Source organism: Prionailurus bengalensis, chromosome E3, assembly GCF_016509475.1.
Source record: "Prionailurus bengalensis isolate Pbe53 chromosome E3, Fcat_Pben_1.1_paternal_pri, whole genome shotgun sequence".
In the NCBI taxonomy this organism is placed as follows: domain Eukaryota; kingdom Metazoa; phylum Chordata; class Mammalia; order Carnivora; family Felidae; genus Prionailurus; species Prionailurus bengalensis.
Window position 1 is genome coordinate 19,280,657 of NC_057357.1, and position 133,155 is coordinate 19,413,811.

General features: G+C 54.6%; 9 protein-coding genes across 55 annotated transcripts; 7 read left to right on the forward strand and 2 right to left on the reverse strand.

Annotated features, from left to right (window-relative positions):
* Nucleotides 1-6,507: 6,507 nt before the first annotated feature.
* Nucleotides 6,508-19,150, forward strand: ATXN2L (ataxin 2 like). 23 transcript variants are annotated; one of them, XM_043560175.1, is made up of 24 exons: nt 6,551-7,359; nt 8,878-8,914; nt 9,087-9,143; nt 9,229-9,300; nt 9,650-9,800; nt 10,196-10,320; nt 11,389-11,480; nt 11,901-12,101; nt 12,729-12,904; nt 13,077-13,190; nt 14,284-14,496; nt 14,586-14,657; nt 14,920-14,990; nt 15,178-15,473; nt 15,552-15,621; nt 16,061-16,207; nt 16,330-16,402; nt 16,506-16,693; nt 16,934-17,063; nt 17,149-17,270; nt 17,446-17,658; nt 17,830-18,073; nt 18,223-18,382; nt 18,651-19,150. In XM_043560175.1, the coding sequence occupies exons 1-23, from the start codon at nt 7,061-7,063 to the stop codon at nt 18,375-18,377; spliced, it is 3,318 nt and encodes a 1,105-aa protein (XP_043416110.1). In that variant the 5' UTR covers nt 6,551-7,060; the 3' UTR covers nt 18,378-18,382; nt 18,651-19,150. The 23 variants fall into 23 exon arrangements, with proteins under 23 accessions (XP_043416115.1, XP_043416133.1, XP_043416110.1 ...); XM_043560174.1 differs by having other exon boundaries at nt 6,552-7,359; nt 18,628-19,150; XM_043560185.1 differs by having other exon boundaries at nt 6,552-7,359; nt 18,346-18,382; nt 18,628-19,150.
* A 1,966-nt stretch (nt 19,151-21,116) lies between these two features.
* TUFM (Tu translation elongation factor, mitochondrial) lies at nt 21,117-26,076 on the reverse strand. The gene is made up of 10 exons (XM_043560200.1): nt 24,473-26,076; nt 24,175-24,369; nt 23,560-23,726; nt 23,208-23,312; nt 22,955-23,119; nt 22,679-22,811; nt 22,491-22,595; nt 22,226-22,377; nt 22,000-22,119; nt 21,117-21,479 (listed from the first exon to the last, which is right to left on the reverse strand). Exons 1-10 carry the CDS (start codon nt 25,245-25,247, stop codon nt 21,306-21,308), a joined length of 2,091 nt encoding a protein of 696 aa, XP_043416135.1. The 5' UTR covers nt 25,248-26,076; the 3' UTR covers nt 21,117-21,305.
* Nucleotides 26,077-36,327: 10,251 nt separating this feature from the next.
* SH2B1 (SH2B adaptor protein 1) lies at nt 36,328-44,554 on the forward strand. 10 transcript variants are annotated; one of them, XM_043560209.1, is made up of 10 exons: nt 36,328-36,448; nt 38,458-39,485; nt 39,769-39,870; nt 40,118-40,209; nt 40,322-40,497; nt 42,132-42,344; nt 42,529-42,740; nt 42,852-43,079; nt 43,492-43,591; nt 43,770-44,554. In XM_043560209.1, coding segments are annotated over exons 2-10 (2,064 nt in total). In that variant the 5' UTR covers nt 36,328-36,448; nt 38,458-38,546; the 3' UTR covers nt 43,772-44,554. The 10 variants fall into 10 exon arrangements, with proteins under 10 accessions (XP_043416144.1, XP_043416146.1, XP_043416147.1 ...); XM_043560211.1 differs by having other exon boundaries at nt 42,852-43,023; XM_043560212.1 differs by having other exon boundaries at nt 42,132-42,335; nt 42,852-43,023.
* Nucleotides 44,555-48,483: 3,929 nt separating this feature from the next.
* ATP2A1 (ATPase sarcoplasmic/endoplasmic reticulum Ca2+ transporting 1) lies at nt 48,484-64,053 on the forward strand. Of its 2 annotated transcripts, XM_043560202.1 has the most exons (23): nt 48,484-48,801; nt 49,149-49,166; nt 49,567-49,649; nt 51,066-51,170; nt 51,863-52,001; nt 53,936-54,016; nt 54,872-54,957; nt 55,113-55,410; nt 55,603-55,769; nt 57,458-57,546; nt 57,814-57,916; nt 58,117-58,248; nt 59,813-59,935; nt 60,064-60,282; nt 60,986-61,321; nt 61,526-61,746; nt 61,854-62,056; nt 62,203-62,288; nt 62,381-62,514; nt 62,636-62,753; nt 62,933-63,050; nt 63,284-63,328; nt 63,746-64,053. In XM_043560202.1, exons 1-22 carry the CDS (start codon nt 48,684-48,686, stop codon nt 63,286-63,288), a joined length of 2,982 nt encoding a protein of 993 aa, XP_043416137.1. In that variant the 5' UTR covers nt 48,484-48,683; the 3' UTR covers nt 63,289-63,328; nt 63,746-64,053. The 2 variants fall into 2 exon arrangements, with proteins under 2 accessions (XP_043416137.1, XP_043416136.1); XM_043560201.1 differs by lacking the exon at nt 63,284-63,328.
* Nucleotides 64,008-77,359, reverse strand: RABEP2 (rabaptin, RAB GTPase binding effector protein 2). Its single transcript, XM_043560214.1, has 13 exons — nt 76,751-77,359; nt 76,081-76,290; nt 71,591-71,739; nt 69,426-69,536; nt 68,991-69,338; nt 68,635-68,730; nt 68,442-68,540; nt 67,005-67,160; nt 65,768-65,945; nt 65,612-65,623; nt 65,467-65,522; nt 65,088-65,204; nt 64,008-64,656 (listed from the first exon to the last, which is right to left on the reverse strand). Exons 1-13 carry the CDS (start codon nt 76,809-76,811, stop codon nt 64,555-64,557), a joined length of 1,695 nt encoding a protein of 564 aa, XP_043416149.1. The 5' UTR covers nt 76,812-77,359; the 3' UTR covers nt 64,008-64,554.
* Nucleotides 77,360-82,743: 5,384 nt separating this feature from the next.
* CD19 (CD19 molecule) lies at nt 82,744-88,523 on the forward strand. 8 transcript variants are annotated; one of them, XM_043560217.1, is made up of 15 exons: nt 82,745-82,877; nt 83,127-83,381; nt 83,695-83,898; nt 84,028-84,321; nt 85,337-85,444; nt 85,717-85,765; nt 86,049-86,137; nt 86,530-86,643; nt 86,778-86,882; nt 86,966-87,034; nt 87,141-87,200; nt 87,293-87,349; nt 87,856-87,948; nt 88,048-88,149; nt 88,306-88,523. In XM_043560217.1, exons 1-14 carry the CDS (start codon nt 82,790-82,792, stop codon nt 88,137-88,139), a joined length of 1,677 nt encoding a protein of 558 aa, XP_043416152.1. In that variant the 5' UTR covers nt 82,745-82,789; the 3' UTR covers nt 88,140-88,149; nt 88,306-88,523. The 8 variants fall into 8 exon arrangements, 7 of the variants coding, with proteins under 7 accessions (XP_043416150.1, XP_043416151.1, XP_043416152.1 ...); XM_043560218.1 differs by having other exon boundaries at nt 88,321-88,523; XM_043560219.1 differs by having other exon boundaries at nt 87,144-87,200.
* A 5,669-nt stretch (nt 88,524-94,192) lies between these two features.
* Nucleotides 94,193-104,421, forward strand: LOC122471515 (nuclear factor of activated T cells 2 interacting protein). 2 transcript variants are annotated; one of them, XM_043560222.1, is made up of 9 exons: nt 94,193-94,638; nt 95,302-95,374; nt 97,824-97,941; nt 98,554-98,634; nt 98,725-98,911; nt 100,127-100,271; nt 100,408-100,517; nt 102,331-102,427; nt 103,624-104,421. In XM_043560222.1, exons 1-9 carry the CDS (start codon nt 94,252-94,254, stop codon nt 103,779-103,781), a joined length of 1,356 nt encoding a protein of 451 aa, XP_043416157.1. In that variant the 5' UTR covers nt 94,193-94,251; the 3' UTR covers nt 103,782-104,421. The 2 variants fall into 2 exon arrangements, with proteins under 2 accessions (XP_043416157.1, XP_043416158.1); XM_043560223.1 differs by having other exon boundaries at nt 94,197-94,638; nt 102,331-104,421.
* Nucleotides 104,422-114,209: 9,788 nt separating this feature from the next.
* SPNS1 (sphingolipid transporter 1 (putative)) lies at nt 114,210-122,413 on the forward strand. 5 transcript variants are annotated; one of them, XM_043560225.1, is made up of 13 exons: nt 114,224-114,395; nt 114,654-114,961; nt 115,057-115,122; nt 116,967-117,103; nt 118,216-118,367; nt 118,473-118,539; nt 119,389-119,534; nt 119,834-119,989; nt 120,280-120,469; nt 120,843-120,908; nt 121,173-121,271; nt 121,599-121,770; nt 122,060-122,413. In XM_043560225.1, the coding sequence occupies exons 2-13, from the start codon at nt 114,721-114,723 to the stop codon at nt 122,152-122,154; spliced, it is 1,587 nt and encodes a 528-aa protein (XP_043416160.1). In that variant the 5' UTR covers nt 114,224-114,395; nt 114,654-114,720; the 3' UTR covers nt 122,155-122,413. The 5 variants fall into 5 exon arrangements, with proteins under 5 accessions (XP_043416163.1, XP_043416160.1, XP_043416159.1 ...); XM_043560224.1 differs by having other exon boundaries at nt 114,225-114,395; nt 114,670-114,961; XM_043560226.1 differs by having other exon boundaries at nt 114,240-114,395; nt 114,753-114,961.
* Nucleotides 122,414-122,556: 143 nt separating this feature from the next.
* LAT (linker for activation of T cells) lies at nt 122,557-128,130 on the forward strand. Of its 3 annotated transcripts, none has more exons than XM_043560230.1 (12): nt 122,557-123,004; nt 123,335-123,428; nt 123,571-123,598; nt 123,724-123,758; nt 124,024-124,111; nt 124,245-124,309; nt 124,403-124,577; nt 124,652-124,746; nt 126,352-126,414; nt 126,542-126,604; nt 126,715-126,795; nt 126,922-128,130. In XM_043560230.1, the coding sequence occupies exons 1-11, from the start codon at nt 122,915-122,917 to the stop codon at nt 126,786-126,788; spliced, it is 870 nt and encodes a 289-aa protein (XP_043416165.1). In that variant the 5' UTR covers nt 122,557-122,914; the 3' UTR covers nt 126,789-126,795; nt 126,922-128,130. The 3 variants fall into 3 exon arrangements, with proteins under 3 accessions (XP_043416165.1, XP_043416166.1, XP_043416164.1); XM_043560231.1 differs by having other exon boundaries at nt 124,403-124,432; nt 124,517-124,577; nt 126,715-128,130; XM_043560229.1 differs by having other exon boundaries at nt 126,715-128,130.
* The last annotated feature ends 5,025 nt before the right edge of the window (nt 128,131-133,155 follow it).

Sequence of the window (133,155 nt, forward strand, 5' to 3'; positions counted from 1 at the left end):
TGAAGTCGGACGCCTAACCGACTGCGCCACCCAGGCGCCCCGGGATTGTTTTCTTAATGTCTCCTTCTGCTGCTTCATTATTAGCGTATAGAAATGCAACAGATTTCTGTACATGTATTTTGTTCCCTGTGACTTTACTGAATGAATTGATCAGTTCTAGTGGTTTTTTGGTGGAGTCTTTTCTATATATAGTATCATGTCATCTGCAAATAATGAAAGTTTTACTTCAATTTGGATGTCCTTTATTTCTTTTTGCTGTCTGATTGCCATGGCTGAGACTACTAAAGTACTACACTGAATAAAAGGGATGAGAGTGGACATCCTTGTCTTGTTCCTGACCTTAGGAGAAAAACTCTGTTCACTGTGGGTTTTTCATATATGGCCTTTATTATATTGGGTACATTCCCTCTAGACCTACCTTGTTAAGGGTTTTTATCATGAATGGATGTTGTACTTTGCCCAGTGCTTTTTCTGCACTTATTGAAATGATCATATTGTTTGTACCCTTTCTCTTATTGATGTGATGTATCATGTTGATTGATCTGTGAGTACTGAACCACCTTGCATCCTGGGAATAAATGTACTTGATCATGGCATATAGTTTTTTTAATGTGCTGTTGGATTTGGTTTGCTAGTATTTTCTTGAGGAGTTTTGCATCCATGTTCATCAGAGACATTGACATTGCAGTTCTCTTTTTTCGTGGTGTCTTTATTTGGGTTTGGTATCAGGCTAATACTGGCCTCGTAGAATGAATTTGGAAGTTTTTCTTCCTCTTCTGTTTTTTGGACTAGTTTGTGAAGCATAGGCATTAACTCTTCTTTAAATGGTTGGTGGGATTAACCTGTGAAGCCATCTGGTCCTGGGGTTTTGTTTGTTGGGAGTTTTTTTGATTACTGATTCAACTTCATTGCTGGTAGTCAGTCTGTTCAAATTTTCCATTTATTCCTGCTCCAGTTTTGGTAATTTATGTTTCCAGGAATTCATCTATTTCTTCTAGGTTGGTCAATGTGTTGGCATATAAGTTTTCATAATATTCTCTTATAATTGTATTTCTGAGAAATTGTGGTGTTGGTTATTTTTCTTCTTTCATTTGTGATTTTGTTTGTTTGAGTCCTCTCTCTCTCTTTCTCTTTTTCTCTGTCTGATAAGTCTGGCTAGGGGGTTATCAATTTTGTTGATCTTGTCAAAGAACAGCTCCTGGGTGTTCTATTGATCTGTTCTATTGTGGGTGTTTTTGTTTGTTTTTATATCATTTATTTCTGCTCTAATCTTTATTATTTTCTTCCTTCTGCTGGTTTTGGGTTTTGTTGTTATTGTCATTGTCATCGTTCTTCTTCTTCTTCTTCTTCTTCTTCTTCTTCTTCTTCTTCCTCCTCCTCCTCCTCCTCCTCCTCCTCCTCATCCTCCTCTTCCTCCTCCTCCTCCTCCTTCTCCTTTAGGTGTAAGGTTAGGTTGTTTATTTGAGATTTTTCTTGCTTCTTGAAGTAAGACGGTATTGCCATAAACTTCCCTCTTAGAATCACTTTTGCTACATCCAAAAGATTTTTGGACCATTATGCTTTCATTTTCATTTGTTTCCATGTAATTTTTTTATTTATTCTTTGATTTCTTGGTTGACCCATTCATTGCTTAGTAACGTGTTATTTAAACTCCACGGATTTGTGCTCTTTCCAGACCTTTTGTCTTGTGGTTGACTTCTAGTTTCATAGTGTTGTGGTCAGAAAATATGCATGGTATGACTTTGATCTTTTTGATTCGTTAAGACTTGTTTTGTGGCCTAGCATGTGATCTATTCTGGAGAACGTTCCATGTCAAGATCTCTGGCAATCCTAGAACACAACCCTACCGGCAGAAGTTGATTGGAACTGAGAAGCAGGTATCTCATTCATTCATTCATTCATTCATTCATTCATTCATTATTTCTTTATTTAACATGTTTATTTTTGAGAGAGAGAGAGAGCTCACATGCACATGCATAACCTGGGGAGGGGCACAGAAAGAGGAGGACAGAAGATCTAAAGCAGGCTCTGTGCTATCAGCAGGGAGCCCAGTGAAGGGCTCAAACTCATGAACCGTGAGATCATGACCGAGCCAAAGTCAAAGGCTTAACTGACTGAGCCACTCAGGGACCCCTTTTAGAGACAGCACATGCTGTCCAGTTTGTCACGGTGCCTCCTTGCTTCACTCTTTTTTATTACCAGCTTTCTCATGTAGGCATTTGAATTTGGTACCCTTCGTCTATTCTGACCTCTCCTTTTAGACAGAGACTGCGGCCTCAGAGGTCCAATCACTTGCTGTAGTCGGTAGACTTAGTAAAAGACAAAGGCAGAGCTAGAATTCTTCTCTTCTGGGCCATATCCTGTTAGGCCTGTATTGTTTCTGCTACCAGATGCTGCCTCTTCTTGAAAAACATTTTGGCATTTATGGGGGAAGAGTGTCCTTGTAGGATGTGTGTTGGGGAGATAGAGTCGAATTTTCATCATAAGGAACATCTCATCTCGTTGCCCGAGCCACTCTCTGACATGTCTTAAGTGGGGAATATGCCCTCACTGTTTTGTATGAATGGAGTCCTAGTATCATTTGAGCCTCAAACTGGGACTACTTCTCAGATACACGCGGATAAAATGCCGTGAACACTGGTATAGTGCCTAAGGGTATTCCTGAGAACGGAAAACTCCTCGCTTAATTCATCAATGAGTTTGTGGATGTTTAGTAGATATAATTACGTGGTTTACTCACTCCTTTCCCTAACTTTAGGGGTGTTACAATGACATTTACTTATTTATATGTAAATTCTTTATTTTGAACATAATTTCAAACTTACAAGGAAGTTGAAAGGCTACTACAACGAACTTCAGTATGAAGTTTACCCGGAATGGGGCCCCTGGCTGGCTCAGAACATGCAACTCTTGATCTTGGGGTTGTGAGTTTGAGCCTCACATTGGGTGTAGAGATTACTTAAACATAAAATCTTAAAATAAACAAAAAAGAAAAATAAAGCTTATCCAGATCCACTAGTTAACATTGTGCCATATTTGCTTCATCATTTTTTTCTGTGTGAACATAAAGAAAATACATACACATAATTTGAACCAGTTGAAAGCAGGTTGGATATATCATATTCCTTTACCCCATAGAATACTTAAGTGCATATTTACTAAGAATATACTTTTACACATCTACAATAGTTATCACATTCAGGAAATTATCCTGGATGTATTATGCAGTCTCTATTACAAATGTGTCCATTTTCTCCATGTCTTTTATAGCAGTTTTTTTTTTTCTTCCTGGATCTAGGCCAGGATCTAGTTCATTTTTTTTTTAATGTTTATTTATTTTTGACAGAGAGCGCGCGTGCGCATGAGTGGGGGAGGGGCAGAGAGAGAGGGAGACAGAGAATCCGAAGCAGGTTCCAGGCTCTGAGCTGTCAGCACAGAGCCCGACATGGGGCTTGAATTCACAGACCACGAGATCATGACCTGAGCCGAAGTCGTACGCTCAACCGACTGAGTCACCCAGGCGCCCCTCTAGTTCATTTATTGTTAGTCATTTTAGCCTTCTTTAACCTGGAACAGTTCCTCAACCTTTCTTTGTCTTTCATGCCATGGAACAGTTTGGAAGAATACAGTCTTGCTATTTCTCCTGTATGTTTCTTTTTGTGTGTGTATGCATGTATATTTATACCTATTAACAGTATGGATGTATGGATTCCTCTTTTATTCAATGGGTTATAACCTATTACTATACTTCTATATTGTGGATCCTCAAACTGTGTCAGGTTTGGCCTCTTCACGATGGTTCCTATGTCCCTTTAATGCCCTAATACTTTTTTTAGTACTTACTTCCTGGCACAACAAAATATTCCAAACTCCCTTGGTATCTTCCTTGCTCCTCCCCAAGCTGGAATCAGGAAGGAAGCTTCAAAGGGCCCTGGGCCCTGGGATCTTTCTGTGGAATATTTAGAGGCCAAGATCTGGGAACTAGGTATGTGTAAATCAGTCAATCTATCATCTATTTTTCCCCCATAAATCTTATACTGATATTTCTTGTTCTGATCCAGCCCCACTAAAGTTTTGCTCACTTCTTTCCTTCCATATTTGCTTTTCCCTACTTCCGCATGATAATCCTCCTTCTCAGCAATGTCTGTTTACTTGCATATTCAATCCCCATACCCCAGGTAATTTCAGAATTGCTATGCCACTATCACTATAGCAAACCTACTAAGAAGAACTTAAGGTTTGCAGTTCTTTTTTCTGTAGGCAGAAAGTGCCTGAAAGTTACTTGAATTAGTTCTATTTCTCCTCTTTCAGTGGGTCACGTTCACTCATCTAAAATAGAGTTGGGATCGTTTATTTATGTCTATATTCTGATTTTAGCTACCGTCCATCTCTGTTGATTTCACTTTTTGAAGAGGTCGACCATTAGGGGCGCCTGGCTGGCTCAGTTGATGAAGTATGAGACTTTTGATCTCAGGGTTGTGAGTTCAAGCCCCACGTTGGGTGTAGAGCTTACATTAAAAAAAAAAAATTGGGGCACCTGGGTGGCTCAGCCGGTTAAGCATCCAACTCTTGATTTTGGCCCAGGTCATGAACTCATGATGGAGCCCCTCGTCAGGCTCCATACTGAGCGTGGAGCCTGCTTAGGATTCTCTTTCTCTGCCTGTCCTCTGCTCATGCTTTCTTCTGCCTCTCTCTCTCAACGTAAACTTAAGAAAGAAAAGTTTTTAAAAAAGAAAGTGTTGACCATTAAACATGATTTGAAAAGTCCAAGTTATATAAAAAGGTATACTCAAAGAAGTGTCTTCCTCTCTCCAGAGCTCTGTTGTCTTCCTTTAAAAAAAAAATTTTTTTTTTAATGCTTATTTATTTTTGAGGGAGAGAGACAGAGTGTGAGCGGTGGAGGGGCAGAGAGAGAGGGAGACACAGAATCTGAAGCAGGCTCTGGGCTCTGAGCTATCAGCATGGAGCCCAACATGGGTCTTGAACTCACAAACCGCCAGATAGCGACTTAAGCCAACGTCGGAAGCTTAACGACTCAGCCACCCACACGCCCTCTGTTGTTTCCTTCCACAAGAACATAAACAACAACCCAGGAACCCTCATTAGGTAACCGATTTTATTAGTTTGGGGGTTATACTTTTTGTGCTTTCCTTTGCAAAAATTTGCAGATACATTTGTTTCTTTATTTTCCCTTCTGTGAAGAGGTAGCACAGACTATAAACTTTGCTTTCTTCCTGGAAATCATTCCATATCAAATCACAGTGATGTAATTTCTAAATTTCATATAGTAAGACAACGTTCCATTCATTTACCAAATAATTTGAGTGACTGTGTGCCAGCCACTGAGCTAGACATAAAAGATAGGGCAATGAATAAATATAGTCCCTGCCCTTTATAACCTCGGGGTCCGTATAAGCAAAACCATGCCAGTACTCTGGGAGCCTGAAGGAGTGAGTCGGTAACAGGCTGTTCAAAAGAATGGACACCTGAGCTTGACGAACGAGAAGGTAGGTGAAGAAACAGCACAAGTAAAGGAAGAGTTGGAAAAGAGCAAAGTGTATCGTGAAAATGGGAGTTTCATGAGGCTAAAACTTAGAACTTGCTAGGGGCACCTGGGTGGCGCAGTCGGTTAAGCGTCCGATTTCAGCCAGGGTTAGAGCCCCATGTCGGGCTCTGGGCTGATGGCTCAGAGCCTGGAGCCTGTTTCTGATTCTGTGTCTCCCTCTCTCTCTGCCCCTCCCCCGTTCATGCTCTGTCTCTCTCTCTGTCCCAAAAATAAATAAAAAATAAACGTTGGAAAAAAAATTAAAAAAATGAAAACTTCTTTAATTTTGTATTCCTGCCACGTTGACGTTTTATCTCATCACATCCTATTCCCCTTGCCTAGCAATTCATCACCCAACGCTGGATTCAGTGTAACTCCTATCTGTGCTCATACGCTTCACCTGATAGATCTCATCTAATTGTCTGGGTCTACAACTAGCTTAAACTCCTTGAAGACACGAAGCGGTCAAATTACAGTTGTATCCAGTGCATCCAGCCCAATGTCCTAATGCCCAACTGATTTTGAATGGATGAAGCCTGGCTTCATCGCAGAGGTGAGTATCAAGAATTTTGAATTAGAATTTGACCTTCAAACATTCTCTCCGTCACTACAGTTTAAGGGTTCATTCTAGGGCACGGAGAACCCATTTAGGTTTTAAATCACTTACGTTTAAAATACTTCAGGATTTAGCATACATTTATCTACAGCATGCTGAGTGTCTATCAGTCTTTTATTTAAAGCAGACAAGGTCAAGAATAGCTCCTCAAGAAGCCCACCACCAAACCCCCGAAGAGGGGCAGTCGCTAGTCTATACCCGGGATTTCTTTGCACTTAGACTCCGCCCACGAGCACCCAAATGGCGGAAGAACTGCACGCTACGTCGTGACATCTCACACAAATGCGGAGGCATCCTGACGCTACGCCACCGGCGTGGGCGGGGCGGCCGGCTCTTCCTTCCTCTCGGCTACTTCGGCTCCTCCCCTAGCGCTTCACACGCTCATTGTGAAGCGACAGCGGGCATCAACCCCTAGGGCTGTTTGAGACCTAGGGATTCTAAATCTTTGGCGCGCGTGAGCGCCCGCGCTGCTCCTTCCCCACTCCAAAGGCTAGGGGTGCGAGATTCGCCTTTTTCTCTCCTCTCCCGCCCGGAGCCAACCGCCCCGGTGCGCGCGGACCTCTCGCGCCGCCGTTCCCTCCTGCCCGCCCCTCCCCCTTCGGGAGCTCCCGCCCGCGCGCTCCTCCTCTTTCCCCGGCGACGCGCACGCGCGCCAGGCCGGCTCGCGCCCTCTCGCTTTCCTCCGGCCCGCGGGACCCCCCTCCCCTTCCGCCTCGCGGCGCTTCCTCGAGCCGCGGTCGTCTCTGTCCACCCCCGACACCGCGGGGCTCCCCCCGCCCGCCAACGGCGGGTCCCCAGCTTCCCAATCCCCTTCGCTTCCCGCGCTCTCCGGCGGGGGCCTAGCCCCAGCCTCCTCTCTCCCTCCCTTCCCCCTAATTCCCCTTCCGGACGCTGCCATCATGTTGAAGCCTCAGCCGCCACAACAGACCTCCCAGCCCCAGCAGCCGCCCCCCACGCAACAGGCCGTGGCCCGCCGGCCTCCCGGGGGCACCAGCCCTCCCAACGGCGGCCTCCCGGGGCCCCTGGCCTCCACCTCGGCTCCCCCAGGGCCTCCCGCGGCCGCTACTCCCTGCTTGGGGCCTGCAGCAGCCGCCGGGAGCGGGCTCCGCCGGGGAGCCGAGGGCATTTTGGCGCCGCAGCCGCCGCCGCCGCAGCAACATCAGGAAAGGCCAGGGGCAGCGGCTATCGGCAGCGCCAGGTGAGGAGGGGTGGGTTCCGGGCGCTGGAGGCTAAGCTGCGGGGCGGCGGCGGCCGCTCGGCTCCGGCCCAGCGGCCGGCACCCGAGGACACCGCGCGTGGCGGGTACCTAGCCTGGCCACCTTTGAGAGGCGCCCGGGGAAAGTGAGGAATTCCCGTGAGGCTGGGGGTGGGCCTCCTCAGGTCCTAACAGGTCAGAGGGAAGGGGTCCCCGGGCGGCCACCGGGACATTTAAGGGCCGTGCTCAGCTCTCAGAGCCTAGTCGGGGCTCGGGGCTCGGGCCTTAAGGGCAGGCGGGGCGCATCCCGCCAGCGCCGTCAGAACGAGGAGTTGGGGGGGGTGAAGAGGTGATCGGGGTCCCCGGCTCCATTACCACGAAGGGTCTCGCGGTCCCCGGCTTCAGCCAATGGGGAGTCAGCTGCGGGAAGGGGTCCCCGGCCGTAGCCAATGGAGGGGGGCGCGCGGCCCACAGTTTGGCCAATGGGGAGGGAGGGACTTGGGAGCGGGTTGCTACCACCTCCTTCCCGGTCTGGCCAGTAGGAGGGGAGCGGGGTGGGCGGGGGAACGGAAGGAGGGACAACTGGGAGGACTGCGGGCAGGGAACCTCCAGCGCGCGCGCGCTCTTCCCGTACGTGCGCGCGGATGCTCTGTCTTATGACCCGGGCATTCGTGAGCCGCGGGTAACCTACAGGGCAGGGTTTGGGAGTGTGCGTGGCGGGGTTCGCCTGGTGTTCATGGATGAGTGGTGGGCACCCCACTCGGCTTCTTCTGCGTGTGGGTTAATGGACTTGAGAGTGGCGGTACACGCAGGCGCAGTGGGTTCTGGCCGCGGAGGGGGGATTTTGGAAGCCCGTGGGCTTTAATGCGCAGGCGCAGGCCGGGCGAGGCCTCCCGGTGGATGGCTTTTGCGGCTGCGCTGTCCCCCAGCCCCGCCAACGGCCCCCTCATCGCCCTCCTCAACCGCCGGTTACATCAGCCAGCGAAGAGCAGGGTTACCGGGCGATCAGTGACCCCTCCCAGAGTGGGTAATATTGAATGAGTAAAAGAGGTCGAGAGGAGGGTGGGTCCTAAAAGGAGTACCCTCCTCCCAGAGTTTGGGGCGTAAGGCTGGTGAAAATGATTGTCTTTTCTGTTTTGAGAGGTAACGTGCGTAAACTGGGTAGTTCTGAATCTGCTTTCACTTTTATGTTTGGGGTGGATTCTTGGTTAACGATTACTGTAGCGTTTTGGGGGGAAGCCTGTAGTCCTGGCCCCTTGGAGGTGAGGAGGTTGTGTTGAATTGACAACCATTGCTGATTGAGGTCTGTTTTAGTGGCATTTGGAGGAAATGTGTTTATTGGCTTTTACTGTCTATGCCTTTCTTCCTCTGTAAGGTGAGAGTTTGAAAATCTTGTTAATTGGTTTGTAGTCTAAATAGGCATGTTCACAGGGTATGTGATTGTCGGATACCACGTTCTTTGAAATAAATCGTATAAGAGGGATTAAACACTTTTAACTAGTTTTTTGTTTCCTCTCATAGGGGACAAAGCACAGGAAAGGGCCCCCCACAGTCACCGGTGAGTGCCTCCTCAACACACACACCCCAAAGTACAGAGGTACATGTGGGCATATGGGACAGATTAGGTGCACAAATAGTTGGGCTCAGAATAAGAAATGATGTGAGGGGAGTGTGGATATTCAGAAGGAAGGGGGGGTGTCAAGTGTCTGTTTCTTCTGTGTTACTGACAGGTGTTCGAGGGTGTTTACAGCAATTCCAGAATGCTGCATTTTCTTACAGCTGTTGTGGTAAGTGGGTTCCTAGCCCGTAGGTTGTTTGAGGGATGTAGTACGCCAGTTTGCTGGAGACACTCTTCTTATTCCTCTGTTCCAGGGCTCCACTTGTGATGTGAAGGTGAAGAATGGTACCACGTATGAAGGTATCTTCAAGACTCTGAGCTCAAAGGTTAGTGGACTCAAATTAGCTTATTTTTGCAGTGGCATGTAAGGAGGATGAAATAGACTCACTGAAGATGTGAGTTGAGTGGTGTTGGACAGGCTTGTGGTGTGTGCTACTCATTTCTCTAGGCCTGTACCAGAGTAGTGCTGGAAGCACTAAAAAAATGTGGATTGGAAAATTGAGGGCTGGGTACTTTAGTGTTAAAATACTAGTCCTGTGGCTAATGTTCAGAAGACTATTTGTGTGACTGTGGTGTTGGAAAAAGGTTAGAAAGGGTAGGAGAAAAATAGTCCTATTTTGACCATCACATTTCTTGATACTGACCCTTTACTGTTGGGAAATGGGATTTTTATAGTTTGAACTAGCCGTGGATGCTGTACACCGGAAAGCATCTGAGCCAGCAGGTGGCCCTTGTCGGGAAGACATTGTGGATACCATGGTGTTTAAACCAAGTGATGTCATGCTTGTCCACTTCCGAAATGTTGACTTCAATTATGCTACTAAAGGTACCGTGTCGAGTTTTTATGCCAGACCCACTCTTTGAGTAGAGGGCATAGAGCAGTTACGTAAGGACTTGTTCTTCTTCTTCCCCCTTTACAAACATCTTTTTTTTGAGGAGGATGGCCAGATTTTTCTTTTTGAAACTGTATCTCGATACCTAAGATGCAGTGGGATGAATTCCGGCCTGTGGTGTAGGTCTTCACGTTTCCCTTGCTTTGCTTTTAACTCCTTGCTTCTTTTGGACAGTTAAGATGTGGCTTGTTATGCTGCATCCACCCTCACCCGCCTCTGACACACGCAAACTTTTCTTTGCTCCTGAACTACTCATTGGGGGCAGGGGGTGTTGGAAGAAGGCCATGAAGTATCTCTTGACTCCTGATCTTCAACTCTGCCCCCACAGACAAGTTTACGGATTCAGCCATTGCCATGAACTCAAAAGTGAATGGGGAGCACAAAGAGAAGGTGCTTCAGCGCTGGGAAGGGGGTGACAGCAACAGTGATGACTATGACCTCGAGTCTGACATGGTACGGTCCCCTTCCCTGAGAACCCGAGAGCCGGGTCACTCTACTGTCTGAGTGTGGGTTGTTGACTGTGATGTCGTAGAACCAAGAGTTGCTTCTGGGGAAGGGGAGAAAAATCTCTTACTGTTGCCTGTTGTTGGCAGTCCGATTCCAAATGGAAAGGTACAGAAAATAAAACAAAAATACCTGTTCTCCCAACATCTGCGATTGACAACTATTAACGTTTGCTTGAAGGTGTTTTTTTTTTTCCTAATTAACAAAGTACAGACAAGATCGAGGACCGTGTGGACCCATGTCCCTTCCAAAAACAAGCACTACTATGAATCATTTAAAATTCCTCATGAGTTAAGGCATTATGATGCTATAGTTAATCCATACAAGAATTTTCTTTCCCTTTCTGTTGTTCCTGAATTATTTCATGTTTGAGTTATTTCATGATCTACTCAATGCTGTTAGTGATTTTGTCTTACTCTGTTTATATACGTATACATGGATATATATACAACAGAATGTATTTTTTTTTCTTTACTGGTTGGTGTTTTGACTCGTTATTTTGTTGTTAGAAATAGTGCCTTACAGGGGCACTTGGGTGGCTCAGTCAGTTAAGCGTCTGACTTCGGTTCAGGTCATAATCTCACAGTTCATGCATTCGAGCCCCGCATGGGGCTCTGTGCTGATAGAGCCTGGAACCTGCTTCAGATTTTGTGTCTCCCCTTTTCTCTTTGTCCCTCCCCTGTTCGGGCTTTGTCTCTCTCTGTCTTTCAAAAAAAAAAAAAAAATAGTGCCTTGCTGAACTTTAGAACATGTGTCCCCATGCACGTACGCTAAATTTTTCTGGGACATTAACCTGGTAAGGGATTTGTTAGGTCCTGTAAGACCTTGGTTTTACTAGTTGTTAGCAGTTTGTCCTACAATTGCTAGTACTAGTTGATATTCCTGCCAGCCTTGTTTCTATTTTCCATGCCTGGTTTGGTCAGATCTTTGTTTTTTTCAGCCTGGTGGAGGAGAATGACAGGTCATTGTTGCTTTCCTTGTTGGGTTTTAAAACATTCTCCTTCCTTCCCACCTTAGTCCAACGGATGGGACCCCAATGAAATGTTCAAGTTCAACGAGGAGAACTATGGTGTGAAGACCACCTATGATAGCAGTCTTTCTTCTTATACGTGAGTGTCTTGGTACTTCCTAGATGATGCAGTTTGAGGCCTAGGGTCGTGGCATTTGTTCATTCTTTTCTGGGTATCTAGGATGTCCTCTCCCCACTCCTAATCTGTCTTGTATATTGTCCCCTCAAAATACCAGGCCATCTCGTTAGTAGAATTAACTGCTTTTTTGTCCGTTTATCCATGCTTTTCTTCTAGAACTTAAAACATACTGATATGTGCGTGTAAATACTCCTCAGGTTCAGAGATAGGCCTTGTCGCTCTGCCTGGGACCTAGTAGATGCCCATTAAATATGTTGAGTTGTTGAAGGGATTAAACATCCACACGCCTGAACTGGTGATAGGACCGATAGAAACGTTTTTCCTTTTTCTTCTCTTGTCCCCTGGCACTGGGGTGGTGGTGATCTGTGGTGGTCCTCTTAGGGTGCCCTTGGAGAAGGACAACTCGGAAGAGTTTCGTCAGCGGGAGCTGCGTGCGGCCCAATTGGCTCGAGAGATTGAATCAAGCCCCCAGTACCGCCTGCGGATCGCCATGGAGAACGATGATGGGCGCACTGAGGAAGAGAAGCACAGTGCAGTCCAACGGCAGGGTTCAGGGCGGGAGAGCCCCAGCCTGGCATCCAGGTGATTGCTGGGGGCGGCCTGGTCTCTTTGGGGCTCTGTACGGGCTAGGGCTGGGGCCAAGAGCTTTGTACACTCCTTTCTAAGTTTCACAGCCATGTAAGATACAGGTTAGTACGTAGTTTTCCCCAATTTTCAGGTGTAAGAGTGAGGCCTAGAGCAGATAAGTAATTTGTTCAAGGTAACAAAGATTAAAGCTTGTGGGTTTAGGGAGGAAAAAATGAGTTTGATTCCCCTTTTTTGCTCTGCAGGTTAATCCATTTGTAGGTCTTATTCTTCCCTTCATGCAAATGAAATCAGAGTGTACATGACGTCCAGTAACAGTAACCTGTGAAAGCTGTACCTTGAACTATAACGTGATACTATTTTTCTCATAGGTCAGGATGGTAGAATGTGGAGCTTTGGCCAGGTTGGTCAGGTCAGGGATTGGCACATCATAAGATCACAAGCCTTATAGCCACAGAACATTTAACTAGAACAGATTTTCAGGTGGGGCAGTGCAAAAAGCCGGAGCCAGGCAGGGTATGTGTGTGTATACATGTACACGTGTGTTTTGGGAGGGAAAACTTCATTTTTCCAAAATGTGTGGGCTTTATGACTAATCGACCTTGCTTGAACTCTCTCCCCTAGGGAGGGAAAGTATATCCCTCTACCCCAACGAGTTCGGGAAGGTCCCCGGGGAGGAGTTCGATGCAGTAGTTCCCGGGGTGGCCGCCCTGGCCTTAGCTCTTTGCCACCTCGTGGCCCTCACCATCTTGACAATAGCAGCCCCAGCCCAGGTTCTGAGACACGTGGTATCAATGGAGGTGAGTTAAGCGGGCTTGGGGGGCAGGGGGCGGTGGTAGGGAAGCCGATAGGAAGGAAGTGGGAAGGAGAATTGAAAGGATAGGTGGGTTGGAAGGGTGATGCGTTGGTGATAATGTAATAGCAGATACTCTGCCTCTTTTTTCCCCATCTTAAAAAAAAAAAAAAAAATAGGCCCTTCCCGCATGTCCCCTAAGGCACAGCGGCCTCTGAGAGGTGGTGCCAAGACTGTGTCTTCACCCAGCAGTAGGCCCTCTGGAGAAGCTTCTGTTCCACCTCCTCCTGCAGGTAAAATTTCAGCAGTGTTATATGAAGAAATAAAAATTTGTGGGGGATGTAAATGTCAGTTGGAAAGCTGGGTTGGGAGACCGTTCCCAGATGAAAGAGATGTTTTGGGGGTTTTGAGTTTATGCTTTTTAGAAAAGAAATTTGTTTCCCTCCCGTAGAAATACCAATGTAGCAATCCATGGTTTGTGTTTGGTTGTCAGATGTCTTTTGTTTAAATTAGTTGTCAGGGTGACTGGTTGGCTCAGAGGAGCATGTGACTCTTGATCTCAGGGTTGTGAGTTCAAGCCCCACATTGGGCATAGAGCTTACTTTAAAAAACAACAGTAACAAACTTTTAAGTTAACATTTTACTTATTTTTAAAAATGTTTAATATGAGAGAGAGCATGCTCAGGGGAGGGGAGAAAAGAGAGAGAGAAATATCCCAAGCAGACTCTGAGCTGTCAGCATGGAGCCAAATTCAGGGGCCCAGTCTCACAAACCATGAGATCATGACCTGAGCCAAAATCAAGAGTCTGGCCACTTAACTGACTGAGCCACCCAGGTGTCCCAGTTGTCAGCATTTTAAGACAGGAGAAATAGAAAATTTTCAACTTCTTTGGAAATACAGAAAGTTCTGCACAGTGAGTCTGCTCCTGTAAAACATTCTAATCTTTTATGGTGCCCAGGAATCTGTTTTACCTGATTAGGTTACCTGCCTTGCTCTTCTAGGAATTTAGGTTTGACCTTGCATATTAAAGGAAAAGGGGTGGGGGCGCCTGGGTGGCTCAGTTGGTTGAGCATCTGACATCACCTCAGGTCATGATCTCCTAGCTCTTGAGTTCAAGCCCCTCATCCAGCTCTGGGCTGACAGCTCAGAGTCCGGATCCAGTTCTGCCTTTCTCTCTCTCTCTCTCTCTCTCTCTCTCTCTCTCTCTCACTCTCACTCTCACTCTCACTCTCACTCTCACTGCCCCTCCCCTGCTCATGCTCTGTCTCTCTCTCCAAAAATAAACAAACATTACAAATAATTTTTAAAAAAACAGATAAACTTGATTTGGTGTTTCTAGTAGGTTCCCTATGCCCATTGTGCACTGACCAGTAACCATCGTACAGCTTTCCCTTTTCTTCCAGTGGGCCGGATGTATCCCCCACGCTCTCCCAAGTCGGCTGCCCCTGCCCCAATCTCGGCTTCCTGTCCTGAGCCCCCCATTGGCTCAGCAGTACCAACCTCTTCAGCTTCCATCCCTGTGACATCATCAGTTGTGGATCCTGGAGTAGGCTCCATTTCCCCAGCTTCTCCAAAGATCTCATTGGCCCCCACAGATGGTAAGAGCCACATGGTTGAGGGCTTGTGGACAATGTGAAGTGTGGTTCTGGACAGAAGGACCTTCAGGCATGTGTCTCTTCTTTCTCAGTAAAAGAACTTCCAGCCAAGGAACCTGGGAGAACTCTGGAATCCCAGGAGCTGTCCCGGATAGCTGGGAAAGGTGAGGATTCCCACCCCCCACCCCCCACCCCCTGCTGAGGTCTAAGTGTCCTTTTAATTAGGAGAGCACCTCAGTTAGTACCAAGAGTTTTGTTGGGGTTTGGGAAACAGTAGCTTGTCAGTCATGTGATCCTAATTTGTTCTATAGAACTCTCAAGCCTTTTTTTTTTTTTTCTTGTTTTCTTTGTCCTTTGGGCTACTGGCATTGTAGCCACCTTGAAAAAAGAAATGCGTATTTTTTCCTTTTTCACTGTTTTTCATAGTCCCTGGCCTTCAGAATGAACAGAAACGCTTTCAACTGGAAGAATTGAGAAAGTTTGGGGCCCAGTTTAAGGTGAGAGGAGTATGGGAGTGAGCCAGGGTGTAAGGATGGAGGGAGGGTGAGGGGGCTTATGGAAGAGGCACAGGACTAGGTGGAATAGAAGAGATGAGACCAAGCAAGGAGGAAGGAAGGAAGGAAGCCACGCCTGGGGTCTGGACCAGCTGTCTGGGCACTGTATGTGTGCTTTTTCTCCTTCCAGCTGCAGTCCAGTAGCTCCCCTGAGACCAGCCTGGATCCTTTTCCTCCCCGGATCTTAAAGGAGGAGGCCAAAGGGAAAGAGAAGGAGGTTGATGGTCTATTGACTTCAGAGCCAATGGGGTCCCCAGTCTCCTCCAAGACAGAGTCCGTATCGGATAAGGAGGACAAAGCACCCCTGCCGCCGGCAGGAGCCACCGAGGGGCCAGAGCAGCCCCCGCCACCTTGCCCAAGCCAGACTGGCAGCCCCCCGGTGGGCCTCATCAAGGGAGACGACAAGGATGAGGGCCCTGTTGCCGAGTGAGTAGGATGGGGAGCTGGGCAGGTGTCGGGGGAGATGAGCAAACTGTGAAGATTGACTTTGTTTTTCTCTCACAGACAAGTGAAGAAGTCCACGCTGAACCCCAATGCCAAGGAATTTAATCCCACAAAGCCTCTGCTGTCTGTGGTGAGATGGAATGGGCGAAGGTGGACTGGTTTCTCTGAGGGAGGCTTGGGAGTGGGGAGAGAGAGCATGGGGAGAGAGGTCGTGAAAGTAGGGCTGCTCTAGGGCAGACGTGTCAGGGTTGGGGGCGAGGGGTCACGATATGTGTGGCAGGTTTTTATGTGTTTAGGGTTTAGCTCAGGGAGTATGTGTGTTGGGCTAGTTCTGAACATAGGTTTCATTCAGATCCCTGATTTTGGCTTGAATGACAAGCCATTTAACTTTTTGGCTTTTGTTTCCTCACCTGTATTTTGAGAATACTCGTCTCAGGGGGTTCAGCGTGAGGCTTAAGCAAGATGAAGGGTAGAGTGTATCTGGCGTGCAGCGCTCCGTTACTGTTATAAGCCCAGGAGGGGCATACAGAGATCAAAATGCACGCATCCTCTGTTGTCTCTTACTACAGAATAAATCCACCAGTACCCCGACTTCTCCGGGGCCCCGGACTCACTCAACTCCTTCCATCCCGGTGCTCACAGCAGGCCAGAGTGGGCTCTATAGCCCCCAGTACATTTCCTACATACCTCAGATCCACATGGGACCAGCTGTTCAGGTAAGAGGAGAGACCGAGTGAGTCTAGGCTAAGAGGCTTGGCTGGGCTGGTGAGAACCGGGTCAGGCCGTTCTGGGCATTTGTTAGCAAGCTGTTCAGCCTCATTTGTATCCTTGTTCGTAGGCACCTCAGATGTATCCATATCCTGTATCCAATTCCGTGCCTGGACAGCAGGGCAAGTACCGGGGAGCAAAAGGTGAGCAGAGTTGGCAGGGCTGCTCCGGCGGCAGGGGGGTGGTGCTGCCTCGTTGCCTCCTGGCAGATGGAACTTAAGCTTGGCGTTCTCTCCCTTTCCCCAGGCTCCCTGCCCCCGCAGCGCTCGGACCAACACCAGCCAGCCTCAGCCCCTCCGATGATGCAGGCCGCCGCCGCCGCTGGCCCCCCTCTTGTGGCTGCCACACCGTACTCTTCCTACATCCCCTACACCCCGCAGCAGTTCCCGGGCCAGCCTGCCATGATGCAGCCAATGGCCCACTACCCCTCACAGGTAACTGAGGCACGGGAGGGAGACGGGAGTACAGAGCTGAGGGTCACTCGGGTTTCGGTCCTGGCTCCGGCAGGACCCGTAGCAAAGCACTGGTACTCTCTAAAGCGCAGGTAAAACGGCGTCTCCTTGCTTGCTCCCTTGTGAACGTTAAACAAGGTGGTTGCGGCAAAGCCGGAGTTGTGCCGTGTACAGGTTATCGGGCAGCGCGACATGCCCACCGCTCCTCTCTTGTCCTTCCAGCCGGTGTTCGCCCCCATGCTTCAGAGCAACCCACGCATGCTGACGTCGGGGAGCCATCCCCAGGCCATTGTGTCCTCCTCCACCCCTCAGTACCCTTCTGCAGAGCAGCCCACCCCCCAAGCCCTGTATGGTGAGTTCTGTGCCCTTCCCGAAGACTGCTCCTTAGCCCTCTCCGGTGTGCTTGGCGCTGATCCCTTCCCTCTTTCCTGCTGTAGCCACCGTTCACCAGTCCTATCCACACCATGCTACGCAGCTCCATGCCCACCAGCCGCAGCCGGCCACCACGCCTACTGGGAGCCAGCCGCAGTCCCAGCATGCGGCCCCCAGTCCCGTCCAGGTGCCTGCCATGGGGGATCCGAGTGGTTGGGGCAGGAGTGGGCGGCTGGAGGAGGGGGATGGAGCCGGGGGCTCATTCCCTTCGGGCATGGTCGGGAGTCGGTGGGGGGGGGTTGGCCTGGTACCCGAGGAGTGGGGTGGCACTCACCCTTCCCCTCCCCCTAACACCCTAACAGCACCAGGCGGGGCAGGCCCCACACCTGGGCAGTGGACAGCCACAGCAGAATCTGTACCACCCAGGGGCCCTGACAGGCACGCCGCCTTCTCTGCCACCGGGACCTTCTGCCCAGTCCCCTCAGAGCAGCTTCCCCCAGCCAGCCGCTGTGTATGCCATCCATGCCCACCAGCAGCTGCCCCACGGCTTCACCAACATGGCCCATGTTACCCAGGTAAGAGCCCAAGGGACTTGCTTTCTATGGGTCTGTTTTGCCATCAGGACCCGGGTCCTGGGGCTGTCCTGCTGCCCCTTTCCTCAGTGGTCTGAACACCAGGCTTCTCGGAGCCTGTGTGTAGCTTCTGGGGTGCTCCCAGCTGGGATTTTTTGTTGTTGTTTTCTGCAGGCCCATGTCCAAACTGGAATCACAGCAGCCCCGCCCCCTCACCCTGGGGCTCCCCACCCGCCCCAGGTGATGCTGCTGCACCCACCCCAGAGCCATGGGGGCCCCCCCCAAGGCGCGGTGCCCCAGAGTGGGGTGCCTGCACTCTCAGCTTCCACACCCTCACCCTACCCCTACATCGGACACCCCCAAGGTGAGCAGCCTGGCCAGGCGCCTGGATTTCCAGGAGGAGCCGATGACAGGATTCGTGAGTTCTCGTTAGCTGGGGGAATTTGGCATGGAAGAGCTGATGGGCTGCAGGTGGGGCAGGATGCACGGGTTCTGGGAGGGGAGTGAGGGGTCTTGGAGGCAGGGCTGTCCCACAGGGCGCCCGCCGACCTGCACCTGTCTGTGAAGTATGTAGGGTGGGCAGAAGCCACAGTCGCCGCCGCCAGGGGCTTGCTCCTGGCTCTGTCCTTTGCTTCCCTCCGTCCTCGCTCAGTTGTGATCCAGCAGCCCCCCTCCCCACTGCCTCCCCAGCTCTCAGTGACCCCGACTGTCTCCTGACTTAGCCGAGGTAAGGTCAGCGCAGCAGACAGGGCCAGGCTGGGGTGTGGGGGGCTGAGCTGGGCACACGAGTAAGGGCTCTGGCTCACTGGGAAACAGCGATTGATCTGTGCTTCTGACAGCCCCATGAGACACCTTGAGGAGGCCGCTCCTACCCACACACTCCCCCCACACCCCACACTGGACGGCATTGGATGAAGGGACAGCTGCTTGGGTTCTAATGCTCCTGCTCTCTTCTCTTTCCCCTCCAACCAGTTCAATCTCATCCCTCCCAGCAGCTCCCCTTCCACCCCCCGGGGAACTGAAGATTGTCCTGGCCGCGACCTGAGACCTCCATGAGTGGAGGGAAGAGTGATCTATGTCTCTTCCCCCAGCAGCTCGGACCAGTCCCAGCCCCCCAAACCCCCCTTTACCCCCGGGGGAGCTGGGGAATTCCTGCCAAGCACCTTGAAGGGGGGGCGGGGCTCGAAGTGGGCAGGGCCAGGGTCCAGCGGGGGTGGGGGGTTCCTGCTCTGCCCCTGCCCATCCCCACCCCATCTTGCCCTCCCATCCTCTCATCTATCCCCCGCTGGAGACGGAAGATCTTTTATTTTCTATTATTTATAACCTCAGACTTGGGCCCCCGTTTCTTTCTTCCCCATTAACTTGAGTGACCGGCGTGAGAGACAGACAGACAGACAGATGCCCTACAAGGATGGTTGGACAAGGACTTTTACTTTTTATTACATAAAAATATTAAAAAAAAAATTAAAAAAAATAAAATTTTAAACTAACTTAACCTGCCTGTGGTTTCCTCTGGAAAAAAGAGTAAGATAGCAGCTGTCAAGTCTTAGGTGTCATGAGGTGGCTCCCAGCAGTGGGTGGGGACAGCATAGCAGTACAGTCTGTGGGTGCTGGTCCTTCTGCCTCTCACTGCCACACATCACCCAGCCTCCCGGGGACTGTTCTCTCATGTTGATGTTGGCCTTGTCTTGAGATTTCAGGTTTGTATGTAGTTTTTTTTTTTTTTTAATTTTTTTTTTTTCAACGTTTATTTATTTTTGGGACAGAGAGAGACAGAGCATGAACGGGGGAGGGGCAGAGAGAGAGGGAGACACAGAATCGGAAACAGGCTCCAGGCTCTGAGCCATCAGCCCAGAGCCCGACGCGGGGCTCGAACTCCCGGACCGCGAGATCGTGACCTGGCTGAGGTCGGACGCTTAACCGACTGCGCCACCCAGGCGCCCCTGTGTGTAGTTTTTAAGTTCACGTTTCTAAAAGGTTAGAATGTGTGTGGCGGGGGGGAATCTCAGGCTCCACACCATCAGCACAGGGTTCAGTCTCCTGAACCATGAGATCGTGGTCTGAGCTGAAATCCCGAGTCCCAGTGCTCAACTGACTGAGCCACCCAGGCACCCATTTTAATTGAAAATCATTTCCTCCTTAGAGCATCAGGGAGGTGGCACTAGTACTCGTGGGTAGGCAGGGGTGTTTCAGATGGGACCAAAGCCAGAGAAGGTGAGCTGAGGAGCAGGGCAGGAAAAGGATTACATACCAGGCTACAGATCCAGGGTGTGAGGGTAGGAAACCTGGTAGTTGGGGGGCATGATGTGGGTATATAGAGGTAAACAGAAAACAGATGTGCAGGGGTGGGGGTCCCCAGTGGAAGAGCTCTCTTAAGGGATGGCAATTGTGGTTGGGGGTGGGGCACTGATGGAAGAGGCAGCAGCAGAAAGCCAGATGAGCTCAGAATGTCTCCGGTGCAGATGGAGACCAGTCTCCGAAGTACCGAGATGGAATTGCTGTGGGTGCTGGGTGGTCCTCCCCAGGGAAGAGAACTTTGCTTCGTCCCACCAGGAATCCCAGGAAACCTTTCAGCCTTGCTCACTGACTAAAGCAAACCTGCCCTATCTTTGGACAGGACTTCTCGTGAAGTGCTTTTTGTTGCTGTCCTTTTCTTGAGCCCACTTCCGTGCTGTGAAGTCACAGGTTGGATGGTGACTCTCAAAACAGCTCTTAGGTTGGGCCTAAGAACCTCCCCACTCTGGAAGGCTGGTCAGTGCGGAACAGGCTCATTTGTCAGGAAGCAAGGCTAAAAGGGGTGCCCGTTAGTCCCTGTTGGAAGCTAACCTTTTTTGTTTGGGGTCAGCATCCTGGTCAGTCATTTCAAGTTTTCAAGCATTTTACTCCCCATTTATCTGGTAAAAAGGCCTCTCCTTAATTTTAAATCTCGGCACATGCTTTAAACCTTCATCTTTGAAGGTTTTAAAGTTATACAATGAAACCTCCAATTGAAGATTGTCCTGTGTTTGGAATTGGTAATATGTAGCGGGGATAACCTATCAAGCACACAGACCAGTTCAGGGACCTCCTTAGGTGCTGGGTGTTGGTCCTGGAGGTGAGCTGCAGCGTCCAGTATCTTAGCGCTTAGACGAGGGCAGGTAGACATTAACAGCCTAGTAACTACTCCCCGGGCACGGGAGGTGTGTCTGGCACCTCAGCCGAATCCATGCTGCGTCTCCCCCAGGACAGCCAGCAGTATCCTGCCATGGCACTTTGCTAGACGATCCGACCCAATTCGCTAGACCAGCTTTCCTCCTCTCCTTATGTCCCAGTGGTTCGGACCACTTGAAAACGCAAAGCTTTTCCAAAACGGTACCACAGACGTGAACTGAAGGGCAGCACACGAGCTCATGTGTCCCAGGCTCCCTGTTTATACTCCTCCATCCTCTCCAACTTAGACCAAGGACACGAGAGACACAACCTCCCTATTCACAGAACAGTTTATTGACCTACCTCACCTGGCAGGCCGTGGGCCCCTCCTGACCAGGAGAAGTGTCCGTCTAGCTGCACTGCTAGGCAGCAGCCCATGCCCTGGGAAGGGGGCATCGAAGCAGGAGAGAACGCTGGCCAGTGCAGCCTCAAACTCAAGAGAGCCTAAGCAGAGTCCAGACTCAACTCCATTTGATGTTCTTGTCTTCCTCAGTCAGGGCCGACGTCTCCGTGACGAGGCCAGTGCCGATGGTCCGGTTGCCGTCTCGCAGGGTGAAACGCTGGCCTTTTTCTAAGATCATGGGCTGCCGCAAGATTAGGCTGAGCTTCAGGTCCTCCCCGGGCATGGCAAGCTCCTGGACAGGGCAGAGACAGGGTTCAGGCACGGCCCTCGGGGCACCTTTCCCCCAACTGCTGCCTACCAAGGTTAAAAGTTCCAGGAAATGGCAGCAGGGAGATCCTTTCTGGAGACAGCTTCACTCCAGCCACCAGCAGAGGTAAACATATTTGAAGACCAAAGGACTTGTGACCAGTGTTCCTAAGGTCCAATGTTGAAAGGAAACTAGGCCATGCAGGTTTCTTAGTCACAAGGCTTCTCTGAGCTGTCATGCACAGTACATAATTCTTCAAGGGAGAATGCTTTTCTGGGAGATCTTTCTGTGGGTAAATGCTAGCATGGCTAAGTTCACCCAGGCAATACTAGATGAAGACAGACTTCTCCTAAACCCATTGGGTCAGACCCATCTATCACTAGCTTCATCTACAGCAGTCAAGGAAAAGTCACCCGTGTTGTCACATCTTTGGCACCACGAGTGAGGTAGAGCTGGTATGAAGAGTGTCTCTGCCACTCTTTCACGTTCCCTATGTGCACTATACCTTCCCTGGTGGCAAGATGACACGACAGGCCATGTCCCAAGTCAGAGAGAACATGACAGGCATAAAGTGAGACACAAAAGGCTTGTGGCGGCCACCCTCCTCCTTGCTGAGGATGTAAACCTGGAAGAGAGAGCAGCAAGGGTGAAGCTGTGCTTGGCTGGAAACACTGCCTCTTTGCAGAGGACAGTCTGGCTCAGTGATGCCCACCATCCCCTGGAGCCCTCACCTGTGCCTCCACCTTCTGGTGGGGTTGGATGGTCCCTGGCTTGGCCATGACCAAGCCACGCCTCAGGTCCTCCCGCTTCAAGCCTCGGACCAGGGCCCCAAGGTTGTCGCCTGCCTCTGCTCTCTCCAGGCTCTTGTGGAACATCTCAATGCCTAGGAAGGAGAAGAGACCAGGGAGGAGGATCAAGGACGAGGGAAGGCACCAAGGGGCTACAAGGGGAAATCGTGGAGCCAGCCCCCGGGGTCCCAAGGCATCTTTCCTGTACCTGTCACCACGGTCCGAATGTTCTTGCTATGTCCCAGGAACTCACACTCGTCTCCCTTCTTCAGAATGCCACGCTCTAGTGTACCTGTCACCACCGTGCCCCGGCCTAGGAAGAAACAGAACACGACCTCAGGGACCAGGGGCCAGGCTACCACCAGAGAGGAGTGCAAGTGAACCCACGGTCCTCACCAGGAATAGAGTAAACGGACTCTACAGGCAGCAGGAAAGGCTTCTCTAGGTCCCGGGTGGGCACTGGGATGTAAGTGTCCACAGCATCCAGCAGCTTCTGCACAGACTTCAGGCCTAGCTCAGGGTCACGTTGCTATGTGGGGGAGGTGACAGGACTCAAATTTTCATTCTGCTTCTCCTTACTAAGAGACACTCCCCCGACTCCCAGCAGAGCTCCGGATGCCCCTCCAGCCCCATCCTTTGCCACCAGCAGCCCCTGCCTGAGCCCGCCTTCACCTCAAGGGCACAGAGGGCAGAGCCTACGATGACCGGGGTCTCCTCCCCTTTGTAGCCAAACTCAGTGAGCAGCTCCCGGATCTCCAGCTCAACCAGCTCCACCATCTCAGAGTCCTGGACGGCATCTGCTTTGTTTATATACACCACAACGTGCTCTACTCCAATCTGTGGACGGGAAACAGAGAGACGTGGTGTCCTGAATGGACCAACTCCCCACTCTTCCTCTTTCCACCCCTCCCCAGGCTCTGAGTACCTGTCTGGCCAGCAATAAATGCTCTCGGGTCTGGGGCATAGGGCCGTCATTGGCCGCCACCACCAGGATGCAGCCGTCGAGGGGGGCGGTGCCTGTGATCATATTCTGGGTAGGAGAGGAAACAGCCTAGTTCAAGGACCTCCTCAGCTCCACGTCCATCTAGCCCAGCACAGCGGTTAGGAACTGAGGCCCACCTTTCTCTGCCATCTCCTTACCACCCACCTTGGAGTGGCCGTGCCCAGATATCTGTGACCTCAACCCACACACCTTGAATATCCTAACCTCCCCCACCAGTCCAACATTTTTCCTGGCAGGAGACAGCCCCTGGCCCCACACCCAGCAACTCTCTCACCTTCACATAATCTGCGTGACCCGGGCAGTCGGTGTGGGCATAGTGGCGGGCGGCAGTGCTATACTCCACGTGAGCTGCATTGATTGTGATTCCACGGGCTCGCTCTTCAGGGGCATTATCAATCTCTTCATATTTCTTAAACTTGGCTCCACCTCCCTCGGCTAAAACTAAGGGGAAGGAAGAGAATAAACCTCTCACGTAAAGTTCCAGGAGTAGAGGCAAGGCTCAAGCCACACCCCTGAATCTCCACCTACACAAAGGACGGTCTGGGGGAATAACACTTCCTTGACCCCCTCCCTCAGCTCCCGAGCAGAGGTAACTGGGGTCAGAAAGAAACGTTAAAAGGCCTCAAGGTCCAGCCCTGCGAATTCTCTAGGGTAAAAGCCTCTGCTTACAGAGCACCGGCCACGGCTAGAAAGAAGCCACTCGGGCTCCCCAACTTCTGCATCACAAACACTTTTGTGTGCAGGGGAAATGTGTTTCCTGCATCTTCCCGCCCACGGCTCGCCCAAGTTCTGGCCCCTGGGGCCACGCCACCTCCAACAGCACCTCCCCGGCTCCAGGTCCCGCCAGCAGAGAGGGCGCTGCCGGACGTCCCCAACCAACCCCGCTTACTTTTCGTGATGGCCGCGGTCAGTGTGGTCTTGCCGTGGTCCACATGGCCGATGGTGCCCACGTTCACATGGGGCTTGTCGCGCACGTAGGTCTTCTTGGCCTCCACGGCCAGGCCGCGGCACAAGCGGGGCAGTGCCGGGGCCTTCAGCGGCCGCAACAGACCCTGCAACAGCGGGGTCGGGCCGGTGCCGAGACCTGCCGGGGAAGAAGCTTGGAATCAGAGCGCGGGTCCGAGCCCGGCCACTCCGGACGACGCCCCAAGCGTCCCGGGCCGCCATCGCCTTCCCCGCCCCCTCACCGCTCAAGAGGGGCGTCGCGCGCAGCAGGGTGGTGGCCGCCATTGTGGTCGTACTCGCGCCCGGAGTACCCGGTCCAGGGCGCCCGCGCGTGCAGAAAGGAAAGGGCACGGGAGACCGGAGGTCACTTCCGGCGGAAGTGAAGACAGGGAGGGCATGCCGCGGTCCCTCTAGCCTCCAGTTTTGATGGCCATCTTTACGACTTCCGGGCGTGGGACCAAAGGCGACGCCCGGAAGGTGCTGGTGTTTCGCGGGCGGGGAGGGAGGGAGACGGTTTCCACAAGGTTCGCGGACCTCGAACCTCGCGGGCTGACGGGGCAACGCAGGTGTCTTTAGCGGCGCCGGGGACCGACGTGGAGCGTCCGGTCGCGCGCCAGAGCCCCGCAGGCTCACGGGAGTTGTAGTTCCGGGTGGGGCGTGCTGTGTTTGCGCTGGTGGTGGGAGTCCCGTAGGGCTAGGCCGGGTCTGGAGCGAGGGTGCCTGCCTCCGGGAGGCGGAGGCGGCGGCGGCGGCCCCGGCGCGGCCTGCTCGGGAACTGCCTGGCTCAAAGCCCCCTGGAGTCCGACCCACTGCGGGGGTCTGGCGAGAGATCTGGCGGCCCTTGAGCCGCCGCCGCCGCCGGAGGTAGGACCAGGCCCTGCGGCCAGGCGAAGAGAGGCGGGCCTGGGAGCCTTTCGCGGGTGGGGCGCAAGTGTGACACATCTCTCCGCCGAGTCTTTGTTTTCTTATCTGTAAAATGGGAACAGTAGGATCTACTTCATGGGGAGATTCTGACATCTGGCTCTGAGAAAATGAGCTGGACAGGAAGCAGGAAATACGGTCCAGGGGCCTCCAGGTCCCACAGTCCTTGACCCTCAAATCCCTGCCCGCCTGGGTCACACAGCTGGCGGGGACAGCTCTGCCGTCCACCCCTGAAGCCCCTCAGCAGGCCGGGAGCTAATTCCCTTGATTTTCGCCCCACCCACTCATCCAGTTTTACTAATGATACCAAGATTGAGGAACCGGCCTCAGGTGCCTGTAAGGGTAGCCTGTCATGTTCCTGCGGTATCCCTGGCACCTGACACAGGGCGGGGCACCCAGTGAGTGCCCAGTGAATTTCTGTTGACTGAGTGCGTGCAAGGCTAGCAAATGACCTTTAGCTTTCACATCTACCATCTCGTCACCTTGCAATGATAACAGCAGCTGCCTAACCCTGATTGATGTTTCCGAAACTCCTCAGATCCTGAGGCTCAGTTGACGGGTTTTGTTTCAAATAGATTTCCTAATTCCTCCCTGAAAGATTATGATTCAGGAGGGTCTCTGAGCACAGACGGGGAAACTCTTTATTTATAACACACAGCTTCCCCAGCTCAAAAGAGTTTGGGAAACTCAGAACGAGAGCTTTGTGTGGATCAGGCGTTGTGCAAATGCTTTGTATTGGTTCACATTCAGCATTCCCAGTGTTACCGCTTGTGGTGGAAGCCATTCTTTTCCCCGCTTTACAGGTGAGAAAACTTGAGCCTCAGGGTGATTTAGGAACCCAATACCACTCAACTCCAAGAAAAGTATGCACTTAACCACCGTACTGTCCTTTCACTGCCAATATACTTTTCAAATAAAATGAAGAACTTGCTAAGACATCTGTCCTGGCCCTCCAACCCATCACCTCCACTTAGGAAGGCCCAGGGCCGTCATTGAAAGAGCTTCTTTGTCTTTATCCTGTCTTTCATTCACTCCTCTCCTAGGAATGTCTCTTAAGACACTATTGGCCACTATCAGAATATGAGACTGGGGCGGGGGGGGGGGTGGCATTTGAACGAATCCCTTCTATATTAGTTTATTTGAACATGTATTCGTTTGAAAAAAAAGGGAGCAAATACCGCGCTTAAAAAATGAGTCAACTTAAAAGCCAGTGTTGGTAAGTAATATGGGTGGCATAAATATATGGCAGAGTTGGGCGAATGCGGTGCACGAATGACTGAAATTTGAAAAACGCCACGCTCGGAAGAGGCCAGAGGGAGAAAACCTTTTGTCCCTCTGTTGACTATAGCATCCTCTGCAGTAGTTAGGAGTCTTGATCTACAGATAGCAGAGTCTACGTTGGCTGGTTTGCACAGAAGGAGGACGTGTTTAAGGGTTTGGGGCAGCTTACAGAATCGTGGGACAGGCCGGAGCAACAGCTCCCTTACGGAACTTACGGAACCTGGTAAGACAGCTATTACTGCCACTGCCACCAAACTCTATAAACGCCAGGACTGAGACTCGTCTGCGACACCTCCTGCTCATGGCACCAAAGCCACCTCTGCCTCAAGAAAGTGACCCGTCCGACTTCCCAACCCTCCTGCCCCCAAAGTCCGGCAGATTCAAAGCCCCACTTGAAGGTGTCTGGCCAGGGAAGCCTAGATCGTCATAGGTCAGTGTTCTTGTATCAGAGGAGTCTGAGAGATGTCGCCCGACTCTGATGGAGAGCAGGAGCGCGAGCACGGAATTTTCCCCAGATGTCCAGCCGTGCTCGTGAACAAGCTGAAGAGCAGAGTGAACACAGCTGTCCAGTACGGGCACATGGGAGCATGAGTCTGGTATAGCCACCGGATGAAGTAGGAATAGAGTGGGCTCAGACTTGCAGAGATGAGGAGAGCCAGCCACCTGGGAGTGTGCTCGTGAATGGTGCCGAATGAAGGTGGAAGGCTGGCTGCCATAGAAAAACAGCATTGGGAGGAGGGGGCGGCGGGGACAGCGACAAAGGAAGTGGAAAACAATCAGGACTTCAGGAGGCTGTGAATTTGCGTAGAGAAAGTTTTTTTCTCTTTCTGACGTGTCTTTTGTATGATGATAAAGAGAGAAACTGCATTCTTTGTGCAGAATGTTGAACTCTAAAAAGGCACGCTTGAAATCAAGTGGCCTTCTGGGCCCCCCCCCCCTAGCAATCTATGCGTTGGAGCTCCTGCTTAACAGCATTTTTCCGTCTTCCTCCAGGCAGGGCCCTGATTTTGTTGAAGGTGGCCCTTCCCCGAGTTCCAGGAATAAATCCTGACAGGTCTGCTTCTGGTGGTCCTATTCTCCTTGCCAGGGGGGTTGTTTAGGGGGTGACTTCTTTGGGGCCAGTGTTTGGTAAGAGGAATCTCCTTTGGGGGGCTTCCAGGGAAGGGTTCCTCTTTTTTTTTTAATGCTTATTTTTATTTGTGAGAGACACTATGAGTGGGGCAGGGGCAGAAAGAGAGGGGGACCGAGAATCCGAAGCCGGCTCCAGGCTCTGAGCTATCACACAGAGCCCGACGCAGGGCTCGAAACCGTGAACCATAAGATCGTGACCTGAGCCGAAGTTGGACGCTCAACCGACTGAGCCACCCAGGCGCCCCAAGGGCCCCTCACTCTTAAGGAGACACCGAAGAGAGAGACCGCCATCTGACTCTGGGTGTTGCTGGGTCTGGGTGTGAAGCCTGGCACTACTCTGCCCTTCTTATTTCCGGTCAGTGATGAAGCCAAAATCCAGAAGAGGGCAAAAGGCAGAGGGTTTTAGATGACTCCTTGAGGTGTGGTGACTAATGTCCTTATTATTTAAGCCAGACTGTGTCAGAGTCGTCTGTTGTCTACATTCAAATACATCCTAACAGATAAGCTGTCTCACAGCATTTAATACCCTGAGGCCTAATTCTTGGTTTCCCCTCTCTGAGACTGAGTGGCCTGAGTAGGGCCAGGACTGGGCTTCCTTTATCTCTGTATCCTCTGCCTGGCCACTGTAGGCCTCTGAATGACTGCACTTGAACCATGGATGAGGCTTCTTCCAAGGGTGCCACCACGTGGTGCTACAAACATAACGTGTCCAAAACACGACCCTCCGCTCTCCCCAGGCTGTGTGCTTACACATCTGAATACACACAGCACCACTTGTCTTCCTTCCCCTCAGCCCCAACATCTAACCCGTTAACCCAGTCCTGCTGGTCATCTTTCCAAAACATACCTTGAAGGTGACCACTTTCTGTCTGTCTCCACCGTTGACACTGTGGTTCGGTCCAGAATCATCTGTCACCTAGGTTAGCTCACTGGCCTCTACAATGGGTCTCCCAGCTCCCGTGCCCCTCAATATCTGGCCAATCCACCCTCCACACAGCAGTCAGACCAGGCTTTAAAATGTGGATCAGGGGTGCCCGGGGGGCTCAGTTGGTTAAGCGTCCCGACTCTTGGTTTCAGCTCCACGATCTCCCAGTTCGTGAGCTCGAGCCCTGGGTCAGGCTCTGTGCTGACAGCACAGAGCCTGCTTCGGATTCTCTCTCTCCCTCCGCACTTTCCCTGCTCGCACCCTTTCTGTCCCTCTCAAAAGAAATAAACATTTAAAAAAGATAATAAAATGTGGATCGGAAGGAGCACGTGGCTGGCTCAGTCAGTAGAGCACGTGACTTGATTTCATCTCACGGTCATGAGATCGAGGCCCACACGGTATAGAGTTTATTTTAAAAAATAGGGGCGCCTGGGTGGCTCAGTCGGTTAAGCGTCCGACTTCAGCTCAGGTCACGATCTCGCGGTCCGCGAGTTCGAGCCCCGCGTCAGGCTTTGGGCTGACGGCTCAGAGCCTGGAGCCTGCTTCCGATTCTGCATCTCCCTCTCTCTCTGCGCCTCCCCCGTTCATGCTGTGTCTCTCTCTGTCTCAAAAATAAATAAACGTTAAAAAAAATTTTTTTTTAAATAAATAAATAAATAAATAAATAAAGGGGCGCCTGGGTGGCTCAGTCGGTTAAGCAGCCGACTTCGGCTCAGGTCATGATCTCTCGGTCCGTGAGTTCGAGCCCCGCGTCGGGCTCTGTGCTGACAGCTCAGAGCCTGGAGCCTGTTTCAGATTCTGTGTCTCCCTCTCTCTGACCCTCCCTCATTCATGCTTTGTCTTTCTCTGTCTCAAAAATAAACGTTAAAAAAAATTTTAAAAATTTTTAAATAAATTAAAAAAAATAAAAAATAAATAAAAATAAAGATTCCCTTTGAAATGTATAAAAATTTAAATAAATAAAATGTGGATCAGAAATTAACCCCCCCCCCCCATGACTCCTTACAACACGTAGAACAAAATCCCAACCCGTAGTTTAAATGGCCAAATTGTATGGTGGGTGGATTATATATCAATAAAGCTGTTATAAAATTAATAATCCAAACTCCTCCCTGTGGCCCATCTCTTGGAGTCTGTCTCCTGTGATTTCCCTCACCCTCTCTCCTGGCCTCACTGGCCATTCTTCTGTTCCACAGACCTCCCACGATTGTTTCTACCTCAGGCTCTTTGCAGTGGTTGTTTCCTCTTCCGGCAGCGTCCTTCCCTGTAGCTTTCCCCCAGGCTATTTCTTCCGTCATTAAGGTCCCCCTCAACTGTCACCTTTTCTTTATTTTTTTTTAATTTTTTTTAACGTTTATTTATTATTTTTTCTTCAACGTTTATTTATTTTTGGGACAGAGAGAGACAGAGCATGAATGGGGGGAGGGGCAGAGAGAGAGGGAGACACAGAATCGGAAACAGGCTCCAGGCTCTGAGCCATCAGCCCAGAGCCTGACGCGGGGCTCGAACTCACGCACCGCGAGATCGTGACCTGGCTGAAATCGGACGCTTAACCGACTGCGCCACCCAGGCGCCCCAACGTTTATTTATTTTTGAGACAGAGAGAGACAAAGCATGAATGGGGGAGGGGCAGAGAGAGAGGGAGACACAGAATCGGAAGCAGCCTCCAGGCCCAGAGCCGTCAGCCCAGAGCCCGACGTGGGGCTCGAACTCACGGACCGCGAGATCGTGACCTGAGCTGAAGTCGGACGCTTAACCGACTGAGCCGCCCAGGCGCCCCAACTGTCACCTTTTCTATCTAAAGTAGCCCCCAGCTCCCCTCTACATCAGTGGTCCTGTTTGGTTTTCTTCATAGCCCCTAAATATCTGAAATTATTTTCTCAGTTTGCCCGTTGGTTGGTTTGTGGGGTTGATGTTGTTTTCCGTCTCACCAGGTCATGACAGTAAGAGCTGCTTTTTTTACCCCAAGAAGAGTGCCTGACACGCAGGTGAAGAACCATTGGTTGAAGGAATTATGTGTTGAATTATTTCAGTTGAGCATTTGCGTTGGGCTTATTAAGGGTCCTGACGTTTTCAGTGGCAAGCAAGTTACGAATTCAAGTTCACGCTAAAAGATAAAGGTGAGCCACTGCAACTTTTGAAGCTCTTGCTTTATTATCTATAAAATGGGGATGGAGTGATGAAGTTAAATTTTACGATCTCTAAGATTTCTTACAGCTGCAACCTCTAAGGGGAGCGTGGGGTCTGATGTCACTGAAATAAGTACTAGGCTAGCCAGCAACTCAGTGACAGATGGGGCACCAGGACCTAGAACTTTGTCCTAGTGCCATTCAACAGACCTATTGGAAGCTCAAGGGCATTCTTCAGTCTTCCCCACCGGCCAGCCTGGAAGTGCCTCCTCAGCGATCTCTTTGGACGTTCTCCTTGGTTCTGACCCCACTGTACTGCCCTGGCCAGGTCAGCACCAGCCTCCTCTCTGCTTCCAGTCACTACCCACCCCGCTCCTGGCCCTGGATTTCCTTCCAGACACCGAATTCTGATCACACCCCTGTCACTCAGATGCGACTGGAGACATTCCGGTCGCAGATGCTTTGTGCATGTCACACAAAAGCTACTGAGTAGAGGGCACTTCAGAGGCAGCCTAGCTGGGTTGGCTGTGCATGGCTTCCTCCAGGAGGCCGCCCCTTGAAGCGAGAAACTAGAAGGAGAAAGACTGGCGGAAGCGAGGGGAATGGTGCCTGTGGGTTCAGAGGCAGAGCCTAAGCGAAGCAAGAGTACTTGGTGTTGTCAAAATACCCTGGTTGAGCACAGTATGATGTGGAGGGGCAGGAGGTCCTGACCACAGCACCAAAACTGAAGTTGACATCCCAGGAAAGAGGACAAAATAGGAGAAATCCCCACCTCTTGGCGCCAGGGGGGGCGCTAGGGTCAAGATGACCTCCAGAAGAATCCCTCAAGCAACCACTTCCCCTTCTGACAGAGACCCTAGCTTTCCTTTGAAGAGCCACACTCCGCAGTGCTCAGCCCATCCCAGTTTCAGACGACGGGTCCGTGATCCAGCGCTTTACCAATCAGCATCATCTACCCTTGTGATCACAAATGTTGGTTCAGGGTTAGTATTTTTGTTCCAACCCGAACTGGTGTGCTGAAGTTCAGTTCTGGCACTAACTCTGAACTAACTGACCCAAAGTTAATTCAAACCCCACAAGTAAGAGCTCCCTCCTCCACAAGAATGTCCCCGTTTGAGACACCAGCTGCAAGGGGAGTCCCATCCGTCTTCACTTCTGACCAACCTGCTCCAGATGCGGGAGTTTCCCATGACCCCCCTCAGGTGTCATAATTTGCTAGAACAACTCACAGAGTGCAGGAAAACACTTACGATCACAGTTTTATAGTAAAGAATACAAATTAGCAACAGCCAGATGAAAAGATCACGTAGCGTGAGGTGAGGTCTGGGAGGGTCCACAGGCAGAGCTTGCGTGCCCTCCATGGAACCAGGGCATGCCACCCTCCCGGCACATCAATGTGGTCACCAACCAGGAAGCCCCATTGAGTTTCAGTGCCCAGAGTTTTTCATTTCATTTCTTAGACGTGATTGATGAAGTCCTCGCCATGTGACTGAACTCAATCTCCAGGGAAGGCAGGGGTCCAGCTGCCTCAAAATCCCAAACCTCTTGGGAGCCTGGCTGGCTCAGTCGGAAAAGCATGTGACTCTTGGTCTGGGGGAGGGGGAGTGAATTTGAGCCCCACGTTGGGTGTAGAGATTATTTACATAAATAAACGAACTTTTAAAAATCCCAAGCCTCTAATCCCAAAGTTAGTCTTTCTGGTGACCAGCTTAGTGCCTGAAGCTATCTAGGGGCTTGCCATCAGTTACCTCATTAGCAAAAACTCTGTGCCAGGGGGTGCCCGGGTGGCTCAGTCGGTTGAGCTCTTGATGTGGGCTCAGGTTATGATCTTGTGGTTCAGGAGTCCAAGCCCCGCGTCGGGCTCTGTGGAGCCTGCTTGGGATTCTGTCTCCTTCTCTCCCTGCCTCTCTCTCTCTCTCTCCTTCTCTCCGTCTCTCTCATAAATAAACAAACAAATGTTTTTTAGAAATTAAAAAAAAAAAAGCTCCGTGCCGGGAAGCTGGGACAAAAACCAAATTCTTCACTATACAGCAGGCAGTCGTTGGGTGGCCCAAGCTGAGCCGATGGGACTCAACCCTGTTGCGTTTACTGGAACCACTGGGAAAGCTATGATCTTTCCCCAGGACGATTGTTAAGCTAGTAGAAAGTACGCTTGGAGCTGCTGGTAGCCATCTGGCCACCCATGAGGGGACCGTCTGCCTAAGGATTAAGACAGTCCAGAGGAAAACAGAGCTAGGAGACTGAGACCAAGTTCAAATGGACGTTTATAAGAGCCTCTGGCTTCAGCCATGCCCGAAGTCATCCCACCTCTGATTTTTCAATTCTGTGAACCAGTAAGCTCCTCCTCTTTTCGTGCTGAGACCTTGACTTGGGGGGGGGGGTGCTCTGTTACTGGTAGCTAAAAGCATCCTGAGGATCACATCCTCTGTTCCTGCGGAAGAAGTGCTTCTCCCTTTTATATGAATACTTTGGCTTAATGTGGGTCCTGGGTCCTACTGTTCTATCGTCCCCCAAACCTCACTCCAATTACTATCCTTTCTACTGGCTCCTCTCCCTTTAGACTTTCCATGTAATCAGGTCTCCCTCAGGACTCGGCTCTCCATATTCCTCCTCCTGTTTCTTCACCTTCACCTTCATTCCTCAATCCACCACCACCTGGCTTCTGCTTCTCCCACTTCCCTAAAATCCCTCTCACCGAAGTTGCTGAGCAGTCGCTAAGTTGCCGAGGAATAGAAGCAGAAAAACATTCACCTTCAGCCTAGAAGACTAACCTAAAGGCTGCAGGGTTCTGACAAGGATCAAATACGTGCTGGCTGCTACAGTCTTAAAGGGTCTCGTGACTGTCAGCACATCTCACCGATAGTTAATATTGAACCGAATGATAAGCACCAGAGAAATCTTGCGAAAGTGGTTTTACGAGTAGAAATTCGAAGAAAACATTTGTGATCTAATACTCCCTGCACACCCCCTTGAACACTAAGCATGTAAACACCACCGTCATACAGCAAAAGTGCAGATCTTTCTGCCCATGGGTCTTGTCCCCGTGCTAGAATAAAAGCACCTCTTTGCGTCAAAAACATCTCAAGAATTCTTTCGTGACCGTTTGTTCACGGCCACACGTCATTAGTCGTCAACGTTTTCTGTAGGAGACCATGTCAGGACCATGGATTCCTTTTTAATCGTTTGCCTGTGATGTGTCTGCCCAACTGCCCCCCCCCCCAACTTTGTTGTGTGGTTTCTCTCCCGAGAGTAAGAATGCCTTCTTTTTTTTTTTAATTTTTTTTTTCAACGTTTATTTATTTTTGGGACAGAGAGAGACAGAGCATGAACGGGGGAGGGGCAGAGAGAGAGGGAGACACAGAATCGGAAACAGGCTCCGTGCTCTGAGCCATCAGCCCAGAGCCTGACGCGGGGCTCGAACTCACGGACCGCAAGATCGTGACCTGGCTGAAGTCGGACGCTTAACCGACTGCGCCACCCAGGCGCCCCAAGAATGCCTTCTTTTTTGGAGGAATGCCCTCAGGCCACTGGGGCTTCGCCTTGATAAATTGATGTCTCCAGGAGTATCCCTTTGTCAAAAGCTGAGGAACGTGGGTATAGGTCCCTTGTTTCTGGACAAATCTGAGGCATAACCTTCATCCAGAGCTCCCCTGCAGGATCAAGTTGAACTACTCTCTGCCTGAGGTCATACGTTTGCTCGGTTTCCTTTCCTTCCCTCTCCCGCTTCTCCCACTCTTAACTGGTTTCTTCTGGTAGCACTTTTTGACTAAATCACTTGCACACAAATCCTCCTCTCAAGGTGTGCTTCTGGGAAACGTGACCTAAGACATCATCTCTCGGCGCTTTCTACTCCCGTGTCGCTGCCTACCTGTTAAGTGCGGCTTGTTTTCCAGAATTAGGTCCGGGGCCCTATTCTCTCTACCGATATTGCCTGCACACGCTCACTGATGTCCGTGGCTTCAACCACGACTCACTTCTGATCGCCACCAAACTGCTTTATGCAGCTCACTGTAGCTCTATCTCTGCTGGACAGCTCCGCCTAGTTGTCCTTGACGGCTCCTGCACTAATACAGTCGTCATTACCTACATGTGGCTACCGTAATTAATCAAAACTTAAATTCCATTCCCTAGTCACACCGGCCACATTTCAAGTGCTCAATAGCTCCACACGGCTAGTGGCTTCCACACTGGATAGTGTCGATACAGAACATCTGTCGTTGCAGAAAGTTTTATCGGACAACTGAGACATATTTCCAAACCTAACTCATCATCACTAGACCCTTGCCTTTCTGCATTCCTCAACTGTGCCTCTCTCCTAGAAACAGCGGGGAGAAACCTCAGAGACTACAGACACTGGAAACTACAGAGGAAGTGTGTGTAAGGGTTTCAGGGAGGAGGGAGGAATTGACATCTTCCTCCGAACTGGGAAGATGCATGGACAAAGACAGCAATGAAGACCTTAGCCAAGGCCACCTGCGGGCTGATGTCAGCTTGGTTAGAGCAGAGGCAGAGCTCGGGGAGTACAGCTGGCTAGGCAGGAACTTGCCTTCTACAACGAATTTTTCCAACTCTATCTGGCAGCCTCAGCCTTGAATAAACATTCTTGTGTGAGTCAGGGGATTTATCCATCTCCAGTCTCTTGTGTTCCGGGATGAGTATTTGATCCAAGCCAATCAGCTAAGGTCAGTTCTGGAGATTTGATTGCAAATCTCAGAAAAAGAAGCAACTCTACTTGAGTTGCTAAGCTATCAGGACTTAAGTTTGGAGCCAAAGAAAGCCATTTTACCACTGAGATGGGCCGGCCTGCGAGTGAGGCCAAGTGCACGGGGAAAGAAGAGCCTAGAGAAGAACCACAGGTTTCTCCTATCTTTTGGCTCTTTTATTCAACTGTCCCTGAAGAAGCTAGAGCCGCTCTTTTCAATCGCTTCAGCCAAGATTCCCCTATTGCTTAGGTAGGCCAGTTGGAGCTGGGTCAGTGAGAGACCTGAGATGACTGATCTCATTGTGCTCATGATTTCAACGGCTCTCTATACCTTAATGATTCCCCATTTCTGTGTCTGGTCTTTATGTCTCTCCTGAGCTCCAGACTGTATGTCCGCTGTATGTCCACCTGCCCCCCGCGACGTCCCACAAGCAGGTCCAAAGTGATGTCTTTATTTCTGCCCTTCATCTTTACTTCTCGTCTCAGATGGAGCCTCCTAGACCTCCAGTCTCTTTCCTCCGGGAAGCCAAGGTCGTAAGTTCAGGCTCCGCCTCTTCTCGGGGCCTCAACCAAGGTCACCCGCGTCTTCCCTCGCCGGGCTCCGCGGGGGCGGTGTCTGCGAACCCCGCAGCCGCAGGGCCAGACGCTCTAGGCTGCGGCGGGCCTTGGAAAGGGCCTCCTCATCTCGCTGGTTTCCGGTACCCGGTGGCTACTCTAGCCTGCACCAGGGCCTCGAGACTCTATCCCCTAAGGTGCCTTCTCGTGGTTGACGCCTCTTCCTTTGTCCCGACTTTCCTTCGGGAGGCCGCCTGGTGGCATCCACCCCCTGCCCATGACTGCTTTTGGGGTCCCTTTTAGGAGCAAGCGGAGAAGCCCCTCAGCCGTCCGAGGGTCACCCCCCTCTGAGCACTCGATGGGTTTGCACGGACTAGGAAGGTGGCGGAACTGAGCGTATAGGTGCCCTTCCCTCTCGCAGCTCTTCTCTATGGTCGCTTCCTTCGGTGACGGGAAAAGGGGTCCCGGCGCCTGCGCAGAAGCGGCCTGGGAGCTAGTCGCGGAGTGCGGGGGGAGGGGCAGGGAGCGGGAGCTGCCGCCGCCGCCGGAGCTAACCGCGGGGACCGAGATGCAGGTGGGACCGGAACCGGAACCCCCCCTCTTCAAGTACCTCTTCCCTCGCCGCGACCCGGCCCCGGCGCCTGAGAGGAGCCCTGGGTGGGGGCGGGCGTGGGGGGTGGGGGCAGAGGCAGGAGGGGCGCTCGGCCCCGGAGAGTGCAGCAGACGGGGCTGGTCCCGAGGCGGCTGCGGCCCCGGGGAATGGGCGGGTCGAGGGTGTCCAGGGAGTAGGGTCGGGTCGGAGTGCATTGACCACCGGGCCCAGAGGGTCCGAGCCGGGAGCGGAGCCTGCACCCTCCACCACCCGCCCTTCGGGAAATTTCAGAACTGAGCCCAGAGGCAGGTGCACCGGGGGAATGTGTCTGAGGCTTGCTTGGCAGAAGAGAAACTGAGTCACCAGCTCAGGCGCCGCAGGGTCAGCGGGCCTGAAGGGGGCCGGGTCTGCCAGTGGTGCAGAGGGTTGGGCGGGCCTGTGTGAGCCGAGGTGGCCACTGCCTGGAGATCGCTCTCCCTGCTGCGTCTGCACCTCTTGGCTCGGTTCCCCTGTGCTCCATGACTCTTGCGTCTCCTGGCTTCTCGTTGGTTTGGAATTGTCCCTGTGGTTGGAGCCATCTGAATGTGTAGGATCTAGGCCAAGGAGGAAGGGGAGGGGTCGCTGGTTGTGGGTCTGAGCAGGAGTCTGAGGTTTGGGGAGACTTTCCTGAGCTGTCCTCCCCGCAGCCCTGGTGCCAGTCATCATCCAACGTAATATGGGGGAGGAACACTAACAAAGAGCCATGGGTTATAAATGCCAGGCCCAGCTCTGCCACTTGCTAGTTGTAAGAGCTTGGGAAGCCTCTTCCTTTCTCTGATTTCTCTCTTGGAAAAATTGGAACCCATAAAGATAGTAATAACGGGGCAGGCATTTATGGTGTGCTTGCTTTCTGCCAAGCCCTGACAGGTTCCGTTTGATTCTCCCCGCGAGTCTAGGAGTTAGGGATCATGAGCTCTGTTTTATAGATACACGCCCGCAGTTCCGAGAGGACATAGGATCTGTTCAAGATCACGCAGCTAATAGGTGGCCGAGCTGGGATTTCATCCCAGGTCCAACTCCACGTCCCACAGCCTTAACCACCAGGCTCACCAGCCTTTAGGGCACCCTCCCCAGTGAAAGAAGAGGAAGTGAGAAACCCTAGGGCCCCAGCTCCCTGTTATGTTTTATTTACTTCGTGGCCAAGAAAGACTTGCCCTGACCCAACCCACAGTCTTCCCCCGCCTGGTGCTGCCTGGTGCTGCTGCTTCTGGGCCCCAGGCTGAAGGCACAAAGAACTGGGCTGTGGCCATTCCAAGCCCCTGTCACACCGTGCTGGGGTGCTGGGCCCTGGGGTCCGCTTTCAGGACAGTTCTGGTTTCAGTCCATCATCCATTCCGCCTCTTGACTGAGCAGACTCCCTCCCCAGAGCTGGACCTCAGGACGCGCGAGGCAGGGTCTCTAAGCGCTGCAGACCTAGCTCCCTGAGAGCTGGGGCAGGGAGGGGCTGTGACAGGCTGGTCCAGCCAGTCCCTGGGGGCGAGGACTATGCAGTGGGCAAAACCGTAGACTTGGAGTTCTGAGACTTCTCTGAGCTTCGGTTTCCTCACCTATTATCAAGGTTATTAAAGCCTGTTGCAGGGAAAGGTAAGAACACATGGGAAGCATGTGATAAACCTCGAAGGACCTGTTTTGGAGAAGGGAGGTGGTGTGAGTGGTAACGACTCCTTTTTAGAGGCAGGTGCTTTGCGGCCGCGTGTCGCTCCTGGAACCAGAACCAGGGGGAGTGGGTTGGGAAGGCAGTGGGGCAGGTGCACCTCCCTCCCCCCGGGGAGCCAGCTGAATGGGGTGTGTGGGGTGTGAGGCTCTGGGAAAGGGAAGGGAGGCGGTGTGGTGTGTTCCCCACTGCTTTCCGAGGAGTCCAGACCAGAGTGGGGAGTCCGCTCGGGGTGGGGCTCTGCCCCCAGTCCCACCTCAGCAGTGACTCGGTGTATGTGCCTCTCTTCCTTCTGCAGCTGCTGTCGCTCACCCCGTGTCTTCTGGCCGCTTCCCTCTTTGCTGCCCCTCCCCACAGGCTCCCCCTCTCCACCTCCTGGGGACCATCATGAATGGTGCCCCTTCCCCGGAGGACGGGGCCTCCCCCTCCCCTCCCCCTTTGCCACCACCCCCTCCCCCGAGTTGGCGGGAGTTCTGTGAGTCCCACGCCCGGGCTGCCGCCCTGGATTTTGCCCGCCGTTTTCGCCTCTACCTGGCCTCCCACCCCCAGTATGCAGGGCCCGGGGCTGAGGCTGCCTTCTCCCGCCGTTTTGCTGAGCTCTTCCTGCAGCATTTTGAAGCTGAGGTGGCCCGGGCCTCCGGCTCCCTCTCACCACCCATCCTGGCTCCCCTGAGTCCCGGTGTGGAGATCCCGCCACACGACCTGTCCCTTGAGAGCTGCAGGGTGGGCGGGCCCCTGGCTGTGCTGGGCCCTTCTCGATCATCTGAGGACCTGGCCGGCCCCCTCCCTTCCTCAGTCTCTTCCTCTTCTACGACCTCCTCGAAGCCGAAGCTAAAGAAACGCTTCTCTCTCCGCTCCGTGGGTCGCTCGGTCCGCGGTTCAGTCCGCGGCATCCTGCAGTGGCGGGGGACCGTTGACCCACCCTCCCCAGCTGGGCCCCTCGAGACCTCATCGGGCCCCCCAGTCCTGGGTGGAAACAGCAACTCCAACTCCTCTGGCGGGGCTGGGACCATTGGCAGGGGACTGGTTAGTGATGGAACATCCCCCGGGGACAGATGGACTCACCGATTTGAGAGGCTGAGACTCAGTCGGGGCGGGGGGGCCTTGAAGGATGGAGCAGGGATGGTGCAGAGGGAAGAGCTGCTGAGTTTCATGGGGGCTGAAGAGGCAGCCCCGGACCCAGCCGGAGTGGGCCGGGGAGGAGGGGCAGCTGGGCCTACCTCAGGGGGAGGAGGGCAGCCTCAGTGGCAGAAGTGTCGCTTACTGCTTCGAAGTGAAGGAGAAGGAGGAGGAGGAAGCCGTCTGGAGTTCTTTGTACCGCCCAAGGTGAGGCCCCGAGGAGGGTGGGGAACCGAGGAGGGTGGGGAACCACCGGGAGCGGGGCGATCGAGCCACCGGAGTGGGACAGCCCACACGCGTAGCCCTGCTCGCTTTGGTTTCTAAAGCTCCTGACTCTGGGGTAGCAGCTGTGGGCAGGACCGCAAAAGTAGTGCTGTGGTCCTTTGTCTGACTCCCTTAGGGCTTGGGAGGAAAGATGGGTCTCTGGAGGGAAGTGAAAGGGGGTCCCTGCACACCGAAAGTTTGGCTCTTGCTTTCTTTCCCAACTTAGGCGTCTCGGCCTCGACTCAGCATTCCCTGCTCTACCATCACGGACGTGCGGACAACCACAGCCCTGGAGATGCCTGACCGGGAGAACACGTTTGTGGTTAAGGTAGGGGCTCTGGGCTCCTGCCCCCTCGGGGAGCGCTTGTTCTGGGGAGAAAGCTAGGACAGCACACTGAAACAAAGAACTTGGTGACAGGAGGTGCCTGTATGTTGCCCAGGGCCTCGAGAGTGTGTCTGGGGCAGTAGCCCCTCCGGGAGGAGGAAAGGGGGGGAGGGTGTTCTTGTTGTCAGCAGGGGTGGCTAAGGGCCTCCGGACCTGGAAGTGGCCCGTGGGCCTCCTCTTGTCCCCATAGGTGGAAGGCCCCTCCGAGTACATCCTGGAGACAGTTGATGCTCTACATGTGAAGGCCTGGGTGTCTGACATCCAAGAATGCCTGAGCCCGGGGTGAGTGAGGAGCCTGACTGCTGTCACTGAGGGGACCCGGTGGGGGTGGGGAGCAGCCTTGGGGCTGTCACTGGTGAGTTGCCTCACAACACCATTTTCCCTGTCTCTGCAGACCCTGCCCCGCTACCAGTCCCCGCCCCATGACCCTCCCCCTGGCCCCTGGGACCTCATTCCTTACGAGGGAGAACACAGACAGCCTGGAGCTGCCCTGCCTCAATCACTCAGAGAGCCTGCCCAGCCAGGATCTGCTGCTGGGACCCAGCGAGAGCAATGACCGCCTGTCGCAGGGTAAGGGCGGAGCCTTAGAGCGCTGTGAACTTCAGAACCCCACCGTGCCAGGCCCAGGCCCTCCCTCCCGACTCTACCGCGCACCCCAGTCCCACCCCTTAGCCGCCTCTTGTCACCCACCGACTGCCCGTCCCTTGTCCCCGTACGTGCCACACCGCAGTTTGCCACTTAGAACCGTCGCCGTCGCCGCCTCGCACGAACCCCAGGCGAGCTCCCGTCCAGCCTTCCGTGTCCGGCCTTGTCTCCTTTTCCGTAAGCCTTGTGCAGATGTCCACTCTGGCTGGACATAGTGGTTCCCTTCTCCGAGCTCCCGGAACACTTCGTACACATCTTTGTTTTGTTCTTACCGTGCATCTCTGTACACGTGTCAACGGCACGAGATCTTCTCTCGACTCTGTGCTTCTTGGCCTGACTAAAGATGCACAGGCCCTACCCACACACAGGCACGCCCAAAGACATGCATCTGCCTGGCCCAGTTCACCTTTGTAGACTCCATTATACTCTCTCTCCTGCTCCTCTGTTCTGGGTGTGGGGTTCATGGTGCCTGGCTGTGATCACTGAGGAAACAAATGGATTAAAGAATGTTGGAGCTAGGATGGACCTTACGAGTCATTAGGTCCAGTCTCCTCGTTTCCAGACCCCTCAGGCAGCTAAGACCAGGGAGGGGAAATGGCTTTTCTGAGGTCACCTGAGAGTCACAAAGACGGGGGCCACGCCGGTCCGCTTCCTGCACCACTACACCTGTCTTCTGAGCGCTGACAACGTACGCCGTTGCCGTAGGCTCAGGCCTGCCACCAGCAGACATTCAGCAATGCCCTGCTACCTCCCTGACCTTGTGCGAGGCTCTGGGGCAGGATAGGGGAGCCCGGAGATGCCTGAGACGAGCTTCTTGCCTTCCGTGGGCTCCCGGTCTAGTTGAGTTGACGGGCTCTCGCTCCCTCTGGAAAGCAGGACGCTAACACGGAGAGTCTGTACTTAGAGTTCTCTGAGCAGCACAGGCAGAGAGCTTCCCGGGAGCTCAGAGGAAGCGGAGAGTCGGGGAAGGTGGGATAGACAGGATACTACACAGAGGAGGTGAGAGGAAAGGACAGGGCTTGGAGGAGGAGGCAGAGGGCGAGAGCACAGCCCTGCGATGGGGGCGGGGGAGCCCTGGGCACATCGGACAGGATGCTCAGGCTAGCATGGAGAGGGCACAGGGACACGAGTTAACGTGAAGGCCAGGTCGCCTAGGTTGGGCAGATCGGTAGGAGGATCTCTGACGTCTCTGAGGGTTGGAGAGTTGGTCCTGAAGGCCGGAAAAGGACCCTATGTGATGCGAAAATCTCCGAGGGATTCTTCGCGACGCCCACCTCCGCGACAGTCGCTGTCATTTCAGCTGTCGATTCAGAGAAACTAGAGGTGCGTTGGACTCCAGGCCCTCCGGACGGTCCGTCTGTGGTGCCTCAGCAGGGCCTGAGGCAGAAGTCGGGAGCCGGAGGGGGAGAAGAGCAGCGGCCGCCGCCGACAGAAGGACCCGGCATTCCGGCCGGCCGACCGTGCCGGTGCGCGCAGGACAGACTGGCTGGTGGCCGGCCAGTCCTGGCAAAGAGGAGTTTCTCGGCTTCTCAACCTGGCCCTCCTCCCTTGTTTTCCAGGGGCTTACGGGGGCCTCTCAGACCGCCCCTCGGCGTCCATCTCCCCCAGCTCCGCCTCCATCGCCGCCTCCCATTTTGACTCCATGGAACTGCTTCCCCCAGAGTTGCCCCCCCGTATCCCCATCGAAGAGGGACCCCCAGCAGGCACAGCCCATCCCCTCTCAGCTCCCTACCCACCCCTGGACACTCCGGAGACGGCCACAGGTACCAGAGGTGAGAGTGTGTGTCTGCGTCCAGGCCCGGTTGCCCGCCCTCGGGAGACTCTCCTCTCGGGATCCTGAAGGATCTGACCCGGGGGAGGGAGGTGACGTGTGAGGGGAAAGCAAGGCTTTTCTTCTCCCAGGATGGGGGAGGCTTCCCTGACACCCCGGTTTCCCTCCCTCTCTCCTTCCTGAAGGATCATTCCTGTTCCAGGGGGAGTCAGAGGGAGGTGAAGGGGACCAGCCCCTCTCAGGGTATCCTTGGTTCCACGGGATGCTCTCTCGACTCAAGGCCGCCCAGCTAGTGCTGGCCGGAGGCACCGGCTCCCATGGCGTCTTCCTGGTACGTCAGAGTGAGACGAGACGGGGTGAATACGTCCTCACTTTCAACTTCCAGGGCAAGGCCAAGGTGAGTGAGGAAGAGGCCGTGCGGCACGCAGTGAGCCCGCGGGTGGAGCGGGGGAACGTGGCCGTGCAGGGGAGAGGGGCTCCCGCTTCACTCTGCTCATCCTGCCCTCAGCACCTGCGCCTGTCGCTGAACGAGGAGGGTCAGTGCCGGGTCCAGCACTTGTGGTTCCAGTCCATTTTCGATATGCTCGAGCATTTCCGAGTGCACCCCATCCCTCTGGAGTCTGGAGGCTCCAGTGACGTTGTTCTTGTCAGCTATGTCGTGTCCTCCCAGCGACAGCAGGGTGAGCAGAGCAGGTCTGCAGGGGAGGAGGTGCCCGTGCACCCAAGAAGCGAGGAGGTGTGTGTGCCAGCAAGACGGGGCGGGGGGCTGTGAGGAGGAGAGGCTTCGTTAGGGAGAGTAGGGCAGAGCAGGCTCCTGGGTGTTGGGCTTTCGGAGGGGAAGCAGGACACTGAGGACGTAGGGAGGCAGAGGTTCCTCACTGGAGCCGGGAGGAAGCAGAAGCTGGGCCGGTGCATCCCCATTCCATCAGACCCCTCTGTTCCATCATCTGTGTGTCTCTTGGATCGGTCCTCTCCAGTCTTGTCTTTGCCCTTTGTCACAATCTCACCTTGGGCCTGCCCTCCTGGGGGATGCTCGGTCTGATCCCCCCCCCCCCTCCTCCCTCGATGTCTGACGTCCCTGTCTGATCTCTCCTTTTCCCCACCCCAACGTCCCATCTGTCCCCACGTTGCCCCTCCCCCTCCCCCAGGCCGGGAGCAGGCCGGGAGCCATGCAGGGGTGTGCGAGGGAGATCGATGCTACCCCGATGCCTCCTCCACCCTCATGCCCTTCGGAGCGAGTGACTGTGTGTAAGTGTGGTCCTCCTCTCACCGCCGCCCATGATCCATCTTCCATGGACGGGGGGGTTGCTCAGGAGACGGGATGTGGGGGAGATAGCACGTGGCTTCTGGGGGGATGAGTGCAGGGGAGGCCGCCGCAAGAGCTGGCCTCCCCTCCACAGTCTGTCTTCTTACCGTTCCTATCCAGAACCGAACACCTCCCATGACCCACCCCAGCCCCCTGAACCCCCTTCATGGACAGATCCCCCACATCCTGGGGCAGAAGAGGCGTCGGGGGCGCCAGAAGTGGCGGCAGCAGCAGCCGCAGCAGCCAAAGAGAGGCAAGAGAAAGAGAAAGCGGGCAGTGGAGGGGTCCAGGAAGAGCTGGTCCCCGTGGTTGAGCTGGTCCCCGTGGTTGAATTGGAAGAGGCCGTAGCACCAGGCACGGAGGCCCCGGGAGGCGCTGGATCTGGTGGGGACCCCGGGGCCACCCCAATGGTGCAGCTGCAGCAGTTACCACTAGGGGGCGATGGAGAAGAAGGGGGCCATCCCAGAGCCATTAATAACCAGTACTCCTTCGTGTGAGACACCCTACCCCGCTCTTTCTCCACTCTTCTTGCTCCCCAGCCCTTAGTTCATGAGATTGGGGCTGGGCAGGGATGTAGAGGAGCGGCAGGAATCCCCTCCCCACGTGCTTCCTGACCCTTGACGGCCAAGGGCATATATGTTGGTACAAGAAGAGGTTCAAGAGCCCTGTTAACTCCCCGGTTCGTACACTACAGGTGCCCCGTCCCCTGGGCAGGGGATTTGGGCTCCATTACCTCCCTGAGGGGCTCTTATGGTCAGCCCCACCCCTGGGGGCCTTTTCCCCATTAACCACCCCCCCAGCCCGAGGAAGGGTGAGGGGGAAGGGCTGTCCGTTATATTAAGGTGGTTGTTGTTGTTGTTTTAAACAAAATGGAGAAGCATAAATAAATAAAAGGGTTTATCTCAGTTCCGTCGTGATGGCTGTGGCCACTGTTTGCAGCGGGGGCTGGGGCAGGTGGGGCAGGAAAGCAGCCCACTCGGCGTTGCCAGCTCCAGAGCTGAGAGGCCAGAAGGCTGCGTCAGGTCAAGTCCCTGTTGCCCTCCAGCCCTGTGCCTTCGGCCCATTGCTCCTCCGTGGGCGGTCCTGTTTGTTGAGCGGTAAGTGCAGAGCCCAATAGTGCTTCTCGGGGGTTTGCGGCCAAGTTCTCTTAACGGGACCGGACAGTGAACAGCAGGATCGGCAACCTCCAAGGACCCTTCTTGCTCTAAGTTCTTCAGTTAAGGCTTCCCACCCGAGGGAGAAAGCAGGCAGAGGGAGATCGTGGGGGCGGGGTTGGGGCACAGTGGCCGTGTTGGGAGAGGTTGAATGTGGCAGCCACAGAGTCTGGCTGCAGAGGGGCCCAGGGCAGGCTGGCTGCTCCCCTTCTCGGGGCCAGGCTGGGAAGCTGGGGGGTAGATGACAGAGAGCACTGGCTTTCACTCCTAGCTTTTCCTCTCCTTTGCTGTTTGGCCTAGGCCAGGTGTTAGCCTCTCCAGGCCTCAGTATCCTCACCTGTAAAATGGGAAGTTTCGTTTGGGTTGGAGCTGCTGATACGATTTGCTTGGCCTGGATAGTGTTTCCACTTGTAGGGATTTCACCTACAAGTTCAGATGACTGGCTTCTCCAGAAAATCAGAAGATCCACCCTCACGTGCTCCTCCGCTCTCTTTCCACATCTGCTCCATCCCTACTGGCCCACTTCACTCACGTGGCCTTCCCAGCCCCGTGGGCAGGAGTTTGCAACCCCTTTCACTCCTTGCAGCGCCCCCATTAAACCCAGGCTCTGCTCTCTGAGCTGAATTGCAGCCGTGGCTTTGCAGCCCTGTGGGTGGTGGGTGTCCACAAGGAGGGGCCGGGTTCCGAAGAATCCCGCCCTCTCCCCTCCTCACCTCCACCCAGCGCTGCCTCTCACCTTCCTTCCCCGGGGAAGCAGGGAGCCTACGTTCTCACGCCCCTCAGCCACCGTTCCCCCACCTCCAGGAGGCCCTACCCATGCTTATGACCTTGCTATTCTGGGCCTTGCGTCCTGTTGGGAGATGGACAGGAGACAGCTGGGCTCACAGGCCACCCAGGCTGGGGGCTAGCTGGGGGAAGCCTGCTGGCTCTCCCAGTTTTGTCTAATCCCTGGGGCTCCCCCAAACCTTGGCCTCAGGAGACTGGGGATAGACTTGACCTTGCAAAGGAGGGGATGGTATGGACGTCTGGGTGCTGTATTCTGGAAAGTGAGGTGGTGAGTGAAGGCTGTGGCGCCCCAGGGTAAGCAGGACATGATCCCCTCCTAATCTAGCAGCAACTGGTGCTATGAGGCTCCCCCTCCCCCTAAACCCCGCCAGCGTCAGGAACCTGCCTTCTGAAGTGGGTGGGGGAGGGGGACAAGGAGCACCCCGCACTCCAGGACCTGCATGTCTTGGCTGGAAGAGCCTCAGAGGCTGTTTCCCTCTAGCCTTGCTATAAGGATGGTTGAGCTGAAGTTTGGGACCGGTCAGGGAGTGGCCAGGCTCTGTGTCCCTGTCCTTCAGAACCAGGCCTCTCCCATTAGCTTCAGCCCTCATAGGAGGGGAGGCACACCCACAACCGTGGGCTTGGAGACCCCAGCGGGAGGGATCCAAGAGAACCAGTGCCTTCCCGGTCTGCACCCCCAGGCTCCCTGACGGCCAGCCTTTTGCAGCTCTTGTCGTGTGGCTCTCCCTCTCTGGCTTCAGCTTTCCCTCTGGGAAGCTGGGGGAGGTAGGAGTCACCTTAAAGGGCCCGGCTGGCAGCAGTGTCCTGTAAAGCCTTCCTCCCTTCGGCCTCCTGCTCTCAACTCCCTCGAAGCTGCGATCCCTCCAGTCTTCCCCTCCCCCCCCCCCTTCTCCATGTTTGGGCATTCCTGCTCCTTTAAGACTGTGCCCCTGTCACTTCTCCAGGTGGTGGCGGGGAGAAGCCAGAGAGCACCAAAAGGCTTGGCAGATGCTGAGCCTGATTCTGGCCTAAGAAGGTGGGTGCTGGGCCAGATGGAGGTGCCTGTGGATGTGACCCCACTGTCTGAGCCCCCATCCCCAGGTCACAGCTTAAGGGAGGGGTTTGTTAGAACGATGAAAAGGGGGACAGAAGGAGCACCGTGTCCTCAACTCACCCAGAAGTCCAGGCAGAGAGAAGGAGAAGTATGGGGGGCTAAATCCTTAAGTGCCCCCCACCCCTGCTGGCCAGCCCGCTCCCCCAAAGTGAGGCTTCCCTTTCCTTTGCTCGCCGTCTCCTCTGTCATTGTCTGCTTAGGAACTTGAGTGCCAGGGAGGGAAGCAGCCTGGAGAACCCTTTCAGTGGCCTGGACTGCTGACTGTCCATCTTAGGAAGCCGGAGGCCTAGACGCAGGAAGGACTTGAGGCTCCTTCTTCCCTTCCCTGACCTTCCGCTGCTACTCTCACTGAACCTCTCTCCTCTCTCCGCCCTCCTTTCCTCCCCTGCCCACAGCCCAGGCTACCCTCTGCTCCTCCAGCAGCTGCCCTGGTAGCAACCAAAAGACGCCCCCGTCCCGGAGCAGGGGTGGGGGTGGGGGGCTCAGAGCAGCTGCTTCTACGAGGAAGCTGACACCAAGGCCAGCCGCTCAGCAACAACTTGTGGCTTTGCACCCAGCCCTGGGCCCCCACCCACCTGGCTGCCGCATGCCAGCTCCCTGCTGTCCCTTTTCCCCATTGCTCCTCAGACTTCCCTCTGACCCGGGCAGCCCTGTCTGTTTCCCCAGCTCTGTTCTGTCCTTATTTCCCCTAGACCTGTCCCCATCGAGCTACCCCCTCCCCATTCCTTCCGTCTGGGACCTCTACCCTATCCAGCTTCCCAGCCCCCTTCCCTTGACACCCCTTCCTCCCTCATGCCTCTTCCCGTGGGATGTGCCCGGCACCTGAGCAGCTCTGATCCTCTCTCCCCTGGAGGAGATACTTCAGGGTCGGGGGGAGTGCAGACCACACATCATCTGGGGTCTGCCATGTGAGCCCCTTGAATTAAAGAATACAGTGGGGGATGAGGTGACCCTCATTCCATGACTGGGGGTGACTCCCGCCCCCAACCTGAAACATTTATCCCTCTCCCTCTGCCATCAGCACATTCTGTAGCCTCTTGGATTACCTGGCTGTCTGGGTATCCCATTTTCTTGGGGGGGGGGGATTCCCTATCAGGGATGGGGGGGCCCCCGAAGGCTACATTCCCAGAGGCTGAGTTAGAGCAATGGGGAGGGGGGGTAGTTTGGGGGAGAGACAGGCAGTCCTGGCTTTGCTCACCAGGGCTTGGACACTAAATCCCTTGTTGATGGCTGCAGCAACCCCTCCCGAGGGTAGGGTTACCATCTTCTGCCCTGTCCCCTTGACCCTCTCCCCTCCCTACTTCCCCTTGTCCCTCTAGAACCATTTCCTCTGGCCCCCAAAAGGATGTTGTCCCCCTCTCCAGTGCCCTGAAGGTTGGAGTATCTGCAGACTGGGTGAGGAAGAAGGAGACTGTCACAATAGAAACAGGTTGAGAGTGGGTGGAACGGGATGGGGGTCGGGGAAAGAGAAGGGTGGAGGCCTGAGGGGAGAAGTGGGGAAGAACTGGGGGCATGAGTTTGGAACAGGAAGTTCGCTACAACCAAGGAAGTCCAGGCAATTGGGGGAGGGGTCAGCAGAAGACAGAAAGTGAAGTCTTTCCCTGCCCCCCCCCCCTTCCCTGGGGCTGGGGCCACCTTAGCTTCCCTCATGAGTGACATCTCAGGCTGCAGCCCCACTGTTCCCCCTCTGTCAGCAGAAATATCTCTCTTCTGACCCCTCCTGCCGGAGTCTTAGCCAGCCAATCCCTGATCTGGGCGGGGGGAGCCTGCCCCCCCCCTACTCCCTCATAAGGACCAGCTGGGGGCTGGGGGGGTGGCCGGCTGCTGCAAGTGGGACGGGGGTCAGAGCTTCGTGGAGGGAAGAAAATCCTGGGGGGGGCAGGAGAGAAAAAACAAGAAACCCAGACAAACAGGCAGTTGGACGCACTGAGGAAGACCCCCAACGCGTGAGAACTCCCCAGAAGGAGCACACGGCCCCCTGGCCCCCAGGAAGGGAGCACAATGGAGGCTGCACACTCCAAGACCACAGAAGAATGTCTGGCCTATTTTGGGGTGAGCGAGACTACAGGCCTGACGCCGGACCAAGTGAAGCGGCACCTAGAGAAATACGGCCCCAATGGTAAGTGTCTCTTAGATGAAAGGCTGGTAACGCCCTCTTGCTCCCCCACAACACAGACATAGACACACACTCACACACTTAGACACACTGGAGTCTCTCCCTCCCGAGTACCTCAGGGAGGAGGTTGGCCATGGTCCGGTGACTGCAGGGGTTAAGAGGATACTGACAAAACAGGGTCCCTGAGGCTCAGACTTTTGGGAGGTTTTCTGGGATGACCTTGGTGAACCTCAGATGCCCTTTTGGTGACCTGATTCTCTTACCTTAGCCACAGAATCCTGGGTGGGGGTGGGGGGGCATTAGACTGAACCCCAAATGAATGTGTCTTTTTCTTTTTTTTCCCTGGGTAGAGCTCCCTGCTGAGGAAGGTAAGTTACTGGAATCTCTGGACTCTCTTAATGACACTCCTCCCCACACCCCCCACTCCCTTCTCTCCACCTTCTCCCGACTGACTCCTGGGGCAAATACCCTCCCCAAAGGTTAAATAAAGGCTGGCTGGGGGCAGGAGTCTCCAGGTACTTTCTCTGTGAGGCCTCCAGCCCTTGAACAACCAACCACAACTTTGGGGAGCCTGTTTCTGGACTCCTGGCGAGCTCCCTCAGTCCTCTCAGTACCAAGCGGCTTGCCCATCACCCCCAGAACCTTCCTGCTTAGGCTGTGGAAATCAGGCCACTCTCAGCCCCTGGATCCCAGCCTGCACCTGGAGTCCCAGCCATTCATCCACCAGACCTTAACCGTGGGGGCCCCCTCCCCTGCCTCTTCTCCCAGGGAAGTCCCTGTGGGAGTTGGTGATAGAGCAGTTTGAAGACCTCCTGGTGCGGATCCTTCTCCTGGCCGCCTGCATTTCCTTCGTAAGTGTGGGAGGGCATCTGGGGCCGGCCGGGGTGTGGGTCGGGGATCTGGAGCATCCACGGGGCTGCGGGGGGTGGGGGGCGGAGGGGGGGGGGCTCCGGCCCCTCTGGTCCAAGCCCTCGGCATCCTGTTCCCCAAACCAGAGCCGAGGAAGGTATGGGGGGGGGGGGGGGCGTGCTGATGCGCATACGCCTCGGTCCTCCCCACACCCCACAGGCAGGTTTTATTTTAAGCTTTAAGGGTGTTCTCGGCCAAAACACTGAAGCTAAGCCACCCCCGCAGCTTCAAGGGCTTCGAGGGCTCGGGTTACCCCTCCCAAACGCTGGGCTCCCCGGCTCAGGGCTCACACACGGCTACGCTCAGGCCACCGCCGCTCCCGGCATGCCCCGGGGCGCACAGCCGCTCCACCAATCCCCGAGCCTCCTGGCCCCCTGCCCCGCCCTCTCGGCGCCGATTGGTCAGGGCAAAGACTCCCTCCCAGAGGCGGGAAAGAGCTGCTGGTGTGAGGGTGCCCCCAGATGTGCCAGAAGGCCCATCCGGACCCCTTACCTGTCTCCGGGCTTCGCTGCCGGCCGCTGTCCAGACTGGGACTCCTGGGGCCCCCCTCCCCCCTTCACCCCGCTGGCCTGACCTTACTCGCCCTCGCCGGGCCCCTCCTAGCGGCAGGACCAACACCTGTCTGGCCCAGGAGCCCCCCTCGACACCGAGCACTCCAGCAGCCCATCTTTTAGAGTTTCTTCCTTAACATCTTAGTCCTGCTGGAAGACAAGACTGGGGGCCAAGATGTCTCCCTGTCCCCTGCTCTCCGTTATGGAGGCCCTGGAGGCCCCTGAGTACTAGCTGGCAGGGCCTCCCTTCTCCCTTCTCAGATTTGCTCCTTGACATTTGCCTGTAGCTGTTGCCCGGCAGTGGCAACAGCTGGGGTGGGGTGTGTACAGGAGGCCCCGTAACACTATCCCCCCTCCTGCTCCCTCATGAAATTGGAGCTTCCCTGCCTTGGGCTGTTGGGGAGGGCTGGCGGGGGGGGGGGGGGCAGCGTCCGCGAGGACCACAGGGTTTTCCCTGTGGAGTTTTGTCTCCCATGGGATGGATGTGGTTGTGGGGGGTCGCTGGCCTGGGTGTCCTGCGAGCTTTGTTTCCAGGCCAACAGCTCGGCCAGGGAAATCCGAAAGCATTCCCAGTTAAACCCCGAGCTGTACACGTCTACACCTGCACATTCCCGCTGCATAACAGCAGTGGCTGTGCCCCTGTGAGTCTGCACTTTGGAGCGCGTAGGACCTCAGACATGCAGGGCTGCGGTCCCCGCGTGATGCCCAGCCCTGTTGCCTCCTGCACACTTTCGCAGCCTCACTGCCTTTCTTTATGTGTTCGGGGGGGGGTATATCACCTGTTATTCTCCCTTCCCCTGCTCCCAGGTGCTGGCCTGGTTCGAAGAAGGTGAAGAAACCATCACTGCCTTTGTTGAACCCTTTGTCATCCTCTTGATCCTCATTGCCAATGCCATCGTGGGGGTTTGGCAGGTTAGCAGTGACCCCGCCTCAGTCCTTACATCCTGACACTAAACATGAAGCCATCCTCCCTCCCAGTCTCCTCCTCCTCCGTCACTTCCTCTGGGCTTGCCTTGTTCTCTGTTCCTAATGCCAGGTTTGGAAAGGGGATGGAGTGTGGGAAAGGGGGGGGGGTGGGGAGACTGGTGTTTCCACTGTCACTTGCTGGCTGGATAACCCAGGCAAGTTCCTTCACCTCTCAGCCTCAGTTTCCTCATCCATAAAGTGGGGTTAACAATCCTGTCCCTCAGAGTTGTGGTGAAATGTACCAGGATGAGTGTGAAGTAGCCAGCCCCATGCCTGGCATATAGTAGCAGCTCAATAAATGTAGTTTGATTTTCCTTCTTACCTTACCACCCTCTACTTTTCCTGCCCCTTGCTTTCAGATTTTCTTTGATTCTCTTTTCTTCTCTCCTCTGAACATCCTTACCTGTTTTCAGCCATAAGTGACAGTTTCCTCGACACACACACCTACCTTCACGTGGTAGGTGTGTCTTACTCCCCTATGCCAGAAGTCAGGGCTGCATAACCTGCTCTTCCTCTGTCCTGTCCCTGTTTCTCCGAGGACTCTGGCCCCTGCCCCTAATCCTGCCCGGCCAGTCCCCTCCCCTTCTATAACCTTCCTCCCTCTGATGACCCTCCTCTCCTCCACCCTGTCCCTCCAGGAGCGTAATGCAGAGAATGCCATTGAGGCTCTGAAGGAATATGAACCCGAGATGGGGAAAGTCTACCGGGCTGACCGCAAGACAGTACAGAGGATCAAGGCTCGGGACATTGTCCCCGGGGACATTGTGGAGGTGGCTGGTGAGTGATGGGAGTGAGTGGTCCAGGAAGGGAGGCCTTGAGCTCAAGACAGGGAGGATGTGTATGTTGAGGGTGGGGGCCGCTGATTCTGGTGTCCGGGAGGTAGCCAGGATGGTGGAACCTTTGCCTCTCCTTCCCAGACTCCTCAGGAGGTCACCCCAGGGCACTGTGGCCACAGCACCCCTCCCCGTCAGAGTCTCAGCAGGAACAGCCAGTCCTGTCCCTGACGCTCCAGGCGGACCCCTTGCTCCCCCTCCTCTCACCCAGCACTTGCAAGCAACAGGTGGAACCTAGTCCCTGCCAATGGCCCCGTCTCCACCCCCCTCCCGAAGCCTGGCTTCCCGCTCCTTCCACCCACCCCCAAGCTTGGTCAGCTTTAAATCTTGACCTCTCAGTGCCCTTGAGGCCTCTTGAAGGGGAAGGAGTGAGGGTAGAAGGGAGGAGGGGGGCCGAAGGCTCAAGCCCCCAACCATGTAAGGGAAACTCAGGGCCCAGCAGGGAGCACGGGACCTGGGAGGAGGGAGCTCAAGGAGGGGCCCCGCCTCTCCGGTGAGGGACACTTAATGCCTGACCAGGGAGGGGTGGGGGCCGGGTGGCTAAGATTACTGGGATTCTGCCCCCTTCAGCGGTTTTTATATTGGCCCCGCACGGGCCTTCCCACATCTCTAGGGCCCTGGCATAGGGGGATGGATCTAGGCCTCCTTCCTTCCACAAGACTCCCAAGTTGCCACCGTGGGCAACCTGGGGAGAGGGAGGGAGGGCGGGCTGAAGACCCCGCTGCGCCATTACAGGGCCGCCCTGCCACGGTGACAGTTTGGAGTCAGCGCCATGAACGTCTATAAATATCGCCGGGGCTTGGGTGACAGGGTGTCCCGCCCAACTCCGTGGCCACCGCCTCCCTCCTCCGTCAGCTTCCTCCGGCATAGGAGGAGGGACCCTAGAAACAGGGAAAGGGAAACGGCCCCGCGAACCCTGTCCCCAGTACCATCTGCGGGACCAGGCGGGATTGGCAGAGCCTCTGGGGGGTGATTAGCCTCCCCAGAGGCCCTGAAGTCCAGGGGGGCGTTACCCGCCTTGTCAGCCCACCCACGAGGTGGTTTCCCGTACTGACCCACCCCCGTGGATCTCCCGTGGCCTGTCCCCACGCTTGCTCGGCTTTCCCCAGCCCACCCCCTATTCCTTGTTTCCTGCAGACCTCCCCTGCTCTCCCATCATCTCCCCAGCTCACTCACCGAGGCTTCCTGCCTTCCCTCAGGTGCTCAGACCAGGGCCTGGCGGGTTTCTAACGTGCACGCAGTCGTGCGGCCTCCGCCAGGCCCTGCTGGACCTGCGCCCTCTGCCCCTGCGGCTCCTCCCTCTCCTCCTGCTTCTTCCCTTCTCCCCCTTCCCCCTTGCTCCAGCTTTTGTCCTGCTTGACACTGATTTTCTCAATTTCCATGTTTTCTCCCGTTTCTTGTTGTTCCCCTGCCCCGTGATTCCATGGCATTCTCTCCCCCGGATGCGCGTCCCTCAAGTTTACCGTTTTCTTCAGTTCTTTTCTTGCCCTTCTCTCCTCACTTTTCTCCCTCTTGTTTCCCTCTCTGTTTTGCTGTCCCGTTACACAACTGGACCATTCCTAATTTTCCTGTTGGCCACTCGGTGCACGTTATCCAGCACGTGCTATGTGCCAGGCAGTGCGCAGGGCCCACTCACGGGCTCACAGCCCCAGGGGGAGAAAAGCGACAAGGGGGCAATTGGAATGAATGTTGGGGGGGGGGTGGTGCTTGCTAGGGCTTCAGCAACCCACACCAAGGGCCTGACACAAGCCCAGGGTGGGCACCCAGCCCTGGCGACCTGAAGGACGAGGTAAGGTAGTCAGACGAAGATTGGGCTTTTCTTGGGAAGGAAAAAACTCCTTCCTCAACTGACTTCACTCTTGTCTGCTCTTCCCACAGTGGGCGACAAAGTGCCTGCAGATATCCGCATCCTGTCCATCAAATCCACCACCCTCCGGGTTGACCAGTCCATCCTGACGGGTCCGGGGGCCTGGGTGGGAGGATGCTTCATGCAGGGGCGGGGGGAGGATTCGATGAGGCGGGGAGCTGAGGGGACACACAGGGAGGAGATTCCAGGTGGGTGACAGAGAACACCCAGCAACACGACCCACTCAGAGTGGCTCAGCTTTGTTCACTGTCGCAAGCCTGAAACAAGGGGTCATGGGAGAGGGCAGGGTGTTTATGCTGATGGTCCACTCTCCAGATGGTCATTGACCCCGCCCTTCCTCATGGGCATTCAGACACCCAGAGAACTCTCCCGTTCCCTCAAAAGCCCCCAAGTGAGGAACCACAGATTCTAGGACATGACGGAGGGTCTGGATGGTTGAAACCACAGCTGCTTCTGTTTCTCCACTGGGAGAGGGAGGGTGAAGAGCCAGGGAGCTTTCCCTGTGGGCCAAAGAGGCAAGGATGGGCCGGCCCGGGGCAGCTCCCTGAGCCCCTGCCCAGTGGGGTGAGGGAGGCACGGTAGGGACGTCTCCTTCCCAAGAACGTGCTCTGTCGTTGACTGTGCACCTTCACATACGTCAGCTCGTTCGACGTTCGCCAGGACCCTGTTCCGAAGTCTCTATATATATTGCCTCCATTTTACAGAGGAACAGAGGTTAAGAGATCCCAGTTTATGCAGCATGTAAGTGGTTAAGCTGGGACTCAGGGCAACTTTTACTCTAAGTGCGATGGATTTCCCATCGCTTTTTCCAGAGTTCAGACTTCCCCCAGAACTGCTGCTCGGTCCTTACCAGGCCCTGTCCTGCCAAGCAGGGCGGGAGTTAGGGGCGGGAAGGATGGGAGAAGGACATGATGTCATCTGAAAACCCCTTGGCTCCTTCTCCACAGGCGAGTCCGTATCTGTCATCAAGCACACAGACCCTGTTCCTGACCCCCGAGCTGTCAACCAGGATAAGAAGAACATGCTTTTCTCGGTGAGCCATGCAGGGCCAGCTGTCGTGTGCTCAAGCCAGAGGCCCCGGTGTGGGAGGGACATGGCGGCATGAGAAGAGATGAGGCCCGCAGTTCGGAGGATGCAGCGTGAGGGTCTCCTCTCGCCTGATTCCTCGCCTCTCATTCACCCTCTCAGGGTACCAACATCGCAGCTGGCAAGGCCTTAGGCATCGTGGCCACTACTGGTGTGAGCACCGAGATTGGGAAGATCCGTGACCAGATGGCTGCCACGGAACAGGACAAAACCCCTCTGCAGCAGAAGCTGGATGAGTTTGGGGAGCAGCTCTCCAAGGTCATCTCCCTCATCTGTGTGGCCGTCTGGCTCATCAACATCGGCCATTTCAACGATCCCGTCCACGGCGGCTCCTGGCTGCGGGGTGCCATCTACTACTTTAAGATTGCCGTGGCCCTGGCTGTGGCCGCAATCCCAGAAGGTATGGCGAGCTCTCTCTCTCCTCCCATCTGCTAATCTAATCTGCAAAGACCCCTTTTCCAAGTAGGGTAACGTTTACAGGTTCCAGGGATCGGGACCTGATTGCCTTGGGAGCTATTATTCAGCCTACCACACAAGGTCTCCCTCTCTCCCCTGTCACTGAGTCCTCACTCCTTCCTCTTCCTCCCCACAGGCCTTCCTGCGGTCATCACCACCTGCCTGGCCTTGGGCACCCGGCGGATGGCAAAGAAAAATGCAATCGTGAGGAGCCTGCCCTCCGTGGAGACTCTGGGCTGCACCTCCGTCATCTGTTCCGACAAGACGGGCACCCTCACCACCAACCAGATGTCTGTCTGCAAGGTCAGGGAAGGGGGGGCAGCTCCCTCTCCGAAGACTGCCTTTGGGATGAAATGAGCCCTTCAAAGATGGGGTTACCCCTTCCTCACTGGCAGCTTCTCATTCTGGCCGGGGAAACAAATGCTCAGAGGGCAGGTAGAGTGTGATCGGCCAGCTGCGAAAAAGGCCGAGAGAGACCCCTCTGCTCACCCCACCTGCTAGAATGATCCTCCATGGCCACACGAATCTTGAACAGCATTTCCCAGACCAGGGCTCTTAATCTTTTCTTTCTCTTTTCTCTTCTTTTCTTTTCCTTTCTTTCTTTTTTCTTTATTTTTTTGAGAAAGAGAGAGAGAGAGAGCGTGAGCAGGGGAGGGGCGGTGGGGGGGGGGGGGATAGAGAGAGGGAAAGAAAGAGAATCCCAAGCAGGCTCTGCACTGTCAGTGTTCACGAACCACGAGATCATGACCTGAGCCGAAACCAAGAATCTGACGCTTTATCGATTGAGCCACCCGGGCTCCCCGGGCTCTTACTTTTTTCTGTACCTCAGTGGGAATGTGTGGCAGTATGGACAACAGTTGAAACGTAGAAAAGAAAATACATAGGGTTCTGTTTAAAAAAATGCATCGGGTTACAGGGAAACCGGTGATTGCAATTCAGTTACCAAAACATTTTAAAAACAAATTTGTGATTTGGTCACACACAGGCTTTGGAACTAACGCATTAAGTAGCAGGAAGCCGCGATGAGCAGAGATGCTATTGTGAGGGTTCTGCAGCAATGCAGCGTGATAGGAAAGTATCTGTGATCACACTGGTGGCAAAGGCACGGCTGTTGCTAATACTGATGTGGTCCATTGCCTGCATTCGTAATTGGAAGGAAATGCTCAATGTCAGAAAATGAGAGGTTTTTTGTTTTTTGTTTTTTGTTTTGCCATCAAAGTTCACAGACCTCTTGGCAGAGGGTTGGGGTCGGGGGTCTCATTCATGGACCCCAGGCAGAGAACCCCGGCTCTAAGGAGGGTTCCGGGGGCTGGCATATCCAGGAAGAATAAATTGTTCTGAGAATCGAGGGCCGTGTGGTCAGGCGAGGACAGCTGTACCCTTAGCTCCTTTGGGGACACCCACATGCTTGCTGGCACTTGAAAGCCTTGGAGAACGCTGACCGTCAAGAGGGTGGATTCCGCTTTCTTTAACCCAGAGTTTTGCAAACTTGACCACAGAACCGCTTTATCTCGGAACTCGTCTTTAGCCCCATCCTTCCCCGCTGGCTATAGCTCAGAGCAGGCTTGCTCCTCTCTGGGACCTTCCAGAGCCCAGGCTTCAAAGCCAGACCGCAGGCTTCTGCAACTGGGCTCCTGTCCTGTTCCCTAAAAATGAATTGATTGCCCTCATTTGAAAGTCTGGAGATGGCACAGGAAGATAACCTGACTTTCTGGCTCTTCCTGCAAAACTGGAAGATCTGGCCGCAAGCACCTTTTACCGTGCAGGTCGCTTTTTATTAACTGATCTGAAGGAGCCTCCAGTGGTGGCCTGCAGAAACCAATGACTTATTTTGGGGCCACTAACGCTGAACCCGGAGAATGGTGGCAAGGGAGTACCAGGAGAGGGGAGGCAAGCAGCCAGGAGTCTCCCATTAGTCTGTGAGCATGGGACAGGGCACTGGCCTTCGGGGATGGTGACAGACCTCTGTGCGCCTGCCCTTCTCCCTGTAGATGTTTATTATCGACAAGGTGGACGGAAACATCTGTGTCCTGAACGAGTTCTCCATCACTGGTTCTACTTACGCTCCAGAAGGAGAGGTGTAAGTCCCCCAAAGCTCTCCCCTGAGCTTCTCGCCACCCCCCAGACACACACCCTCCACTTCTCTCCCTGGGGCCCTGCCTCTAGTTTTGTCCTTCTTCTCGTCTCCTCTTCTGCCCCAACCTTGTTCTCTCTCCCACCTGGCCTCCGTGTCAGTCGCCGTGTCCCTGACCGTCCCTCGCCGCTTTCCCCACGTTCTCTCTGCATCTCAGTCCCTGTTCTTCTCTCCCTGTCTCTTTTCCTTCCTTCCTCCCTGCCCCGCTGCCAGCTTGAAGAATGATAAGCCAGTCCGCTCAGGGCAGTATGATGGGCTGGTGGAGTTGGCCACCATTTGTGCCCTCTGCAATGACTCCTCCTTGGACTTCAACGAGGTAACCTCTCCACGCCAGAGGCAGCCCCTCCACCCCCTTCCCACTGACTCAGGCCTCCTCAGCAGGCCGCAGGGGAAGGGCCTGCCTTGTCCCGAGTCCGGTCCTGGCCTGGGTGGAAGGGGGACGGCGGGCGCGAGAGGTGGGAGCGAGGGGCCGGGAGCGCAGGGCACCTACCTGCTCTTCCTCCTCTGTCCTCTCAGGCCAAAGGTGTTTACGAGAAGGTGGGTGAGGCAACAGAGACGGCGCTCACCACCCTGGTGGAGAAGATGAATGTGTTCAGCACAGACGTGAGGAGCCTCTCAAAAGTGGAGCGGGCCAACGCCTGCAACTCAGTGAGTCTGTGCGCTGCCTCCCGTGGGGTCCTCCTTCACCCCGGCTCGCACAGGCCGGGACCCAGGGAACCTCAGGACACAGAGGCCCCCGGTCCGGCCCGGCAGGGCCTTGTGCCCCATGCCGGGACCCCAGTCAGCACAAGCAGACGGCCTCTCCACAGCTTTCCTTGGCCAGGCTGGCTCTGGGTGGAACCTCCTGCCCCTGGACTTTCCACCGCCAACTGCAGCGCCCCTGGATGGCACTTCCTCCTGCGTGTCCCTAGGTGGAAGGGACGGAGCTGGGCACACAAAGCACAAGCCCTCCATCGTGGTGCTTCCCCTTGTCCAGATGAACAAACTCCATTCTATGGATTAATATTTACTTAATGTGTATATCAAGTTCCTCTTCTATATTATGTTTTCAGCATCGCTCATTCCTTTTTTTTTAAATGTTTATTTTTGAGAGAGAAAAATTATTCTTGAGAGAAATATATTTTTTTAATTTTTTTAAACGTTTATTTTTGAGAGACAGAGAGAGAGAGAGACAGAGAGCATGAGCAGGGGAGGGGCAGAGAGAGAGGGAGACACAGAATCCGAAGCAGGCTCCAGGCTCTGAGCTGTCAGCCCAGAGGCCGACGCAGGGCTCGAACCCACGGACTGTGAGATCATGACCTGAGCCGAAGTCGGACGCCCAACTGAAAGAGCCACCCAGGCACCCCTTGAAAGAAATATTTTTAAAACGTTTATTTATTTTTGCATGTGTGCGCAAGCAGGGGAGGGGCAGAGAGAGAGGGGACAGAGCATCTGAAGTGCGCTCTGCACTGACAGCAGAGAGCCTGACGCAGGGGCTCAAACTCACGACCGGTGAGATCGAACCTGAGCCAAAGTCGGACATTTAACCGACCCAGCCACCCAGGCGCCCCTCACTCATTCTTTTTTCCTGTTTTTTGTATTTGTAAAATGCTCATTGCTGCTTTAGTATAAGCATCAGCTTCTCTCTTATTTATTGTTACTGTCATTCCCGGTTTACTCTGAAGTGTCTATGATGCATCTGGTGAAAAAAGGCTCTCACTGATTTCGTGGAGTGCTTATTACAGCGTGCCAGGCTACTGGGTCTGCGTCGTCCGATGACACGTCTCTAGGAGCCCACGTGTAGTCATTTCCATTTGAATTAGTTAAGATTAAATAAAAGTAAAAACCCAGTTCTTCCCCTGCACTAGCCACATTTTCCATGCCCAATAACCGTGCTCAACTGTGCCGTGTTGGACGGGTCAGATTACAGAACATTCCCATCATCACGGAAAGTTCTACCAGATAGTGCCATCTTGTGCCCTCCTGTTTCTGCTGGGCTTTAAACTGGATGCTGTAAGAAGGTGGCCCCAGCAGCCTTGGAATTCTCTCCATTTGTGCCGTAGGTACCAGACCGAGACAGCAGTCTGAGACAGCCTGGGATCTGCTCTGACCTCCAGATCCTTTTTGACTGTGTTTTAAGAGGTCTGGGACTCTGCCCTGCAGGCACAACATCATCGTTCTGATTCCACCAGCCTCACGTCTGGCCTCTTCCTGTCTGTCTCCTCTCTCCCAGGTGATCCGCCAGCTAATGAAGAAGGAATTTACCCTGGAGTTCTCCCGAGACCGGAAGTCCATGTCTGTCTATTGCTCCCCGGCCAAATCCCGGGCTGCCGTGGGCAACAAGATGTTTGTCAAGGTCAGAAATCAGAATGTGCCTCGGTCCTCCTCTTCTTCCGAATCCCGAGGCCCTCTCCTATCCCTGCCCCCTGTCACTGTGCCCTGGAAGAAAGACAGTAGTCTCTGAGAGCCATTCTGGTCTCCTAGGGTGCCCCTGAGGGGGTCATCGACCGCTGTAACTACGTGCGAGTTGGCACCACCCGCGTGCCGATTACAGGGCCGGTGAAGGACAAGATCCTGTCCGTGATCAAGGAGTGGGGCACCGGCCGGGATACCCTGCGCTGCCTGGCCCTGGCCACCCGGGACACCCCCCCGAAGCGAGAGGAGATGATCCTGGATGACTCTGCCAGGTTCATGGAGTACGAGGTGAGCAGACGAAGCCTCCCGTCACCCCAGAGTCATCCGCCTCACCCCTGCACCGCCCCGGTCCTCTCCTACTTCGCACGGGCCCTAGAATCACAGGACGGGACCTAGAATCTGAAAGAACCTTAGGAACCCCCTAGTCCAGTACTACTTTGCTTGTGATCATGGACCCGTGTGAAGTGAGGCGTGGCGCTGGCAGCCAGAACAGAGAGCCACTCGGTCAGCGGGCATTCTCGGTTCTGCCGATGTGTTTCCAGAGTGAGGTATTCCTGATTCGAGAAGCAGGGCATAGACCTGAATTCTGGCGCAAGCGCCTTATCTTGCAGTGGACTGGCTCTCTCAATAGCACCAAAGTCCACTCCCTTCGTTTTCCAGACGGGACCCCTTGGCCCGGCAGGTAGCGTGGATTTGCTCAAAGCTGTAGACTGAGTGAGTGGCCCTCCTGAGGGCAGAAGCCACTGTCCTCTCAGCTCGAGTTCTTGCCCTGAAATGCACGCGGTCTGCCAGCGACGACGGGCTTGGCGGCATCAGGCCTGCAGGCGCACGTGTGAACAGGGAGGATCTCTGGCCCCTGGGCTTCTGAGGCCCCCCTGGGATTTACACACCGGGCCCAGGGTCAGCTTTCTCCCCATTTCCCCCTGAGCTTCCTCCCCGGCTCATTTTCCGAGTCCTTCCCCAACCCCGTCGCTCTCTGCTGTCTCCCCAGACGGACCTGACATTTGTCGGCGTGGTGGGCATGCTGGACCCGCCCCGCAAGGAGGTCACGGGCTCTATTCAGCTGTGCCGGGATGCCGGAATCCGAGTCATCATGATCACCGGGGACAACAAGGGCACAGCCATTGCCATCTGCCGACGAATCGGCATCTTTGGGGAGAACGAGGAGGTGGCCGACCGAGCCTACACCGGCCGGGAGTTTGACGACCTGCCCCTGGCGGAACAGCGGGAGGCCTGCCGTCGCGCCTGCTGCTTCGCCCGTGTGGAGCCCTCCCATAAGTCGAAGATCGTGGAGTATCTGCAGTCCTACGATGAGATCACGGCCATGGTGAGGGGACGGCAGGGCTGCGCGGCGGGGCCCACGTGCATGGGCGACGAGCAGTCTGCACAGAGTCCCCTGAGATGATGGTCTCGAGAGCTGGGGGCCCCGGGGGACTAAGCGGGGGCCCTGGCCAGATGCACAGGGGAGGGTCAACCCCGGAGGAGGGGTGTGTGCCAGGCTTCGCGTCCCACCTTCGCTTTCTCCCCTCAGACGGGTGATGGTGTCAACGATGCCCCTGCCCTGAAGAAGGCCGAGATCGGCATCGCCATGGGATCCGGCACCGCCGTGGCCAAGACCGCTTCCGAGATGGTGCTGGCCGACGACAACTTCTCCACCATCGTGGCTGCGGTGGAGGAGGGCCGCGCCATCTACAACAACATGAAGCAGTTCATCCGCTACCTCATCTCCTCCAACGTGGGCGAGGTGGTCTGGTGAGCGGCCAGGGAGGGCACCGCGGAGGAACCCAGGGCCGGGTGGGGGTGGGGGGCGACCCCAGGTCCGGAGGCAGGATGGACGTGTGACCCCCTCCTTCTGGCAGCATCTTCCTGACCGCCGCCTTAGGACTGCCTGAGGCCCTGATCCCTGTGCAGCTGCTGTGGGTGAACTTGGTGACTGACGGGCTCCCGGCCACAGCCCTGGGCTTCAACCCACCAGACCTGGACATCATGGACCGGCCTCCCCGGAGCCCCAAGGAGCCCCTCATCAGTGGCTGGCTCTTCTTCCGCTACATGGCAATCGGGGGTGAGCAGGACGGGACCCCACAATCCTTTCCAACCCTCCGGGACACCTGCTCCCTGATGCAGCCAACCCGAGGGGCCCTCTTCCTCAACCAGCTGTTCATGGCCAGGAGCCCTCCTGACGCCTCCCCTCTCCCGTCTCTATCACAGGCTACGTGGGTGCGGCCACTGTGGGAGCGGCTGCCTGGTGGTTTCTGTATGCAGATGACGGGCCTCACGTCACTTACAGCCAGCTGGTAGGGAGGACAGAGGCGGGAGGAGGGTGAGGAGCAAGAGGGTGGCGTGGAGGCTTCTGTGGGATCCCAGCTCCTCAATCCTTCCCCCACAGACTCACTTCATGCAGTGCAACGAGGAAAACCCCGACTTTGAGGGCCTGGACTGCGAGGTCTTTGAGGCCCCCCAGCCCATGACCATGGCCTTGTCTGTGCTGGTTACCATTGAAATGTGCAACGCTCTCAACAGGTGGGGCCTGCCCACCCACCCCTGCCGCCTCCCACAGGCCACCGTGTCCTCCCTGTCCTCTCTCTGCTCACCACTGCTTTCTTCTGCCCCCCTCTGCCGCCACCCGGCCTCCGCCTCACAGCCTGTCTGAGAACCAGTCCCTTCTGCGGATGCCGCCCTGGGTGAACATCTGGCTGCTGGGCTCCATCTGCCTGTCCATGTCCCTGCACTTCCTCATCCTCTATGTCGACCCTCTGCCGGTGAGCCTCCTCCGCCAGGGACCTTGCTCTGCCCCTCAGGGAGCCTTCGTAGGCTGGGGCACTGACAGAGGAGGGCGTCAGGCCCCGGTGGTTCCTCCCGGGGTTCTGGGCTGTCCCCTCCCTCCGAGGGCAGTGCTGGTCCTCACCACCCCCGCCTGCCCCTCCCCCGCCCCCTCCAGATGATCTTCAAGCTCCGGGCCCTGGACTCCACCCAGTGGCTCATGGTCCTCAAGATCTCATTTCCAGTCATCCTGCTCGATGAGCTCCTCAAGTTCATTGCTCGGAACTACCTAGAGGGTAAGCCATGCCCCCCGCCTCGGCACCGTCCGCCCCTGGCCCCACACGGCCCCTCCCTCTGCGCTGCAAAGGCGCCTGCCCCCCCCCCCCCTTCTCAGCTGGGTGCTCTGGTCCCTTCCCCGGGCCCCCACTCCCCTGCACCTGTGCAGGCACCCGCAGCCCCCTTAGCCCTCTTGGCCCTCCGCGCCCGCCCCCGCCCTCCGTAACCGTCTCTCTGTCCTCTCTGGCCATAGGATAACCCGTTTCCCCCTCCTCCATCTCTTTGAACCGTGTCACAGGTATCGCCCCCCTCTCGCCCTCGCCCCTAGCTGCTGTGCCCCCCGCGCGTCCCCCTCTCCCCCTCGGTGGCGCCTGAGGTCACTTGCGCTCGCTGCTCCACCTGGAGCCCCTGCTGCCACTGCCGCTGCCACGCTTCCGGGGCCGGGCGGGCTGCTGCCCTCACTGTGAGGTCGGCGGCGCCCCGCCTCGGGCAGCACGGTGCGTGCTGGGCTGCGCTGCGCTGCGCTGCGCTGGGCGCTGAGCTGTCTGCCCGGGCTACAGTGCTGGGGAGGAGTGGGCTCTGGGACACAGGTGAGTCCAGGGGGCTGGGGAGACCCTCCAGGTGAGTGTGCCAGGGGCCGGGGGACACAGAGCCCGGGAGGGACTTTTCCCCTCCTCTCCCACCCCCTGCCTCATCCTTCCCTTTCTCCTTCCAGATCCAGAAGATGAAAGAAGGAAGTAATCAGTCCTTTTTGCCCCTTCTTCCCCGCCCTGATAGTGACGCATCTTCAGGCAGAGCTGTGGCACAGACTCCCACGTGCCCTCCCCGTCCCCCCACCCCCAACGTTTTTCTGTTTATAAACACCATGGTCCCTTTCACTTTTCCAACCCCCTCAACACCCCACCTTCCCTCCCTCCTGCTCTTGGAAAACCTCCCCTCCCCAACCCCACGGGGCTTGCAGGGACAAGGCAACGGACTGAGCTGAGCTGCTTATTTATTGAAAATAAATGACAGAAAAGTCTGGCCTTGCCTCTGTGCACATCTTGGGGCCTGGGTTGGGCCCCTGGGGACAAGCATCTTAGTGTCATGCGGTCCAGAGAGCAGCTGCCCGTCCCGGGGTGCACGGGTGGAGGGACCCGCGGCCACGCGCCAGAGGCCCCCAGCTGCCGCTCACAGCTCGGCTGTGCGTCGGGGAAGCGATGTGGCTATTACTCTGGCTCAGGAGACAGCGGCAGGAGGACCAGGACCCAGGAGGCAGCATGGCAGCCAGGAGGCCGCAGGGCTAAGCCTGCACCTTTGGTTCCCGGAGGGGGCTGGGACTCCCACCCAGGTGTCATCCTTGGGGGCAGGAGGCCAGCCACCCCTGGGAGGAGGCGCTAGAGAGACAGGGAAGCGGCGGCCCCGGCACCTCAACCCTAGGCTTGGAGAGGATGAAGACACTATCCCGAGACCCCCGAAGCCCAGGCCTCTTGGTTCAGGAGTGGGGAAAGGCAGTCTCCCCCGGGGTGGGTGGGTGCTAGCCCCTCAGGTGTCCTTGATGTCCCTGATGTCCCTGAGGGGCGCCTCATCCACGATGCTGCGTACTTGCTCCAGACTCTCGGCCTGGCGGATCCGTTCTAGGCGCACCTGTGGGGTCCGGCGAGGCAGGAGAAGGGTGCTTGGCGGGGAAACGTAGCCCCCGTCCCACCTGCCAGCCCTCCAAGGGACGAGGGCCCGGGACCAGTATACCCAGGCGCCCCATCTTCCCAACCCACAGTGAAAGTGGGTCCAAGGGAAGAAATGGGTCCTGACAGAGTGGCCTGATGCAGCACGGGCTGGGCAGGTGGGGCTGACACAATATGCCACACGTGGCATGCCAGGCTCTGGGCCAAGGACTCCACGTGTGCAAAGACAGACGCGCACGGCCTTCAATTTCTTTTGAGCAATAACTCAGAGGAGAGGAGGACGCCGGCCTCGGGAAGAGGAAGGGAACTCCCCTAATTGGAAGGCTGTCCTCGCAGGATCTAGAACAAGCCACCTGGATCATGCCAGCCTGATGGGAAGGGGACACACTGTACCTGCAGGGCCTGGGACAGTCGTACAAAATCCCTCTGCACCTGTTCACTGGTCTCCAGCTCAGCCTGCAGCCGCAGCACCTTGGCCCTCTGTTCTGAGAGGAGGTCTGTGAGCTGGGCCTGGGGGGACAGGACGCAGAGCTGGGGCTGGCACCAGATGGGACGGCGTGCGGCCAAGGAAACAAGATGTCTGGACGGGGGTGCCCCTTCCACACCGTCCCTGACCCTGACCTCTTCTGGGAGGCCGGAGCCCGGTGGCTACCTCGGGGCCTTCCTGCCACCCGGCCTAAAGGCGACAGAAAGGGCGGGAGAGGCCGGTGGGGGTATCCACGCTGCCACCCCTCCCGCCGTCATGGAGTCTGGCCCCGGAGTCCAGCCTCACCTTGCTCTGTTCCTGCTGGATCCGCTCCATCTCCGTCCTCAGGCTGCACAGGGAGGCTGGGAAGTCAGGCAGGGGCCGGACGTCAGACCCGCACCCTCCCTGCCCTGCCCCCCCCCTGCCCGGCCAGGCTCCAGCCCATACTCACCCTCCATCACCTCTGCGTGGAAAGGAAAAAAGAGAGGTCAAGGCTTGTTCTTACGCGGTCTCCTCTCTCTCCCCAACTGGTGCCCGGGTGCTCCCCTGTGGGGAGGTCAGCCTCCCTGGGGGCGAGGCCGGGGCGGCTCCCCTCCTCCGCCCTCACCTGTCTCCTCCCGCTGCACCCTCAGCTGCCCCTCCAGGCTGGCCCTGGCCGCAGTCTCCTCCTCCAGCGCCTCCCGGAGCGTCACGATCTCAATCCGGAGGCGCTCAGCCTCGTGCTCCCGGGCCTGCTGCTGGGCCCGCGCCTCCTGCCTCGTGTGGTGCACCAGCTGCTGCAGCTCCTGCAAGGGAGGCCGGTCACCTGCCCGGCAGGCCGGAGGCCACAGGGGCCAGCAGCCCGACGGGGACGGGGCGGGGAAGGGGACAAAGGAACGGAGGGAGGGAACTGAAAAGGGGAAAGGACCCCCGTGGCCGCTCCCAAGGAGAGTGGACGGACAGAGCCGGCAGTGAACACGTTACAGCGGCCACACTGCCAGGGCTGGAGGGACCCGCCGGCACGGCGCTGAGGGCAGAAAGTTCCCGAAAATTGCCTAGAGCGGGACACCGTTTTGTAATGCTCAGAAAACAAAAGTTAGCACTGCACTATTTGGACAGCCGCGCATGTAGCACAACACAAATGATACCAAAAGAGAGCAAGAGAACGACAGGGGATCCACCAGGACCTCAGAGACACTGAGAGTCCCCCACAGTCCCATGGGGACACCCAGTTGTAGGATTACCCTTAGTTCAATCAAAGGTCAGGACGGCAGAAACAGAACCCAGGGGTTTACGGGGGCGCACGGAAGGAGACAGAGGCCATAGCTCTCAGGGTGGGCAAGGGTTCCGGGTGACCTTCAGGTTCCTAATGAACTCGGTCCACAGAGCCACGCACAGGTCAACGAAGACAGCTTGGTAATAAACCAAGATGACGATGAATTCAGTTTTGTGGCTCTCACTTCAAAATAACAAACCAGGGGCGCCTGGGTGGCTCCGCCGGTCAAGCGTCCAATTCAGCTCAGGTCGTGATCTCACGGTTCGTGAGTTCGAGCCCCGCATCGGGCTCTGTGCTGACAGCTCGGAGCCTGGAGCCTGCTTCAGGTTCTGTGTCTCCCTCTCTCTCTGCCCTCCCCCACTCTGGCTCTGTCTCTCTCTCTCTCTCAAAAATAAACATTAAAAAAAAAAAAAAAAACAAAACAACAGTCACATCACTGCCTCCTTCACGTCAAGCGCTCTGCAAAGTCATCTTCTCTTTACACCGAGGCTGGGAAGGGGGGATGGTCCCAGGCCAATGCTCTGCTCTGCGTGGAGGATAAGGGCCAGCAGGGGGGACCCCGGGCTGTCAGCACCCACACTCCCCTTACCGGCACCAAGCTGGGCAGTGACTCCTCGTGACCCTCATCCTGCTCCAGGCCCCGGGGGGCGGAAGACAGCGGCTGCTCGGCCCGGAGTCCTTGGTTTTCCTCAGTCAGCCGCTTTACCTCGTGGCTCAGGCACTTGTGTGATGTGGCCAGCTCTGCCTGGGGATGCATAGTCAGTAGGAGGGGATGAGGGGGACAGGGTGTCGCCAGAGCCCCGTGAGGCCAAACCCTGACCCCTCCTCCTCACACCCTCCGCCGCTGAGAAAGGAAGAAGCACCCTTTATTAAGTGCCTTTGACCCCCAAGCTTCTTATACACTCTTCTTTTAGTTTTTTATTTTGAGAGAGTGTGAATGGGAAGGGGCAGAGAGAGACAGAGAGACAGGCAGACAGAATCCCAAGCAGGCTCCGCGCCATCAGCACAGAGCCCGATGTGGGGCTCGAACTCACAAACCGTGAGATCATGGCCAGAGCCGAAATCAGGAGTCAGATGCTCAACCGACCGAGCCACCCAGGCATCCCCTTTATACACCTGCCTCGGTGGCCTGGAGGTCACAAGTGGCGGGCCACCTCGAGTGTTTTACTTGGTCCGTACTTTTTTTTGGTTGTTTTTAAGCTTCAATTAGGTGCCAACTTTAGGGGCGCCTGGGTGGCTCAGTCGGTTAAGCGTCTGACTTCAGCTCGGGTCATGATCTTGCGGCTCATGGGTTCGAGCCCCCTGTCAAGCTCTGTGCTGACAGCTCGGAGCCTGGAGCCTGCTTCGGATTCTGTGTCTCCCTGTATCTCTGCCCTTCCCCCACTTGCGCATGCACGCGCGCACTCTCTCTCTCTCTCTCTCAAAAACAAACGTTAAAAAAAATTTTTTTTAATTAGTTGTCAACTTTAAAAGTCAGGAGACAGCACGCAAATACCCAGGCTTCTGGCTTCTCTGGACACATCAGAAAACCTGGCAGCATCGAGCCCGCATTCCCACGTGGCTCCGGTCACAGAGCCGAGGGGCAGCGGCGCCCTTTGCGGTCCTCTCGGCTCGGCCGCAGCGCGCCTTCCTGTCTACACCTGGCCCGGGAGAATCATGTACGTTTCCCGGCTGGACTCGGGGAGTATCCGGTTCTGCAAGCCTTGCTTTTAAGCCGCACGACTGTGCACGCCAGGTCCCACCATCTCGATTTCAAGGAGCCGAGGCAGAAGCTCCAAGCTTGTGGGGTCAGCTCAGGATCACCGAGCTGGTGCGTGGGGGGCCCCGTGCGAACGCAGAACCCTTGCTCTGACCGCAGCGCCCGGTGCCCTGGAAACCCTTCGCGCGCCCGACCGACACCAACTCCAGGGCACAGCCTGAGCCGCCGGGGGGGCGGGGCAGGACAGGTGTCTTGACTTTTCCACGTGCCCCTCTCGGCCAATCCCCGTCACACTCCTCTCCCTCGTGCCCGGCCCCCAGCCCTCACCATCTGCAGCTGAACCCGCTCCTGGGCCTGGCTCACGGTCCCCTGCAGGGTCCGCAGCAGCTGCTCTGAGTTCTGGACCTGGGCCAGGAGCACTTGCATCTGTGGGTGGAAGGAGGTGAGGGTGAGGTCGGGGCCAGGAGGCAGGCCGCCGCCGCCGGGGGCCCTGCTGGGGCTGCGGCAGAGCGGGACCCACCTGCTTGGCGCAGTCCTCGTTGCTCCGTCTCAGGCCCTCCTGCAGCTCGTCCCGCTCTCGGCTGATGCTCTCCAGGTCCTTCTGCAGCTGCCGGCCCTGCCACGGATGCCGGCCTGGGTCTCAGCCTCCGAGCGGAGGCCCGCCCTCCTCACCATGCCCCTCGGGCCTGCCTTCTACATCTCAGTGGGGTGGGGTGGGGTGGGGTGGGGGGACATCTCTCAACCGGCCACCCTGCCTCTGTTGCCTGAGCCCCAGTTCGAGCTCCAGGGGTGGACACAGGGGGTGCCCGGGAGCATCCGGGGAAGGGGGAGGTGGATGCGAGCGCATGGGCAGGCCGCTCCGCCCCCTCCACTCACCTCCATTTGCAGCTGCTCCCACTGGTTGTCCGGGACGAGCTGGTAACCAGGAGGGGGCAGGTAGATGCCCTCGGGGACCAGGGTGCCCGTGGACACCAGAGAGGCGGTCTCTTCCTGCTCGGGGCTCAGGCCCTGGCGGCTGCGGGGCAGGGACGTGCTGCCGGCCCCGCCACCGAGGGAGAAGGAAGAGATGGAAGCGCTATCGTCACAGTTGTGGGCGAAGGCTTCGGCCGCCGCGCCCCCGTCTCCACTCAGCTCCTCGAGAGGCTCCAGCGGGGGCGATGGGTCCCGGGACAGGGGCAGCAACTCCGTGGAGCCGTGTAAGGAAGGGGGAGGCCGGGGCCGTCTCTAGGGGAAGGGGCAGGGAAGAGGCTGGGGGGCCGGGGTCCTGCGGCGCCCCCTCTTCCCGCAGCAACCCCCCGGCCGCCCCCTCACCTGGATCTCTTGAATGAGCTCCTCTGCCCTGAGCAGTTTCGCCTTCAGCTCCTCAATCTCCTGCTCCATGGGCAGCACGATCTCCCGAAGCTTCTCCGAGTCCTCGTGGGCCTGGAGGAAGGGAGGTTGGGCAGCAGCCGTCCCCCTCCCGACTACTGGACCCCTAGGGTCTGTTCTGAGCCTTCTCTCCAAGCACGTCAGCCCTTCTAATCCTCCCAAGAGGGTGCCGGGCCTCCCCGTTTTAAAGATAAAAACACAGAGGCTCCGGGAGCTTATGCGACTTGCCCAGGTCACACGGCAGGTAAAGAAGCCAAAGTCGCGACTATCTTCCTGGTACCCACTCGCTCATTCTTTCCTTCCCCGACATCCATTTTCAGTTGTTTCTTTTATCACAGGAGCTTGCATTTATAGTTGGGCGCGTGCCCTAAATCCTACAACACCATCCACATTTCTCACCTTCCCTGTAACTAAGCGTGGCCACTCGACCAAGTTCCGGCAAAGGAGATGTAAACGCAAACTTCCAGGGCAACTCCTTAAAGGGAGAGGGTGGGCTTTTCTTTACTCCTCCCCCTCCTCCTCGACGGTTAGAATGTGGACATAATGGCTGGCACTCCAGCAGTCATCTTGGGCCATGAGGCAATAAGCTACCTATGGCAAGACAGTAACCTAAAGGGAACTTGGGCTCCTAGTGACTTGTTGACCTGGCATCAGTCCTGGAATGTCTACCTGTGGACTGTAAGGAAAATAAATTTCCATCTTATTTAAGCCACTGCTGGTTTGGGTTTTCAAATTTCATCCTAACTAGTACGTCCTTTAGTCCCATCACGCCCGCATTGCTAGCAATTTCTTTTTGGTCTGCTTTCAGGTTTGGGATCCTGCTGAACCTGCACAGCCAACGCAATGGTCTCTGGCCATCCCTGAATGTCACACAGGCTCCTCTATCCAAGTACAGCCAAATCTGAACCACTCACGACAACGTTTCTCCCCCTCTGGGCGTTAGGTCACCTACCCAGCTGTCCAAGACTGAAATCTGCCGGTTACCCATCCTCTTCCAATCCATGCCATTTCTACCTCTTGAATCACTCAAAATCCTGTCTCAGGCAAGCTCAGCTTAACCCTCCAAATCCCTTGCGGGAACAGTTGCCACAGGCAGGGGAGGCCCGCGTGGCCCAAACTTAAAACACTTCGGTCCCATCTGAAGCCCGGGAGTATACGCTGTGCGGATGCCATGCGTTGGGTGGAGGACGGCAGGACGCAGGAGGCGGGCCGGGGCTGAACTGCCATGTCTCTAGGCCCCCTGTGCTTCTGCTCGCCGCACCAGGCCTCCACCCTGCAGAGCCCTCTCCCTCACCGCCCTGTGTAACTGCTCCCCAGCAACACTCGAGCGCGAGCAGCAGCCTCTGCCCGCAAGCCGTGCGTCACAAGCCTCCTTTCTTGGACTCCTATTTTGATCTTTGTCTTTCTACCCAGGCCGGTTACTACACTTCCCGAGCCTCAGTTTCCTCGTGCATGAAATGAGGGAACAATGTGAATTTGCTTTGAAAGATCAGCAAATCAGCTCCCACCCCCTGTTAATGACGCCAGTAGTAATGGGGGGGGGGGGGGGCGATTTGCTTTAAAAGATCAGCAAATCAGCTCCCACCCCGTTAATGACACCAGTAGTAATGGGGGAGGGGGGGCGATGCGCCATAGAGATTAAGAACAAAAACCAGACCGCCTAGACAAACATTTTAGAACCAGACTGCCTAGGTTTTGAAATTCCCACTCTGCTTTGTTTATGCGCATAACCTGGGGAGACCCACTGAACTCCTTCAAACCCCACCTTACTCATCTGTGAAATGGGTCTAACGGACCGCTCTTCCAGGGGAAAGACGGGGTCTGGCCCGCAGTTATCACAGTGCCCTGTGGATGAAAGCTGTCCTGAAGTGTCAGCTCCCTTCCGCCTACACGATCTCCTTCATTTTGGAAGTAAACAAACCTGGCCAGCCCTCCTGAAAGTAGCAGGGCCAGGACCTTGCCAAGTATGGAGCCAGTACATGCCACACCCAGAATTATGACGGGGTGCCCTGCTCCCAACGAGCTGCCCGGCAATCCCTGTGCCCCGTGGTCACCTTGACTGCCTCAACATCTTTCCATATCCTGGGGCCGGGGGAGATCATCCCAACCTTTTCCATCTGCTTCTCCAAGGAGTCCAGGGGGTGAGCCCGGGACAGCAGCTGCTTCAGGCGCCCCAGCTCCCGCTCCTTCTCCTCACAGTCCTGCTGCTGCTGCTGCTTCAGAGAAGTGATCTGGGCTTCATAGCTGCTGATGGAGTCTGGAGGGGCAGGAAGGGCAGCGGAGAGGGAGGGTCAGAGGCCCTCCCTGGGGGTGAGGAGGGGGTACTCTATCCCCGCCGCCCTCTGCGAGGCAATTCGCCGGAGCGATGGAGACTGTGGGCTCTGTGGACAGATGGGTCATGAGCCTCTGCGCCGGGGTCCTCTGCTGCAAAGTGGGGACACTACAATTACCCCGCTGGGTTATCAAGTGAAATGACACCTGGAAGGTGTTCAGCCCTCCTCCCGGTGCATAACAAATGCTGAAGACACGATATCTACTCCTGTTAATATGTACCAATAACGATCAACCTCCAACGACAGTAGTACGTTCTTACTCTGGACCAGACTCCGCGTGGGGCTCTGGAACTAGAGAAACGAATCGATCACAAACCCGGACGCCAGAAGCCCACGTTCCGACGGGGAAGGAAGCTGTGGAAATCGTGACAAAGCAGCGGGAGAACATCCCCAAGAGGACCGCTCCGGGGTTTGTGGATCCTAGAGCACGGAGCTCTTCACTCCGCCTGCCTGGCCACGAGAGGACACCAGCAGGTGGCGGAAAGAAGGACACATTAGCACAGCACCGGTGCAAGCAGAGGCTCAGAGGTGGGAAAGTAGATGGTGTATGGGGGGCACGGTGGGCATGTCGCAAGAGCTGGGGTGAAGGCCCCCGCAGAGACGTGCTGGAAAGAGGGGACAGGGTGGCAGGGGATGGCTCTTGAGACCGTGCACGCCCTACCAAGCAAGGGGTTCGGATTTACCCTACAGGTCAGTGGGAGGTAGAGGTGATGGTGGGTGGAACGGGGCCACTTTTTAATTTTTTTTTTTAAGCGTTTTTTATTTTCTTTAATTTTTTTAATTTTTATTTTTTTTTTATTTTTTTTCAACGTTTTTTATTTATTTTTGGGACAGAGAGAGACAGAGCATGAACGGGGGAGGGGCAGAGAGAGAGGGAGACACAGAATCGGAAACAGGCTCCAGGCTCTGAGCCATCAGCCCAGAGCCCGACGCGGGGCTCGAACTCACGGACCGCGAGATCGTGACCTGGCTGAAGTCGGACGCTTAACCGACGGCGCCACCCAGGCGCCCCTTTAAGCGTTTTTTAAAAAGGCTTTTTAAAAACCTTTTATGTGCGGGGCGTCTGGGTGGCTCTGTCAGTTAAGCGTCCGACTTCGGCTCAGGCCACGATCTCACAGTTCGTGAGTTCGGGCCCCGCGTCGGGCTCTGTGCCGACAGCACGGAGCCTGCTTGGGATTCTCTCTCTCTGCCCCTCTCCGACAAAAAAAATAAACTTAAAAAAAAAAAAAAAAAGGTACTTAACTCAGAGCCTGGCCCACAGTAAGTGCTCAATAAACGTTAACTAGGATGATGATCGCGACCGTGACAACTACAGGTGTGCCCCACTTTTCAAAAGTTCCCATTCTACCACTTTGTTTTTACAATAATCCTACATTACTACCTGCTTTCACCAGGAGAAATCAAAGATTTTCACGTTTACAAAAAATAAATAAACAAATAAAACAGACAAAAAGTGAAAACAGCGTGTAGTGTTTGTTTTACAGGGATCCGTGACAGAGGCAGCACGTATCCGGAGCAGCAAGAGTGGCCCCAGCAAGCTCCCAGGGCACTACACTCAGCCTCTGGGGGCATCAAAGCTTCGAACTGTGTCTATGGTCATCCGTGCTTTTATCTCCATTTATTTTGTGCATTCACCAGCCAAACGTCTCCTACGGTATCAGAAAAGCCTAAGAGGGGCTATTTTTTGGGTCTGGGACCACTCGAACAATTTTCCACGTCAATTAATGGTAATTGTTTCTTCACTTTACATGCTATTTTGGCTTAGAAAATTTTCATTGCAATGTTCTACTTTTACATAGTGGGGGAAACCTGTATTTTCATATTTAGGACACACTTGGTTTCTCTTATACAGACAGGAAGTTTTATTTTTTATTTTTTATTGTTTTTAATGTTTGTTTGTATTTGGGAGAGAGAGAGAGAGCGAGCATGAGTTGGGGAGGGGCAGAGAGAGAAAGGGAGACACAGAATCGGAAGCAGGCTCCAGGCTCTGAGCTGTCAGCACAGAGCCCGACACGGGGCTGGAACTCACAAACCGCGAGATTACGACCTGAGCCAAAGTTGGACACCCAACTGACTGAGCCACCCAGGCACCCCTCTTTTATTTTTGCTTACTTATTTTTTTTAAACGTATTTATTTTAGTAATCCTATACCCAACGTGGGGTTCAAACAACCCTGAGACCAAGAGTCACATGTTCTAGGGCACCTGGAGGACTCGGGTGGTTAAGCGTCTGATTCTTGGTATGGGCTCAGGTCATGAGCTCACAGTTCCTGCAATCAGATTGGGCCCTGCATTGGGCTCTGTGCTGAAAGCACGGAGCCTGCTTGCGATTCTCTGTCTCCTTCCCTCTCTGCCCCTCCCCAACTCGCTCTCTCTCTCTCCCAAAAGAAATAAATGAACTTCAAAAAAAAAAAAAAGTCACATGTTCTACCAACTGAGTCAACCAGGTACCGTGGAAGTTTCTTTTATTATTTTTTTAAAAAATTTTTGATGTTTATATTTCGAGAGAGAGAGAGCACAAAAAAAGGAAGACACAGAATCGGAAGCAGGCTCCAGGCTCTGAGCTGTCAGCAGAGAGCCTGACATGGGGCTCAAACTCACGGACCATGCACGAGATCATGACCTGAGCTCAAGTCGGACGCTTAACCAACTGAGCCACCCAGGCACCCATCTAGGTATCATGGAAGTTTCTTTTAAAATAAACGTACTGGGGCGCCTGGGTGGCTCGGTCGGTTAAGCGTCCGACTTCGGCTCAGGTCATGATCTCACGGTCCATGGGTTCAAGCCCCGCGTCGGGCTCTGTGCTGACCGCTCGGAGCCTGGAGCCTGTTTCAGATTCTGTGTCTCCCTCTCTCTGTGACCCTCCCCCATTCATGCTCTGTCTCTCTCTGTCTCAAAAATAAATAAATGTTAAAAAAAAATTTTTTAAATAAACGTACGCATGGCGCCTGGGTGGCTCAATCAGTTAAGCATCTGACTCCTGATTTCAGCTCAGGTCATGATCTCATGTTTCGTGAATTCACGACCCATTGCTGTCAGTGTAGAGCCTGCTTGCGATCCTCTCTCTCCCTCTCTTTCTCTCTGTCCTTCCCCTGCTCTGGTTCCCTCTCTCTCTCAAAAAAAAATCAGCAAACCTAAATAAACGTATGCAAGTTTTTACAAAACGGTCTATCTAAAGAACGAATACTAAGTAGATGACAGAGTAGGTTGTATGAGACAGCCATGGCACACAGGTGCTATGTGGACGCCTGAAATGCAGGGAATACGGCCCCAGAGAAGTCTGGAGCCAGCAGTGGTTGTTAGAAAAGGAAATGACTCGGTGAGATGGGAATTTTAGGAAGTTTACTCTGGAAGCCAATGTCAAGGCCAGACTATAGAGTCAGACCTGTGAGAAGGCCGGGGCACCATCCAGGGGAGCTGTCAAGAGCTTCACTCCAGCAGGGGCCACAGAAGCAGAGGGGTGGGACAGGGCTGGAGGCTATTTCAGAGACTCCGGACTCAGACTAGAGGAGAAGGCGGAAATAAGAACAGAGGCTGGCAGGGGTGCACGTGGGTGGCTCAGCCGGGTAAGCATCCAACTCCCGCTCGGGTCATGATCTCGCGGTCCGTGAGTTCGAGCCTTGTGCCGCTCTGTGCTGACAGCTCAGAGCCTGGAGCCTGCTTTGGATTCTGTGTGCCCCCCCTCTCTTCCCCCCCCACTCATGCTCTGTCTCACTCTGTCAAAAATAAATAAATGTTAAACAAAAATTAAAAAAAAAAAAAGAACAGAGGCTGGAAGATCTGGGGCCCGGTGAGCTGGTGCATCTCAAGTACAGAGAATGGGAGGGAGGGAGGGAAGTCTGAACACGTGTGAGACAGTGCAAATGTAGCGGTGCTTGAGGAAGGAAGGAAACCGGAGGGTTAGACTCACAGAGACTGGGCCCAGAGAGGAGTCTGAAGCCCAGGGGCTTACATGAGGCCGGTTCCAGGAGCTGAAAAGTTGCTCATCTTCAGGGTTGACCAGGCATCGGTGAGGGACAAGAAATGACACCAGGCAAGGGTGCAGGCAGAGGCTCGGAGCTAAACTTAGTGAAGTCACGGAACTGCTTCTAGCACAGGCAGGACCTCTATCCAAATCAGAAAGGGGCACCCCTTCCTCTGGGCCCTTAGGCCTGTCCTGTGCTGGGCAGCCGTGCTAACCTACCCCACAGCTTATCTACCCCTTTCTTGTCATGCATTTCCCTCTTAGGGGGCCGCCAGGGAGTCTGGGAAGAGTCCCTGCCTCACCTTTCAGGATGGCCTGCAGAGAAGCCACCTCCTCTTGGCACTGCCGCTGCACTGCAGCCACAGCCTCCGCCTTCGTGCTCTCGCTCACCTCCGCCACAGCCTTCATGGTCTCCATTTCTGCCAGGGCGCCTGCCAGCTCCGCCCGAAGCCGGTCAAGCTCCTCTGACTCGGCCTCAACCTTCGCGCCCTCCTGGGAGTGGGGGTCCGGCGCTGTGGAGGACAGGGGTCAACTTCTTTTCCCATCATTCCCACGTTCCCCATACCTCAGACTACGAAATCTGCAAGTCCTGCCACCTAGTCCCGCAGCCGCGATCCTCGCACCTTCGCCTGGCCCCGCCCCGCTCCCGACCCCGCCTCTTCCTCCGCCTCCTTCTCACCTCGTCGTGCCACGTGCTGCTTGGAGCCCCGCCCACCCCCCTTTTTTCCAGGCTAGATCCCTCCCTTCCAATGGCCCCGCCCCTCCCCGCCCCGAGCCCCACCTTTCACCTGCCACTGCCCCGCCAGACCACGCCCCCTCCTCTGGTGGCCGCAGGCCCCGCCCCCTCTCTCCCGGCGGCGTGGCCCCGCCCCTTTCTCCAGGCTCCCCTCACCACCCCGGTCCCCCGGCTCCGAGCTCGGCCCCGCCTCCGATTCCGTCGCCCCTCGCGTGCACGGACGCGCCCTCACGTACCGGCCCCCTGCTGCCGTCGCCGGCCATCCTCGCCCGCGACCGCCGGCGCAGCTGCCGCCATCGCCTCCGCGCAAACGGCGGGTTCCAGCACTCCCTGGTGACGGCGCTCACCCCTTCCGGGTCCCCTCGGCTGTTTCCGGATCCGCTCGGCTGTTTCCGGATCGGCCCCGGGCGCCAGGCCCAGGCCGCAGCTGGAGGTTGATTGCCGAGCCTGGGCCGAAGATTTCCGAGCCGGAGCCCGGCCGCGGCCCCAGGCCCCGCCCCTCCCCGCCTTCTTTCCTGGGCAGCGATGTTCGAGAAGGGCGCTTGTCCTTCAAACCCCGAAGTTCTTTCATCAAAGGTCTTCTGGCTTTTCCGCGTGACCTTGGAAACTCTGCTCAAGTTACACCTCCTCGGAGACGCCCGCCGGCCTCAGCCTAAAGAAGGCGAAGCTCTCGCGGTGTCTCCCGAGTCCCGCAGCCAGCCCCTAGATGGGCCCCTGGTCCCCTGCTGCCGATGCCTGGCTTACGTTACAGCGAATTGTAATGTACCCCTGCCTGTACCTCCGCGGCAGGGCTGGGTCAGCTTAACCTTTCTGGGCGCCGGGGTCCCCTTATCCGTTGGAGAAGTCAGAACCTTCCACGTCTCCACCCCCACCTTGATACTCAACCATTAATCCCCCTTCTAATCCCCCTTCCCCCTGCCAGTGCCTCGCAAATCCCTCTCCTCCCTGGGCCACTGGCCTAAATCAAGGTCTCTTTATCTATGAACTTGGCCACCGGCGACCTGACATCTTCCCTTAGACGGTGACGGGTGACCGGCAGCTCAAACAAGTGCAGTATCCTGATTCCCATTCTCCCAAACCCGTTTCTCCCGCTGTGGAGTACATTCCAGGAGCCTCCAAGTCCTGGAAGCTCTACCTCCAAAGGACAATATTTCAGAAGGTCTCCCTTTTTCTTCAGCCCCACCACCTATCTCCTGAACTTCCACAATGCCTCCTAACTGTTCCCCTGTGTCGCCTTTTGGCTCCTTCAGTTAATTCTCAAAGCAATTAGAGTGATCTTTGCAAACCCGATATGTCATCCCTGTTTAAAATCTTCTAGACAATTACGATTTGAAAATGGGCAAAGGACAGGAATAGACATTTCGCTGAGGTCAGAGATGGGAAATCTATGCATGAAAAGATGTTCAACATCGTTAGCCATTAGGGAAATGCAAATTAAAACCACAAGGAGATGATCACTACACGCCTCCCAGGATGGCTTAATTTATTAAATTTAAAAAGAGTGATAATACCAAATGCAGGTACGTATATGGAAAAACTGTAGTTCTCTTACATTCCTGATGGGAAATGCAAACGGTGTAGCCTCTCTGGAAAAGAGTGTGATGGTTTCTGGGGTGCCTGACTGGCTCAGTTGGAAGAGCATGTGACTCTTGATCTTGGGGTCCCAAGCTCAAGCCCCATGTTGGGTGTAGAGATTAAACAAACTTAAAAAAAAAAAGTGTGACAGTTTTCTTTCTTTCTTTACTTTGAGAGAGAGTGGGGGAGGGACAGAGAGAGAGGGAGAGAGAATCCCAACCAGGCTTCACACTTCAGCGCAGAGCTCAATCCCACGAGCCTCGAGATCATGACCTGAGTTGAAATTGAATGGGACGCTCAACCAACTGAGCCGCCCAGGTGCCCCAGGAATATGACAGTTTCTAATGAGACTAAACATGATCTTATTTGAACACACCACGCTGTTCCCCACCTCAGAAGACACCTCCTCAGTGAGGCCTTCCCTCACCATCCTGTCTCAAGTAGGTCCCTCTATCACCTGTCTGCCATTAGATGATTTCTTACCATCTGAAATTGTTTATTGATTAACTTGTTTGTTACCTGTCCCCCTTTACCCTGCCAGGTCCCCAAAACTTGAATCAAAGCTCCATGAGGTTGGGAACTTTGTCTAGTCCCTTGCTATTTTGCCAGCACCTGGCACAGTACCTGATTTAGAAAACAAACAAACAAAAAAACACACATAGTAAACATTTGGTGAATAAACAAATGAATGAACACTTTCCTTACTGATCTCTCTGGCTTCCCTCTCGCCTCCCCTCCACCCTGCAGCCAGGGGGAGTTTTAGAAAATGCAAATCTGGCCAGGTTAGGGGCTCCTGGCTGGCTCAGTGGGAGGAGTGTGAGACTCTTGATCTCGGGGTCATGAGTTTGAGTCCCAAGTTGGATATAGAGATTACTAAATAGGCAAACAAACAAACTTAAAAAAAAAAATCTGGGGGCACCTAGGTGGCTCAGTTGGTTAAGCGTCTGACTCTTGGTTTCTGGCTTAGGTCATGATCTCGTGGTTCATGAGTTCGAGCTTTGCATTGGGCTCTGTGCTGAGCTCCCGTTGGGGTTTTTCTCTCTGTCTCTGTCTCTGTCTCTCTCTCTCAAAAATGAGTAAACTTAGGGGCGCCTGGGTGGCGCAGTCGGTTAAGTGTCCGACTTCAGCCAGGTCACGATCTTGCGGTCCGTGAGTTCGAGCCCCGCACCAGGCTCTGGGCTGATGGCTCAGAGCCTGGAACCTGTTTCCGATTCTGTGTCTCCCTCTCTCTCTGCCCCTCCCCCGTTCATGCTCTGTCTCTCTCTGTCCCAAAAATAAATAAACGTTGAAAAAAAAAAATTTAAAAAAAATGAGTAAACTTAAAAAAAAAAGAGTATTTAAAAAAAATCAGGCCAGGTTAACTCCTGCTTATAAATCCCAAGCAGTTTACTGCCCTCAAATTCCCTCTGTGTGTGGCAGAGTATCTTGGGAAGGAAATGAAATGGGGACTATAAATAAGGCTCCAGTCAACTGTCAGGCTTGGATTTTATCCTGAGGCCCTGGGAGCCTTTGAAGGGTATTGAGCAGGAGGAGCACATGACTAATACCAAGGAAGTTCTTTCTGTGTAGAGTGTAGGTAAAGAGCAAAAGATAGAAGACAGCTCACAAAGGAGGCTATTGAGGGGCGCCTGGGTGGCGCAGTCGGTTAAGCATCCGACTTCAGCCAGGTCACGATCTCGCGGTCCGGGAGTTCGAGCCCCGCGTCGGGCTCTGGGCTGATGGCTCGGAGCCTGCTTCCGATTCTGTGTCTCCCTCTCTCTCTGCCCCTCCCCCGTTCATGCTCTGTCTCTCTCTGTCCCAAAAATAAATAAACGTTGAAAAAAAAATTAAAAAAAAAAACCAAAAAAACAAAGGAGGCTATTGAATTGGTTCTGGTTGGGAAGGGAAGAGCCCCCAAAGAGGAGGAAGTTGATTCTAGAAATACTTAGGATGAAAACGGACTAGCCCTGGTGACTGAGTGCATGAGAGAGAAGTGAAGAGAAAGTTTTCTTTTACTCTTCCTAATTTCCTTTTGTTGTTTTTGTCTTACCAGCAAAAAAACGGTTTACTTGGGAATAGCAGACAACTGCAATTCAGGATAAGCAAGGGACAGCAAAAACTATATGGTAGCCCAGCAAATACAGGAGAGGGATGTTATTTTATGGAGAAGAAGAAGTTGGGAGAATCCCAACTGGGCGCCTGGGTGGCTCAGTTGGTTAAGTGTCGGACTCGGACTCCAGCTCAGGTCATGATCTCACGGTTCATGAGAGCCCCGCGTCAGGCTCTGTGCCGACAACTCCGAGCCTGGAGCCTGCTTCAGAATCTGTGACTCTCTCTCTGTCTCTGCCCCTCTCCCGCTCCCGCTCTCTGTCTCAAAAAATAAATAAGTGTTAAAAAAAAAAAAAAAGTTGGGAGGGGTTGTATTGAATGAAAATTCATTGGAGAAAAGCAAGAATTCAGGATGATAATGGTTTCTCTTTGGCTGAGTTGCAGGGATGGTCGATTTCTTGTAGGAGATGTAATGTACATCTTTTCCTGTTGGGGCCTGTGAGGATGATTCTCTCCTGTGGAGGGTTCTTCCCTTGGGTCTGTAATTGACAATGCTTCCTACAATAGAGGTAGAACGGTTATGGCGGGAGTGCTCCCCCTTCTGGCCTGGTTTCCCTTCATTCATTTTCACATTTTTATGCAACAGATACTTAATGAGCACCTACTAGATGCCAGGGAACAAGCCAGTAAAGATTCCTGTTGTTGAAGAGTGAACAGTCTGGGGCAGGAAGTAGTTGAGAGATTAACAAATAAACAAGCATATTTGGGAATTGGGGCAAACGGTGGGAAAAAAAATAAAACAGGGGTGTGAAATCAAAGGTACCTGGAGGGTCAGGGAAGGCCTCCTTGAGGAAATAACATTTGACCTGAGGCCTGAGGGATAAAAAGGAGCCAGTGAAGTGAAAAGCTGAGGAGCGATCAGGAAGGAAAGCAGCAGATGCAAAGACCTTGTTTGGAGCGAGGGACAGAGTAGTAGACGGTTGAGATGGGAAATGGAGGCAGGTGCAGCCTCACTCAGACTTTGGAGGCCATGGTGTGGAGTGTTTATTTTGGTGTGGAGTGTTTATTTTAGGTAGAGGAAACACCACTACAGTGTTCTTTTTTTATATATGTTTATTTATTTGGGGAGACAGAGAGCGCAGGGGAGGGGCAGAGAGAGAGAGGCTCCCAAAGCAGGCTCTGCACTGTCAGCGCAGAGTCAGACGCGAGGCTCGAACCCATGAACCGTGAGATCACAGCCTGAGCTGAAATCAAGAGTCAGATGTTTACCGGACTGAGCAGCCCCGTCCCTATGGTGTCCTAAGCGGGAAAGTGCAGGGGAGGCAGCTGGAGAGCTAGTGAGGAGCTAAAGCCTCCTCACCCTCTCGATTCCCCAATGCCCCACTCTTCCCCCTCCTAGCCACCCCAACCCGACCAAAGGGAAGTGGGGCCCTACCAGCTGGAGGGTCCCCTGGGGTTCGCCTGAAGCAAACAGGAAGCTGCCGCCCAGCGAGACGAGCCTGGGAACTGGCAACTGAGAAAGCAGGTCTCCTGGGTCCCTGGCCCCTTTCCCTGAGTGACTGTAGAGTGAAAGTGGAGACACAGCCACGTATGCAGAGAGACAGATAGCTGGAGGAAGAGGAAAGGAGGGGAGAGACGGGGTAGGAGTGGGGGCAGAAGAACAGATTTATTAAGAGTTAGGATTCCCGAGTTCTAGGGCTCCCTGTGTGATCTCAGGCAACACCCTGCCCTTTGGGGGCCTCAATTTCCCCATTTCTAAATGGGTTCCTTCCATAGCTGAAGCAGGCAGGGGCTTCCCAAGTTCTTCCCCAGGAAGCAAAGGGGCACTGATCACCAGTCATCTCTCAGGACTGCTGTGCGGGAGCTGCAGTAGCAACCTGGCACTCGCCCTTGGCCGCTGGCTGATGCTGCCTCTCACTAACTGAGGGCCTACTATGCGCCAGGCGAAAAATGCTGCACGCATGCTGTCCTGTTGCCTCTTCACAAACGGGATTTTCATCGTGCTATCACTGTCCCCAGTTTACGGAGAAAGAAACTAAAGCTTAGATGAATGAAGGAACTTAGCCAAGTGGTAGACGGGGAGGATTCAAAGTCAAGTCTGCCAGATCCCAAAGTACGTGTGACGGGCCAGCTGTACAGAGTGGCAAGGAGGCCCAAGGCGTGTCGGCTGAATGAATGAATGGGGTATGTGTGTGAAGGGAAATGATTTAGAGCCTGAGGTTGAAGGAGGGAGGGGGAGAAGGAGGGAGCCCCTAAAACTGGAGCCACTTAATTCAACAAATATTTATTGGGTGCCGGCGATGTGCCAAGACTGTCCCAGGGCACTGCGCATTCAGTGGTGAGCAGGACCAAGTCTCTGCCTTGAGGGCTTATACTCTAGTGGGAGGAACAGAAAGGGATACACAAATAAGCTCATTTCACATGGTGCGAGGTGTCGGGATGAAAATAAAAGTGTGTCAGGGTAGAGACAGGTTTTGCGGGTCCGGAGGGGTGCCAAGGGAAGGGGACTGGAGGCGTGACCACCCCTTCCTCCCCGGGGGGGGTGTGGGGGGGAACTGCCTGCCCGCCTGCCCGCCCCCACAGACACTCATGGTTCAGTGCCCCCCAGGCCCCCACCTGCCCCCAGCATCCACCGCGCGGCCAAGCTGGGTGCCCCGGGGAGTCTGGCCGCCATGCCACCTCCTCTTCTCCTCTTCTTCCTCCTCTTCCTCACCCCTGAGGGAGTCAGGCCCCAGAAAACACTGCTGGTGGAGGCTAAAGGTACGTCCAAAGGGTACAGATGGAAGGAGTTGGGGCTGGAAACTTGGGTCTGCCGGGATGCCCTTGACCAAGTAACTATCCTCCCTGGGCCTTCATTTTATTATGTGTAAAACTCAGAGAGGGGTCGGAAGGACTCTGAGCTCATCCACTTCCAGCTTGTGGATTCGCTGGGTTATCACCCAGTGCGAGGAATGAAGGGGGCTAAGAGTTCCTCTCTCTCTCTCTCTCTCTCTCTCTCTCTCTCCTCAGAGGGAGGCAAAGCTGAGCTGCCATGCCTCAAAGGTCCCTCAGATGGTCCCCCTGAGCAGCAGGCCTGGTTTCAGGGGGCTCAGTCAGAGCTGGACCCAGGTTCACAAGGCCTGGGCATCCAGAAGGGGCCCCTGGGCCTCCAGCTCCTCATCTTCAACGTCTCTGACCAGATGGGGGGCTTCTACGTGTGCCAGCTGGGGCCCCCTTCTGAGCAGGCCTGGCAGTCTGGCTGGACAGTCAGCGTGGAGGGCAGCGGTGAGGTCTGGGCTAGGGCAGGGAGGGGTGGATGAGAAGAGGGAGGCCCCACGGATGGAGGATGGTCCGGCAGTGAAGACAGATTTGCAGGGAGGGGTCGGAGGGTCTGCGGGACAGGCACGCAGCTAGTTTTAGGTGGCTCCTAAAAACTCCTGTGGCTTCGTGACTTCCACCCTGAGCTGTTCCAGATGTCTTTCACTCTTGTCTGTCTCTGAGTTCCCTTTCTCTCTCTGGCTCTCTCTGGGTCTTTGTCCCTCTCTGTCTCTCTTCCTCTCCTGGATGTGTCTGTATCTGGTTCTGGGTCTTTTCCCAGGGGAGCTGTTCCGCTGGAATGCTTCATACCTAAATGACCCAGGCTGTGGCCTGGGGAACAGGTCCTCAGAGGGCCCCAAGCCCTCTTCTGGTTACCCCACAAGCTCCCAGCTGTACGTGTGGGCCAAAGGCCACCCTGAGATCTGGGAGACAGACCCTGACTGTGCCTCGCCCAGGGGCGGTCTGAACCAGAGCCTCAACCAAGGTAAGGTGCTGGGGAGATGCCAGGGAGTGGGGGTGCCAGGGAGGCGGGATGGTGATTGGGACCCGGAGGGGTTGCAGGGAGGAGACCCCAAGGATTACACTTTCCTAGCCTTGGCTCTCCCTGCCCCAGACGTCACCGTGGCCCCTGGCTCCACATTCTGGCTGCCCTGTGAGGTGCCCCCTGCCTCCGTGGCCAGAGGCCCCATCTCCTGGACCCTCGTCCGCCCCAAGAAGCATAACATCTCATTGCTGCACTTAAACCTGAGGGAGGATGCCCCGGTCAGAGAGATGTGGGTCCTAGACACCCTCAGGGGAGGGGCTGTTCTGTTGCTGCCCCAGGCGACCGCTCAAGATGCCGGCACCTATCATTGTTACCATGGCAACATGACCATCGAGATGCAGCTGAAGGTCACTGCCCAGTCAGGTAGAGTTTCTCCCAATGGTGGGGCACCCGTGTGGGGCTACTGGGAAGAACTGGAAGCCAGTCAACCTTGGCGCCCCAACCTGAGAGCTAGTACCAGGCTCTTCCCAAACCCCAGCTTCCATACTGAACACTGATTCCATCTCCGTCCTCCCTTGTTTCCAAATCACGACTTTTCTGGGTCTTCTCTTCCTACTGGTTGCTCCTTCCCATAAGCTTTGATAGGGTCCTCCTTCCTCCCCAATCCTCACCGTTGGAGCTCTGAGGCCTCGTCTTACACCGTCAGCACCCTCTCGTCCTGGTCTACCCATTCTTCCTGTTTGCCCTCCTCTACTCCCATGGGTCCTTAGGCCACCGTGCCTTAGTGACTCGATTCTGGGCTCCATACACCTCACACCCAGCCATTTCCTGGAACTGCCATTTGATGTTCCACAGACACTGCAGGCTCAAAAGACACAAAGCCAAACCCCACATCTTCCTGGAGTGTAGTCTTTTGGGTGTCCCTGTGTAAGTGAAGGGCACTACCACCTGCCCACAGGCCAAAGCCAGGAACCTGGGTATCTTTCCTTTTCCTCACCCATCCATCAACCCAGTCACAAGTGCTCTGCCCATTCTGTCCCCCTTAATACAATCCTCCTGTGGTACCCCAACCACAGTTCTCAAACTCAGCCTCAACTTTCACTCCCATCACACTGTGGCTTCCCGCCTCTAACCCTGTGAACTTGACTCTGTCCTTCACTTTGAAAATGACTGTCCTTAACATGCTCCCCTTAATCCTAACATAGAGTCTAACTATAGTCATGGTTTGTTCAATAGATACTGCCCCAGGCCCCATGTCAGGCTCTGGGGCACAGTCTGTGACCTCAGAGGGAGGGAGAAGAGCTCTCCTTGTAGCTTGTGATTTTGAGGACCTGTGTCTTGCTCATGTTCCCAAGATTTACGGTCCTTTGAGGTCCCGAGGCTGGGAGGCAGGATGCCAGCCTGGGGCCCTCGTCTCATACCTGCTTCTCCCCATCAGTAAGACACTGGCTGCTGGAGGCTGGTGGCTGGAAAGTCCCCGTTGTGCCATTACTTTATCTGATCATCTGCCTGGGTTCCCTGGTGAGCTTTGTTCATCTTCGAAGAGGTGAGTCGTGTCCCCCAGCCCATCTGCCTAACCCACCCCACCTTCCTCAGGACAGCCAACACTGGCCAGTCTGACAACCAACCATCTTTCTCCCCTCGCATACCTTCCCCACAGGCCTCCAGTCCTGTCCCCAACTCCTCTAACCGCCCTCCAAAGTTACCGGGCCCCTTGGATTTTGAAGTCCCATCCCCTCCATGGACCCAAGTGGCCTCCCCGGTGCCCCGCAAAACTTCACCCTGCCTCCTCTGATCACTCCTCTTAACTCCCACCAGCCCTGATCCTCAGGAAGAAAAGAAAGCGAATGACCGATCCCACCAGAAGGTAACGATGCGAGCGCACCCGCAGCCTCCCATTCCTGCACTTTTGCTTTATGCTTTGCACTTACTGTTTCCTCTGCTCAGCACGTCTTTCCGCCTTCTCTACCGTTGAAATACTGCCCAAGCTTCAAAGCCCAGCTCCAAAGCTACCTCCTCTGTGAAGACCTCCTTGGAGTGATCCCAAACCCCTCAATAGGCTGTGCCAGAACACAGGAGCTAAACACAAGTGGCTACATCTTACCTTCCAAGGGCCTGGCCTCACTGTGCAACTCCTCTTCCTTCGCCAGGTTCTTCAAAGTGACGCCTTCCCCGGGAAGCGGGGCCCAGAATCAGTACGGGAACGTGCTCTCCCTTCCCACGCCCACCTCTGGGACGGGTAGGAGGCACCGCCCGCTCTCTGACTCCTAGAACCCCACCCATTTTCCCCGGTCACTCCAATCCCCTGAGGGCCCGGCCTTCCCGAGCTCCGAGCGCCGCCTTCAGGAAAAAGCCCGCCCCCGGGCGCGGGGTCCCGCCCAGATTGGAGCCCCGCCCCTAGCGCCGTGGCGGTACCCCAGGGCTAATAGCCCCGCCCCCAGGACGCGGGCCCCAAGGTCCAGTTCCGAGAGCCGCACCTCCGGGGAGTCGTAGGCCACGCCCCCTGCTGGCACAGCCTCCAGTGCCCCGCCGAGCTCGCAGCTTCCTCTCCTTTGCCCAGCCTCGCAGACCCTTAGCCTTGACCGCCCCCATCTCTTTTCTCCCGCCCCGTTACAACGTTCCTCCCGCCAGGACGCGCCCTAAGGTGGGCTGCAGGCCTGGGGGCCGCCGTCCAGTCGTACGGGAACCCGCGTAGCGACGTACAGGAGGTCGGAGCCGCGGGGCCCCGGAGCCCGCCACCAGCAGGTGATTGCGGGGCTGGGCAGGGGTCCCCACGTGGAGCGTGTGGGAACGGTCTGTGTCAGGAAGAGTGGACCGGGGCCTGGAGGGGGGGGGGCGGGGGCTGTGACTCGGTTCCCACTTGTGTCCCCAAACCCCAGGCCCAGAAGAAGAGGAAGGAGAAGCCTATGAAGAGCCGGACAGTGAGGAGGGCTCCGAGTTCTACGAGAATGACTCCAACCTCGGGCAGGACCAGCTCTCCCAGGGTAAGACTGCGCTCCCCGCGGCTGCCCCACCTTCTCAGCGGCGGGCTCTGGGCCCTCGCTGGACCCCCTTCCTTCTCCACCAGATGGCAGCGGCTATGAGAACCCTGAGGACGACGCCTTGGGTCCCGGGGATGAAGACTCCTTCTCCAGCGGTCAGTTGGGGTCCTTGCGGGGCCTCAGCGACTTGGGAGGACCCAGAGGGCTGTGGCGCCCCTACAGGGCAGGAGTGGTCTCTGGAGTTCTCTTTTTTTCCTGCAGCAGCCGAGTCTTATGAGAATGAGGATGAAGAGCTGGCCCAGCCAGTCGCCAGGACAGCAGGTATGTGTGAGGATGGTCAGGGTAATGTGGGTGTGTGTGTGGAGGGGGTGACCTGGAGGCCAGCAGGAATAACTTCCTTCTTCCTTCTCTAGATTTCCTGAGCCCCCATGGGTCTGCCTGGGATCCCAGCAGGGAGGCAACCTCTCTTGGTGAGAAATGGCTAGGGACCCTCCTGCCTTGCCCAGATTGGGTTGACCTGGCCTCAGCGCTGACTCCACACTCAACCTTGACCTTGACTCCGACCCCAGGCCTAATCCTGGTCTTAGATGGACTCCTAACCTTAACCTCCACCCCAATCCTGATCCCAGTATTTACCCCATCCCCAACTGTGAACATCAGCTCTGATCCCAATCCGATTCCAGCCTGGATTTTGACCTCCACCTCACTGCAGCCCCAGCGCAATCGGCAGCTTTGACCCCAGTTGTCTCTACAACCTCCTCGTGACTGTGACTCTGACTTTGACTTCTTCCGGTTGGGTTCTTGACATGGATTATAATCTAATCCATACCTGACCGTAATCACTCCTTCCTAGTACCCACAGATCAAGCCTTCCACCTTCCTCTGCCTCTCAGATTCCCTCTGTATGTCAGGCCGCACTTCCCTTCCCCAAGCCCCCAGCATGGCGCTAGGCCTCCCTACTCTCCTGCCCACGCAGGGTCCCAGTCCTACGAGGATATGAGAGGGATCCTGTATGCAGCCCCCCAGCTCCGCTCCCTTCGGGCCCAGCCGGGTCCTAATCATGAGGAAGGTGGGTGCTTCTCCTGCTGTCCCTGCTGTCCTCTGAGACTTACCCCCTCCCAGTCTACTCTGTCTCCACCTGTACCTTACTCCTCCCGGTCCTAATCAGATGCAGACTCTTATGAGAACATGGACAATCCCAATGGGCCAGAACCAGCATGGGGAGGAGGGGGCCGCATGGGCACCTGGAGCACTAGGTGATTCCTTCCAGGTGAGCTGGGAAATGCCCTCTAAGGAAGGGGGAGAAAGCGGGGGAGGAGTAGGGGTGGATGTGGTCCTCGGGGAGGGAGAGGGGAAAGGTTTCCCGAGGCCTGGGGTTCAGGGGAAGGGCTCCTGGAACCTCCTCGTCACCATTTTTTCTACATAGCCTGGGCCTCCTTAGGCCCCCGAGATCCACACTGGATTCTGAAATCTGGGACCCCAAGCAGACAGTGTCGACTTCTGGAGCAGCGTTGACTCGGATGTGTATATCTGTGTGTGTGAGCGCACATGTGTGTGTGTGTGTGTGTGTGTGTGTGTGTGTGTGTACCAATGAAACTTTGGCTCCCTTTACTTACTCCAAATAAATTCAGTGACTTCTTCTAATCCTATGACGTAAATGCCCTTGTATGGGAGGGGGAGGGAAGGTGACGATGTGTGTACTCCCCTCTCGAATCCAGCAGAGGACGGAGAGCTGCATCCTGGGTACGATGGGGCCTTTTCCCTCCCGTGATTTTTAAAAAAAAATTTTTTTTTTCAACGTTTATTTATTTTTGGGACAGAGAGAGACAGAGCATGAACGGGGGAGGGGCAGAGAGAGAGGGAGACACAGAATCAGAAACAGGCTCCAGGCTCTGAGCCATCAGCCCAGAGCCCGATGCGGGGCTCGAACTCACGGAGTGCGAGATCGTGACCTGGCTGAAGTCGGACGCTTAACTGACTGCGCCACCCAGGCGCCCCTCCCTCCTGTGATTTGGCCTGCATCTGTTGCCCTCACTTGCCTGCCGCTCTCTTCATCCAGTTTAGCCACCATTCATTCAGCAGCTGGGGGTGCCCAGTGAAGAGAAAGCCATCCAGGAGTTGGCAGTCATCGCTGACATGTACTGAGCATCTCCTGGGGTGCCCGGGTGGCTCAGTTGGTTAAGCGTCAACTTCGGCTCAGGTCATGATCTCACGGTTCCTGAGTTCGAGCCCCGCACTGGGCTCTGAGCTGACAGCTGGAGCCTACTTCAGATCCTGTCTCCCTCTCTCTCTGACCCTCCCCTGACCGCACGCACGCTCTGTCTCTCAAAAATAAATAAACATAAAAAAAAATTTACTGAGCATCTCCTACGTTCCAACACCAGTTAACTATTTAATCTTTAAAAGTATTTTTTTAACGTTCATTTATTGTCGAGAGAGCGTGTGCACCTGTGCGCGCACACACGGCACACAAGTGGGGGAGGGACAGAGAGGGAGGCAGAGGAGCCCCGTGCCAGACTGGAGACCCAGTCCCTCCCCTGCTCCAGAAGGTCCAATGTGCTATAGAAGACTGACTAGAGTTTTCAGTACTTACACACTTTATTGCCAGAATTTCGCTTAATGTACCCGTTTTTTCTTCGCAATGCCCTGTTATTTCGAGACCGTCTTCCTTCTTTATCTCTCAACCTTTACAACTTACTTTCTGTGTGTTAACACTATTATTCTGTGCCATGCATTGTGCTAATAAGTGCTTTACAGGCAGCATCTCATTTTATCCTTACAACAATCCTTTGAGGGAGGGACGCTAAAATTATTCTGTTTACACCTGGGAAGCCTGAGTCATGGAGAAATTAAATACTTCCTGCTAACTGACCTTAGGTAACTTACTTAAGTTCAGGGACCCTCAGTTTCCCTGACTGTCTAATAGCATTAGGGAGGGGGCATGGTGTGGTTACCATTATCTGTATAATGGGTTGAATTTGCCCATGGTGATGTCAAGGTCTCTTTGACTTCTTCATGTTTCTCCTGAGCTTCCTGGGCCCCACTGCCTGGGGGCCAGCAGTAGCTTGAACTCATGAACCTTGAGATCGTGACCTGAGCTGAAATCAATTTCAGATGCTTAACCGGCTTAGCCACCCAGGCACCCCCGGACTATCTGTTTTTGTTTTAAGTTCATTCATTTATTTAGAGATAGAGAAATAGAGCAGGGGAGGGGCAGAGAGGGAGCGAGACACAGAATCCCAAGCAGGCTCTACGCTGTCAGCACAGAGCCTGACGGGAGGCTGGAACTCAGGAACCGTGAGATCATGACCTGAGCGCAAACCAAGAATGGGACGCCCAACAGACTGAGCCACCCAGGCGTCCCCCCTCCTCTTTTTTTAAAGTGTCAGACTATCTGGGTTTGCACCCTAGCTCACCCCTCTCTAGCTGTGTGCTGTGGTTCGGAGGTCTGTAAAATAGGGGTGATTTTACCTACCTTAATGTGTCTTAGATGTAAAGCTCATGACGGTGATCTAGCAAGCACGCTGAATATTAGTTTATTATGATTCGGCATTTATTAGGGGCCTACCGTGTGCCCAGAGCCAGAGGGCACCAAGATCGTTTGCACGGAGGCTTCCTCCGGTGTAGGGCCTTGCCCAGGAGGAAGTCACACTCCAAAGCTTCTCCACATCCACAGGACCCAATTTTTTGGCAGGGGCTGGACCACTTATAGCTCTTGAACAAGGTTTGAGAAGAAGGAGGCTTGAGGGAAGTCCTCAGGTCTACCCTCTGCCTCCCTAGTTTGCAGTGGCCTCGAGGTGGGGCTCGAGGCTGGCCAAAGGGTTTCTGGTGCAATCTCTGTGCCCTCAGCCTGGCTACCAAGAGTGGTTGAAGATCTCCTGGGACTGCGAGGTCCTTGGAGTCCTGTCTACTGGGTCCGAGGTGCCTTTGTCCCCTGGTAGACAGCACCACCTGCTGGGTGTGTGTTTGTGTCTATACTGTGTGTGCGGTGTGGTGCGGGTGAGGTGTCAGGGGCCATACGGTTGGAGGTGATGTGGGAGGTGTGAAGTGTCGCATGATGTCCAGGAGTTGCCAGTAAGGTAGATGTGTGGAGGATATGTAGCTCCCGAGGCGCACGATGCTGTCGGTGGGTGTGTTGATGTGAAAAAACAAAAATCTTCTTCCAATGCAGAAACTCCCACCCAGGTGATAGAGACAGAAAACAGACTTTATTACTGGAAGCATTAAACCAGAATGGTATGTACATTACAGGTGTTAACCTTAAGAATAAAACCGTTGGGGCGCCGGGGGGGCTCCGTCGGGTGAGCGCCCGGCTTTGGCTCAGGTCATGATCTCACAGCTCGTGAGTTCGAGCCCCGCGTGGGGCTCTGTGCCAACAGCTCGGAGCCTAGAGCCTGCTTTGGATTCTGTGCCTCCGTCTCTCTCTGCCCCAACCCACTCGCATTCTGTCTCTGTCTCTCTCAAAAATAAAAAAACATTTAAAAAAAATTTTTTTTTTTTTAAAGAATAAAACTGTTAAGGGTGCTCATCCGACTCTTGATTTTGGCGATGGTCATGATCTCAGGGTCATGGGAGCAAGCCCTGTGTTGGGCTACACACTGAATGTGGAACCTGCTTGTGATTTCCTCTCCCCCACTTCCTCTGTCTCTCACCCCTCCCTCGTGCTCATTCTCTCTCTCGGTCTGAAAAAAATAAATTAAAAATGAGAGTAACAGTGTCAGTTATTTTTTCCCAGCAGAAATAGGTTTATTCAGGAATAGCAGAGAAATACTACTTAAGACTTGTACGCTCTGACAAAATTATACGTAAGGCTGGAGAGGAACCGCTGTTTTATAGAGGAAAAGAGGGGGCCTTGGGAGAATGGCTGTTATAAACAGAGTTCATTGGACTGAACTGGGGGTTCCAAGCATAGGGGCTTCTCATTGGCTGAGTTGTGCCAGTCTCACATTGACCCGGGCTCCTGCTGGGTGAGGAGAAAATCTCCTGCTGGGTAGGCTCTTGCCTCTTGCAAATACAACTTAAGTCTCTTGTTGGCTCTGGAAAAGGCTGTAAGGAGTGATAGGATATGAGAGCTCCCCCCCTCTGGCTTCCCAACTTCATTTTTTTTTTTTTTTTTTTTTTGTAAGCTCTGATGAGGGATAAAACAGAAAATGTTCAACTTTAGCCCGGAAGGCTGATCCAAAGCCTACATAATTCTGATGAGGCTCAAATACGTGCTGGCTGCTATATTCTTTTTTTTTTTTTTTTTTTAGTTTATTTATTTTGAGAGAGAGCATGAGTGAGCACACACGTGACCTGGGAAGGGGCAGAGAGAGAGAGAGAGGGAGAGAGAGAATCCTAAGCAGGCTCCACACTGTCAGCGAGTAGCCCCATGCTAGGCTGAAACTCATGAACCGTTAGATTATGACCTGAGCCGAAATCAAGACTTAGAAGCTTAACTGACTGAGCCACCCAGGTGTCCCACGGCTGCTACATTCTTAAAGGGTCTCATGACTGCCTGTACAACCTACCCATAGTTAATATCGAACTGAATGATAAGAGAAATCTTGAGAGGTTTATGAGTAGAAATTCAAAGAAAACATTTATGATCTAATACTTGCATGTCCCCTCCCTCTTGAGCATTAAGCATATAACCGCCCGCTTCATACAGCAAAAGTGCAGCTCTTTCTGCCCACGGGTCTTGTCCCCTGCTATAATAAAGCACCTCTTTGCACCCAGAATATCTCAAGAATTCTTTTTTTTTTTTTTTTAATTTTTTTTTCAACGTTTATTTATTTTTGGGACAGAGAGAGACAGAGCATGAACGGGGGAGGGGCAGAGAGAGAGGGAGACACAGAATCGGAAACAGGCTCCAGGCTCTGAGCCATCAGCCCAGAGCCCGACGCGGGGCTCGAACCCACGGACCGCGAGATCGTGACCTGGCTGAAGTCGGACGCCTAACCGACTGCGCCACCCAGGCGCCCCTCAAGAATTCTTTTCTTGACCTGTAGGCTCGTGGCCCCACATCAAGTTCTACGACCAACCGTGGGGCTTGAGCTCAGGACATGGAGATGGAGAGTCACGTGCTCTACCCACTAAGCTGGCCAGATGTCCCCCAACTTCATTTTGAATAAGGTGTTTTTGTTGTTGTTGTTGTTGTTGTTTTCCTTCAGTTTCACACAAGCAATTCTACAGGTAGCTAAGCAGGTACAACCCCTTGTCCTGTTTTCAAGATAAAAATTTCAAAATCCGCCGTCTTTAGTCCTGTCTAGTTCATCCTAACTTTATTATGGTTTATTGGCTTACATCCAGGGGAGAAACAAGCTTCTCGCCTGTTACTGACCTGAGGTAGTTTAGTATATCATAGCAAGGCCCCCACCAAAGTGAGGCTGTTAATCCCTCTCCCAGGAACTGGGAGATCTGGATCTATCATCTATCGTTAGGAGGTTTGCATTTCAAAAAGATGGCTTTCAGCCCCCGGGAGTCCTGAGTTTTGAGACTTGCAAGAGGCTTATTTAGCCACAATAGAGATTTACAATCATTTTAAAAGGACGATGAAAGAAATTCTGAAACAAACGTGGGAGAGAGGGAAGTCACACCCCTTCTTTTCAACAGGGAGAATCAAGCCTCTCATTTTTCACTTGGATTTGTCCCACCAGGTGTTGTTTTCGAGGCGTGTTGTGCTTAGGTGTGTGCTGTGGGCGGGTGTTGCGCGAGGGCGTGTGTTGTGTTAACACTGCGCGTGAAGCCCGTCTGTGGGGGCAGTCGGGTGTGAGGGAGGGTATGTGTGATGCGTGTGATGTGGGAGGTGGTTCAGAGTTGAGTGGCGTTGAAGTGCTGGGCCGGGGTGTGTACCGGGTGGGTTCTGCACGGAGCAGGGGCGCGTGTATCGGGGTGGCGATGAGTGGAATTAGCCCACAACGTAGTTGCGGGAAACGACAACGGCGATAATGGAGAGGACTAAAGCTTGATTCCGCGGTTTCTAAAAATTCGGAGGCCGTCTTCCTTCACTTTGTAGTCGGAGGGCTTGAGGACTACAATTCCCAGGATGCCCCGCTCGCTCACCAACCAGGAACACGCGTCGATTTAATGGGCGGGCCCGGAGTGGGCTGGTCAGGAAGAGAGGCAGACGACCAATGGGCGAGCCGGAACGAATCGAAAGCCACGCTGATTGCGCCGAGGCTGATTGGAATCTTTGGCGCCTTGGTTTCAGTGGTGGATGCATGGTGGGCGGATGTAGCGACCAATGAGAAGGCGGGGAGGAGGAGCCAGGGGGTGTGGGCAGGGAGAGGTGTTGACTAGCAGACGGTTTACCCAATGAGGAGAGCAGGTCGCTGAAGGGGGCCGGGCGAGGCGTCTAGAGGCGGTGGACTGTGGTCGGCTGGTGTGTGCCATGGCGGAGCCGGTGAGGAAACGGGGCCGCCGATCCCGGGGCGGCGGTGTCGGCCGAGGGGCTCGCGGGTCCCGGGGCGGCCGGGGCCGGCGTCCTCGCGTCCCTCGGTCTCCAGGCCGGCCCACCCTGGACTCGGTGTTTGTGGACTTGGTCAGCGACAGCGACGAAGATATCCTGGAGGTCGCAACAACGCGCAGCGCTGCGGACTCGGTCGAAGTCCCTCACCCGGAGCCCCCAGTGCCGGCTGCCCCCCGGGACGACAGCGACAGTGACAGCGAAGGGGCGGACGCACCGCCCGCCGGAGCCCCGCGGGCCCCGGTCAGGCGGCGGCGGCGGCTGCTGCTGGATCCGGGGGAGGCACCGGTTGTTCCGGTGTACTCCGGGAAGGTGCCGCGCGGTCCCCGGGAGGGCTAACGCAGAAGGGCTGGGTCTAGGGACTGCTCAGATTAGGCTTCTGGGATTGGTCTTGGGGGACTAAACGGACGCGGGAGTTGGGGCCTTGAAAGCAGAGAGATGCAGGGTTCCTGAGGTTTCTGCAGTTTGGAGAGGTGAAGAGGTTTGGAGTGTGTTAGGAGTTTGGGATTCCCGGGAGCTGGAGTGTCAGAAGCAGAGAGAGGCTAAGGGGCCGGGATCCCTTATGCTTCTGAGAGGGGCTGGCAGGACCTGGGGCTGGGATTTGGGGCATGTTGGGTTTTGAGGTTGGGGCCCATTGCTAAGGATCCAGGAAGCTGGGGTCATGGAAGTTCAGAGAAGACTGGGGACTCCAGGAAGCTGGGTCCCCTGGTGGGAGGGTGAGTTAGGAAGCTGGGATTCCCCAGGATTCCAAGGTAGCAGGATGGCTGGCAACCTAGTAAGAGCGTAAAAGAAAAACTAATGCCTTAGGGAAAGGGCTTGTAGCAGTAAGGGTACTCTAATTTGGATCTTGTGGAAGCTGGGCTCCTAACTCGCCCAGAGAGGACTTGGACTTGAGAGCTGGAGGAGGGGATGGGTCATCCTGTTTCCCTTTCAGTAGAGGGGGGACTTGGGACTGATTCACTTTTGTCTTTACAGGTGAAAAGCAGCCTTCATCTCATCCCAGATCACCTGTCCCTCCTGAAACTCTGTCCTCCAGAAGCTGAGGAAGGTAGGGGCAGACTTCAGAGAGGAGCCCAGTGCTGGCCTCTCTGAGGAAGCTTTCTGGAGTTTACATCTCTGCGGTTTATTATTATTCTTTTTAATGTTTATTTATTTTTAAGAGGGAGAGAGAGCGTGAGCAGGGGAGGGGCAGAGAGAGAGGGAGACACAGACTCCGAAGCAGGCTCCAGGCTCCGAGCTGTCAGCACAGAGCCCGACGCGGGGCTCGAACTCACAGAGCGTGAGATCATGACCTGAGCCGAAGTCGGACGCTTAACCGACTGAGCCACCCACGGACGCCAGAAATTCCCAGGCGCTCCTGCGGTTCATCTTTTTCCTGAGGCTCAAGGGAAAGGCATGACTCCTTCAACCTAGCCAGACAAAAGCTTCTGTCCTGAAATGAGATGAGTGTTCACCAGGAGGCACAGAAAGGGCCGTCAAACTGCCCTTCCCCCAACCTGATAGGCACAAGAGTGTGCTAATCTCCAGATTTCTAGGCCATCTCCAGAGATTCTGATTCTGTATTCCTGGGGGCAGGGGAGGAGGAGGGGTTGAGAATCTGTAACATTGTGGTACATCTGCAACAAGTTCCTTGGGAACACTCTGGAGCCAGCATGGTGTTCTTTGAATCTTATCAGGACTGGTCCTCCCTCAGTGATGTGATGTTTTGCGAACCACCCAAAGGCAGTGAATAGGAGTCAAGTTTAATGAGGAAGGGATCCAGTGGGCAAATGCAGACCTTGGGCCAGGCCTTCTGTACCGGGAGCAAGTATGGTAGGGTGATCAACGGCTGATTTAGGAACCAGCTGGCCTGGGTTTGAATCTCAGCTCTACCTTTTAGTAGCTGTGCGACCTTGTTTCGTCACCAGAAAACTAGGGGTAATAGTGGTCCTACGTCAGAGGATTTGGGTGAGAATTAATTAGAGAGTGTACATAAGGAGCTCTCTCTTGGGCTACATGTATGGTTAGGACGGTACCTGGAACGTAGTCGTGCAAAGGTACCTCTGTCCTTGCTGCTTCAAATGTAGGCCCAGGTGCGCCAGGCGTCTCCTGGGAGCTTGGCAGAAATGCAGAATCTCGTGTGTCTACCGGCTGCCACATTTATTGAGGACAGAGTGGCTCAGCCTTGACCTTACTGACATTTGCACTGAGTAATTCTTTGTGGGGACCCGTCCTGTGCATTGTAGGATGTGTAGCAGCATTGTGACCTCTACCCACCAGGGGCCAGCGTCACACACTCCGACTCCCTCCGCCTCCTCATCATGACAACAAAAATTGTCTCGAGACATTGCCACATATCCCTTGGGAGGCCAAATTGCCTCTGGTCGAGAACCACCGATCTAGGATGTATTATCACTGCTTTGTTTTTGCAGTGTTTATTTATATGGTTAATGATGATCTTTGGTTAATGGCAAACAAATGAAAAAAGAGCTTCTGTGTTCTAGAATAAACCTCTAGTTTCCTGTTATAAGGAGTTGTAGTTAAAATGAGTGATTAAAAAAAGATACTAAAGGGGCGCCTGGGTGGCGCAGTCGGTTAAGCGTCCGACTTCAGCCAGGTCACGATCTCGCGGTCCGTGAGTTCGAGCCCCGCGTCGGGCTCTGGGCTGATGGCTCAGAGCCTGGAGCCTGTTTCTGATTCTGTGTCTCCCTCTCTCTCTGCCCCTCCCCCGTTCATGCTCTGTCTCTCTCTGTCCCAAAAATAAATAAAAACGTTGAAAAAAAAATTTAAAAAAAAAAATAAAAAAAAAAAATAAAAAAAGATACTAAGTATTACGGAGATATGACAAAATGTGGTAATCATGCTCACATGGAAGAAATTTGAGAAACATGGGCTCAGAGGGCCTATACTGCTCCGTACCTCGTTCCCTCCCTGCGCCATGCCGCCTCCTGCCCCATACCTACATGGTCTGTCTATGCCCATCCAATCCAGTACAGGAAGAAAATAAGAGGAACAATTAAAAGAAAAAAAAATCGTCCTTTGCCAACATCTGGTTTGAAGTTTGTTCTGTCACATACACGGCAGTATGTGCATGTGTCATAAGGAACGCGTGTGTATTAAGTAAATAACATATTTCCTAGATGGTGCGTATTTTATATGTGGGCGGCATGTGATCAAAAAAAGGAGATTAAGTTAATCATAACTTAGTTGGAGTGGCCCACCTTCCGATCGTCCCCACTTCCGTGCCGGCTCGTGCCTTAGCATGAGGTTCAGATACCTCCGCTCACCGTTTTCTGTGCACCAGGCATTTCCCTATGACTCCTGCCCCTTGAGCACTTCCCCAGCATTATTGTATGTGTGTGTGTGTGTGTGTGTGTGTGTGTGTGTGTGTGTGTGTTTCTTGGGACCCATCAGTCTCCAGCTTTCTCAGGACCTTGTGAAGCCCTGACTTGCCTCTCCTTGGCCTCTCGCTGCCCTCTCTTAGCCAACCCCTTCCACTTGTCCTCCCTTGTTCCCAGAGGCCGATATGGCAGATTCTAGCAGTCCGCATGCTGAAGATGCCCCGTTTCCAGATTCGCCCTGGAAGAAGAAGCTGAGGAGTAGAGATGCAGAAGAGAAGACCAAGGAGGTGTTTCTGTGAGTGAGGCTGGGGCACTGGGACCCCAGGAGCAGAAGGGGAGCCGGAGGCGTGGGCTGAGGTGGGCAGGATCCTTGGGTGGCTCCTGAAAGGGTAAGGAGAAGGGACGGAGGGAGTCTTGAGGCTCAGGGAGGAATGAAGTTGTTTTTTTGTAAACATGTTTTTAAAGCTTATTTACTTATTTTAAGTAGGGGAGGGGCAGAGAGAGAGAGGGGAACAGAAGATCCGAAGTGGGCTCTGTGCCGACAGCGGACAGCCCTATGGGGGGCTCGAACTCACGAACTGGGAGATCATGACCTGAGTCAAAGTCGGACGCTTAGCCGACTGAGCCACCCAGGCGCCCCAAGGAAAGCAATTTACCTTAAAACTTAGGCATTTTCCTTGCTAATATTTGGGTCCCGTGGGTATAAAAATGATGGCTCAGGTTTTCTCTGACCTTACCTCCCCGTGTCCACAGGATGGTGTCACTGGAAGGTGTTCCCTCTTGATAATCCACTTCCCCGTGTTGGTGCCCAGGACCAAGGAGCTACCTCCTTGGTAGCTCAGGAGGAGACACATGGGACTGGGGTCCCTTCCTCTTCCTCCGTCCCAGCCCTCAATTCTCTTTGTAGGTTTCAAGACACCTCTCCTTTGTCTCCGCCTCCTCCGAGAACCAAAAGCAGGAAGCATACTCGGGCACTCCAGAAGTTAAGGTACCAAGGGCAGGGGGCTCGCCGGGGTAGAGAGGGGCGGTTTGGTGGGTGGCCCACCCTGGCTGACCCACCGTCCTTCCTGCACCCCAGGGAGGTGAACAAACGCCTGCAAGATCTCCGTTCCTGCCTGAGTCCCAAGCAGCGCCAGGGCCAAGATCACCAGAACCAAGAGGATGAGGTGGTCCTAGTGGAGGGTCCCACCCTTCCATCGAGCCCCCGGCTCTTCCCACTGAAAATCAGGTGCCGGGCTGATGTGATCAGGTTGCCCATGAGGATGGTAAGTGCCTGAAGGGCCGTGGGAGAGGGGTCCCCGGAGCTGCCTGTGGGCGAGTGTGGTGTCAGGGCAGAAGGGACCGTGTCTTGCTTTCCCCATCCAGCCAGTGCCCTTCCAGGTTCCCCGCCGCCACACCCCCCCCCCGCCCCCCATGTCTTGGGTTCGCTCTTCCCTTTGTCTCGATTGTCTTTCCCTCACTCTCTCTTCTCCAGCAAACTTCCCACCCACCCTTCAAGGCTCCACTTAAGCCTCCTGAGAAGCTTTGCTTGGTAGCCCCCTCCTCCGTTCCTTCCCTCGGACCCCGTGCTGCCCCTTGGTGCCTGCTTTTTTTTTTTTTTAATTTTTTTTTTAACGTTTATTTATTTTTGAGACAGAGAAAGACAGAGCATGAACGGGGGGGGGGGGGGGTCAGAGAGAGGGAGACACAGAATTTGAAACAGGCTCCAGGCTCTGAGCTGTCAGCCCAGAGCCCGACGCGGGGCTCGAACTCATGGACCGCGAGATCATGACCTGAGCCGAAGTCGGCCGCCCAACCGACTGGGCCACCCAGGCGCCCCTGGTGCCTGCTTTTAAACTGTGTTAGTCACAGATGTCACCCGTTCACTCTGAGCTCCCCCAGCTTCCTGGTGGAAACGACTATTTTTGTAGGGATGAGCCCAATTCCAAAACAAGAGTGACAACAGAAATAACCATTTATTGAGCAGCCGCGACGTGTCAGGCAAGCAGCGAAGCCAGGCCTTGCGAACACGCAGCCCATGGCTTTTATCGACGGCGCGTCTTACTTTTTTGTCCCGTGGACGCAGAATGGTTTTCAGACGTGCGTTCGTTGCCACCCACCTCAATGAGTGATTTCATCCAAAGGACCAGTTGCCTGGCTTCTCTTAAATAGAAAGGAGTAGTTGCACTGGCCTGTGCTCCCACACGGCACCCATCAGCCAGAGCTGGGGACGGCTGGCCTGTTAGAGGGGGCGTATGAGATCCAGTTTGCCACATTCCCCACCCCTGCCCTTTTCCCTCCTAATCCACGGCTGCTTCACTTCTTTGTGTTACCTCCCCGAACCCCATATGGACGTGACTTTATTCTGTACTTTGCCAGGTAAATCTATGGGACTCCCAGCTGAGGAGCTCAGCGGGTAGCAAAGGCCAGAAACGTGGTGGGGGAGGGGGGGACGGGGCACGTCAGGAGGTGGCCTCCTTTGCTTCTTGTCCCCTCGCCAGTCGGAGCCCCTACAGAGTGTGGTGGACCACATGGCCACCCATCTCGGGGTGTCCCCAAGCAGGATCCTTTTGCTCTTCGGAGAGACAGAGCTGTCCCCTACTGCCACTCCCAGGACCCTAAAGCTTGGAGTGGCTGACATCATTGGTGAGAGGAAGACAGGGAGGTGGAGCCTTGAGGAGGCTTTGGCCACAGGGAGGGAGGGGATAGAGGAAAAGGCCCAGAGGGGGCCCTGCTTCCAGTCCCCCCCTTAAGCCTGGCTTCCCGATCCTGCCTCCCACAGACTGCGTGGTGCTAGCAAGTTCTCCGGAGACCTCAGGGATGTCCCGCCTGCTCCAGCTGCGGGTGCAGGGCAAGGAGAAACACCAGATGCTGGAAGTCTCGCTGTCTCCGGTGAGTGGGAGAGATGGCTGTCCGGGCCCCTCACCCTTTCCTCTGCCGACCGTGTCTCTCTGGTCAGTTACCAGCGGGTGGCTCCCCCCGAGTCCCGAGCAGTTTGGGTTCCTGCCCGTCCTAGAGAGTGGGGAGAGCCCACTGTTCAGCTTTGCTCCCCCTCGTGCTGGGAACCTCTGCCCTAGTCTCCCGACTCCTGCTTAAAATGGAAAGGACCCTTGGACGGTAACCAATGAAACAGAACAACAGCGCCAGGCTTCTGAGTGACAGTCCCCATGCTAGAGATAATTAACTTCCCCGTCAGGGTGTTGGTGAACTTCACGGTGACATTGCATGGAAACCACTGTCGTTGCCCTCATTTAACACATAGGGACACGGGTCTAGAGAGGCGGGATAATTTGCAGTGTCTGTTCCTGGGGCTGCTGTAGCAAAACGCCACAAACCGGGTGGCTTAAAACAACCGTATTCTCACACGGTCCTAGAGGCCAGGAGTCGAAGCTGAGTGCTCAGCAGGGGCCGTGCTCTGAGGCTCCGGGCAGAAACGCTCCTTGCTTCTTCCTGACTGCTGGAGGTGGCCGCCGGTCCTGGGCACTCCTTGGCCTGCAGCTGCGCCCGCCCCCTCCCTCAGTGTCTGCCTCTGTCGTCACGGGGTGTCCTCCCTGTGTGTCTCTGCCTGTGTGTTTTCTTGCAAGGATGCCAGACGCTGGTACCCACCCTCAGCGAGTGTGCCCTTGACTTCACCTGATTACATCCGCAAAGGCCCTGTTTCCCATCTGGAAATGGGAAATGGTCACATTCACACTTTCCAGGGCCCTTGCCCAAGGTCACACATGAGCCGAGTGGGAGAGCCTGGCCTGCAGCTCGGGCCATCCTCACTCTAGGATCTGGGCTGTCTTCTTCACTGCAACAGACGCCTCCGTTGGTAGGTGAGGAGCTTGGGGCTTGCAGAACCCACCGGACCCGGAGCCTGCAGCCTAAGCCTTAGCCTCTGTGGCCCGGTCCCCTAGAGAGGGACCCGGCTGTGCTAGCTTCTCTGTCCACTCGCCTTCCCCTCCGTGGGCTCTGACTTGATTTGTCCCCTTGTCCTCTCTGTCCTGAGTCCTCTGTCCATCTCTATAAGTTCTCAGCCCCTCTTTTCAAATTCTTTTTTTCTTAAGATTTTTTTTAATTAAAAATTTTTAATGTTTATTAATTTTTTATTAATTGTGAGGTTTTTTGTTTTTTTAATGCTTATTTATTTTTGAGGGAGAGAGAGAGCGAGAGACAGAGCATGAGCAGGAGAGGCAGAGCGGGAGACACAGAATCCAAAGCAGGCTCCAGGCTCCAAGCTGTCAGCACAGAACCTAGTGCGGGGCTCAAACTCACAAACCGTGAGACTGTGACCCAAGCCGAAGTCAGACGCTCATCCGACTGAGCCACCCAGGCAACCCGTTAAAGATTTTATTTTTCAACGTTTATTTATTTTTGGGGGGCCAGAGAGAGACAGAGCATGAACGGGGGAGGGGCAGAGAGAGAGGGAGACACAGAATCAGAAACAGGCTCCAGGCTCTGAGCCATCAGGCCAGAGCCTGACGCGGGGCTCGAACTCCCGGACCGTGAGATCGTGACCTGGCTGAAGTCGGACGCTTAACCGACTGCGCCACCCAGGCGCCCCAAAGATTTTATTTTTAAGTCACCTCTACACCCAACATGAGGCTCAACCCCTTGAGCAAGCGTCACATGTTCTATTGACTGAGCCATCCAGGCACCCCCTCCCCTCCCCTCCACCCCATCTTTTCGAATTCTTACATCCATTTTTTTCTTCTCTGTCCAGGATTCTCCTCTCAAGACCCTCATGTCCCGCTACGAGGAGGCCATGGGACTCTCAGGCCACAAGCTCTCCTTCTTCTTTGATGGGACAAAGCTTTCAGGCAAGGAGCTGCCCGCTGATCTGGGCATGGAATCTGGGGACCTCATCGAGGTCTGGGGCTGAAACCCCGCGCCCTGTTTTGACGTGCCGCCTGGACTTGGGGGAGGACAGCTGCCCCTTTTGGCCCTGTATGGGCTTATCTTTAAGCTGAAGCAAAATCTAGCAGCGAACTTTGACCCCCTCTCCCGTTGACCCTGGTTTCAAGCCGTTAGTTACTTGGTTAGTTGTGTGGTTGGTCTTGCCGTCCTGGGTGGACTGTGGCTCCGCCCACTGGGTATGCTGCGTTCGCAGCCCCCCGGGACACGGGGAAGGTATCCCTCACTCCCACCGAGCCCCTTTCCTTCCTGGAAATGTTTTTCTGCAAATGTTTTTCTGCAAGTGCTCCTATTTAGAGCGAGTGGGAATAAGCGAGGGGTGGGTGTGGATTCCAGGCCTGGGATGTCTGGGAGCTGCGACCAGCAGTGGCCCCAGGGGGCTAGCAGGTAAAGTTTGAGGCACCTACACGAGTGTGGTTCCCCGGCCTGCAGGAAGATAAATGGTCCAGGCCCCACACGCGCTCACTTAAGCCCAGGCAGACAGGGTCTAGTGGATCCTCAGCTTTGGATGTCTTCCTCACCCCAGGACCCTTTATAGGCACCTTCCTGAGGCACACACGTTGTTTAAGACATAATTGAACACCTCGAGCTCTTTTTGTTTGGATCTCCCGATGCTAGTCCACGAAAGGCTTCTCTGGTTTTACGGCTGTCTCTTCCCTGCTCATGCCAGCCTGAGCACCCATTCCAGTGTGCGGATCGCGCGTCTTTGAACACAAACGCATCCTCGTAAGACGCACTGATGTGTGTGTTGAATACACTTTTGCCACGTGCGGTAGCGCCGTGCTGTAGATCTCGTGCTGTTTCTTTCCTCGCTCAATACGTGGTGCTTATTCTACGTGGGATTCATCGCTCGAAGGGCTCGTTGGTGCTCCTCAGGGGGCCTCGGCCGCATCTTATACGTTCATGGGTCTCCTTCCGCGCTTGCGCGGCAGGTTCTCCAACATAAGCCCCCAGGATGGGATGACGGGGCGGACGGGTTCATTTCCCTGTGGTTCTACCAAATTTTTCTCCCGAACGGCCACGGAGCCTCCCCCTGGAGGGTCCCCGTTTCTCCTCATCCTCACCAGCTCTTGTTACTGCCCTGCGTTCCCACTTTTGCCAGCCCGTGGGGAGGAAAGTGGTGCCGTGTTTCGACGCACATCCATCCGCTCACCGGCACTTCGGGAATTTCTTCGCACGTGCCCCGCAGCCTTTCGGGCTCCCTTTCTGTGCGCTGCCGTGACCGCTGCCGACGGCTGGCGGACCGGCGCTCGTGCTTGATTCTTTAGGGGTGTCCTTCACCGAACAGAAATTCTCAGTTTGGATGTTACGTGCGTGAACTATTTTGTCGTATCATTTGTTGCTTTTGGATTTCTTATTTAAAAGTCGTTTAGATATTTTACAGTTTCTGCTCTTGGCCCCTTAGTTTGCCCTTGCACGTTTCGGCCACTAAGTAGGGCCGAGGTCCAGCCGTCACACCCCGCGATGCACGTCGGCCGGCCTCTGTACTGTGTGGGCGAACATTTGTTCGCATCGGCTGATTCCGGGCTGTACCGGCGGCTGAATATTGAATATTACTTTTAAACGATTTGCATTCAACTTCGCCTATGAGATCCAGGTTTTATTTTCACCACAGAATGAGCCAGACTTCTCAGCGCTGTCTATTAATAAAGCCATGAATTTGTCACTGATACGTGGTATCATTCTGACAAAAGTATGTCACCTTCCAAAAACTGCTTTTGTTGGAATGTGGCATTCCTTTGACCTTATAATGTGAGAAAAATAGAAGCCTCTGTAACATTGAAATAATCCACGATATGGCATCACTCATTTTTTTCAGATCTCATTTTGTCCATTAATACGTTTGGACACGTTAAAATTGTGTGTTCGGCCTTAACAAAATAAACGGGAGTACATTCACCTTGCGTCTCCTTGAAGGTTTCTGTCTTTGTAACCCCCCCCCCCCCAGGACCCCCCACTACAGTCCCTGTGACAGTCCATTAGTTGTCACCTTGCATCCATTGTTACTCCTTCCAGGGTAGCAGAGACCCTGGTTTTTAAATTTTTTTTTTTTTCCAACGTTTATTTATTTTTGGGACAGAGCATGAACGGGGGAGGGGCAGAGAGAGAGGGAGACACAGAATCAGAAACAGGCTCCAGGCTCTGAGCCATCAGCCCAGAGCCCAACGCGGGGCTCGAACTCACAGACCGCGAGATCGTGACCTGGCTGAAGTCGGACGCTCAACCGACTGCGCCACCCAGGCGCCCCAACCCCGGTTTTTAGCAAAGCACGGAGACTTCAGAGGGAGGACAGCCAGCCTCCGTGGTAGCCAGCTGCCAGTTCAGGCTGGTGGGTCTAAGGGGGAGAGGGGCGCACCTCGCAGAGCATTTCCCAAAGAGGGCGGCAGGAGCCCCTCTCCTTCCCTGTCTTCCTGCTGCTGGACGTAGAACAGCCCTGCGGACACGCGGCGACCTTGGGGAAAGAAGCGGTGCAGGTGGCCCAGGACACGGAGAGACGGAGAGACGGAGCCCGGGCCCCAGCCTCTCTGCAGCATCCTACCAGTCCTCCACTGCTGACCTCGGGGCTTTCCTGGGAGGGGGAGCTACTTCCGTCCTGCCTAAATCACTGCTATTTGAGGACTTCTGTCTCTGGTAACCCAGCCCAGTTCCAACCCCAGGATGTTGCCATTGCAACATTGTAGTGAGCCTGTTGGGGTCCCTGGCTGAGATTTTTCTCAGGTTTCTCTCCAGGAGTAGAATCACCGGTCACTGAACGTGTATCCTCCCGCCTGGTCTCTCTTCAGCAGTGCCAGGTTGCTGACCACAGTGACTGGACCTCTTTATGAATCCATTAGCAAGTGCTAGAAGATTCCGGTTTCTTCTTCCCCAGCCCTGAATCTGGGGAGGAGATGGGAACGACTACTTATTTTAAAAGAATTTGCATTTCTTCTATGTTGAGAGGTTATTCATCCTTTTGATCAAAGGGATTGATCGCTTCTCAGGTGGTCATTTTATTTTATTTTAAAATGTTATTTATTTTTATGGATTTTATGTATTATTCTTTAAAATAATTTTTAAAAGTTTATTTATTATTGAGAGAGAGAGAGAGAATAAGCTGGGGAGAAGCAGAGAGAGGGAGACACAGAATCTAAAGCAGGCTCCAGATTCTGAGCTTTCAGCACAGAGCCTGATATGGGGCTCGAACCCACAGACCTTAAGATCATGACCTGAGCCGAAGTCAGACACCTAACCAGTCAGCCACCTAGGTGTCCCTTAAGGATTTTATTTTTAAGGAATCTCTTACACCCAACATGGGTCTCTAACTCACAATCCAGAGATCAAGAGTCACACCCTCCACCAACTGAGCCAAACTGGCACCCCTATTTTCTTTTCTTTTTTTCTTTTTTTAAAGATTTTAAGTGATCTCTGCACCCAATGTGAGGCTTGAACTTACAACCCCAATATCAAGAGTCCCATGCTCTTCCCACTGAGCCAGCCAGGTGGCCTGTCAGGTGGTCTTTCTGAACTCTCCCGAAAAAAAACAAAAACAAAGCCAACAAACAGGGGTGCCTGGGTGGCTCAGTAGGTTAAGCTTCTGACTTCGGCTCAGGGCACGACCTTGCAGTTCATGAGTTCAGGCTCCGCATTGGGCTCTGTGCCGACAGCTCTGAGCCTGGAGCCTACTTCGGATTCTGTGTCTCCCTCTCTCTCTGTCCCTCCCCAGTTCATGCTCTGTCTCTCTCTCAAAAATAAACATTAAAAAAAACCAAAACACAAAAAAAACACAACACTCTCCTGATGAAAAACCTTCAAAACTGGGGTGCCTGGGTGGCTTAGTCAGTTAGGCACCCGACTTCGGCTCATGAGTTCGAGCCCTGACAGCTCAGGGCTCTGACAGCTCAGAGCCTGCAGCCTGCTTCGGATTTCTGTCTCTCTGTCTCTCTGCCCCTCCCCTGCTCACGTTCTGTCTCTCTCAAAAATAAATAAACGTTAGCAAATTTTTTTAAAAAAACACCTTCAAAATTGTAGTAGGCCCTTACTCGGTGTCACATGCGAAGCTTGGTACTTTTTGTGACCTCATTCATCCAAAGAGCACCTAGGAGGTAGGTGGTGGTATTATTCCCATTCTCCAGAAGAGAAACAGAAGCACAGATTAGTGAACCCGCCCCAAACCTCACAGCCACCGGGCGCAGAGCCAGATGGAAGGCCAGGTGGGCCTGATCTACGACAAGACCCGTGCTGCTCACGCTGGAACCTGCACACAAGTGAGCTGGGAAGCTTGTGGAAACACGTGGCGTCAGCAGTTCTGGGGTGCGGCCCGAGATGTTGCTGTTCTAACGAGCTCCTAGGGGTTGTGGCCGTGCTGGCCACACTTGGGGTAGCAGGATGCTGTTTTGCTTTTTTTTTTTTTTCTATAGCCTCACAGCCTCCCATCTCCCCACCCCTGCCATTCCTTCCAGAAGCCCCCCCCCCCCCCCCCCCCCCGCCATGGGACTGGCCATGTCCTCTGTGTGTCCCCACCTCAGTCTGGAACAGGGGTCTGGCTCAGCGGACTCTTCCTGCCCATCGATCTCTTTCTCCGGTGCTAGACTGTAAGCTCCTTGAAAATAAATACCCTATCTTGTTCTTCTCAAACATCCCTAGCTTGGTGTCTGATGCCTAGTAGTTACCTGACAAATGTTTGTTGAATGAACAACTTCCTCATCGCATGAGCCAGAAACCCGTGTCACTCTGGACACCTCTTAACCCCCATATCCTCTCCGTCACCCACAGCTGCCTTAGGTGGCTAAGAGCGACTCACGTCCCTCCCTCCCACCGAGGCCTACAGCCCGGTCTCCTGCTGCAGCCGCCTGACAAGTTCTGCCGCCCCTTTGGCCCCCTCCAACCCAAGGACAGTGTAGCCAGTGTAGCCAGAAGGATCTTAAATGCCAATCCAATTTTAAAATGAAGGCAATGCTTAACGTGTCCTAGGCCCCAGGCCTAGCCTGGCCCCTGCCTGGTCCCTGGCCGGCCTCCCTCCCCTCACCATCCTCCACGATGCCCTCCTTTCAGATTCTTGTGTCCATTATGCTTCCTTCTGTGGCCTTTGCACAAGCTTTCCACTGCCTGGAACTGTTTTTTCTCCCCTCTTAGGAAGTCAGTGTTTGCTGCCCCCCCGTATCTGAGCTCAAGGATCACTTCCTCAGCAAGACTCTCAACCTCCCTGACCAGGTCAAATGCCCCTGTTATCAAGTCCTTGTCATACCCATACACCTGTCTTTGTTATTTTATTTTATTTTATTTTATTTTATTTTATTTTATTTTATTTTATTTTATTTTATTTCATTTCATTTCTTGTTTATTTATTTATTATTTAGTTTACTTATTTATTTATTTGAGGAGAGGGGAAGAGAGAGAGGGAGAGAGAGAATCCCAAGCAGGCTCCGTGCTGTCAGCTTGGAGCCCAACGCAGGGCTTGAACCCACAAACTGTGAGATCATGACCTGAGCCGAAACCAAGAGTCAGACGCTTAACTGACTGAGCCACCCAGGTGCCCCCAGATGTCATTTTTTTTGTGGCACTTGTCATAGGGGAACTTTTTTTTTCCCCAAGAAATTCCACATATATTTTCCAGACCAGTTTCCAAATCAGGTAGAGCAAAAAGTTGGGCTCCAGTTTAAACCAATAGACCTGTACAGACATGTTTATTTATCTGACCTAAAAGTAATTTTCTTCCAGAAATCCATCAGATTGAAAAAGCCTGAGCCCAGAGATGAGCACAATGTTTTTTTTCCATTTGGCAAAAACAATTAGCATAAAGATATTTCCCTTTATAACCAAAAAGTTTTATTTTCATTAATGTCCAGTGGTACTGTATTTGGATCACGGGCTTTTTTAAAAATAATTTTTCGGGGCGCCTGGGTGGCTCAGTCGGTTGAGCGTCCGACTTCGGCTCAGGGCATGATCTCGCGGTTTTGTGAGTTCGAGCCCCGCGTCGGGCTGTGTGCTGACAGCTTGGAGCCTGGAACCTGCTTCGGATTCTGTGTCTCCTTCTCTCTCTGCCCCTCCCCCTCTTGTGCTGTGTCTCTATCAAAAATAAATGAATGTAAAAAAAAAAAATTAAAATAAAATAATTTTTAACTTTATTGGAGTTTAATTTACATGCCTAACCACTCACTTGAACTGTAAAGTTCATGAGTCTTAGTAGGTGTACACGGCCCGGAAATGGTTCCTCAGGCCATTTGCATAATCCCCTCCCCCTGACCCCATTGTATGAATGTCACCTGTTGGTGGACGCTCGGGGCTTTTTCATTCTGGAGGCTATTATGAATAATGATTCTTCTAAAAAATGTTTATGTATTTTGAGGTGGGGGGAGGGGCAGAGAGAGAGAGGGAGAGAGAGAGAGAATCCTCAGCAGGCTCCATACCCGGCGCGGAGCCCAACGTGGGGCTCCATCCCACAACCACAAGATGGTGACCCAGGCCAAAATCAAGAGACAGACGCTCAACCGACTGAGCCACCCAGGGGCCCCAGTAATGCTTCTTATGTATATTTGCATACAGGGTGTTTTGTAGCGGCACGTTTTCAATTCTCCTAGGTGATCATCTCCGATGATACCTAGGAGTGGAGTAATGGGCAAATGTGTGTTTAATTTTGAAGGAAACTGCCGGTTTTCTAAAGTAGCTGTACTATTTGCATTCCTACAAGTACCGTGTGAGGGTCTTAGTTGCTCCATATCATTTCCAGTACTTGGTGTGATCAGTTTTTCTTTTTTTAAAAAGCTATTCTCACATAGTGATGTTGTGGTCTTAATTTGTATTTTCCATAATGACTAACAATGTCATATGCTTGTTGGCCATTCATGTATCTCTTGTGAAAGTCTGTAGAAATCTATTGCCCATTTAAAAAATTGTGTTATTCTCTTTAGTTTTAAGAGTTGTTTCTATATCGAGATATACGTCCCTTGTCAGATGCGCGCTTTGCAAATATTCTCTTTCACACTGTGGCTTGCCTTTTCACAGGTGCGATTTTACATATGTATGGATATCTGTCTCCTCCAGATCAGCCTCCTGAGGGTAGGGACTCAATCTGCCTTGTCTGACACCTGGCATAATGCCAGGAACATAGTAATGGTTTGTTGAGTACATTCAGGGACCACAATCGGAAGTTCCTTTCTATCTCTTTCTTTCCCTTAGACCCTCAGGGGAGACCAGGCTTAAGGTTATAAAACATGAAATATCTCATGGGGTGTCACAAGTGAAGGGTATTTGTGACTCAAATGGTTTCTTCTTCTTCTTCTTCTTCTTCTTCAAGTTTATTTATTTAGAGAGAGAGCACAAGGAGGGGAGGGGCAGAGAAGAATCCCAAGCAAGTTCAGTGCTGTCAGCACAGAGCCCTATGCAGGGCTCAACCCCCTCCCAACCTGAAGATCATGACCTGAGCCGAAATCAAGCGTCCAATGCTTAACTGAGTGAGTCACCTAGGCGCCCCTTGCCTCAAATGTTTTCTTTTCCCTTTTTTTCAATTAGAATAATAAAGCTATTTTAATTACTATAAATCAGCATTTATGCCTAATATTTTCGTTTTTGTCTCAGTGACCTATTCTCTTTTCTTTTTTTTAATTTATTTTTTTTTAAATTTACATCCAAATTAGTTAGCATATAGTGCAACAATGATTTCAGGAGTAGATTCCTTAATGCCCTTTACCCATTTAGCCAATCCCCCCCTCACAACCCCTCCAGTAACCCTCCGTTTGTTCTCCATATTTAAGAGTCTCTTATGTTTTTCCCCCTCCCTGTTTTTATATTATTTTTGCTTCCCTTCCCTTATGTTCATCTGTTTTGTATCTTAAAGTCCTCATATTAGTGAAGTCATATGATATTTGTCTTTCTCTGACTAATTTCGCTTAGCATAATACCCTCTAGTTCCATCCACATAGTTGCAAATGGCAAGATTTCATTCTTTTTGATTGCTGAGTAATACTCCACTCTGTGTGTGTGTGTGTGTGTGTGTGTGTGTGTGTGTGTGTGTGTACCACATCTTCTTTATCCATTCATCCATCAATGGACATTTGGGCTCTTTCCATACTTTGGCTATTGTTGATATGCTGCTATAAACATTGGGGTGCATGTGTCCCTTCGAAACAGCCTACCTGTATCTCTTGGATAAATACCTAGTAGTGCAATGGCTGGGTCATAGGGTAGTTCTATTTTTAATTTTTTGAGGAGCCTCCATACTGTTTTCCAGAGTGGCTGCACCAGTTTGCATTCCCACCAGCAATGCAAAAGAGATCCTCTGTCTCCGCATCCTCGCCAACATCTGTTGTTGCCTGAGTTGTTAATGTTAGCCATTATGACAGATGTGAGGTGGTATCTCATTGTGGTTTTGATTTGTATTTCCCGGATGATGAGTGATGGTGAGCATTTTTTCATGTGTCGGTTGGCCACCTGGATGTCTTCTCTGGAGAAGTGTCTATCCATGTCTTTTGCCCATTTCTTCTCTGGGTTATTTGTTTTTTGGGTGTTGAGTTTGAGAAGTTCTTTATAGATTTTGGATACTCACCCTTTATCTGACATGTCATTTGCAAATATCTTCTCCCATTCTGTCGGCTGCCTTTTAGTTTTGCAGACTGTTTCCTTTGCCGTGCAGAAGCTTTTTATTTTGATGAGGTCCCAGTAGTTCATTTTTGCTTTTGTTTCCCTTGCCTCTGGAGACATGTTGAGTAAGAAGTTGCTGCGGCCACGGTCCGAAAGGTTTTTGCCTGCTTTCTCCTCAAGGATTTTGATGGCTTCCTGTTTTACATTGAGGTCTTTCATCCACGTTGAGTTTATTTTTATGTCTGGTGTAAGAAAGTGGTCCAGGTTCGGGGCGCCTGGGTGGCGCAGTCGGTTAAGCGTCCGACTTCAGCTCAGGTCACGATCTCGCGGTCCGTGAGTTCGAGCCCCGCGTCAGGCTCTGGGCTGATGGCTCGGAGCCTGGAGCCTGTTTCCGATTCTGTGTCTCCCTCTCTCTCTGCACCTTCCCCGTTCATGGTCTGTCTCTCTCTGTCCCAAAAATAAATAAAAACATTGAAAAAAAATTTTTTTTAAAAAGAAAGTGGTCCAGGTTCATTTTTCTGCACGTCGCCATCCAGTTTTCCCAGCACCACTTGCGGAAAAGACTGTCTTTGTTCCATTGGCTATTCTTTCCTGCTTTTTCAAAGATTAGTTGGCCATGCATTTGTGCGTCCATTTCTGGGTTCTCTATTCTGTGCCATTGATCTGAGTGGCTGTTTTTATGCCAGTACCATAGTGTCTTGATAATTACAGCTTTGTAATACAGCTTGAAGTCCGGGATTGTGATGCCTCCTGCTTTGGTTTTCTTTTTCAAGATTGCTTTGGCTATTCGGGGTCTTTTCTGGTTCCATACTAATTTTAGGATTGTTTGTTCTAGCTCTGTGAAGAATGCTGGTGTTATTTTGATAGGGATTGCATTGAATATGTAGATTGCTTTGGGTAGTATCAACATTTTAACAATATTTTTTCCTCCTATCCAGGAGCTTGGAATATTTTTCCATTTTTTGGTGTCTTCTTCAATGTCTTTCATAAGCTTTCTATAGTTTTCAGTGTATAGATTTTTACCTGCTTGGTTAGGTTTATTCCTAGGTATGCTTTTTGGTGCAATTGTAAATGGGATTGATTCCTTGATTTCTCTTTCTGTTGCTTCATTGTTGGTGTATAGGAATGCAACCGATTTCTGTGCATTAATTTTATATCCTGCAACTTTGCTGAATTGAAGGATCAGGTCTAGCAGTTTTTTGGTGGAATGTTTTGGGTTTTCCATATAGAGTATCATGTCGTCTACAAAGACTGAGGTCCCAGTCTTGGTACCTTGGGATGTCTTTTATTTCTTCGTGTTGTCTGATTGCTGAGGCTAAGACTTCCAATACTGTGTTGAATAACAGTGGTGAGAGTGGACATCCCTGTCTTGTTCCTGACCTTAGGGGAAAAGCTCTCAGTTTTTCCGCATTGAGGATGATATTAGTGTTGTGTCTTTCACATATGGCTTTTAGATCTCAAGGTATGATCCTTCTATCCCTACTTTCTTGAGGGTTTTTTTTTTTAATCAAGAAGGGATTCTATATTTTGTCAAATGCTTTCTCTCCATCTATTGAGAGGGTCATGTGGTTCTTGTCCTTTCTTTTATTGATGTGATGCATCACATTGATTGTTTTGTGGATATTGAACCAGCCCTGCATCCCAGGCATAAATCCCACTTGGTCGTGGTGAATAATTTTTTTAAATGTATTGTTGGATCCGGTTGGCTAATATCCTGTTGAGGATTTTTGCTTCCATGTTCATCAGGGAAACTGGTCTGTAGTTCTCGTCTGTAGTGGGGTCTCTGTTGGTTTTAGAATCCAGGTAATGTTGGCTTCATGGGAACAGTTTGGAAGTTTTCCTTCCATTTCTGTTTGTTGGAACAGTTTCGAGAGAATAGGTGTTAACTCTTCTTTAAATGTTTGGTAGAATTCTCCCGGAAAGCCATCTGGTGCTGGACTCTTGTTTTTTTGGGAGATTTTCGATTACTAATGTGATTTCTTTACTGTTATGGATCTGTTCAAACTTTCTAGTTCTTCCTGTTTCAGTTTTGATAGTTTATATGTTTCTAGGAATTTTTTCAGATCTTCCAGATTGCCCATTTTACTGGTGTGCTCATAATATTCTTTTATTCTTGTTCTTATTTCTGCTGTGTTGGTTGTGATCTCTCCTCTCTCCTTCTTGATTTTATTTATTTGGGTCCTTTCCTTTTTCTTCGTGATCAAACTGGCTAGTGGTTTATCAATTTTGTTAATTCTTTCAAAGAACCAGCTTCTGGTTTCGTTGATCTGTACTGGGGTTTTTTGGTTTCTGTATCATTGATTTCTGCTCCAATCTTTATGATTTCCTGTCTTCTGCTGGTTTTGGTCAAATGGTTTCTGGTAAGACCTCTTGGGGACCCCATGCTCTGCCCATGAGACTCTAGAATTTCACAAGAGCTTAGAGGTCAGCTTGGAAGACAGGTCTTGAAGCTACATTTGCATGGAACTATATTAATGTTACATCGAGGGTACATTTATTACTGTAACTTGGAGACTGAGGCTGGGGGCACTGAAGAACCATGCCAAGCTATCCTTCGGTGCCAGGGCTCTGGTCTTTTGAGTCCAGTCCCGCAGCTAGGAGAATCCCAGATGAGACCACCAGAGGGCGCAAGGGCTTCAGTCTTGGTTGAAGGTGGAAAAAACCAGATGAAGACGGGCGCTTAGGGTCTGGGACGCTTCTTTCAGTGTCTACCAAGGAAGCTCAGGAGTTTACAGACAGCTGGCGTGGGGAATTCAAAACATAGGGCCGGGGATGCGGCGGGGGGCGGGGGGCGGTGTTCAACTTTCAACATTCCTTCCACACTTCCTGAGCATGTATGAAGCTCCAACCGGACTAATTGCCGAGACTGAAAACTGATCGTTGGGATATCTAGAGATAAGCTACTTCCAGAACATTTTAAGATTCCATGATCTCGTTTCATCTCGTTTGATAAGAAGTGTGCCCGGTGGGAGCTGCAGATAAGGAAGCCGAGATTCCGAGGGTTGGGCGACTTCGGCGGTTCGCTGCGACTCCCTGGGGGAACGCACCCGGTGCGGCGCGGGTCTGGGGCCGTCCCCGGTTACCCCGGCGACCGGCCGGCAGTCACGTGACGGGGGAGCAGGCGGAGAAGCTGGAGAGGCGAGCAAGGTCTACTGCCGGGCTTCTGTAGTCCGGCGGCGGTCACGTGTCCAGGGCTCGCGGGAGGTGGAGTTGGCCCCCGGCTCCAGCGTCACATGACCGGCTCCGGGACAACATGGCGGCGGCCGTGGTGCAGCGGCGGGGCTGAGCGACAGCGATTGCAGTGGGCTCCTAACAGGGGTGAGGGGTGGCTTCAGCCTGGGCGGGGGAGGGGAGAGGGGCGCGGGGAGGGGTCCGGGCCCTGTTCAGCCTGCTCCCGTCCCCGACGTCGCTCGCGTTCCACTCGTCCTCTCCGCGCGCTGCGTCTCCCGGAACGGGGAGGCATGACAGGCAGGGCCTGGCTTCCATCCCAGCCGCGCTTTGTGCTTTCGGGCAAGCGCCTGCCGGTCTCTGGGCGCCCCTCCCTCGCCTGGGTTCCCTCCATCCTCTTTTCTCCAGCCTCCTCCCCTCGCAGGTGGGATCGTCGGTGGGACCGGAGCGCGGGCGGGCGAGGCCCCCCGGGACCATGTCCGGGTCCGACACCGCGCCCTTCCTCAGCCAGGCGGATGACACGGACGACGGGCCGGTGCCCGGCACCCCGGGGTTACCGGGGTCCATGGGGAACTCGAAGTCCGAGGATCCCGAGGTCCCGGACCGAGAGGGGCTGCAGCATATCACCGGCTTGTCTCCGGGCCATTCGGCTCTCATAGTGGCGGTGCTGTGCTACATCAACCTCCTCAACTACATGGACCGCTTCACCGTGGCTGGTACTGACTTCTGGGAGGAAGTCAGACTGGGGGAAGGGAAGGGGGTCCCGAAGGTGGGGCTGCCTCGTCGAGCCCATCTCGAGTCTTCTTCACAGGCGTCCTTCCAGACATTGAGCAGTTCTTCGACATCGGAGACAGCAGCTCCGGCCTCATCCAGACCGGTGAGTGGAGGCCCCTCCTGGGCACACGGCAGCTTTTCTTCCTTTTCTGCCCCAAATGGGGTTACATGCCGGCATGCCTGGGGCCTTAATAGAGGTAGAGAAGCCAGACTTAGAGGAGGAGATGGTCTTTATTTCTCTGTGGGTTGCCCTGTTCAGTTAGAACACCACATTTTATTTTATTAAAAAAAATTTTTTTTAACGTTTATTTATTTTTGAGACAGAGAGAGACAGAGCATGAACGGGGGACGGGCAGAGAGAGAGGGAGACACAGAATCCGAAACAGGCTGCAGGCTCTGAGCGGTCAGCACAGAGCCGGACGTGGGGCTCGAACTCACGGACCATGAGATCATGACCTGAGCCGAAGTCGGACGCTTAACTGACCAAGCCACCCAGGCGCCCCAGAACACCACATTTTAAAAGGCAGTTTAGTGTAATGGTTAAGACAGACCTGGGTTTAAATCTCAGCTTTCCACTTAGTGTGATGGTAGGCAAGGCCCTCAACCTCTCTAAGCCTTACTTTTCCTTGGTGAGAAGGAAAGAGTAGCAACCCAGAACACCTCAGAGGGCTAATGTGAGAATCAGATGCGATGATTAATGCTGTAAAGTGCATGGTGCCGTGTCCGGAGGATGGTAGGCACCGAAAGATAGGGATGGAAGGCGGTGTCTGGAATGGGGAGAGTTGAGTTTTACTTGCTCAGAACGTTGTGGAAGAGGCAAAGCCAAGGCCAGATCCTCCTTTCCTTCCTTTTCCCCTTCCTTCGTTTCTCAAACATTTCTGAGCGCTTACTCTGTGCCAGGCCCTGGAGGAAGAGGCTGATAGCATACACAGAACTTGCCCGAGACCTTTTAGACCCATTGTCTCCTAATCCTTCCATCAGTCAAAGAACAGGTGGTGGTATCATTTTATAGAAGAAGCAGGTAGTAGTCGCTATGTTTTTATAGGGAAACTGAGGCTTAGAGAATTCGGCCTTGCCCAGAGTCACACAAATGAGAGCAGAGGAGGAGTTTGAAACAAGACCTCGAAGGGTTCTTTGCTCCACCCCAGGCCAGTAAGGACTGGGAAGTATTTAAGGCAAAGTCTAGAGGAATGAGAACAGGGTCATAGGCCAAGGTCTGCAAAGCTTTAAATTGTCGAGTTAGAGAAGAAGCAAGTCTTTGTCCGCTCCATTCGCTTTTTCGTTCAACACGTGTTAATGAGCACCTTTTTTTATGCAACGCCATGTGTTCCACGGTGGAAACACAGGAGTGGTCATTATAGGCAAGGTCCTTGTCTTCACGGAGCTGACATTCTACTGGGAATGAGCGGGCCACCGTCCTGAAAAACCTAAGCTGATAACGAGGTCATTTTCTGTAGGCTTATTTTGTAAAAGAAAACAGAGTGACTGTGATCAAGAGAGATTGGATATGTGGGGGTTGGGAAGATGTCTGAGCTGGAGCCTACAGGTTCTGTGAAGCTCAGGCGAGTGGAGAAACGTTCCCAGTAGAGAGGACAGTGGGTGCCAAAGGTCCTAAGACGGTGTTGAGCTTGGCAGTTGGGCCATTGGGATGCAGAGAAGGGAAAGTGGATGAGCATGAGGTTGGAGAGGTAGGGAGGGGTTAGATCAGATCGTGGGCCATGGTGTGGAGAGTGGATTTTGCTCTTGGCTGGATGGGAGTCAGCTGGGCCATCCATTCTACAGTGGAAGGTTTGAAAGATGCCAAAGAGGGGCCTGGACTTCTCTGGCAGGAAGCACTGATAGTTTCAGGGTTGGGAGTTATTCCTGAGCCCCCTTGCTCTCCCTGAGCTGGGGTCGGGGTGGGGAAGGGGTACCGGGGCTGGGCTGTGACTCTCTGCTTCTCCTCAGTGTTCATTTCCAGTTACATGGTGTTGGCACCTGTGTTTGGCTACCTGGGTGACAGGTACAATCGGAAGTATCTCATGTGCGGGGGCATTGCCTTCTGGTCCCTGGTGACACTGGGGTCGTCCTTCATCCCCAGAGAGGTGAGGCCCCATGCTGGCTCCTGTTTCTGCCCCACCCCCACCCCCCACCCATCAGTCTTTGCTGCCATTCTTTGGGGTCGTTGCAGACTGGGCCTGGGGAACTTATGCAGTTTCCTTGGTCCATGCCGTCTTCTCCTCCCTGCTTGCCTGAGTTAATCTGCCCACCCCATCTACTTCCCCTTTCTTCTAGAACACTCTTCTGTCATCCCCTTTCCCCCTAACCATTGACTGCTTACACTCCACACTTAAACACTCCCGCTTCTATACCATGGAAAAGACCTTACCTGGACTGTCTGTCCTCTGTCTTCCTCTTCTGAGTCAGACTGCCCACAAGGTCCCCTTGACCGAGCTCCATCCTGGGTGAAGGAGCAGACAGGGAGAGGCTCTCACTTTGCTTGCACTTCCTCTCCTCCCACTCACCCCGGAACACTGCCGGCCAACCTACCCCCACCACTCCATTGCCAAAGTGACAGAAACCTTTTGGTTGCTAAATGTAGCTCCTGCTTCCTAATCCTGCTCTTGCTAGATCTCCTGGGAGCCTCTGGCTCTATTGACTCACTTCCTCCTTCCGGAAACTCTCTCCTAACTTCTGTGATGCCACTCTTGTGGTTTTCTTCCCGCCTCCTTGGCTGTCACTTCTTTGCTCCTTTGAAATCCCTTCTGTCTGTTCTTACTCTCTGCCCCTGGAACTCTGTCCTCAGCCCCGGGTACTGCATACTCTCCTTGGGTGATCGTGCCCTGTCCTTAGCTTCAGGTGTCTTTGATAGACGAATAAACTTCCGCCTCAGATCATTATTCACGATTGGAGTGTCTTGGATGGTAGAAATTAAGATTTGTTCTACACCTGTCGGGGCACGAGATATTGAATAAAACTTGTATCGTCCCGTCGTGGTGATAGTTGTGTGAGCAAGTTATTGTTTTCCCCCTTTTCAGATGAGGAAACTGAGGCTCAGAGAGGTTAAGTTGCTTTCCCAAAGTCACAGCTAGTACGTAGTGGAGCCAGGATTCAAGCTCAGGTCTGTCCAGCTCAGGCCTCGCCCACCATCCCTGCCCCCTCTCCCGAGCCGGCTGGTGAAGGCGGGGTGCCACCTCCCCCATGTTTCGTTCCCCAGCAATTCTGGCTCCTCCTCCTGACCCGGGGCCTGGTGGGGGTCGGGGAGGCCAGTTACTCCACTATCGCGCCCACCCTCATCGCCGACCTCTTCGTGGCAGACCAGCGGAGTCGGATGCTTAGTGTGTTCTACTTTGCCATCCCGGTGGGCAGGTGCGTGGGCCTGGGGCCTGGGGGGGAGCACGGGAGGCAGGAGGGCCTGGCGTGGGGGCACGGCTGACCGGCTATCCCCTCTCCTCTCCCATCCCCTTTCCCCAGTGGTCTGGGTTACATTGCAGGCTCCAAAGTGAAAGATATGGCCGGGGACTGGCACTGGGCTCTGCGGGTGAGTTTGGACACAGCCTGGGGGAAGGTCAGCGACATTGTCACTGCTTCTCCCTTTCCTACCTTCAGACATCTCCTAACCCTAACCACCACCACCACCCCCCGCCTTTTAAGGCAGCGCTCACTCTGCCAAGCCTGTGGGAAGCCATGTGCAGACAGAACTCTTGGTTGTGGGTGGTAGCAGCTCACTGTAAAACTGTAAGCTCCCGGATGGGACGCTATTGGCTCTCATAGTGGAAAGCCCCAGGGTGAGCGTCAGGTAAAGCTGGATCCAGGACTCCCACTCCGTCCTAGGAGTTTGATCATCCTTTTTCTCAGTGCTGCTTTTCCTCTGTGTTAATTTCATTCTCAAGCAAGTGAAAGCTCCACGCATTTATCTTCCCATTTAGAAACCTCGCCACCCTGAATCCTTGAGCACTAAGTCCTGGATGGTGTCTGATTAGATGAGCACGGGTCACGTGCCTGCCACTAAACAATCACCGAGGCCAGGGAGGCTCACACCACTCTTGTCGGCCAAGTCTGGGTTATAAGCCCTGCCCTGTTTGGGGACTGACTGCCCTGCCCTGTTTGGGGACATGGACTGAGAGAAGTTGGGGGAATAGTTTCCCAAAAGGAAATTGGGGTGCTGTTACCAAAGAGGGAGCAGTTAGGCTTGCAGAAGCAGGGGGCCCCTAGTGGCAGTTGCTCTGCCCTCCAAACGCACGTTCAGCTTCCTTGAGCACGTGGCTTACTGGGTGTTTGAGGTCTTGGGGCCTGAGTTGCCTTCACACACCCTCACTTTCTCCCATCCCAGGGGTGTGGAGGTGTCCCTGCCTGTCTGTGCCTGTCCTGAAGCCCACTCTTTCCCCAGGTGACACCAGGTCTAGGAGTGGTGGCCGTTCTGCTGCTGTTCCTGGTAGTCCGGGAGCCGCCACGGGGAGCTGTGGAACGCCACTCAGACTCACCACCCCTGAACCCCACCTCGTGGTGGGCAGATCTGAGGGCTCTGGCAAGGAAGTGAGTTTAGTTCCATTCTAACCCAACATCTGAGGCCCCCCAGGGAGGCCTCCGTATTTGTTCTGAGATTTACAGGAGCATGGTCTTTGTTTTCTGCCAGCTGGCCCTCCCCCAAAGCCAGGTCACCACTGCCCCCTTGTGGCAGATGCTTGAATTACAGGCCCAGATCCTGGGCGCCAAGACGGCTTCCACACCCGTCTCCTAACCTTACTTTAAAAGTAAGCCGGGGAGAGAGAGTAGAAGTCCCCTACCCTGGCACCTCAGTGGAGTCTGAGTTCCTTCTTCCCACCTGTCTTCAGTCCTAGTTTCATCCTCTCTTCCCTTGGCTTCACTGCTGTGGCCTTCGTCACGGGCTCCCTGGCTCTTTGGGCTCCTGCATTCTTGCTGCGTTCCCGTGTGGTCTTGGGGGAGACCCCACCCTGCCTTCCTGGAGACTCCTGCTCTTCCTCTGACAGGTACCCAGATGGGGGCTAGGCTAGGGGTAGCCTGCAGGTGGCAGGGGATGGAGCGGAGAGAGTCATTGATTCAGGGTCAGGCTACTTCTTCTCCCAGTCTCAGTTTTCCTGGCGGAGGAAACCGATGGTAGGATAATGCCTTCCTCTCAGAGCTCCATGAACCATAGAGTACCTGGATAGACCTGGGGTCAGGGTGGCTGGGATGGAGCATCTTCTCCAGGGGTGGGGGCGAGGCGAGGGGGCTTTGCAGGCAGAGGGACTGGCTCCCATGTCCCTCCCCCTGCCCCCAGCCTCATCTTTGGGCTCATCACCTGCCTGACCGGGGTCCTGGGTGTGGGCCTGGGCGTGGAGATCAGCCGCCGCCTCCGCCGTTCCAACCCCCGGGCTGACCCACTGGTCTGTGCTGCTGGCCTCCTGGGCTCCGCACCCTTCCTCTTCCTGTCCCTTGCCTGTGCTCGTGGTAGCATCGTGGCCACCTATGTGAGTAGCCAGCAGGTGTCAAAAGGGGTGTTGTGGGTCTGGGGTGGTGGGGCGGTGTGCCGGGGCAGGACTGGGGTTCATCAGCATAGTGGTTCAGAGACCACTTGAACCAGAAGGCCTGGTTTTGGACCGCAACTCTGGCTCTTCCCAGCTGTGTGACATTAGGCAAGTGAGTTAACCTCTCTGTGCTCAGTCTTAGCATCTGTAAAATGGGAATAAGAGCTTTGTCTCACAGGGGTGTCTCGAGGATTAAGTTGAATGAGTTAATACGCGAGCCTGGTCCAGGGTCGTGTGTTTGCTCTTGTTGCGACGAGACCAACCCCCCCTACCCTCCTCCATCTCCCCGCTTCCAATCCTCCCCCCCCCCCACCAGATTTTCATCTTTATTGGAGAGACGCTGCTGTCCATGAACTGGGCCGTCGTGGCTGACATTCTGTTGGTGAGTAGGCAGGCCACTGCAGGATTAGCCCAGAGGCTGTTGGGAGCAAGGAGTGGGGGCGGAGGCCTCACTTGCCTTAATTGTGGCCTTCACCCCTTCTTCAAAACCCAGCCCCAAACTGAATTCAGAGTCAGCCCCAGATGGGCCTGGAGTCTGGGCATTCACCCCACTCACACCTCAGGGCTGGGGTTCACCTTTGACCTCAGCCTAGATTGAGCCTTGGCCCTGTCCTTGCCCTCTGCCTCCCACCCCCTTCCTCCCCAGTATGTGGTGATTCCCACGCGACGGTCCACTGCCGAGGCCTTCCAGATCGTGCTGTCCCACCTGCTGGGCGATGCTGGGAGCCCCTACCTCGTTGGCCTGGTGAGCACCGCCCCTTGGCTGGACCCGGGGTGGGGATCGGGGGACCCTGCGTTCCTGGCATTGTCTGACAGCCGTTGGCCTCAGCTTGAGCTGACTTACAAGGTCTGACCCAGTGAGGTGTTCGTGCGCCCGGCGCCCCTCACCTCGGAGCCTCAGCCAGGCGGGCAGGGCTTCGTTTTGGAAGATTCCGCAGCGAGGCCACGGGGCTGTCCCTGGTTCTCCAGACCACCCTTCTTTGCCAGCTCCCGACTCCTTTGTTCTTCCGCAGTCCGGGGGCTCCCTGTCCGTGACTCGTTCTCCTGGCTCTCCTTTCTCGTCTCCCTGCAGATCTCCGACCGCCTCCGCCGGAGCTGGCCCCCCTCCTTCTTGTCCGAGTTCCGAGCCCTGCAGTTCTCCCTCATGCTCTGCGCCTTCGTCGGCGCTCTGGGCGGGGCAGCCTTCCTGGGCACTGCCATTTTCATTGAGGGTGACCGCCGGCAGGCTCAGCTGCACGTGCAGGGTCAGTGGGGGCCTTCCCTTTGTCCATCCCTGACTCCTTGCCCAACTTCATGATACCCGTGCTTGTCCGTCCGTCCATCTGCCCGGACCTGTGTCCCTGGCTTCTCTCAGCCCACGGTTCTTCCCCCATCCTGCTTTGGGTCCGGCTGTCCAACGAGCTGACGCTCCACTGTGCCCGCAGCGCTGGTGGCTCTGCCGCCCCGTGTCCACTTCCCACCGCCCGTCTGTCCCCTCCCTGGCTTTGTGTCTTTCCGTCCATCCAGCCCTGGCTCTGACCCCTCCCTTGGCAGGTCTGCTGCGTGAGGCAGGGCCCACAGACGACCGGATCGTGGTACCCCGGCGAGGCCGCTCCACCCGCGTCCCCGTGTCCAGCGTGCTCATCTGAGGGGCCGTCGCTCGCCAGCGCGCATCCCTATCCCAGCTGGCCCTGGGCCCGCCCCAGAAGGTGCCCGGGCCCGAACCCTTGGACTGGCCCAGCTTCTAGGAACGGCCTCGGGCCGCGTTCCAGCTCCCATACACTACACAGGCAGCGGTCGGTCGGGGCAGGGGGGCGGTGGGTCCGGGAGGGGCCTTCCTCTCTCCTGGAGCAGCCCCAGGGGCTTGGTGCTATTTGTAACTGAATAAAATTTGTAGTCAGACCCCAAGTGCCTGCTCGAGTCTCTCTGGGCGGTAATATCTCTGGCTGGCAGACCGCAGGGGATGCCCTCTAGCCCCAGGACTCCCGGGGCTAGAGGGTCACTCCTGTGGGGACCTTAGGCAAATCCCTGCTCTCCGGGGCCTGGCGAGCAGCAGTGTGGGGTGAGCGAGCTCAGTATGACCGTGAGTCAGAACCGTGGTTCCCCTAGAGCCCGCCCCTCTTGGCAGGCCGGCCAGGGTGAGGTGGGGTGGGCACTGCCCTGTGCCCCTCAGCTCCCAGGGGCAGGGCCTCCCTCCTGGCTGCCTCCTTGAGCCACGGCTGTGGAGGCCGTGGCTGTGGGCTGGGCTGTCCGCGTCTTGCCCTTCTTCCCCTGGTAGGGCTCGCTCTGCGTCCTGGGGGCCAGCAGACCCCTCTCGAGGGCCTGCGGGTGGCCCCGCGGGCCTCCGCCTCCCCCTCCCCACCGGCTGGGTGGGGGTGGGAAGGGGGCGGGTGCAGCTGGCTGAGCCCGATGATTTCCTGCCCTCGCCCGGGCTCACCACAGCTTCCTGCCACAGGCGGGCAGGCGCTGAGGAGAAGCAGGCGCCTAGCCGAGCGGCAGGTAGGGCTGGGGCGCGCAGGGGCCGCGCCGCCGGGTGACTGGTGCCCCAGACTCCAGCCCGGACCCTGGCCGGACTGCGCAGGGAGCAGGGGTCTTGCACGGTTGGCGCTGACCCGCTCCTCCCCCCCTACTCAGCCCAGAAAGGGGAAGGGGCCAGTGAGTCCCCAAGGAGGGCGCGCTTGCACCCCACCCCCACCCCCCTGTCGGGCTTCCAGGCTGTGCCCACCCGGCTCCCGCATCCCTGCTGGCCTGGCCCTCACCCCTCCGCGGCTCGGCCCTTGAGGGGGTGAGCGGCGGGCAGCCGGGCCTGGTGCAAGCTCTCTCCTGCAGATGGAGGCGGTCGTCCTGATCCCCTACGTGCTGGGCCTCCTGCTGCTGCCGCTGCTGGCTGTGGTGCTGTGCGTGCGGTGCCGAGAGCTGCCAGGTGAGTGGGGGCTCGGCCCTCCTCTACCTCTCACTCCATCCCGACTGTCCCAAACTCTGCTTGCACGCGAGACCTGAGCCCCGTACTCCCAGCCTCTCCCCTCTTCACCCCGCTTCCTGCCTTACTGGCTTCTCTTCCCCAGGCTCCTATGACAATACGGCCTCTGACAGGTGAGTTGCCCGTCGACCCTAGGTGGCTCCCTCAGTGCCCTGTGTGGCCTCGGGGAGGGGAGGGGACTGGGATGGGAGCTGGGGTCTCTCCTGCCCCTTACCTATCTGTGTCTCTCCCCTGCCAGCTTGGCCCCAAGTAGTATCGTGATCAAACGCCCTCGTGAGTACATGGAGGGTCCTCTCCCTCGGGTGTAGGGGAGGGGGTCCCCTGGCGTGTGAGAGAAAGCGTGCCTCTGTTCAGGTTCCCCCCCACGGTGGCTGCCCACATGGCTTTGATCTGAGCTGGGGATAGGAAGGGAGATGGGTGTCCTCAGGCCGGTGCAGGGCCCAGGGGGTTCACAGAATTCGCCTGCCCTTTGAGGCCTCGATGAGTGTGGGGGCAAAATGTCTGGAGTCGTTCCTTGAGCTTGGTCTCGTGTCCTCAGCCACACTCGCCACCTGGACACCAGCCACCTCCTATCCTCCTGTTACCTCCTACCCACCCTTGAGCCAGCCGGACCTGCTTCCCATCCCGTGAGTAGCATCCTCCCCTCCAAATCCCCCTTTTTACCCCCTCGCTTCTGAGGATTGGGGATCTCTTTCCCTGTTGCAACCCCTCTTGGTCCAGTGCCCCATCTCAGCATGACTTCTGACCTTTGACTCCCAGGAGGTCCCCACAGCCCCCTGGGGGCTCCCACCGCATGCCATCTTCCCGGCAGGACTCAGATGGTGGTAAGTGTGGAGCAGGGCTCAGGGGGCTGGGGCTGGGCAGAGGATAGACCCCGTGTGAGCTGACTCAGCCTCCCTCTTGCTCTCTCTCTGAAGCCAACAGTGTGGCAAGCTACGAGAACGAGGGTGCGTCTGGGGCCCCAGGTGCCCTGGTTGCAGGGAGGCTGGGGCCTGGGCTGGGCCCTGCTGATCGCTGTGTCGTTACCTCAGAGCCCGCCTGTGAGGACGACGATGAAGATGAGGAGGAGGATTATCCCAACGAGGGCTACTTGTGAGTGGCCGGGTGGGGGGGGTGGGAGCTCCAGCTGGGGGTCCTTACTCACCTGCCCCTTGACTTGTCCTCAGGGAGGTGCTTCCTGACAGCACGCCAGCAACAGGCACTGCTGTCCCACCGGCTCCCGCGCCCAGCAACCCCGGCCTCCGAGACAGCGCCTTCTCCAGTGAGTTGGCCATTTCTGACACTCTGCGTTGCGGCCCGTCTGCTCTTCCCTCTCCTGTTATTTCTTTGATGCTTGCTGCCCCTCTGCATTCTCTCTCCTCTCTTTCTAGAACACCTGTCCCTCAGGGCGGACTTCCACTCTGATCTGCTGGTTTCCTTACTTTTTCTATCCTCTTTTCTATTTCTTTGTCTTTCCCTTTTATCGTCTGTGAGATTTCTCCAACTTCACTATTCTTTGAGACTCTGTTCTTTTGTCTCTTATCTGAAAGCTCTTTTCTTGGCCTCTGGTGTTCCTTTTTCATAGCCTTCTGTTCTTGTTTCACAGAGACAATACCATCTTGTACATTTCTAAAGATATTGATTATAGATTGTCTTCTTTGAGGGTTTTTTGGAAGTTTTCTTCTGCTTCCGGCATCATTTTGGTTTCCTTTGAGCTGCTTTTCTCCCTTCGTGTTCGTCTCACGTTGCCCGTTAGAGGCTTCCTTCCATGTTTGGTGATCTTCCATTTTCTGTCGCTCTCCTCACTTTCCGTACCTGTTCCGGGCCATTCCTTCTACACCCTGGCTTCGTGAGCGAGCTCGATTCCCAACTCCCCACCTCCCCTGAGCTCATTTATTCATCCATCCCTCACTTACTCGCCGTGTTTACTGGGTGCCTCTGATAAAACAGCTCACGAGGTAGTGTCATGATAAAGGAGCTCAGCTTGTCAGGGACCTACTACGTGCCTTTCTGAGAGCATTTCGTGTATTAACTCATTAAACCTCAGGATCCCCAGGTGCTCTTGAGCCCATCTCTTCCCTTCCTGCACCTCGGTTGTCCTGACTGTACGACAGGAGGGACCACGTATCTCATAGACACTTGGCGGCCCCGTTCAGATATTCTCGGCTTTAGTTCTCACGGCGCTCCTGGGAGGTGGGTGCCGCCCCTCACCCTATTCTACAGATGAGAACACCGAGGCCCAGAGAGGCTAGGTAGCTTGTGTGAGGTTACACGACTGTCAGTGTGGGAGCTGGGTTTGCACCTGGGCTCTCTGGCTCCAAAGCCTGCCTCGTCCACGGCCTCGTGGAGAAACAGGTCCGCGTGAAGGGACAAGATAGGTGGGAGGCACCCGGGTGGCTCAGTCACTTAGGCGTCCGACTCTTGATCCCGTCTCAGGTCTTGATCTCGGGGTCGTGAGTTCAGGTCCCACGTTGGGCTCCGTGCTTGGTGGGGAGCCTACTTTAAGTAAACAAAAAAGGGCAAGATGGCGCCCATGGCTCCAGGTGCTGGAAGACACCAGGATGGGAGCGGGGGTCAGGGCAGGCCTGGCCGACGGGGCCAGTGGGGCGACAGCACCTCAGACTCGGCACCCCACAAGCGTTGTCTCACACGTGCCACCCAGCGCCATGGCTCCGAGCTGCTCTCTGCCCCTGCCCCCAGCCTGGCCGACATGCTGTCTGTTCTCCCCCATACTTCCACCCCCTCTCATCCGCTCTGGGCACGTTGCCCTACTTCTCGCCGTCACCAGGGCCTCTGTGGGACCCTCTGGGGCTGGCTGCGGGGCGGCCTCTGGGGTCTGTGCTCGGGGCTCTGGGTGACAGTGCCGGGGGCCCTGCTTCTCCTGCAGTGGAGTCGGGGGAGGATTACGTGAACGTCCCCGAGAGCGAGGAGAGTGCAGACGTGTCTCTGGGTGAGTGGCCGGTGCCCCCTAGGGTCCCCCTTCCCTCCCCCACCCTCACCTGCCGTGGCCCTCTTTCTGAGTGTCCTGTTCTCTCACCCTCCACGTGGCCGTCCCCCCTTCTGATCTGTCCCCGCAGATGGGAGCCGGGAGTACGTGAATGTGTCCCAGGAGCTGCCACCCGTGGCTAGGAGCGAGCCTGGTGTGTGCTGGGATGCGGGGTGGCAGGAGCTTGGGGTAACGTGAAAGGTAACGTGCCCGGGGCAGGAGGGACGGTCTGTGAGCTTAAGACTGATCTCTTTCCCCTTCCAGCCATCCTGAGCTCCCGGAACGACGACGAGGAAGAGGGAGCTCCAGATTATGAGAATCTGCAGGGGCTTAACTGAGGGTCCGGTGAGAGGCCCTGCCCACCCTTCCGCGGCCCCTCAGCCCTATCCTCCGACTCCTTCGGGGACCCCTCGGACCCCCACTGACCTCCTGACATTGCAACCCCTCCCTCTCCCTGTCCTGTTGTTTCAGCGCGAGGCCATGCCTGTCCTCGAACCAGCCTTGCTCGGGAGTGCCGAGCTGGGCAGCTGGCAGTGGCTCTGGGGGACCCTCCTAGGCACCCCACCCTGACTGCAGCCTGAGAACAGCCTGAGAATCTCCCCCCTAACTTATTGTCACTTTGGGGTCCAGTCTGTGTGCCCCCAACACTCTGCACCTTCTGACGCAGCCTGAGAATGAGCTACCCTGGCCCCGGCCCTATTCGGCAGTAGAATAAAGGCTGGTGTGGTCTGTAGCGCTCTTGCCTTTGGGGGGCCCGTGGGGGGGAGTCCGAGTGAGGGTGGGCTTGCCTGGGCGCCCGTGTGGGAGCTGTGTGCACGCACGTGTGTGTGTGTGTGTGTGTGTGTGTGTGTGTGTCTCGGGGTCTCCATCCCCCCCTGGGCCGCCGTGCTCCTGAGGGTCCTCACCAGCCGTTGGGAGTGACCAAATGGTGCCTGGGGCATGGCGCTTCGGCGTGAGGCAAGTCCGACCCAGACTGGGCCTCCTGGGCTTCGAGGCTTCGATGCATCTCCCCCAACGCGATAGTCCACCGGACCCACGGCAGACGATGGCTGGGATGATGGGAGGGCAGGGCATGGGGAACCTTGGGTGCAGAGTGACCTTCGAGAGCAAGACTGCTTCCTGCCGGGCCTCATTTTCTCCATCTTTAGAGCAAGGGGGTGGACTTGACCCCAAGCAACTGAAAGGTAATGTGCGATGCAGCCTTTTCGGACTCGGGTGTGCAGATGACTCACCGGGGGGTCTTGCTAAAATGCAGATTCCGAATGAGTAGGTCTGGGATGGGGCCCGAGAGTCTGCATTTCAGAGAAACTACCAGATGCTTCTGATAGCGCTCTTCTGAGAACCAGACTTCGAGCACCTTCTGGTGGACGCCCTGGTCATTGTGATTGGCTCTGGTCTGGGCACGGGACGTAATCTGGGCCACCGAGGACCAGCCCTGGGACTTGGGCTGGAAAGTGACCGGAAGGAGAAGCTCTTTTTGCTCCATGGCAGTTGGTAAACTGGAAGAATATATTCCTGGCGCTACTTGGCGAGCCTGCCCAAGAACGAAGTCCACGTGGAGGAGAGAATGGCCTCGAGGTGGACAGGGTGTCGGAATCTCTGGGTCCAGTCACATCTGAAGCGAGACACCCCCCTCAGACTTCCCAGTTACACGGGCCAATAAATTACCCGTTGTCTTCACCCGGCTTGACTTGGGATTTCTGTTGCACACGCCAAAGTAGCCCTGAGCGATGCACGCAGTTGTTGACGTCCTTTGTTGGCTCCAAAGGCAATAGTGACAGCTTCCCTTCAAGCATGCGCCATGTTTCCATGCTTCCCTCATTCGATTCGTTCCCCTGGGGTCAGTTCCTGTGGGTATCCCCATTCGCAGGTGAGGAAGCAGGCCCAGAGAGGAGAAGCGATTTGCCCAAAGGCACACAGCCAAAGTGGCAAGTCTGGGATTCGATCTGGGGCTGTTGGCCTCTGGAGTCACTGCTGCCAATGTCCTTGCTCTGGGTGTTGTGCAAAGTGTCGGCTGCTCTACAAGGGAAGCTTGTGAGAGGCCCGATTGGAGAAATGGGGGAGGGAGGCTTAGAGAGAGCGTTGGACAGGCTGGATGTCAACAGGGAGAGTTTATCTGGAGGAAATAGACGAGAAGAGGCACCTTTGTGCCTGGGCCAAGGAACAGAAAGTTTATCACAAAGGTATGCCGGTGCAAGCACCCTGGAGAACGATCTAGCAACATCAGTAAGGCTGAAGATGGTGTGTCCCTTTATCTAGCAAACTCTCGGGTATAAACCCAGAGCAGCTGGCACACGGGCTCAGGGGGCGGGCACCTGGGGCTCGGGGCAGCCTTGCAATGGCCAACAGCTGGCAACGGTAGGGGCCGTGACCAGGAGAATGGACAGGGCCTGTAGCCCAGTCACAGCACGGACGGCTCCCAGCAGGTGAAAATAAGTGCATCGGGGCAACACCAGTCAGCGCAGATATATATCACCAAGAGAATATGGAGTGAGAACCAGAAAACAAGTTCTTTTATTTGTATATAGAAAGTTGGAAACATGAAAAACGAAATATATGGTTCAGGGATACACAGCGTGTGCAAAACAGGCAAAGCAACGAGGAACACCAAGTTCAGGAGAGAGGCAACCGTGCGGCCGAGCGCGGGGAAGGGTCGGGAAGGCATTCGGGAAGGCCTCCGTGATAAGTGTAATGTCTTATTCTTAAGCGGAGTTGGGTACACAAGTGTTTGGGACAGGATTCTCTTAAGTGTTTGCATATCTAAGTGATTTTGTAATAAGAGAGACCGAGGCCTAAGGAGGGAATAAGTGGGGGCGGGAGGATAGGGCAGCTTTAAGAGGCAGTAAACGGGCTGAGAATTGCTGGTCGGTCTATGCCAAGGCGGGTGTGTTCCAGGCCTTAGCAGCAGCATGTGCAAAGGCCCTGAGGTGGGGGGGCGGTGGGGAGGCTGTTGCATGAGAAGTGGTGGGCTAGCCGAAGAAGTGGCAGGGGCAATGGAGAGGGGTGGTGGAATGAGATGTTTGGGAGGCCAAAGCAAGGGGCGTGGTGACAGGTTGTGCTGGGAGGCATGGGGACGTCCAAGGTGACTCCAGTCCTTGCCTTGGTGGATTGGGGGTAGGGGCATTCCCTGAAGCACTAAGCAGCTTCCCATTTTTGCCTCTTGGACCAGCGAGATTACATGGCTTTGCTTCCACCGGTCGACGAGCCAGCCAGGACAGAGTCAACGCAATGAGATCTACGGGGCTGGGGCTGGGGTATCTTTGCCCACTGGGGTGGCCGGTAGAAAGAATCCCTGCGGATGGAAGCTGGGAGCAGAAATAATTTTTTTTTTTCTTGTACAAGGCATTGACGGTGACTGCCACGGGAGCTTGGGCTCTTCGTGGTGTTCGGTGTTGTTTTCCCCAAAATGCACCATGTGGCCCATGAGTCCTGGGAGCAGCTTCTCAGGAAAGAATTCTGTGGTCGGGAGAGCCTGGGAAAAGTTGTCTCACGCTCCGTTGCAGAGACAAAATGCGCATTAATAAGTTCATGGCTCAGGAGGCATCCTGTGATAAGTATCTTTGTTTCTCTTTACCAAACCTGGTGTTTCCTGAACTTATTTGACTTCAGGGAGAAAAAAAAAAGTTATTATTAGCAATTTGCAGACCACCTTTTAACATCTATAGAGGACATCTTTTGTTTTCACCTTCCCCGCATGCTGCTTTCTTCCAAAGCCACCACCAGATTTGCATTGGAAATGTTTACAGGACTCAGGTGGGGGCCAAGCTTGGATGTGACTGTGACCCAGGATGGGCCAATCATTATAGCCCACCTCCTGGCCTCAGTAATTGGTTGATAGTGGAACACGTGACCCAATTCGGGCCAATGAGACACCTTCCCGAGACTTTTGGTTGGAACTCCTGGCAAAGAGAAGCTGTTTATCCATTGAGGGGGCCGCTGGGGGGATGCAGGCTGGCAACGTTTGCAGGCTTCTGCTTGGAGAGAGCATGCCGGTGAATGAAGGCACCACAGAGGAAAGCAGAGTGGACCAAATAGAAATAGAAATAGAAAAGTTGAGTTCTTGGGGCGCCTGGGTGGCTCGATGGGTTAAGCATCTGACTTCAGCTCAGGTCATGATCTTACTGCTCGTGAGTTTGAGCCCTGCATTGGGCTCTGTGCCGACAGCTCGGAGCCTGGAGCCTCCTTCGGATTCGTGTCTCCCTCTCTCTCTCTGCCCCTCCCCCAACTTGCACTCTGTCTCTCTCTCAAAAATAAATATGCATTAAAAAAAATTAAAAAATAAAAAGAAAGTTGGGTTCTGATAGCCCACCTAAGCACCCGGATCAGTGGTCCTGAAGCCATTGATTGCTTCTTTTTAAAAACAATTTTTTAATGTTAATTTATTTTTGAGAGACCGAGCACAAGCAGGGGAGGGGCCGAGAGAGAGAAACACAGAATCAGAAGCAGGCTCCAGGCTCTGAGCTGTCAGCACAGTGACGACACGGGGCTCGAACTCCTGAACTGCGAGATTGTGACCTGAGCCAAAGTCGGATGTTTAACCGACTGAGCCGCCCAGGCGCCCCATGGATCTCACTTTTCAAAGCCTTCTTATTCCGGGGTCCGTAGCCCCAAAAGGTATCCCCGGAAGAAAAGGGAGGGGATCCCGGTCCCTGGTTGCCGAGAAACTCGGAAACAGGTGTGGCTGGGGTCAGAGGCCTAAATATTATCGCCAACTTCTTTCTCCTCAGCTCTCCTTTCTGTGTGGCCCGTAGCTTTCGTCTCCTTGTGTGGTCATGTGACAGGTCTAGCGGCTCGGGACACAGACACCGTGTGTTTCCACACATGCCTGGGGGGGCGGCGGGGCAGAGGTCCGAGCATCTCCAGCAAAAGCCCTACACTCCCTCTAACTGCCCTGGCTTGGGACACATGACTTCCGGAGCCAGTCGCTGGCCAGGAAGGTATCCCGTGCCGACCGGCTTAGGCCTGTGGTGTATACTCCACCCGCAATTCTGAGGTTCTGGAAATGAGAAGGCACCCGAGATTAGGGGCTATTGCTGGTAGAAGGGGGGACGGCTGTTGAGATGCATTTGTTCCACATTTATTGTGTGTGTGCCACACTCATTCTTCCAGTGAGTTTCACAACACGCCTAGTGTCTAAGGCCCCTCTTGTAGAAAAGGAAAAAAGTGGGGATGCCTGGGTGGCCCAGTCAGTTAAGCGTCCGACTTGGGCTCAGGCCATGATCTCAGAGCTCGTGAGTTCGAGCCCCGCGTCGGGCTCTGGGCTGATGGCTCTGGGCTGATGGCTCAGAGCCTGGAGCCTGCTTCCGATTCTGTGTCTCCCTCTCTCTCCGCCCCTCCCCCACTCTCTCTCTCTCTCTCTCTCTTAAAAATAAACATTACAAAAAAGAAAAAAAGAAAAAGAAAAGGAAAAAAGGTTCAGAGAGGTTAAGGATGTGCTTAAGGTCACACAGCAAATTCCAAAGTTATTTATGGAAGCGCAGCCTGCTCTGGGTGGGCGAAGGGAGGCGACGAACTGGTTAAAAGCACAAGAGGAGAAAACACAGAGGCAAACGAGAAAAGGCATTCCACAGAGAGTGGAATTAGGCTCTGCACAGGGACTTTTGCTCAAACTCGAGGGACTAAGGCTCTCTCTCTCTTCTGGGACTAGTCAACAGAGGACAGAGGAGCCTGGAGTGACCAGAGGCCACCAGGGGAAGGGCACCCACGAGAGAGAAGGCAGCACAGTGAGTGGTGCCAGGTCGAGGAGAAAGCTTCTTGGGAATGTGGGTTGAGGTCCTGGATCCGTCTGGGCCTGGAACTGGACCCACCCGTGAAGTGTTCAGTTACTGGAGTTACTAACACCCTCCCTCACTTGGCTCAGCTCCAGCTGGACTTCTGTCGTTTGCAAACGAAAGGGCCCTGACTCATCGAGACAGGATGCTGTGGCGCTTCGACCTTCAACGGGCCCACTGTCAGCCACTTACGTGTGTCGTGCCCTGCCATGCACTCCACGTACGTTTGGTCCTTACTGTGACCCCGAGTAAGTTCTTATTGCCACCTTTGTACAAACGGGGAAACTGAGGCTCGGAGAGGGCACCGTGGCCAGACCCAGCAGGGCGCCGGCGCTCCCTCCCTGAGTGCCCAGGCAACCCCTGTTGCCGAGTGCCTCCTCTGTGCCCACCAGGTCCCTCCTCGGGCCTCTGTCCACCTCTGGCCCCGAGCGGGGTGGGCCACTCAGAACCCCCCCCCCCCGCCGCCGCCCCCGCCCCCGGCTGGGCATCTCCTGGGGCGGCGGGGACTCCAGGGCTGGGCCTGAGCACAGTCCTTCTTCTCAAGGACACAGGGCTTCGTAAACCCAGCGGGTGGACGCTTGGGGCATCTGTGGCGTCGTGGGGGCTCTGAGAAAGATGGGGAAGGGGAGGCCTCTGGTCTCCTTCCCCCAGGGCCCCTCTTGCCTGGGCCCGGCGGGGGGGCCTCCCCTTCCCCTCCCCCCTGCACCTGCGCGGGCGGGCCCCTGAGCTTTCCTCACCTTCTCCCATCTGGCTCCCACACTCGCCAATTTCTTTCTGTTTCCGGATGCTCCCCAACACCCCGTGCCTCACACCCCAACCCTGATCGCCTCCCTCTCCCGCTTGCCGCTTTCAGTTTTGCCCTCAGCTCTGGGGCTCCTCTCTTGCCTCCTTTGGCTCTGTGTCTTTGGGGCGCCCCTCCCCTTCCTCTCTCTCT

Excerpts from the sequence above, each read along its gene's own strand:
- ATXN2L (XM_043560175.1), top strand. The coding sequence starts at position 7,061 with ATGTTGAAGCCTCAGCCGCCACAACAGACCTCCCAGCCCCAGCAGCCG. Across the intron at positions 13,191-14,283 it reads TGTTCCACCTCCTCCTGCAG|CTTTCCCTTTTCTTCCAGTG; the intron begins GTAAAATTTCAG and ends ACCATCGTACAG. Across the intron at positions 17,271-17,445 it reads CGGCCCCCAGTCCCGTCCAG|CACCAGGCGGGGCAGGCCCC; the intron begins GTGCCTGCCATG and ends ACACCCTAACAG.
- TUFM (XM_043560200.1), bottom strand. The coding sequence starts at position 25,247 with ATGTCAGAATCTCCCCATGAAGTAGATCCTACTGTTCCCATTTTACAG. Across the intron at positions 24,370-24,472 it reads CGCGACGCCCCTCTTGAGCG|GTCTCGGCACCGGCCCGACC; the intron begins GTGAGGGGGCGG and ends CTTCCCCGGCAG. Across the intron at positions 22,812-22,954 it reads CTGCCCTCTGTGCCCTTGAG|CAACGTGACCCTGAGCTAGG; the intron begins GTGAAGGCGGGC and ends TCCCCCACATAG.
- SH2B1 (XM_043560203.1), top strand. The coding sequence starts at position 38,547 with ATGAATGGTGCCCCTTCCCCGGAGGACGGGGCCTCCCCCTCCCCTCCC. Across the intron at positions 39,871-40,117 it reads AGAACACGTTTGTGGTTAAG|GTGGAAGGCCCCTCCGAGTA; the intron begins GTAGGGGCTCTG and ends TTGTCCCCATAG. Across the intron at positions 40,498-42,131 it reads CAATGACCGCCTGTCGCAGG|GGGCTTACGGGGGCCTCTCA; the intron begins GTAAGGGCGGAG and ends CTTGTTTTCCAG.
- ATP2A1 (XM_043560201.1), top strand. The coding sequence starts at position 48,684 with ATGGAGGCTGCACACTCCAAGACCACAGAAGAATGTCTGGCCTATTTT. Across the intron at positions 57,547-57,813 it reads TACGCTCCAGAAGGAGAGGT|CTTGAAGAATGATAAGCCAG; the intron begins GTAAGTCCCCCA and ends CCCCGCTGCCAG. Across the intron at positions 62,754-62,932 it reads TCTATGTCGACCCTCTGCCG|ATGATCTTCAAGCTCCGGGC; the intron begins GTGAGCCTCCTC and ends CGCCCCCTCCAG.
- RABEP2 (XM_043560214.1), bottom strand. The coding sequence starts at position 76,811 with ATGGCGGCAGCTGCGCCGGCGGTCGCGGGCGAGGATGGCCGGCGACGG. Across the intron at positions 68,731-68,990 it reads GGGAGCAGCTGCAAATGGAG|GGCCGGCAGCTGCAGAAGGA; the intron begins GTGAGTGGAGGG and ends CATCCGTGGCAG. Across the intron at positions 65,205-65,466 it reads TCCAGCAGGAACAGAGCAAG|GCCCAGCTCACAGACCTCCT; the intron begins GTGAGGCTGGAC and ends CTGTCCCCCCAG.
- CD19 (XM_043560215.1), top strand. The coding sequence starts at position 82,790 with ATGCCACCTCCTCTTCTCCTCTTCTTCCTCCTCTTCCTCACCCCTGAG. Across the intron at positions 83,382-83,694 it reads AGTCAGCGTGGAGGGCAGCG|GGGAGCTGTTCCGCTGGAAT; the intron begins GTGAGGTCTGGG and ends GTCTTTTCCCAG. Across the intron at positions 86,138-86,529 it reads CACGCCCACCTCTGGGACGG|GACGCGCCCTAAGGTGGGCT; the intron begins GTAGGAGGCACC and ends TCCTCCCGCCAG.
- LOC122471515 (XM_043560222.1), top strand. The coding sequence starts at position 94,252 with ATGGCGGAGCCGGTGAGGAAACGGGGCCGCCGATCCCGGGGCGGCGGT. Across the intron at positions 95,375-97,823 it reads TCCTCCAGAAGCTGAGGAAG|AGGCCGATATGGCAGATTCT; the intron begins GTAGGGGCAGAC and ends CCTTGTTCCCAG. Across the intron at positions 102,428-103,623 it reads TGATGGGACAAAGCTTTCAG|CCCGTGGGGAGGAAAGTGGT; the intron begins GCAAGGAGCTGC and ends CACTTTTGCCAG.
- SPNS1 (XM_043560225.1), top strand. The coding sequence starts at position 114,721 with ATGTCCGGGTCCGACACCGCGCCCTTCCTCAGCCAGGCGGATGACACG. Across the intron at positions 117,104-118,215 it reads CGTCCTTCATCCCCAGAGAG|CAATTCTGGCTCCTCCTCCT; the intron begins GTGAGGCCCCAT and ends TTCGTTCCCCAG. Across the intron at positions 118,540-119,388 it reads ACTGGCACTGGGCTCTGCGG|GTGACACCAGGTCTAGGAGT; the intron begins GTGAGTTTGGAC and ends CTCTTTCCCCAG.
- LAT (XM_043560229.1), top strand. The coding sequence starts at position 122,915 with ATGATTTCCTGCCCTCGCCCGGGCTCACCACAGCTTCCTGCCACAGGC. Across the intron at positions 123,429-123,570 it reads GCGGTGCCGAGAGCTGCCAG|GCTCCTATGACAATACGGCC; the intron begins GTGAGTGGGGGC and ends TCTCTTCCCCAG. Across the intron at positions 126,605-126,714 it reads CGTGGCTAGGAGCGAGCCTG|CCATCCTGAGCTCCCGGAAC; the intron begins GTGTGTGCTGGG and ends TTCCCCTTCCAG.